Raw genomic sequence first — 144,179 nt, 5'->3', positions numbered from 1 at the left:
TTATCATAACTCGGTTGCCGCTTTGGGTCGAATCAGTGACGTATGCACGTCAGCTCAAAACCAGGCCATTTTTGTGGGTCTATCACTAGGTGGCAGTCTCGCCAGGTCTCGCTGATCACTTCCCGGAAAGTTTACAGGCAACACTTCATATTTCATGAAAGACGTTATATCTCCATTTCTAGAAAAAAACAGTGATTTTGATGAAAACTAGCCACTGTTTAGCTTGGGATTTCTCAGGAACAGAGGCGTGTAGAAATACACGGTTTGCACCCACTGAGAGCTTAAAGTCTCACCTTTTAAACGAGCCATTGTATGTGTTCATAGCTATAACACAGAATATGCTGTGGCTGTACAAAAATCATCAACAATCAGGTCTAGATTGCTGGCACTCTAGGACAAAGCTCCCGAAAACAGCTTGGCATTCAATGAGTTAAAGCAACACTATGTAGTTTTTTTACTTGGCTTCAAACTCGTTTTGATGATACACTGACTGACAGAGAATGGAGTCTTTGCCAGTGCCAACCAGGTGCCAACGTGCCCAGAATGCCTGATTCTGAATATGTAACTTTGTTGTATCATGCGGGAATGTGACCCATTGCACTGGGTACCGCCTTGGTACTAAATTGGTTCCCAGACAGTACGCCGAAAAAAACAACTAGGGGTATAAATATCAATTCTACCAAGGTGTTACTTTATCATCCTACTCCTGTGTGGCATGTGCTTGTGCAGTCCTCTGCATGGAGCAAAGGCTATTTCTGCATCTGTAATGACAGAGTACTGAGTGATTGGCGGTCCCCACTGGGAGGCCAGGTGTGTTTTACCTGTCGATGCTGATGGCGCACAGGTTGAGGATGCTGGCGGTGCACATCATGACGTCCAGAGTGAGGAGGACGTCACAGTGCAGGCGGCTGAATCGCCACTCCCCCACCACCTGTAGGAGGTCACGTGTTAACAGTGATCAGACTTTCCCATTTTATTTTATTCACTTGATTCACTGTTTCTCTGTCTGATACGTTTAATCATTTACAAATGACTCGCATATGATTGAATGACTCTCAAATGACTCACATATGATTGAATGACTCTCAAATGACTCATATGATTGAATGACTCTCTCAAATGACTCACATATGATTGAATGACTCTCTCAAATGACTCATATGATTGAATGACTCTCAAATGACTCACATATAATTGAATGACTCTCAAATGACTCATATGATTGAATGACTCTCTCAAATGACTCACATATGATTGAATGACTCTCAAATGACTCATATGATTGAATGACTCTCTCAAATGACTCATATGATTGAATGACTCTCAAATGACTCATATGATTGAATGACTCTCAAATGACTCACATATAATTGAATGACTCTCAAATGACTCATATGATTGAATGACTCTCTCAAATGACTCACATATGATTGAATGACTCTCAAATGACTCATATGATTGAATGACTCTCTCAAATGACTCATATGATTGAATGACTCTCAAATGACTCACATATGATTGAATGACTCTCTTCTCTTTCTCTGTCTCTCCCTCTCTCTCTCCCCTCCACACACAAACTCTTTCTCTCCCATCTATAAAACTGCACACACAACTCATCTCCTTATCCCTCTTTCCCACACACATATAGTCTACCTTAATCATCTTCATTCCCTCCCTTACACAATATTAATAAATAGTAAAAGATTCAAAAAGAAAACAAAAGAAAGAAAAAGAAAACAAATATTCTCTGGATGCTGTGCTGTGCTGACAGGCATATTAAAGTGCAGAGGAGAGTGCTAATGACAAAGGCTGTCGCACTCTGGTGCTGACATGAGCATGTGGCAATATGCCTGCAATGTTTGATGACATACGTAGATCCCAATCACACACATGAGCATGTGGCAATATGCCTGCAATGTTTGATGACATACGTAGATCCCAATCACACACCATCGCGGAAGCCTTTCGCCACCACTGTGTAGATCACGATTCAGATCTATTTTTGTTGGCGCCGCTGAATAAAATCTATTGTTTATCAAATGCTTGGTGTGTGTTGGCAAGTGGCAGATACTGTGGACGTGTCATGTGGGCCCAGTACGTGCGGTGCGGAGCGGAGCGGAGCGCTGCGCTTTAGGGAGCCTGACCTCCAGGTAGACGCCCCAGGGCATGACCAGGGTGGCCAGCAGCAGGTCAGACACGGCCAGCGACACGATGAGGTAGTTGGTGGTGGTCTGCAGAGCCCGCTCCCTGGACACGGCCACACACACCAGCACGTTCCCGAACACCACGCAGAAGATGAGCAGAACCAGCAGCACGGCGTAGAAGTTGTACGGAGGAGCGGCCGGCGCCAGGGGGACAGAGCAGTTGGTGGCGGTCAGAGAGGACGCGTCCGTCAGGTTGAGAAGAGGCATGACCAAGCTAGAACTACACGGACGTCAGAGGGGAGAGGAAGAGATGAGGAAGAGGAGGAGAGGAGGAGGGGGAGAGGAGGAGGGGGGGAGAGGAAGAGGAGGAGGAGGAGAGGAAGAGGGGAGGGGAGGAGAGGAAGAGGAGGAGGAGAGGAGGGGGAGAGGAAGAGGAGAGGAGGGGGAGAGGAAGAGGAGAGGAGGGGGAGAGGATGGGGAGAGGAGAAGAGGAGGAGGAGGAGGAGAGGAGGAGGAGAGGGGAGGAGGAGAGGAGGAGGAGAGGGGAGGAGAGGAGGAGGGGGAGAGGAAGAGGAGGAGAGGAGGAGGGGGAGAGGAAGAGGAGAGGAGGGGTCAGAAAATTACCAAACGAACAAAAGGAGAAAAAAGAGAGGAAGAATAGAGTTCAGCACCCCCCCCCCCCCCAGGCTCTATAACAAAGAGACAAAAGAGAGAAAATACAATTCATTTCACAGAACTAAAATAAAATCTGCATTGACAAATTAACATTTAACAAATTTACCTGGCAAAATAATAAACATGGAAAAATATGATTGCAATAGAATCACCTTTTATTTTACCCCTCAGCTAATATAAGTACAAACCTACAGCCACATCTTGGCTTTAGCTGAAAAGCTGGAGAAGGATGTTACTGGTCAAAGACACAAAGGGAATTTTCCATCAAAGATTATTGAAAGCAATTACTGTAAAAGCTTTCATTTCAGGGTGACAAAAAGAAAGATGAGAAAAAAGAGTGGGAACATTCATGTTAAAAACCTTTTCCCTCTCATAACCACGCCTCCTCCATCCCACGCGCTCCTCTATTACTGTTTTATTACAGTGCATGAAAATGCACTGTACTGTTCTTCCTAGGCAACTTCTTCTTCTTATTATTATTCCGCTTACCACTTTTTCTAGACGCAATTTCTCTTGAACAGTTTAACTTAGAAACTTCATTCAAACTTTGTAACGTAGGTCTTCAAACAGATCGGGTTGCTATGTCTTTTCAACTTTGAAACTTTTATACTTTTTAAACTATTAAAGAAAAACTTTTTAAAATTCCCCATAGACTTAACATTGCCGATTGTGACATCATAATACGGCCGTTAAGCAATTAGAATCCTATGGCAGGTGTTCAGGCCACCTGCAGCCTCAGGCTTTAAGCATACAATCTGGGTCAATTAAGACTACACATCCTATTCAACTGTTTCCTCTGCCCAAAACTGTTTCAAAATAAAAGTCCTCACTACAATAATCCACTGTTAAACAATGTAACCCATTAAACTACTGAATTTTTTACATTCAACTTTTAAACGGTCTACTTTTAAACTATCATTAAACTATCTATCTATTAAACTAGCTGTCTATCAACAACTTTTAAACTATCTACACATTCAACGTTTAAACTATATACATTCACTAGCTGTCTATCAACAACTTTTAACTTGTCATCAACTATGTCAACACTTTTCATCAACTATGACTCCTACCCACTGTAGCTAGTTAGCATGGTTAGCAAAGTTAGCATGTTAGCATTGCTAACATTGTTAGCATTTTTAACAAAACTGCTAAAAATGATTAGCTAGGTTAGCTAAGTCACATGGTTAGCATAGTTAGCATGCTAGCATGTTAACATGCTAGTTAGCATTTTTAACAAAACTGCTAAAAATGATTAGCTAGGTTAGCTAAGTAACATGGTTAGCATAATTAGCATGCTAGCATGTTTACATGCTAGTAACATAGTTAGCATAACTGCTAAAAATGATTAGCTAAGTTAGCTAAGTAACATGGTTAACATAGTTAGCATGATAGCATGTTAGCATGCTAGTTAGCATTTTTAATAAAACTGCTAAAAATGATTAGCTAAGTTAGCTAAGTAACATGGTTAACATAGTTAGCATGCTAGCATGTTAGCATGCTAGTTAGCATTTTTAGCAAAACTGCTAAAAATGATTAGCTAGGTTAGCTAAGTAACATGGTTAGCATAGTTAGCATGCTAGCATGTTATCATGCTAGTTATTATTTTTAGCAAAACTACTAAAAATGATTAGCTAGGTTAGCTAAGTAACATGGTTATCATAGTTAGCATGCTAACATGTTAGCATGTTAGTTAGCATAGTTAACATAACTGTTAAAAATGACTAGCTAAGTTAGCTAAGTAACATGGTTAACATAGTTAGCATGCTAGCATTGCTAACATATTTAGCATGTTTAGCAAAACTGCTAGAAAATGTTAAGTTAGCTAAGTACCATGGTTAGCATGTTAGCATTGCTAGCACTACTATAAAACATTAGCTAAGTAGCATGGTTAGCAGAATTAAAAATCTTAGCATAACTACTAGCAAACATTAGAGCCGTTCCAACTTTCAGTTATCGTCAAATATCTACCTATACACAGCCATTAAACTATTTGAATATCAATATTCATTCAACTTCCAGTCTGTCAACAACTTTTAAACTATTTACCTTCAACTTTTAAACGGTCTACTTTTAAACTATCATTAAACTATCTATTAAACTAGCTGTCTATCAACAACTTTTAAACTATCTACTGTCTATCAACAACTTTTAAACTATCTACATTCAGCTTTTAAACAGTCTACTTTTAAACTATCAACTTTTATTAAGCTATGCAACCACCATGTTTATCCTAGCATCACCGTAGTAACCATCTCTGTATTATCTGTTTTAACTAAACATGATATTTTACATCACAACTTTAGCATTTTCATGCACTGGTAATTCCTTGGAATTGCATTTCTAGTTTGATTTTATTCTATTTTGTTAGCAATGTCTGTCTCCTGCTGAATGTATATATAGTGTGTTTTACTAAGTGTACAGTCTACTTGTACTGTCCCTGTATATGTTGCTTTTATGTCTATTTTCTCTTGTCTTATTGAACAGCATGCTTGGGTGACTTAAAAGGCGCTTTAAATAAAATGTTACATTATTATTATTATTATTATTATTATTATTATTATTAATAACACAACTTCCACTGTATTCAACAATATGTTCCGAAGGTTAGGAAACGGAGAGAATATTGTATCAATAACATGCTTCAGAGGCCATTGACTATTTGCAACAATGAATGTTTCTCTCGTAATGAACTTTGCTTTAACACAAAATGCTTTGATGAATGACCTGAATGCTTACAATGCAGTTCTTTTACCTTAGATTAATGGCTTTAAGGGCAATTCCATGGAAAATTAAGTTTTTTGTAACATCCATAATGCCAAAAAAATGTGATGGTATGGTATGATGTGAATGATTACATGAAATTTGAGCATTTGATATTTTTGGCTGAAGAATGTACATGAGAAAAAATGCACAAAAAATGTTATCATTCACATCATACAAATTCCAAGGCTTTTCACTGGCGTTATGGATGTGACAAAAAGTCCATTTTCCGTGGAATTGCCCTTAAACTCATTTTGATGCCACACTGACAGAGTATGATAATACGGTCTCTGACACTATCAATGCGCACCTGGAATGCTTGATAATGCATTATGCAATGTTATTGATAGGAAAGGACTGTGATCCTTTTAGTCACTAACTGGGTACCGTCTTAGTGCTATGGCGTTGAATATTGACGCCAAGGAGCATACGTATACATTTTTTCCATTGTTTTTCATTCCAACAAAACAAATAAACGATTGCTATTAGTTTTGATTCCAACAACAGTTGCTCAGTAGCATATGGCAAAACATATAGATCTGCAACAACAACAGTATGGTTGTTATGGTTACTTAGCACACACTTTTATCCAAAGCGTTTTACAACATCATAATAACCATAAACAATAACAGTAAACAATATACTGAATATCACTGCTCATCCAAAGCTTCCTTCTCAGATGAAATTATTCTACTCTCTCATAGGAAACACTTTTCTGTCATTGAAAGTCAGCCAACATCTGAAACTAATGGAAACCTCTCCGTTACAGACTATTATGTAATAACTGCAAAGATTTGTGAGCTGCATTAGGCGTCGGAGCGAAGAGGCATCTTCTGCATTTTTGAACGCACCTAAATGCAGATGTCTACAGGAAGTTTTTCTCAGTTGCTTTGGTGCTTTTCTCAAATCACTATTACAGTAACATTTGCACTACCTGAACATGCTCAAGACAGCACTACTTATACAGCCATTTGAAAACTAAGTTACACATTGCTGTAGTTAGGGGAGTAAGTGAGTACAAGACACTGAATACGTTTCACATTTTTACTGTATATGTTCTTTGCAATTCTACAGCATTGTGACAGAATTTAATAATAGTTCAACAATTTTGTATGTAATGACTCAAGCAATGAAATGAAGACTATTTGTTTCATTGGGAATGACTATTCAACATCCATAAGTATAGTTCATTTTGACTGACATGTCATAAGCAAATGATGTTATAAAACAGCAGAGAATTGTATGAAATCAACTGATACATGTCCAAAAGCATTTGCAATTTGTTCAGAGGAAGGAGAAATTGCTACTATGTGCACAAATGAGAATTTTCATTCTGATCTGAGAAAAGCACCAAAGCGACTTAGCCTGGGTGTTCCCATGCTGCCTTGCGCGCGATTTGATTCATGCTGCTAAGGCAGCCTGGAGACCATGGAGCAAATTTTCGCCTGAGATAGGGGACCAATCACAGAACAAGGGGGAAAGCAAGACGATGATGAGCTATGCACAGACGCATTTGATAGACATCCGTGGCACCCAATAAACGGATCTGGGCATTTTTTTCAAATACGAGAAAATGAACGTTTGGTTCCCAGACCACGTCTCATTGAGAAGTGGTGGCGCTAGCCAGGCTAAAAGCGACTGAGAAAAACTGTAACTATGAAACCAACGCCCACTGAAATGATGAGAGTGAGTAAGCACAGACAGCAAGTAAACACAAACTACACCAAACATGCAATCACAAGAATGCATAGTGTAGAGAGCAGAGCTTTCACTGATCATGTGAATTTCACATGGCAGAGCGAAATTTTGCAACCAATTCTTTTCTTTAAGAGCGCAAGCATTCTGGCTCGAAGGTAACCATCAAGAGGCCCTATTCAGGGCTTTCGTCTGAAAACAGACTGATCACGTGGTACTCAGTGTGTCGCTTCAGATGTTAGCAGCAACTGTGAATGCGTGCGACCTGCTGAGAAAACTTCACTTTAAACAAAACAACGCCGTCACGACTCTGCGCTGAGAGCAACTTTATGGCATTTGTGAGACGCGCATAAAGGTCATGAGGGACACAACAACAGAAACCATTAAGATGGGAAATAAAAAAAGAAAAGAATCGCAAAAGAAATGGTGGCCTGGCACTGCGTCCTTGATGACTTCCCTGGAGAAACTGTGTGAGTGTTTTCCGAGAGCATTCATTCTTTCAGCTTTAAAACCAAAGGACTAATGATGGCTTGCAGCTCAGTAAGGTTGGCAGGGACAGGAGTAAGGACAAGTCTTTTGAGACTGGCCTACTGTGGCAGACTGGCAGACGGCGTGTAAGTTGTTCCTCTTTGGTCTCAAATAGTCTTGATAGGCTACATTATTCTGCTTGATTTCACTAACACGAGCCCTTAAACTGACAGCATGTCCAGTGCTGTGTGAAGCGGAGTGATCAGGGATCTTTGGTATGACGTGTGTTGATGTGGCCAGCATGCAGTAATATCACTTAATGATGCTGTAACCCAGGGGCGCAGGAGATATTTTGAAAGTGAGGGGGACCAAATTGTGAACACAAACCCATAGTGAGATCAGATTTCCAGATATCGGATCGCCACCTCTGGCCCACTTTCGACCATCATATTTTAAACTGGCCACAATATTAAGACAATACCATTGATTGTTTTCAAAATATTGTTTGATTAAAATTGTCAAAACTGTGAGATGAGCACAACGCCAGATCTGCCCTCAGACCAGCTTCTTGCTATGTGCAATTCTACTAATTTTTTTAGATTTATTTTACACTACTTGGGCCAATGGTAGAATACTCTAAAAGCAACATGATGTTGATATTTTATGAAGCCATGAATGAATCATCATGCCTATGATCCAAACATAGACTACATGATCAAATAGCCTAGTTAGGCCTACAGTACCTAAAGTGTCGGGTATAAACCAAATCAACTCTCCACTATGTGTCTGCAGTTAATATTTATGCAATGTTAGAACATGTTGGCTTAACAAGTTACCAGTCCCGAACACACAGAAAATTGCAACAGAAAGTTGCCTTTATAATCAACTATTTGTTCCAACAGCATTTAAACAAAGCATTTATACAATTGAAAAACAAGATATATATTACATAAGAAGTAAAATAAAATACTGTTACTGTAGTAACTGTACCACATTATCCCAAGCTTCAAAGAGCTCCCCATGTATGTGACAGCCAGACGTGACACCGCTAAATTCTCAGCTTGTTTATACCCCACACTCAACGCGTAAGAAAGGCCCATCACTCTGGGGTGTGGTCGCCTACTCTCTGGGATTTATGCACCAAGGTAACTGAAGTATCCAATTTGTGTCTTGAAATTATGTTTGAAATAAATGTCTTAGAACAAAAACTTTGGGTAGGCCTATATACTTGTATTTTATAGTTAGGCTAGTGAAAACGAGTTGATCAGTAGGCTATGAGTTTGTTATCAATAAACATAACAGCTAATGTCATGTTGAGCAGGAGATAGGCTACCATAAATCCTCAAATTATGCCCGGGATTGATTATATTTATAGCCAGACACAGGGCTCGAATTATCTTTTTGTCTTTAAGGGGGTCTCTCTATCTCATAAAAAGTTGACACACCCCGCGCATAGCCTAACAAGGCGATACAATGAAATAGCCTAGGCGCAAGTGGCGCTTTTGCGCAGTACAGTATATGCGCACAGTAGGCCTAGGCTTTACCTTGACACACGCATACAACAGACATAGATTTTTCATAGAAATTGATTACTTTTAATTATTTTCAACATATTATTGATTATAATAGTCCATATCTCATTTCATTTCTGAATGGCAGAGGATAGCTAGATCATCAGACACAATCATTGTAGGCTGCATTATGGGCCATAATGTATGGCTTTGTCAATCAACATAGAATAGGTAAAGCGCAAGTTCAACAGCAAACAGGACTTTTCAGCACGTATCAAACCATGTAGGCTAGCCCAATGAACGCCTATGCAAATAGACAAAACACTCACATCAAAGCAGGGTGACTTCTTCAGATTTGCGAGTGCTGTCAAATCGATACGGTTTGCTCATATAGTCTAGTGGTGTGATGGTGAAGTGTCATGCTGCGTTCAAGAGCGTATTGTAGGTCTACGTCCCGTAGTAGCCTATATTTTAATTTAACGTCTTTAATGGTAAGAGATCGCACAGGGATGGATAATGAGCGGTTGTTTAAGATTAAATTACAATGCCAGACACCTTCAGATATGAGAGACCCCCTCAGGTTTTTGACTTTGTTGCTTTCATGGGAGCCAGTCGTCACTCTGGAGCTCGGCTCCCTCTGGCTCCCACGTAATTTGAGCCCTGGCCGGACAAATAAAGGCAGGTTCCCATATTTGCCTATATACCATACCAGCAATTGCCATCAGTCCACCAGCACTAGAAGACATTGCTTCGATTTAAGTCAATGAAATAACACCTCTTCTTAATATTTTATTATATTGTTGGTTGGATTAATAAAGCCGTTTTCCTACCATGGGTCTCCAACACACGTTCTCAAGCTCATTGTCTTGCCGCCCCTTTCGAGCTAATTGCCAGAGGCTGAAGCCTACTACATTTAATTGTTGCATGACTCAAGGCATTCCAGCCTACGAATTTAATAAAAAGTAGCCTACTAAATCATGCATAATTAAACAATAACTCAATTTAGGCTACTTGGCTATGCAAAAAGGTTTCTATTAGCACAACCCCTATTCAATGAATGGCTGCCTTGTCTCGCAATAAACAGCGGTGGAAATCCCGACACTTTTTCAACTGCATGAAACATAACAGTGAACCATCAAATATCTCCCAGAGTTCAGTGCCCATCAGTCCCAACATTTAGCAATATAATCAAACAGTCCAAAAGTAAATTAGATCCCAAACCAAACCGAAAATGTTATGCTTTTGATGGCCTACCAGTATGCCGCTCCAAACGAAAAGCGATGGTTGTTAGTAGACAAACTGGCTTCAGATATCCAACAGAGTGAATATGAGATTGTGCAGTCTTACAGTACTGTAGATGGCTGTGGTTAGTGATGTGATGCTGTTAATGGGGAGTTTTACATAGTTAGCGCAAACCCTATAGGTTATTATTTATTTAGCGTATATAAGGCTTTTTTCCCTTAACAAAAGTGAGGGGGACGACGGCTGTCTCTTCAGCACTGGTGGGACACGTCCCGCACGTCCCCCGTGCCTCCTGCGCCCCTGCTGTAACCTACATGTACTCCCTCACTCTCCTCCTCAAGCTGGTGTGTGGTGAGCTTTCTGGCGCATAATGGCTGCCGTGCATCACCCAGGTGGGTGCTACACATTGGTGGTGGTTAGTGAGGTTCCCCCTTCACTGTGAAGTGCTTTTAGTGTTGAGAAAAGCGCTATATAAATGTAGCGTGTTGTTGTTGTTACCTAAGATGTGCAAAAACATGTAGGCACACATACAAAGTGTACACGCATGTATGCATGTACTGCTCTCACTAATCCCACATAGTACTCCTGCTTTCCAACTCATATTTATATACTCAACACACACACACACACACTAGTGTTCCACTTGAGTCATTAGCCATCAACCTGCACCTGATCTTCTTTGAAGGGGGACAGCAGTGCACCCAGACATCAGCACCCAGACATCAGCACCTGGATGGCCAGAGAGAGCGACAGTCTCATTACTGGGGCTTGCCATATCCAAATATAGTTCTCCACATGACATCTGTCGACTTGTCAGAACTAAGAGTCTTGGACAGGTCCTTACTCTGCAGTCTAACTGCGACCCCCCCCCCCACCCCACACACACCTGCCACCTAATAGCCTCCACATGAAATGACCCCCAGCCCCCACACACCTTCCACCTAATAGCCTCGACATGAAATCGATACGTGATAGGACTGAGAGTGGGAGGCCATCATGCGTAACATGAATATTAACATTTTCAGCGGTTGAATGTCAGTGACTAATTTGTCAGCCGGCACTCAAATCCATGTGTAATTAATATGCCTGTGGATGTGAGGGGTAGAAAGAAAGCTGCGTGGTGAATTGGATCGGTTTGGTTTCTTGTCCAATTGTCCATTTTCGTCCTTTTGTCTCTGTTCTCTCTCTCCTCCTTTCATCCGCACAGAAACAAAGATCCATCCAGTTGGTCCAGTTGGATTTAGGCATTTGAGCTTGTCTATTATGCATTGTCTCTCAGATACATCATTTATTTATCTGGTATATTCATTACTACTCATGTTTTTGTTAGCTTGAAGGTTAATTGTGGTTGAGTTTGTGATGCCCACCCCCCAGCCCCTGCCAAGACACTCAAACATTGGGACCTTGGCTGAGTTCTAACAGAGCAAGTCCACTCTGGCAGCTTTTAAAAGTAGCCTAACAGCCTCTGGTTTGCTTTGAGGCACAACAGTCAAGCCACTTGATGCTGATCTTTTTGAACCAGCCCTGAACAGGAACTGTTCTCTCTGTATTTTGTGAATCACCACTGTACAATAAGCTATCCACACCACACACAAAAATTAATAACAATAATAACTAGAATGTAATGCCAGAGGAATTACAATAGTGGATGGAAATCTGCTGGCTTAATGTTGGTGGGGAAATTCCTTGAAAAAAAAAAACATTAAATCACTTAATCTTTGAGTTCATACAAACCCTCATACCAAAAGACCTTGTGTGTCAAGGCATTCTTGAGATATAACACTCAAGGTGTTTTTGACCTTGACATTTGACCTTTGACCTCCAACATCAATTCACTTCATCTTTGAGTCCATACAAACACTCATACCAAATTTCAGGCATGTATGTCAAGGCATTCTTGAGATATCACACTCAGAGTGTTCATTGAGTTGACCTTTGACCTCCAACATCAACTCACTTCATCTTTGAGTCCATACAAACACTTGTACCAAATTTATGGTTATGGTTATGGTTATGGATTTAGCAGACGCCTTTGTCCAAAGCGACACATAAATACAAAACAACATAATAATATTTAAAATTGAACAGGGAACAGATTAGAATGTAGGTCAAATATAGTAAGGAGAATAGTTATAGTACACAATAATATCAATTCAATCAATAGCCTAATAAAAAAAGCAATGGAAAAAAAGGGGAAAGGCAATAATAAACAATAATGTCCATTCAATCAATAATATAAAAACAATGACATGCTAAGACGGAGAATATCAATAATAAACAATAATGTCAAATTAATTAACAGCCCAATTAAAAAAAAACAACATTATACAAACCATAACACATAAGCGCTTAAACAACTAAGTAAATGTTGAATAGGAATGTCTTAAGACCCCTCTTAAACGACCCAAAACTACCACAGGAACGGAGAGCACTGGGCAATTCATTCCACCAACATGGAACCACTGAACAAAAGAGTCTGGAATTAGACCCAGTTTTCATGACTGGTCGACACAACATGCGCTCACCAGAAGACCGTATGCGTCAAACCGTTATGGAGATATAATGCTCAAAGCATGAGATATGGCTGTGACTTATTTTGACACACAGGAAACACTTAAACAGGATGTGTAGTTTTAGGGAGCACCAGATTGTATGCATTAGAAGCTGAGACGGTTAAATTCACAGGTGACACCTGTGCCAGTGTTCTAATTAGCCCGGGAACTACTCTGGGAGCTTAACAAGCCAGGCTGTTCTCATTAAACTTTCGTACGAAAAGCTACTAAAAGTAGTGCACTACATTCCGTATGATTTCCACGTAATTATCAGCCAGGACGCCTGGCCACGCCCACAGTGACTGATGAAGCCAGGACCACGACGATGCACACTGCAGGCTGCTGTGAGTTAAAAAATAAATAAAAATAAAAAAGGAGCAAAATGTCTTTGGACTGGAATAAATGTATTATTTGAAAGTAGTATCTAGGCTCGCAAGTGCAATGCAGTCTGTTGTTTGGATATAATGCAAAATATCGTTGGTAAAGGAAGAACATGTTGGCTTTCTCCTGTAGCCACGCACTGGGGTAAGCGAAGTTTTGGCAGCACAGACTCACGGGCCAAGGATGTTTTGGATGATTATCATGGATTATCATTATCATGATAATCATTGTTGATTATTATCAACAATAAAGACTCCATGCAGTTTGCATACAATGATTCCGCGGATTTTGCAACAACAAGCCAAGAAACACGGGTTATTCAAAATGTGGTTCAAATTATTCAAAATGACTAAACATTATGTGCAATAAACTGACACTTCGAATAGCCCCGGCTGCTCTACTTTGATCTGTAAAAATGTCACATGCAGCCACGCATGCCTAAATTCTGCTTAGCCTAGGCCCTAGGCCTACTGCACGTTAATTATAGGCGGTTATTCACAATGCAAGTAGAACGCTACATTGACTTGAATGGGATTTGCCAAAGTTCTAGGTCATTATTTTCGTCTAAGGACCTATAAATAATGACCGCTGTCAGTGGCAACAGATTTTCATTCAAAAGTGAAGGCAAACGGTTGTGTTTGATTGAAGTTCAGCGTGTGTTGCGAACTATTTGTTAATAAAATGATAATATACATTATCCTTTTTAATGTGCATTAGGCAATAGGCGCGATTTTCATTCAAAAGTGAAGGCAGACGGTTGATCAGCTGTGTTTGATTAAAGTTCTGCGTGTGTTGCGAACTATTTGTTTCTCAGCAAAAGCCACAACGCAACGGTAACAAATAAATGTAAAGAGAGATATGTGGAGTTTATTTCCTCGTTTTTGCAAGTAGCCGTAGGCCCTATAAGCGTTAAAAAATAAATAGGCCTAAGACAGGGCGAACCGGACCGCGTTCTATATAGTATCCCTTACATAATTATTGTGCAGTATAGGCAGTAGGCGCGTCGGGGTCCGGTTCGCCCTGTCTGGCCTATTACAATGTAATATTCAGTATTCATTATTTACTGCTTAGCTGGGATGATGATAATCCTGCTTTTAAAGCATACCCGCGGGCATGTAGACTAATTAGGCCACGGCATTTCTACAGGAATGGCATGTTTAAATGGGCACTCGCTCATAACTAGCTAGCAGCCTATATCTTCCTTGCACTGTTTGTGTTTATTGTTGTTGTTTATGTTTGATTATTTGCTAGACCTATTGCTAGGCCTATTATTCTGTTCAAATTATTTAGCCTATTATTAGTGCTAGGGTTGTTATTATTAATAGGCTATTTGTCGTTATTATGATTGTTATTGTTATCTGCAAAACCCGTATTGCATTTTTTACTAGATGATGTTTCGTCAAAAAGTCAGAAGGTGGAGCCCATGAGTTTAATTCGGGACTACGCTGGCAATGAAAATGCAACATTCCTTCTTTCTTTCGCTTGCCTCATCATTGAAAAAGTAAGTAAACCATTCCGGCATTTAAACTATTACTAAATAAGTAAATACTTTTATGAAATCTCTGTTGTCTGGGCAGTTTTGATCATTAGACAAGTTAGCATGAATTATTTTTCTCATTTTGTGAGGTAGCACGCTTTTTAGCACTGTCATAGGCCATAAAGCAGTCAGTCTGTTAACGTTAGCATTGCTATGTCTAGCCTAACCAATAACAGCATGCAATGCATTGTTCCTGGCGTCAGCTTCCTATTTTTTTACATAGGGTACTTTTACGGCAGGGTTATATTGATAGTGCACATCTAACGATCTGTCTATGTGAAATAGACACATAGAACATAGCATAGCATAAATAAGATGATATAAGATCATGTATAATGTACCTAATGTATACAATTACCTTGTAAAATTGATAAAAGTGAATCATTGAAGTCTTTCAGATAAACAGAGGTGTTAAGGCCCCTACAGATTAGGACCAGGCAACAACTACTGCACTCTGAAAGACTTTACTTTTATTTGCTGTGCACAGAGCAAAGTGCAGTGCAAGCGGCAGCTCTCCCTCTTTGCTCTTGTGCCGTAAATGTAAATGTTGTAAATGCCCTGCATGTTGTACCGGGGATCCGTAAAGACAATGTGCAATGTGATAGGATTTTGGCCAAAACTGGTACTACAATCACTTTCAAAATACTGTAGAGCAGTGTACACCGCAGATGTGGTAACTAGAGCAGAGCTGGCAACCCAGATGCCGAAACACTACTGACTTTGTGATTACTAGATAGGTGGAGGGTGGCGGATCAGGCTAAAACACAAATATGTAAACATCAACATCAGTTGAGGGCTGCAACTTCACTTTTTTAAATGACGATATCCTGGCCGGACTACTGTTGTCAGTGATATACGTATTTGAAATTAGCATGATTTCCTAATGTCTAGTGACAAATCAGGGCCATTTTCTGATTAATTGAATTACATTTCTTACATACGGTTCCTTTAATGTGCAAAAACCATTAGCAATAAAGCAATAATTTCATGGGAGTTATCAAGGATCAGGATCAAGCAAACAAATAATCAACTGTGTAGGTTATCTCGTCAGTGTTTTCTAAGCCTGTATGTGTACTGTGAACAGCTCCTGGTAAAAGCCTCTGGCCCTTCACATTCTTCTCAATTCATTCAAGTGACACTGTAACGCTAAATTCAGACCACCACCGTGGCGTGTGTATTCACAGACCACAGACGGAATGCATATGTCATGGTGGCGGACAGATGGCCAGTTCAGGGGCCATTCAAAGGGCCATTCATGGCTAACGTCAGACCTCATCTCATTGAGATGGGGTCTGGGAACTACACGTCATTTTCTCGTATTTGAAACGTGGTTTACGAATGCCCAGAGCCATTTATTGGGCGCTACGAATGTCTCTCAAATGCGTCTGTATGTAGCTCATAACCGCTTCGGTGTGTCGTCATCGTCTTGCTGTGATTGGTTCATTCGTTGAGGTGAAAATGAAGTCCATGGAATCCAGGCAGCATGGGAAAACCCAGGCTAGTCATACGCCATCATTCTAAGACTCTGGGCCAGATGTACTAACGCTTTTGCGCCCACGTCAGGCGTATTTGTTTCACAACATGCATGTTAAACCATTACAAGGTCTGTACAAACAGGCCGCAATGATGTAAAAGCGCAAACTGCCTGTCGCGGGAGCTGAAAATGGCAAATTGCGTTTTCAGTGTCATGCATATGCATTCATGGGAGGATTCAGGGGAAAGTGGGAGTTTAGCGTAAAAAGAAGGGAGGGGAAGCGTAAAGAACGCCTAATTATGTATTCCGCAGTATGTACACGTCTATTCTGCGCCTAAATACTTTCGCCTTGTAAAAGCAGGTGTTAATCCAAATTGCAGTTCAATGAGTCAATAAGAGAACCTTTCAAAGACAACAGAATCGCTATTTAGAGCACCAGTTTTGTAAGTATTTGTACTATCAAAAGCAATCTTAACTTTCGTTGGCCTTTCGAATGTCTTACTTTCACTTTCACGTCATTCACTTAAACTTTCCTACTTGCTAAATTTGACCAATCTTCCATAACCTACGTGCACAAGTAGATTGAGTAGAACTACTGATCTTCGTTATCTCCCTGCTTGTTGACATCTTATCATGTATGGTATTATTTCATGATCGCTAAATGTTTGATTCTTTTTTGTTGTGATCAGTTAACTTCATTCAACTGCGCTTGTATGTAGGCTCTGCCGTTCAGTTGTGGAAGTTCGTAAATTGCGTTTATGGGCGGAGAAAGGCAGAGAAAGGCGCAGTTTACACTATGGATTGAAAGTTTGAAAAATACGACGGAAACTTGGGTCTGACAGCGTTCGCAATCTGCGGTTTGTCCATGACGCTGATAACGCTATGTTTGCAAATGTACATACATCTGGTCCTCTGTGTACTACTATCCCCATAGTCATTGTTACCCCAATGATGGCAGTGTACAGAAGTGTAATGCGCATTTAACACGGACTGTGAAGTAGCATATTAGCATATCATGATTGGTTGATAATTTCTGTATCCTTTGGCTAATAATGTTTAATATTGTTTATTTTGGTCATTTGTCCCTCTGCTATCGAGTTCACTATTTCATTGAAGGTAATGCTATTCACAAACTGTACATTGTAAACCATCTTGTTATCAATATAGTTATTGAGTAAATACAAGGCTAATTTGATGAAGGCTAATTTTTTGTTCTTTCCTCTCAGATGCCTGGTTCAACCATGAAAATGTGCACATCTTGCAGACAACACATACGTGTTGCCTGCAAGATGTGCAAACTATGTGGGGCCCAACAGCCCATGAAGAAAAACCTAGCCAAAGCAAAACAAAAGGCTAATGGACAATGGGCCATCAAATTAAAGGCTGGGGGCAATAGCGGCAAACTTGTTGATGCTGCCCGGATTCTGGTAAGCTTTAGTCCTTTTCTATCACACTAACTACATATAGCAGTCATACTCAAACTCCACAAGTTAGTAGCCGTTCACATCGAATACAGTATTGTAGATTAAGTATAAGTATATATACTCTTTTGATCCCTTTGGGGAAATTCGGTCGCTGCATTTATTCCAATCTGTGAATTAGTGAAACAGCAGAGTGAGGTGAAGCACACACTAACCTGGAGTAGTGAGATGCCTGCTACAGCGGCTCTCCGGGAGCAGTGAGGGGTTTGGTGCCTTGCTCAAGGGGACTTTAGCTGTGGATGTGGGCACGGGAGAGCAGTGCTCAACCACTTCCCCCACCCACATTTTTCCTACTGGGTCGGGGATCGAACCAGCAACCCTTCGGTTACAAGCCCGAAGCCCTAACCAGTAGACCACGACTGCCTACAGTTTACAATTCAAATCTTAACGCTTGTAGTTAGTCCAAAATGCTTTCAAGCTGCTTTCGAGCACCTGTCAAACTGCCAAATTACCTGCTACATTTGCAATTGCAAATATAAGATCTGTAGAAGAAAAGGAAGCGTTAAGAAGAAGTGAAAGTGATATAACTTTAACAGACAAAGAAAAGAACTTCAAGAGCAAAAGATAAAACAAGTATAAAATACATATAACGAAAGCACAAAATTGCCATTGATAAATGGAGGTTTCATGCAAGAGTAGGTGCTTTCGGAACACGCATGTCTCACGCATGATACGAAATGTTGCATGCTAAAAAGAGCGCCTGACCAATCAAATAAGGATTGCATTTGAAACATTTTTCAGATCAAACACTGTTAATGATAATGGCGTCAATGTATTTGCAGATCCATAAGTTCGAGATGGCAGGTTTTCACCCAGTGTTTTTTTGGGGCTATGGTAAATCCAACACAGTATCTTGTGACATGCTCTGTGGCATGGAAGCAGTTGAGGACAAGGAGAAGGAGTCAATCCTCTCATTAAAAGAACTTTATGAGTCTCTTTTGAAAGGTTAGTCCACACAATGTTGTATTTTATGTTATTGATTTCCTAGGCTGATTTGACATGGAGCTATACTCTCATTCCGGCATAATAATCAAGTAACGTTGCGAACGTACCATAGGCGCAGCAGCACAATGACATCACGCAGCACCTGAAAATAGTCCCCGTGGGCTATAACTTTCAGCAACAAGTTTGAGCTGCAGCAGATTATTGTATGTATTCTATAAAACATAATGATGATGAGATTTTTTTTTTTTAAACAGCAATCATTGCAAGAGAGCGGAAGGCTGAGGAATATGTCACCTTGAATTTAACATCATGTGGTAAGAAAGGCTACATGATAATATGATATTGAAATAAAAAATGTAGCTCATCCCCTAGCACTCATTTGTCATGGCCCAGTTCCCTGAAAGCATCGTAAGCCTAAGAGCATTGCAAAGTCCCTCTAACAAATATCTTAAAATGTCCCGACTGTTTCCCGAAACCATCGTAGTTTATGACCGTTGTGAAAACACTCGTAGATCTACAAGTGCTCCAGAGTTCTCATTACCGGCTAAGGGCGTCTTAACAGGTACTGTACTTCTCACTGAGGTCACCAACAGGACATTCAGAGGAATTACAACTTAGAATACTATATCCAACTACGTTCCCATTCTTTATTGTATTTACTTGTGATAAATCAGATTTTAGGGGGCAAAATAGCTTACATTTAATGGTCATAACAATGTGATTTAAAGCGGACCAAAATGCTATCATGTTATGAAATGGGACGTTGCCAGAATAGTTTGTCATTATCTTTGCTAAGTGAAGGCTATATTTTATTAGGCCTATGAGGTAAAAGCAGAGAAAGGAACATGTGGTTTAGTCTGTGCTGCGTCAAAACCTAAGCCTAAGCCCACACATTTCTTCACTTTCTTACTCAACCTCTTTCTTATCTTCAAACGTCTTCTTAAGTGACACAGACATAAACGGTGCAACAATCGAATCTTAAATAATTATTATTTATGTCTGTGTGTGGTATATAGCCTACATAGGATGCTTATTTTTTTTTCTATTTTTATATTGATGTGAATTAATGTGTAGATCCGAAATTAGAGGATATTTCAAAACTATTAACGTGGACAGCTCCCCTTAAGAGCATGTTAGCAGTGCACGTCCGTTCACGCTATGAGCATTGGGAAATATTGGGAAAACCAAACGAACGATCGTAAGATTAATCGTAGAAAACCCTTGTAAGAGCGTGTCTCCGTCCTAATCAGGGGTCTGGGCCCTGGTTGTTAGGTCTGTGTCACCAGTGGATGCATCTCTAACAGTGAATGAATCTCCTCTAACATACCTTTACTGCCAGCAAAGTTATATCTTTCTGTTTGTCAGAGCAAGGCCCTGGGCTAGCACCTCCTCATACTGGGGTGGATGACCCTTTCCAGCAACCAAACCCCTCCCCATCCCCCAGCCCTGAAGATGAGCAAGATTCCTCCCCTGGACCCGTAGAGGAGCAGGAGCAAGATCTCTCCCCCAGCCCTGAAGAGGAGCAAGAGGAGCACCACCCATTAGAGAGTGAAATAAAGAAGAAAAGGAGGAAGGAACAGAATGGTGGGTACTAATAAAAATACAGTAATAATGATTCCATTAATGGCCACTGATCAAGAAAGGCTTTTTGTTTTTGTACAGTAGTGCCTTAACTCTTTTGATCTTTCAACCAAAAGGAATTGTTTAAACCTTGTTCAGCAGTGATGTGAATAACGGCGTTATAAATAACAGTGTTACTAACGGCGTTACTTTTTTCAGTAGGGAGTAATCTGGTTGATTATTCTTCCCATCTGAAAAACGCTGTTACTGTTATTGTCAGAAAATGCGGCGCATTACTATTATTGAAGATGTTTTTTCTTGAGGTTGAGTAAAATTTCATGGTAAGCCAATCAGAGGTAGAGTTGGGCAGGTGTTTGAAAGCACTCATAGTTGGACACACAACGTACAACACAATCCAGTCAGTCAGTCAGCGAAAGACAGGTAGGCTATGGCAAGCCCAAATAATCCAGAAGTATAAGTTAGTATAAGGCACACCTGATGATCTCTCAGTGGTTGAAAAACACTGGCCTAGATTATTGATTGGAACATTTACTTTTAAAAAACGGCCTGGTGGTGTTGATAAAAATAAAGTGTTGATTAAAATAAAGTCCTCTGCAATGTCTGCAGCAAGAAATTTGCATATCACCGGAGTTTGTCAACTCTAAAGTCGCACATCAATGGAAAGAAATAGTGTTGACATTGAGGGGAGTGTTCATTTATTTTCATTGTGTCCCCTAGGTTATATCTGTGGCCTGAAATGCCTTTTATGTGAAAAAAAAACTTCTTCCCAAAGCACTTTTGAATTTATTTTCTCAGCATATTAGGTCATATCATAGATTATTATGGCCATTATTTGAACAGTGAAAATAATAATAAAAGAGTTTTTGAACTTTAATGTCACTAATGCTGATTATTCAATGATTTATTTGAATTTAAATATGTTTTTAATAATACTTCCTCAGCCAAAATTATATATGCAATTAATTTAGATTAATTGTAATTAATTCGATTGACAGACCTAGTTTGTATGCATATTTGCATAATATTCATTGTCCTGTATGAGAATTTGTTCTTTGATGAAATATTTAGATCACACATTGAATGAATCATAATTTGTAACTGCTTTTAGTAGCTGTTGGCCGAGCAATTGCCGTGACTGCAGAGGCCCTCCTTGAGTCCCTCATTGATGAGCCCCTCCAGGAGTCATTAGGTAAGTAAAGGTGTAGCAACAATTATGACTCCTCATAAACACTATGTTGCATTTTTGCAGTGTTTATTTCAGCAATGAGCCCCAAGATATGCCAGAGGTTCCAATTTAACTAAGGGTATTCTTAGGCATGTTGCATAGCTGTTCCCCTTAGCTGTTCTATCAGTGGAACCAACAACCTCCTTTCTATTTAATTGTTTTTTCTAAAATCATGTTTTTTTTATAGACAATCATCCTTCTGCCAAGAAATATATTCCACTGCATTTGAATGTAATGCATATATTATAATGAAGAATAATTAAGAGAGTGTGATTACTTACTTTTTATATGTATTTCATAGTGCCTAACACCACTTCCACCCTACCTACCCACACCACTCCCACCCTACCTACGCCTCCCCACACCACTCCCACCCTCCCTACCCACACCACTCCCACCCTACCTACCCCTCCCCACACCACTCCCACCCTACCTACCCACACCACTCCCACCCTACCTACCCCTCCCCACACCACTCCCACCCTACCTACCCACACCACTACCACCCTGCTTTCCCCTACGCTCACCACTTCTACCCTGCAAGCCACTGCCACCACTCAACCTGCCACAGCTGTCAATCTCAGAAAGAAAAAGCAGAAGATAAAAAGTAATGGTAGGGAATGTATTGAAAATGTGTTAAATAGAACAGAATCTGTTGAAATGTACAACACCAAAACAGAAAAATTTGGGACGTTGTGTAAAAAAAATAATCTGCAAACCTCTTAAACTCATATTTACTTGCAAAAAGAACACAGACAACATATCGAATGTTGAAAATTACAAATTTGAATTATTTCATGGAAAATATATCTTAATTTTGACACAATGTTTGACGCAACATGTTTCAAAAAAAGTTGGGACGGTGACGGAAAAAGTGTGTAATGATAAAGAATTCTGCACATATTTAAATAGTATTTATCCATAGAGGAAGAGTCCATGTGCTAAAATGGCCTGTCTCTAGTTCAGATTTGTCAAATTAGGTGCATAATGGAATGAAAAACATGACTAAGAATACCCCATACTGTTGAACAACTGAAATCGTGTATTAGGAAGTAATGGGACGGCATTTCATGCTCAAAACTCTAGGATATACTCTCCCCAATTCATAAACTTTTACAGAATGTTGTTAAATGAAGAAGCAGTACAGTGTAAACATGCTCCTGTCCCAACTTTTTTTGACAACTTTTCATGTTGCTGGCATCAAAATGGCGTTTACATATAGAAGTTCGGGAGGAGCGTGACAGAATTTGCCACGCCTCCTTCTTCAATCAGTCCGGTTATTTATTCACAGTCTACCTGCTGAAGTTGCAGCATCTGTGTTATCGCAATACACCACCTCCCCTTACGCCTCCCGTCTTCCATAGTTGCGCAGTCGACTCCGGCACGATTCCGCGAAGCCCTTCAGGACCATGGCCAGAGACATCGCCAAACATGCTCTTCTATTATGCTTTTATGTATTATGCTTTTATGTCTTTATGCAAATTCAGGAATGTGAACTAGTGAATTCAAAATGAACATATATTTTACATGAAATAGTCCACATTTTCATTTTCAACATTAGATATTTTGTCTATGGCCTTTTTGCTGCTAAATGTGGGTTTGCGAGAATTGTATATTATGTAAGGGATAACGGCCGCCGAGGTGTCCTGTTAATGAATTAATGGACGAGGGCGAGGGGCAAAAAACTTCCCGACGCGCAGCCTCTGCCCGAAGCCTGCAACCAAAGATTCTAGAGCGCTGCAACCGTCGTCCTACTATGGTTGTTATAGTTACCATTCATAAGCATTGATATGGAACGGTGTCCTGTTATTCAGAATTAATAGCCACCCCACCAGCCTATCAGAAAAGAGTATTTCTTCTCTGCGGGTGATAACACATTTTGTTTTTATTTGCATTTTACACAACATCCCAACTTTTTCTGTTTTGGGGTTGTACATTGTAGCATAATACTTTGTAGGACATAAATATACATATTTATTTCCTGCTGTTATGATTCTTTTGCTATCCAGTAGGATACCTACTCACTCAATTATACCTTTATTTCAGACTGTTCCTATTGCCAGCAAGACATATTTGATGGTAAAGTCCTACGTGAAAGACATAAAAAGGTGGGTATCTGAGGGAAATTAAGTTATAGTAATAAGTGCAACTAGACCACATGGCACCAACAAGTACTTTGTGTGCTAATTTGTCTAATACCTACTTTATGTTGAGGCAATACGTCTGTACAGAATAACTGATTTTTATTTTGTTTATCATTTTTAAGGGACAGAAACAGCTTTTCATGCAGTGGAATCCTTGCCCTTTATGGTAAGTTCCAATATGCCATACCTAACATGATTGACTTTCTTTACAGATCCTGTGAATTACAATTTGAGATTTGTTTGGATATGACGTGTCAGTATTTCAGCACATTACAAAACACACAAATGTCTTCACATGAATATCATACTTGACAATGACAAAATTGATGATGATGTGTCTCACAGTACACAAAACTTACAGTACACTCCAAACTACCTCACTTTCTGTCTCTGTAGCTAATGCTTTATACATATAAAAGGTTGTTAATGTGTAGGTGAAATTATATGACAACCATGAAGCAGAGCAACATAGGTGGTGATGGGGGTGGGGGAAGATGTTAACCATCCTGTTCTGAAGGTCTTTGTTATTTATTTATTTAGTAATTGATGTATTGTTGTCAAAGTCAACATTTTTAAAATAGCCCCACATCATCACATACCTTTCACCATACCTAGAGATTGGCATGGTGTGTAGCTCATTGAGCTTAATGCAAATCAAATCAGCTAATATGCTAACTGAAACAACACCATCTGGTTGCCTGTGCCCCACTGTAAAAAAAATGGCCACAAAAACAACTTGGGTTAACCTGGCTCTTAAAAACATAACAAACGGTACCAGCAAATCAACGAGATGCACGCTTGGGAGAGTTTCAGTTGCACGGGAGCTAGCTGTTTTTTTTTAACCATGGGTCAGAATATAACTGTACTATTTAACAAAGCAGAATGGAGAAAAGACCCTTATAATACTCATGTATACTTTTATGTCTTTTTTCAGTGGCAAAAGGTGGAGATCATCATGGACCAATGTGGAAAATGTTGTGTAAATGTTGTATAAATAAATAAAATAAATGATAAAGGCTTAAATCATCTTTATGCTTTTTGCTTTTTTCCAACGACTTGAACTACATTCAAGGGAAGGGAGTTTTCGTTAGTAGAAAGATATTCTGATGAACTCACAGAAAGGTGGAGAACGCAGTCATGAGTATACAGGGAGTAAAGGACACTGGGAGGGCTCTGGACACAACCCGGGGGTGGGGGTACCTGTGTTGATGGTCAAGGATTATGAAATGATGGAGCCCATTCTCACCACCTGTCGCCATCCTAACAGAAAGTCCAGGATCCAGCTGCATGGACTGGTGTGTAGACCAAGACTCATGAGCTTGCTGTGAAGTCTACAAACATCTTCCTTACATAAGTGCCCTTCTTCTCCAGATGTATCAGGGAGGAATGCAGTGTGGTGGTGGTGGCTGAAGGATTTACGCAAGGGTTATTATTTGTCACATACAAAGAGATACTGTTGTAAAATATGTAGTGAAATGGCATTTATCTACTTTCCTGACGGATCACTAACTAATACAATGTCCCACACTCCTTACTTTGGTGTATCATAAGGCGTACACATTGTAGATTGATTGAGGGAAAGCTGAATTGACCACCATATACATATCTGTTCATATTGTTCATATTACATAGCCATATTTATTCTGCTCTTATAACTGCTAGTGCTAATACACTGCAAATATTACTCTTCACCACCCTCTGTAAACAAGAAATCTTCAGAAATCGTCGTCCAGAGAGCATATTTTTGAGAGATGTTAACCAACAAAAGTTCTTAAATCATACACAGACCATTAAAACATCCATATTTTGCTTGATTATGATACACATAGGTGTGCTGTGCTGAAATAAACCCAATTTCACTTCTCTTAGGTGCTGTGGGAATTTTGATGCACAAGAAATCCTCAGAAATTGCCATTCAGAGAGCATATTTTTGAGAGATGTTGACCAACAAAAGTTCTTAAATCATACACAGACCATTAAAACATCCATATTTTGCTTGATTATGATACACAGAGGTGTGCTGTGCTGAAATAAACCCAATTTCACTTCTCTTAGGTGCTGTGGGAATTTTGATGCACAAGAAATCCTCAGAAATGACCATTCAGAGAGCATATTTTTGACAGACGTTGACCAACAAAAGTTCTTAAATCATACACAGACCATTAAAACATCCATATTTTGATTGATTATGATACACAGAGGTGTGCTGTGCTGAAATAAAACCAATTTCACTTATCTTACCTGCCATGGCAAGTTTGATGCACAAGAAATCCTCAGAAATGACCATTCAGAGAGCATATTTTTGACAGACGTTGACCAACAAAAGTTCTTAAATCATACACAGACCATTAAAACATCCATATTTTGATTGATTATGATACACAGAGGTGTGCTGTGCTGAAATAAAACCAATTTCACTTATCTTACCTGCCATGGCAAGTTTGATGCACCGGACATACTCAGAAACTACATTTGAAACACCCATATGGCCAGACAGGCCTAGGTAAGTGTCACACCCATTATTTCATGAAATGTCAACATGTGGCACATATTTTGATACAGGGAATGATAACAAACTTGTTTGTCAAATTTGAGACCTCCAGCTGCTTGTATGTTGTCAGGAGGCGGAGCCAAAGATTGGAAAATGGAAATCTCTAGGGGGCGCTATAGAGTCTGTGAATGTGTGAGGTGTGATTTTACTTAGATAATATATTTTATGTCATACGTAGATGTCGCATGCCAAATTTAGTCCGTCTATGAGGTATGCAAGTTAGAAATGATAACCCTAGGTTTAGATGGCCAGAATTTGCATAGGTCAGACAGGCCTTGATAGGATTACACCAGTTAATTCAAGATAGTACCAACATGTGGCACATATTTTGATACAGGGAATGATAACAAACTTGTTTGTCAAATTTGAGACCTCCAGCTGCTTGTATGTTGTCAGGAGGCGGAGCCAAAGATTGAAAAATGGAAATCTCTAGGGGGCGCTATAGAGTCTGTGAATGTGTGAGGTGTGATTTTACTTAGAATATATATTTTATGTCATACGTAGATGTCACATGCCAAATTTAGTCCGTCTATGAGGTATGCAAGTTAGAAATGATAACCCTAGGTTTAGATGGCCATAATGTGCATTGGTCAGACAGGCCTAGATGTAATTACACCAGTTCACACTAGTACCAGCATCTGGCATGTTAAATGGGATGATAACAAGCTAGTTTGGGACATCTAATTCCTTGAGGCAGAGCCAAATATAGGAAATATTAAATTGAATCAGTCTAGGAGGTATGCAAGATACAAACGCTAACCCTATGTCCTTGATTTGCAAAGGCATATAAGTATATGTACCCTTTTCGATCCCGTGAGGAAAATTCAGTCTCTGCATTTATCCCAATCTGTGAATTAGTGAATCACACTCAGCACACAGTGAACACACAGTGAGGTGAAGCACACACTAATCACGACGCAGTGAGCTGCCTGCTACAGCGGCGCTCGGGGAGCAGTGAGGGGTTAGGTACCTTGCTCAAGGGCACTTCAGCCGTGGATGTGGGCAATGTGGACTTAGTTGGTTGACAATGGGAAATTGCATTGCAAAAAGTAAAGTTGGAGAGAGGCCGCACCAGGTATAATCGACTAATACCCACATGTGCAACATATATTCATAAGAGAGTAAAAACAAAATAGTTTGATGAATGAAGCATTCGTTTAATAACTAATGTGAACAAGAATACACAAACACAGGGCAAGTTGCATTTATTCTGAGGAGTGCAGGTCATCATCTGAGCCACTCTCAAAATCACTTCCATTTTGCTCCTCAAGCAGCTCCTCCTCTTCCTTCTCCTCTTCCTCTTCCTCATTAAGGTCCAACATAGAGCCATCAAGTCCTGCTTTAATCACTTGCAAGTATTTATTCCTGACTGTGACCAGTTGAGACTGCAACTGAGACCTCCTTCGATTGAGCTCTCCATGAAGACCTTGAAGGGCTTCTCGGGAGAGGCTGGACTGGCTACCTTCAGGGTAAGGAGGAGTCAGGAAGAACATATTAATTCAAATAAGACTTAGATTTAACATTACTTATAGTTATAGTGATGCTAAAAGAAAAATGTGTCCTCAATGGTATAAAAAACAATACTTACTGGTAGGGCTGATAGAAAGGTCACGCAAGGATTGCATCCTTTCATTGAGGAACTCCCAGTGTTGCCTTACTTCAGTGGCAAGTATCAACAGCTCCTCCTCCAGTCTTCTTATGTGCATTACCTTGTCGAAGATCTTTTTTTTGGAAAGAAAGTCCATGCCATCTAAAATAAAAATAAAACAATATGGCAGAAATGGGTTAACTACATACAACGTCTGTGTACACAACAGTAGAACAATACAATGGCACAGGCAGAAGCTACGACTGCAAACCTGCCAGAAATAATGCAATATGAAACCTACCATTGGGGGGTAAATGCCAAGGAAATATGTAGCCGGCCTCTAACATGTTGGTGACGGGGCCAATTTTCAGATGGGGTTGGACCAGAACATCATGTTGAGCCACTAGGACCTCCAGCTGTTTCTTTTCCCTCCACATGCGGCCACGTATCACAGAACGTCCGCAGTTGCTGTCTGGGAAACATCACACATACATACACAACACATTAGGTTAACATGACAAAGAGAGTAAACACATGAACACACATTCTTGAAATGGTTATCCTTCATAAAAATGTTTACCTGTTTGGCTATAAAGGCGCAGTCTACGCTGTCTTAAACCCAAAGATGTCTCCTCAATTCTCCTCCTCACTTCCAACAGAGAATCATTATTGTCTGTGGGGGACTCTAAAAAAGCAAAGTGGAATTTGTGAGAACATTGGGTAACATTTTACTGTAAGGGTACATGAGTACCAACCGAACATTGTATATCTGTTACAGTTGTTTACAGTAGATGAGCTTGGTCATGAAGATAGCTGGGTATACTTACCATGTTCAGCCCAGTTTTGGACATCTTTGACCGACTGCTCCACAGATCCATGACCTGCTGAGAACTCTGTCTCCATGTTCTCTAGGCTCTGCCTCTCCCTCTGAAGACTCAATTGTGTCTGTGGGGAAAAAGGGGGAAAGATGTCATGTAAACATTATCCAATTCTCCCTTGGGTTGCAATTTGGTTCAAATTCAAGTTCATGACCTACCTTACGAAATCTTGTGCACAAGGTGTTGCACAAATTTTCCACCTTTCTCCTATTCCAATCAATTGCCTGCACTGTCAACATGTCTGTGCGGGCTGTTAAAAATGAAAGAAGAAAATTTATTTCGTTTTTTTTTTTGCCAAAAATAGCTGCTATGCTACAGGATAAATAATAGTTGGCGTTTCTTTAAACTGTACTAATAGACATAGTTTTTTAGCCCATAATAACTATTTTTTTACAGGAAAAGGACTTAATGCAGTATAGCATTATAGCACTAAATACAATATTTTGCTCAGCCCAGTCCCTTGTTCAAAAGGTTTCTCTGGATTCTGTGAATATTTAAATTATAACCTGTCCAAACATTTTCATAAAACCAACCTCCTTTGCTCATGAATTTGGTGTTCATTGCTGTTCTGGAAAGGAAGGAGTTTACCATTTCCACTTCTTCTCCCAAAGTGGAACCAGCACCATCCTGGTTGCCTGCTGCCCATTTTATCTGTAATTGTAGGTAAATGCAGTGCAGTACATTAGTCTCAATTGATAACATGTTTCAATAGACTATTATCTTGTCATCTACCCTGTAAAGTATAGGACATAGGATACACAAACAAACAGATGAACACATACCTCACACTTGATCCCGTGTGCTTTTGCATGGAGCGCTGAAAGCAAGGGCTTCATGGCTAAAATATGATTGTAATCTGGCCAAGCTTCAACAATTCTGTTGATATATGGCCAGTACTTGCAGACAACATCCATGCAAAAGAACTGTGGTTTACAAATGGCAGCAACTTCCTTCTGGAGAAACATCGGATACGCGAATATCTCTCCCCTATAAGATTGTATTTTAACATTGGATTAGTATGCTGATTTAAACATTGATTGGTATACTGATACAATTCACATTAAGAAATGAGGGGCAAGATAAATTCATATACTTTTCACCAAAGGAAGGAGATGTTAACTGTTATGTTAACTGTTATGGTCATCTCCGCCATTGTAGATGCTGACATTTTGAACAATGCCGATATAATACCTTAGCCCTACTGTAAGTGCTAACCTGATAAGATGACATTGTTTGAAATAAATTGAACTGTATCAAAATAAATAAATAAATAAATAAATGAGCAAGTGGCAATGTACTGAAATGGAAATACTTGCCTGTACATATTCAGTGCACGAAGGATAATGCCATGACGGCAAACTGCTACTTCTAGACCCTGAGAGACAGTTATGACACATAATTCACAAAAACAATACAATCTTCTGTAGTCAAATTCTGCATAATAGAATGTTTTCACTAGTGAGCTGCATCTGTCTTACACATAGCCATTACCATAATAAGTAAAACTGTGTGGCAAATTATGTTTATCACCATATATGTTACAATTCAAGGAGAGGATGACAATCCAATACACTGCCAGAAAATGACATTATTACCTGCTCATCAACAGTGGTGCTTCTGCTCTTCTGTGTCGTCTCCTTTGCTGCATTTAGAAGAGACCTGCCACAAACCCCCTTTCCTGGCACCTATAAAATGATGAGTACAAGTTCACAGTCAGATTTTGATACTTGAATATGCTTGCCAATGGTAAAAAGGTAGAGACACTTACATGCTTTGACCTCTTCTGGACATCCTCCACAAATGCTGTGACCTCATTATCATCACAGATAAGTACTCCCTTAAAAAATCCACTCTCTTGAGACCTAGAGAACAATGGCAATTTGAATTAGGACCATTGCAATTGTTAGAAAAAACTAGGGCTGTCAATCGATTAAAAAATGTAATCTAATTAATTACATACTCTGTGATTAATTAATTAAATGAATCGCATAATTTTTGCTGTGAAAGTATTTTAAATATTTAAATTAAAATGAATCATTGAATAATCAGCATTGACATTAAAGTTCAAAAACTCTTTTATTATTATTTTCACTGTTCAAATAATGGTATGCCAATTCCTTGCTGCAGACATTGCAGAGGACTTTATTTTCAACACTTTATTTTTATCAACACCATCAGGCCATTTTTTTAAAGTAAATGTTCCAATCAATGATTCAGGCAACACGTTTTCTTCTCTCTCCTTCATTTTACAGTCTAATTTTTACTGACTAGAACGGCTCGGGGTCAAAGGTCATACGGAATCGATTAACCTGCACTAATTTTTTTAATCAGTTATTTTTTCTCAAATTAATTAATCGAAATGAATCAGTTATTTTGACAGCTCTAGAAAAAACACATTGCTTATGAATTAAGACTTGGACTGTGGTGTAACAAATGAGTACAAATAGAATTGAGATTGATAACTGATACATACAGTAAACATGCTTTCACACATGTTCAGGACACAACATAAAATATAAACAGACCCTCTGTCTTTTTTAAAACGGTAGTGCTTCCTGTTTCCATCTACCGACACTGCCAACATTTGTGGAGTACAGGCAGGGCAGGTAAAAGGCTGTTCATTGCACAGCCTGTCAACCTTGTAGGAGCTGATGACCCACTCCATGAAAGCTTTGTAGAATGTGTCGGAACACACTTTACCAGTCTGTTGAAAGATTCATTGAACTCTTAGTTACAGTTACATTCAGTATTAAAGAAAGGTGATTGTATAATTATACCATGAGCTAAAACTCACCCTGCCATGCTGCTTTGTTTGGGCTTCCAGCATCCTTATAAACGATAGCCGGGAACTCCCTGGGGCCACCAACTTCATTTCCCTGAAGCGTTGAAATATGTCAGTATCATATACTGTGCAGAATTGGATTGTGGCCGGCCAGTAGCCACTTTGTTGCAGGTCTGCTAACTCGGGGGTCCAGCTGGCACAACAGCCTCCGCAGCGTAGCTCAGGGAGATTCAAATCATATCGTCCTATTGAGGGGGAAAAAATATGTTTGTTATATTGACAAGAAAATTCAAAGAGAAATGTCACTTGAGTCTAAACTTGAAAGGTGTGAGGTGTTTCTGGAATCTAAACTACTTGGAATGGTTAGACATTATGATGCATTATGATGCCTATGATGCATTTTTATGCTGTGGAGTTCACCATTTATATTGACAAAAACCACAGGCCTCCCAACAATGACTGACACACTATTAGGGCAGTCACAAATGTGTTGTGGCAGTTCCATTGGCAAGATTCTGGCTGCAAAAGAAAAGGGAGAAACTAAGTTAGTGGATTTTGTTGATAATGTAAGATATGGATTTATAAAATGAAATATAAAAATCATGGTTAGTACCACATGTGTCATGTCTCCCCTCATTTGTCACCATAACCGTTGGTGGCAGAGGGATGCGACAGTTGTTTGTAAGGGATGACCGGTTGTGCAGAGAATATACATGATGGTGCTTCTGGTCACAGCCACAGCAGAGGTGTGACAGTGGCATGCAGTCTGCACACCGGATTACTGCCCTCTCTGTTTTGCACATCTGGCAGAACTCTGCCCTTATGATGGTGGCTTTCAGCATATTCTCCACCAGCTGGGGTCGGGCTTCTAGCCATCTCTCTGATGTGTTGCTGCTCCTAATGCCCCAGTCTGAGGCTGCTGTTCGCGTGCTGGTGTGCAGCTCAGCACTAACATCAGAGTCAGAGGCGCTAGTGGATTGTAGAACCCTCTCCAGATCCCTTAGACAGGCATCATCTGTGTGTGTGGAAGAGGAAGGGGTTTGGTCATAACAAAGGAGGACATCAAAGGAGGCCAAAATATTCAAGTCAATATTTGAATACTTGAAACACCAAGTGCCAACCTAAAAATTACATTTAGGCCAACATTATGTCCACACGAAAACAACGGGTCATATTTTGTCTTATCTGTTCACATCTTTTACAACACCGGTAAAAAAAGCCTGAACCTGTCTGGAGATATGGGCAGGCTAGAAGCAACAATATTTAAAACAACGAATGAAGGGAATTCCTGTAGCCTAACTCCTTGAAAATAACATAGCGATTGCATAACCTCATCCTTTGCACCAAAAATGGAACTCATGATATGTAGGCCTATCAGAGGTAAATAAAGCCTATGTCAAGGAACATTTACAACAACTCGTCTCACAGAATGTGGAATGTGGGCTGTTGCGCAAAGAAATTAATGAGGGGGGTTGATCTCCATTATTAACATGAAATAAGTCTCCATACAGGGTAGTCAAGCAGGTTTGGTTTGTTCTGATGAGCATAGTGTCAGGACAACTTTATTATCATCGTGCATAGTTCAAGTACGGCAAAAAAAGAAAAGTGCAATGTGATATACATAGACAGGTGGTGCAGTATAAGACATATAGTGTAGTAGTGCACTGGTATGGTATATACACTGTGGATGTATACAACTATGTATACAACCTGGATTTAAGTGTCATAAACGTTTATTTTTTTGTTTTTTAAAATTAAAACTCATGGATGGTATTGTGTCTCAGGGTTTTTTGGATCTTTGAGGTAAACCTCAGACACCTGTGATAATTAGTTTGCCAATCAAAGGAAAAATACTTAAGAAGAATGTTCCCATTATTAAGCATGCCACAGGTTTCAAGAAATATGGGAAAGAAAACTGCCTCTGGAGTCCCGCGAACCACAAGGTGTAAGATCGATCTTCAAGAAGTTTGCAAGTGTGCATAAACCAACTATTCGGTCACCCCTAAACAATGCTCACAAGCAGAAACAGTTGCAGTGGGCTCAGGAATACATGAAGATGGATGGAGTAATGGATGGTTGGTGAATGGCCACCAAGTCCCAACAAGGCTGAGACATCAGCAAGGAGGTGGTGGAGTCATGTTTTGGGCCGGAATCATGGGAAGAGAGCTGGTAGGTCACTTTAGGGTCATGTAACTTGGCCTGTTATGTTTTTGATTGAAATAACTTTTGATTGAATTTATATCACCTCCTAATACTGCAAATTCAACAAATGACCATTTTTAGTTCTTTACAACCTATAAAATGCCTTGAAACTCTCTTGTGCATAATCATTTGGAACAGTGCATTTTGAGTTTTTAATTATTGGGGGAAAAAATACTGTTATCATTGGGAGGTTTGTTCAATAAAATTCAAATTATACTCTAACGGTTGATGACTTGAAAATGACATGGACTGTCAATTAAAATATCATCACACATCACATACCCTTCACCATAGCTAGAGATTGGCATTGTTTTATTTTTATGCTCATTGAGCTCAATGCAAATCAAACCAGCTAACTGAAATAAAACCATGCCAATCTCTAGGTATAGTGAAGGGTATGTGATGATGTGGGGCTATTTTAATTCCAAAGGCCAAGGGAACTTTATCAGGATGTATAGTATCCTAGATCCATGAAATAAAACTCTACCTGCCTCTATGGGATTTTAACATAGGGGTGCCAATACGTATGACCCCTGTATTTTAAGGAAGAACATAAGGTGGCAATAATTCTGGAAAGTACTAGATATACTGTGGTAGGAACATGGAATCCAAAAAAAGAAGCCTTTTCATGTCTTTTAACATTTTTAATCCATATAAAAGTGAGCACAAGGCTAAAAGTGATGGCAAATAATCATACCTGCCTCAAAGCCTGGACTGCTGCTAAAAAGGTGTGGTCTAGAATCATTGTGGAGACATGGAGAAGCTTGGTAGGTAAGAATAATTTTGGTAGGTAAGATAAATCTCCAAGATTCTTGAATTTCCCCTAGGGATCATTAAAATATTCATCTATCTATCTAAGAATCATTTTGAGTGCTTTGACATCAAATAAACATGCTTACATTCTGCCACACTGTCTTACAACCTTTTGCTATGTTCATTTAATGTTTCAATATTAAATTAATATTTGCCAGGGGGTATGAAACATGTTGTTCCTAACTGTATGCAGTGTATTAACTCATTGAGTGCCATGCGTTGAGTGCCAAAAACGTAATATTACGTTTTTAGCTTTTTTTTTAAATTACGAAACTAGACACTCTAACACACCTTATATGTGATTTTGGGAACTCTTTGATGAATGGAAATGAAATATATGACGATCGTGAAACTCATGAAAACGCACAATCTGGACATTTTATCATAACTAGGTTGCCGCTTTGGGTCGAATCAGTGGCGCATGCACGTCAGGTCAAAACCAGGCCATTTTCGTGGCTCTATCACTAGGTGGCAGTCTCGCCAGGTCTCGCTGATCACTTCCTGGAAAGTTTACACAAGTAAGTAACAGGCAACACTTCATATTTCATGAAAGACGTTATATCTCCATTTAGAAAAAAACAGCGATTTTGATGAAAACTAGCCAGTTTAGCTTGGGATTTCTCAGGAACAGAGGCGTGTAGAAATACACGGTTTGCACCCACCGAGAGCTTAAAGTCTCACCTTTTAATCGAGCTATTGTATGTGTTCATAGCTATAACACAGAATATGCTGTGGCTGTACAAAAATCATCAACAATGGTCTAGATTGCTGGCACTCTAGGACAAAGTTCCCGAAAACAGCTTGGCATTCAATGAGTTAACAGTAATATTCTAAAAACAGACAGAACATGGATAACCAGTTGTTTCATTCAAGTACTTTATTGTTGTGTAAAAAGGGTATATAGTGTGTATGTGTGTGTGTGTGTGTGTGTGTGTGGGGGGGGGGGTGATGGGGTGTGTGGGTATTGTGGGGGTATGTAGTGTGTTTGGGTGGGTGGGGGTGTTGGAGATGATGAAAAGCTGTGTGTGTGTGTGTGTGTGTATGGGGTTTAGGTGGGGGGTGGGCGTGAGTATGTGTGTGTGTGTGTGGTAGAGGGGGTGTACCTATGTGAGTGTATGTTTTTTTTTGAGGGGGGGCGGGGGTATTATTGTGTGCTTGTTGTGGGGGGGGGGGGGGGGGGTATGTTGTGTGTTTGAATGGGGGTAGGGTGGTGAAAAGGTGTGTGTGGTTGTATCGGAGTTAGGTGGAGGGAAGGTACTTGTGTGTGTGAGGGGAGGGGGGGGGCATGGCGGCATATGTTGTGTGTTTGGGGGGGGTGGGGGGAATAGTTGGTTGGTGGTCACCAGGGTGCAGAGCTGGAGTTCGGTTGGGTGTCTGCCGCAGGGAGGAAGCGTCCTCTGAACCTGCTGGTGCGGAAAGACCTGAAACCTGTGGGTGAAAAGGTGTGTATGGGTGTATGGGAGTTAGGTGGAGGGCGAGTACTTGCGTGTGTGGGGTGGCATGGGAGCATATGTTGTGTGTTTGGATGAGTGTGTGGGTGGGGGGGGGTGGGCATAGTTGGTTGGTGGTCACCAGGGTGCAGAGCTGGAGTTCAGTTGGGTGTCTACCACAGGGAGGAAGCGTCCTCTGAACCTGCTTGGGGGGGGGGGGGGTGCCGGCTCAATGAACCTGCTGTGGTGCGGAGACGCATCCCAGAGGGGAGTGGGCTGAAAAGTGTCTGATGATGCTGAGCGCCTGAGGCAATCAGAGCTTGTCCTGGATGGCCTTGATGGATGGGAGTGAGGAACCAGTGATGCGTTGGCCAGTTTTCACCACCCTCTGCAGCGCTTTCCAGTCGAAGGCAAAGCAGTTTCCATACTATACTGTTATGGTAATAGTATTTAGCAGACGCTTTTGTCCAAAGCGCAACTACTGTGACAGTTGATGAGGATGCTCTCGATGGTGCAGCGGTAGAAGTTCACCATGATCTGAGGAGACAGATGCAGTTTCTTAAGTCTCCTCGGGAAGAATAGGTGCTGGTGAGCCTCCTCGATCAGGGTAGAGGTGTAGAGAGTCCATGAGAGGTCCTCAGAGATGTAGACACCCCGAAACTTGAAGCTGGTGACACGATCCATCTCAATCCTGTTGATAAGGACGGGGTGGTATGTGTGCTAGATTTTGACTTCCAATGAGCTCTTTGGTCTTCTTGGTTGTTGTCAGTGCACCAGGATGTAAGGTGCTGGACCCCCTCTCTGTAGGCAGTCTCATCGTTTTTGCTGATGAGACCAATCACCGTAGTGTCACCTGCAAACCTGATGGTGTTAGAGCCATATATGCAGTCGTAGGTGAAGACTAAAGGAGAAGGTTCAGTACATAGCCCTGTGGTACGCCAGTGTTCAGGGTGAGGGTTGATGTGTGGAGGTGTGGTTATCTAACCTAACAGGCATTCCAGAATCCAGTTACAGAGGGAGGTATTGATGCCCAGTACACTGAGTTTGGTGATCAGTTTGAAGGGGATGGTGTTGAATACTGAACTGAATTCAATGAACAGTATTCTCACAAAGATGTTGCTATTGTCAAGGAGGAACAGGGCAGTGTGAAGTACCGTAGAAATAGCGTCCTCTTTGCTCCTGTTTTGATGGTAGGCGAATTGGAACCAGAGAGGGTGGTAAGCAGGTCTTGAAGTGGGCCAGTACCAGCCTCTTGAAGCATTTCATGATGGGGGTGAGTGCAACTGGACGGAAGTCATTAAGGCTTGTTGCAGTGGAGTGTTTTGGCACCAACACCATGATGGCGGTTTAACAGCATGTGGGGACAGCTGCCTTGGCTAGTGACAGGTTAAATATGTCCATTAGCTGCACAGCACAAGGCCTGAGGACACATCCGGGGATGCCATCAGGACCAGCAGCCTTACATGAATTAGTCCGGCTCAGTACCGTACACACATCGGTGGGGGAGACTGTGAGGGGCTGGTGTTCTCTGCAGATACCACAACCTTGACAGCCATCTCGTTGTTGTCACTGTCAAAGCGGTCATAGAAGTGGTTAAATTTATCAGGCTGTGTAATGTTATGGTAGATAATCAAAACAGTGATGTAACTGCAAAACTTTGCTGTGTTTACATGGCTGTTCAATTTGATTCTAAAAGGATTACACCAGCCCTTTCAATTTGACTGAAGTTGGTTGTATGAGAAATTTTCATTCCGGTTGAGCCAGGCATCCAATTAAATTTGCCCATGTATGAATGAGTCATTCATTGTGATTCATAATGTCTATTTAAACACATACTGTATATTATAGACAAATCAGTCAAACTAATTTAACACTTACAATTCCTTGCCTCCTGCCCATCCAGCATCACATCCAGAAAGTTTTCTGATCTGGCCCGTGGAGCTGAAAAGTCAAAGTCAAAGTCAAAGTGAAGAGGGGAATCATAATTTCTGTGCAGTGTCATTATGACGGCAATGTATATTCCCATGCACATCAACATGAGAGGGAAAGCAATGTGCAAGGGAGTTCTCAGTAACTACTAACCAGATGAGCCTGATGAGGGGGACTTGCTTGTTTTCGCCACAATGTCACCAGTTTGTGTCCTCTCCCTCCATTTAGCAGTGACACTGCGGCGTCTTCTTTTTTTTAGCTATGGAACACAATATAATTCAATGCAGGTGTAAAAGTTAACTTAAAAAAAAAATTATAGATACAAACCACTGAGAATCAATTACAAGCCACTCAAAAGTGAATCATTGGAAGCTGATTCCAGCGCTGTGTGGCATAAAAGCTAAATGCAATTTCTCCTTGCTTGGTTGCTGGGGACTATTAATTGACAAGTTCCAATACATCTAAGCTCTCTATAAGGTGTATATTGGAAGCAATTCAGAAAAATATTTGGGGCCAAGTCTATTCAGTGACTTATATACTAGGAGTGGAACCTTGAAATCAATTCTGAAATTAAATGGGAGCCAATGTAAAGATTTAAGAATGGGTGTAAAATGATCTCTCTTTTTAGTCCTGGTTAATAGTCTAGCAGCAGTGTTTTGAATTAATTGAATATGTCTAATGGACTTCTTGGGGAGGCCCAGACTATTACAATAATTTACCCTACAGGATATGAAAGCATGAATAAGCTTTTCTAAATCCTGTCTAGAAACAAAATCTCTGATTTTAGCTATGTTTCTAAGATGCCAGAATGCTTATTTAGTAATGCTTTTGATCATTCATAGTCAGGTCCCCATCTAAGATGTCTCCCAAGTTTTTTACTTGAGTCCTAGTTGGAAGTGCTTTAGATTCTAAGTAAGCACCTATTTGTGTTCTATCCTCTTTGTTACCAAATAAAATAATCTTTTGCTCTGATTAAGTTGTAAAAAATTCTGCTGCATCCAGGTATTTAAGGCAAAGACATAAGGAGTCAATAGGACTCAATTTGTTTGGTGACAATGCAAGGTAGACCTGTGTGTCATCTGCATCGCTATGATATATGAAATATTTCACCAAGGGGGAGCATGTACACGTTAAATAAGAGTGGCCCAAGAATGGATCCCTTACCATTAGCTTCCCTTTTACCTGAGTCTGTATTCAGGCGGATATCGTTTAATACCTTTACAAGTGCAGTTTTGGTACTGTGGTGTTGGCGAAAGCCTGATTGTAGTTGATCATAGATGCCATTTGAATTTAAATAGTTATTGACTTGGTTGAATACAACTTTCTCAATAACTTTGGCTATAAATTGGAGGTTTGAGATGGCCCCGTAGTTGTTAGGCACAGAGGGATCAAGGTTTCTTTTTTTACGAGGGGTTTGATAACTGCAGTCTTACAATAAGAGAGGCTGGGAAAATGGCTGAAATAAGAAAACCATTCACTATATTTAGAAGCTCAAAATGCCACACAATCAAAGATACTTATACTTTTAAAGAAGCTTGTGGGCAAGGTGTCAAGATGAGCGGAGCCGAATTACTGTTTTTTCAAGAGTTTTGCTATCAATGGCAGTAAATTCAGATAAAGAGGCTACATGTGTATTTGATGATTTAACCAAGACATTACATAAACAGGTGGAGCTAGTGTTTTTTCTAATATTTTCATATTTTGTTTTGGAAGAAGGAAGTTCCATATTTCCTCAGCATTTGGCTGGTGGCTAATGCAAACAAATGCAAATCTGAAGACTACACCATCACTGAGTTTAAGGGCAGACCAAGTTCACTAACATTAGTTGTATAGATCACATAGACTGAATACAATATTCTACAATCATCAGCACCATTTATTTTAGATATTGTTGTCAATAGATAGAATGTATGCATCATAATGCCTGATCACCATACAAAATGTAGATTACTGTGACATTACCATTGGCATGTCAAGCTCCTTTGTGAGCTCCTGGGCTTTATTCAGCACTTGTTCATGCCTATTCTCTGTGAATAAAGCAAAATATGAATGGAGCTAGGCATTCAAAAGCAAGTATCTCCCCTCGTATACAAATCAATGCTTCAAGTATTCAACACCAACAACTTAATTCAAATTCAAGGTTGCTATAATAACGTTAGCACATTGTATTTCGTCGTTACCATTTACAGCATTCGCACGTCACGCACATTGATCACTATGCCTTCTACTTACCAATGGATTCATGCGCATGGCACTCCATATTATTCACGACAGCTACTAAACAGACAGTAAAACAGACACGGACAAGAAGAAACAAACGATGTTGGCGTTGGTTTTTGTTTCTTTTTTTTTTTTTGGTGTGTTGTAATTCCACAAAATTGATGATATCTATTTAAAACACAGTTATGTCTTATAGCTAAGTTATTATTAGCATAAATTAGCAACAATTCTTTAACTCATACCGTCTTCTTAGGCTACGTATAACATTAACTACTTGGGCAAACTACATTGACCTATCAACTTAGACGATCTCTGCTTTCATCTGCATTTATATTATTGCCTGCTTTTAATGCTAATCAGATTTTACAATGCCCAGGTTTACCGCACCTACCTTTCACGAGGCTGAAGCTCTCTGTGAAACCGAGGTCTAAACGCAGGCGCACTGATAACAACGAAGTGAGTGCTACACTGCTAGATTGCGCATGTGCATTGATCGCTCGTCTGCCAGATTTTAGTGGATATCGTACGGATTTTTTGGTCATACTTTTAGTACGATATCCTACGAACTGTTTCATGAGGATACGTTGAACAAGCGCAGCTGCCTTTAGGCCATTATGACATCACAGCCTTTGTAGTTTATGGGGGAAAAATGAGGTTTTTAACATTTTTAATCCCCTATTTCTCAAAAAGTATAAACTTTAAAAAGAATCTGAAATAATAACTCTCTTGCCCCACTCCAGACCTTCAGAACGGTTATTTCAACAGGTCTGTACGTTAAGCGGTTAGAGTCGCATTAATTTTTGAAAAGGTAAAAAGAAAAAATGGTTATAATAACTAGAAAATGCAATTCCAGGGAATTACCATTGCATGTAAATTCAAAAAAGCTGCTGTGTATAACATTAAATTACTTACAGTATGATTATTCAGATTACATAGACGTGTCCAGTATTCTTGAAAAACACTTACTTGATTAGATGTTAGCTTAGAGTATATGACAGTCAGTAAAAATAAATTGTTAATTCAATATTGATCAACATTCTTTGTTTTAATACAGCAGAATGATACTCAGAATACACTAATGAATATATATATACAGAATTTGATAATGCCAATCATATTATCCTAAGACAGATCTATTTATCAGTGGTAATTCTGAAATGGCAGCAAGAGCTAGAGGTCTCAGTTAATTGTAATAAATAGGTCACTTTTTATGGTGATATAGACTGAAGAACAAGATTCAGCCCTTCAGTTTTAGACAGAACTTAGGTTAGAATCTTAATTTCCACACAGCACAGCTCAGGTCTAAAAACAGAGGTCTAACAGCACAGCTAAGTTTCACAGATGTCACAGCACAGGTATGATTCAAATGTATGCATGCTTCATAGTTTTCGGCATAGTCCTCCTGCAACAATATAATACTCAGAATGTCTCAGTGTAGATCTCAGATCTACGTCTATAGTTCAAAGGTATGTGCAGATATGTTGAGATATGTTTTTAGGAATTAATGTTAGTGTTAATGTCAGCGATGTATGGTTGGCAGGATGTGCACACAGACAGGCACACACGTAATGTAATACACGGTCATCACCACACTGGTCTGGTCTGGTCCCTAAAAGACAAAAGCAAACAAGTTAGAGTTATACCAAAAACATGGAATGTGTACAATTGTTCAATACAACTTAGATATTTAAGTGAGGTTGTTGCACCATAAATCTGTAATGGTAGTTAAATATACTAGCCTATAGTATTTCACTGCAAACAAAGCAACATTTTGTGTTTTATTAATTTCTGTTTAAGGATAGTTGATAGCCAAACAGTTTAAAGTAGCCTAAACAGCTTAGAACACTTTGTAGGCAAAGGGTGTGTTGTTGCTGTTGATTATCATAAACTGAGTCTTAAGGATGGACCATTCTGATATTAAGCATCTTGATAAACAACTAGGCTACACTATATCTTACAGCGTGGTCTGTCCACATTTTTTCTACAGATTACAATGTAGGCCTACTTTAGGATGTAGCCTACAACAACTGGGAAGCTTTAATTTATAGGCCAGAATAATGCCGAAATGAGTAGCCTAGGCCAAGTAAACATACTCTGCAGCTATGTTGACAGCACAAACGTTATACCTCAACTTCTGTAGTGTGTTTTAACAATACTTTGGTCATATGGTCCGTTTCCAAACAGTAAGGTTTTCATTAGGTCCCTTTCCACAGGTTATCAAGAGCCAGATAGTATAATGTTATTAAAATGTTACTGGTTAGTGAGCAAATGTAACGTTAACGTCAGTGCTTAGCTGGCAGCGACGTTAGGTTTGAATGTCGTTAGCTAACGTTATCGAAACCTACAGCTTAATCGGTCAATTTAAAGTGACGACTTATTAACGTGGATTAGGTGGGTTTCATAACTTTCCTTACATAATAAATATCAACGGATAGGATAAGTGCTAACGTTAACTATTCCCCTAACGTTAGAACTAACGTTACCGAGTTTGGCTACTTGTGACCTATCATTTCATACATAGCCTATGCTACATAACATAATGTTTGACGACATAAATGAGTCAAACCAAAAATCGGACCACTTACCTTGTCTGTAGTTATAGAAATGTGCCTCTGGAGGAGAGTTTTACGAGCAAGTAAAGTATCACGGCAGGCCAAAACATTCAGAAGATTCACAGCTCCAGTGGTAGAAAGATTGATTACAGCGGACCAGCTGTTGATTGCTTTCAGGTGCCGGTCACGTCATAATGCCAAAAGTTGCCGCCAAGGCGGTCAATGTTAACTCAATGGGAATTTATTGCTCTTTTATTGTAAATATCTCAAAAAGTATAAAGTTCACAAATGTAAAAAATACATTGTACAATTGTCCGTTACAAGACATTTGTAGGAGTGTTTGAATGACGTCAAACGGTTCAGTGGTTTTAGTGTTATTAAACGTCAAATTTGGTCGGAAGAAGAATAATAAAAGACGATAATAAGAAGAACAGTGATAATAGTCCATTGCATTTACATGCAATGCAATAAGAAGAAGAAGCCAGGAGATTTCAAGATAGTGGATTCCATCCACTATAATAAAAAACCACAGATTTGTTCAACAAGCTTCTGGTGATTTTTGCTTCATGCGATGACTGTACTTTTCAGAGCTGCCTGTGAAAGCTCTGCTCAAGAAAGATTCAAGAAATCTGAAGAGCAATCTAAACTAAGTGCATGAGTTTAAATTGTGCAGCACATCAATTACTATTGGTCTGCTCAAACGGAGGTACCTTTGAATATTATGCAGTTAATGCTAATACAGTTGGATATTATGCAGTTAATGCTAATACAGTTGGATATTATGCAGTTAATGCTAATACAGTTGCAGCCTTGTGCAGCCTTTCAGAATGTTTGGCTTTCTCTAGCGCATCTACCTGTGGTCTTCTTGAAGATCAGGGAGATGTGTTATTTATGGGGTTATGGCTCTGTCAACCTCACTATCATTAGGCTACTCTGTCCTCTCCACCTCATGTTGTTCTTAGAATTCCTCATCTTCACTGTTGCACTGTTTGACTTACTCATTTGCACCATCACCATGACACTCATTCACACAGAGCACCTTACCTTACATACCTTATGCACAGAGAATCACAGGCTCAGTCCCTGCCTCAGTCATTGCAAGCGCATCTTGTTTGATTAATCACCCACTATGTGGATACTGTTTTTTTTTTTAGAATTGTGTTATTTAGTATAATTTGTATTTTAGTATATTTAGTATTTAGTATACGTCTATCTTCTACTGTCCTTATTGCTTAGTTGTATTTTTATATTATATACTTTTAATTACTTTCTGCTGTTAGTGAATGTGTGTGTGTGTGTGTTGTCTGTATGCTACTGTGACCTTGAATTTCCCCTTGGGGATCAAGTATCTATCTATCTATCTATCTATCTATCTTCACACCAATTTCACTCAGTTTCATCCCTCCACCATAACACTAATACTAGGGTAGCATACAAGCTACATATATACATACATATATATATATATATATTTAAATATATATATATATATATATATATATATATATATATATATATATATATATATATATATATAGGCTACATATATATACACATACATATATATATATATATATATATATATATATATACAGGGGTAGCATACAGGCTACATATATACACATATATATATATATATATATATATACATATATACATACGGGTCAAACGGTCTGAATAGGGAGCTGCAGTGCAGCGGCAGCACTGGCCACCCACAGGCCCACAGGGACCACAGTTGGAGTTTGGCCAGTGCTCATCCCGAACTGACTCCCCATCTCTATGACCTAAGCAGAGGTAGAGTTGGATAGGGATCTGCACAAATCTATTTATATCTATTTTGATATAAAAAGCTGAGTTTCACCCAAGGGGATAAGGAGTTTTCATCTATGACTAGTTGAAGCACCCCCCTCCCACCCCCTCACCATCACATTTCTCAAGGAATATTATTTGACAGTCAGAAGGTGTTATGTTAAAATTATCCAACACAATTATTAGCAATTCACATCTAGGTCCAACACATTTCATTATACAAATATAAATATTAAATCACACAATTATACAATAAAAAAAGCCAAACAAATTCACAAACCAGTGTTTCTGAAGTGATAGTTGTTGACAATCACAAAATATTAACAATAGTGGTAGCTCTTTTGAATTCACTTGTAAACAAAATTCTGCCATGCTGTTATGCTCAAGGCCACTAGACTTAAACACAGCAGATGTCTTACGGCGCTATCCAAGAATTTTCCTATACTACTGTACTGTACATGTGTACGCAACTAGGAGCAATATAATATATCAGCACATATATATTTACATTAAAACAACCTACACGTCACAAACCACAAAATAACATATATTAGCTAAACTGCCATTAAGACAAATGAAAAGGCAAAAAGGTAGCCTACCTACTGCCACAGGCGAACTCCAGATTCAAACCCTGGCGCAATGAGTCTCAACGTTCAGGAACATAACTCCCCCCTCTCCAGACAAAACGCTTTCTGAGCACCGCGAGTCATCTCTTTTCTCTGGTCTGCTTCCATCCCCTGTAATTTGTTCATCCCTTCAGACGCGCTCCGTTTCCCGGGGAGATCTGACCTGCCCACCTTCCTCCCCTTTGCGATTAAATGCGGTTAAATAACTGGGCGGTCGAAAAATCAAACTAACATGGTTGCGCTCGTGGTTTCATGACATTATCAATTAGATAATGAACTTGAATTTCCCCTGGGGATCAATCAAGTATCTATCTATATTTCTATCTATCTATCTATCTATCTAGATGTAGGCTACCGCAGAGCGGTACAAAATATGACCGTCCGCCGCCCAGTCCTGCACATTCTCTCCGCAAAAATAAATCACGCCTTGTCAATTTGTCTCCATCTCCTACTTTTGTGTATGTAAGTGTGTGTATAGCGCGTGTTTGTTATTGTGTATGTAAGTGTGTGTATAGCGCGTGTTTGTTATTGTGTATGTAAGTGTGTGTATAGCGCGTGTTTGTTATTGTGTATGTAAGTGTGTGTATAGCGCGTGTTTGTTATTGTGTATGTAAGTGTGTGTATAGCGCGTGTTTGCTATTGTGTATGTAAGTGTGTGTATAGCGCGTGTTTGTTATTGTGTATGTAAGTGTGTGTATAGCGCGTGTTTGCTATTGTGTATGTAAGTGTGTGTATAGCGCGTGTTTGTTATTGTGTATGTAAGTGTGTGTATAGCGCGTGTTTGCTATTGTGTATGTGTGCTTCTCTCTCTCTCTCTGTGTGGGGGGTAATGTTGTGTGTGTGTGCTTCTCTCTCTCTCTCTGTGTGTGGGGGGTAATGTGTGTGTGTGTGTGCTTCTCTCTCTCTCTCTCTGTGTGTGGGGGGTAATGTGTGTGTGTGTGTGCGCACGTGTGTGTGTGTGTTTATGTGTGAGTGTGTGCGTGCGTGCATGTGTGTGTTTATGTGTTATGGTTATGGGATGTGTTCCAGGTTTTAACTGTGTGAATGTGTGTGTGCCTGCATGTGTGTGTTTTAGGTCAGGGGTTCCCAAACTTTTCCACAACAAGGCCCCCCAAATACCACTAGGTTCTGGCCAAGGACCCCCTTTATTAAACCCATCGACAATATGGCAAATGTAAAAATACATTAAGCTAATCCTAATAATTACTTTAGCCACAAGCACTTCGCGATGGAGCATACAGTGTGTAAAAATTGCATTTGGGGCTTTCTGCTATATGAGAGCTATCACTCTACTATTATTCCCAGTCATTATCATGGAAAATATAATGTTCAGATATGCGACAAATTATTATAATGGCATTGTATAGCCTAACAACCCTCATAGTAATATAGTACATTTTACATTTTTCAAATGTATTTATTGGTTTCTTTTATTTTTCCTTTCAACTTGCTGAGGCCCCCCTGGCCCCCACTTTGAAAACCACTGTTTTAGGTTATAACTGTGTGAATGTGTAGGTTCCAGGTTAAGTGTGTGTGTGAGAGCTTGTCCATGGCTCAGTGCTATACACTAGTATCACACAAAGTTTGGACACACCAACTCTCCCATTTATGTTTTTTTTTTTATTGATCTTTATTTATCTGAGTAGGTGGTTATTATTAGCTATGAAATAGCCCACATGGATCAACTTTATAAGCAAACAAAAAGTGTAAATAAAGCTACATTTTCAATATTTTAAATTCTTCAAGGTACAGACCTTTTGTTCAGTCTCTCAACCAACTTTAGTCAGCTGGAATGGATTTCCAACAGCCTTGATGGATTACCCACACACACACACACAACAGCCTTGATGGATTACCCAGACATTGTGAGCATTTGTTAGCTACTTGTCTTTCACTGATTGTATTGAAATGAATGATGTCGGCTTTAATAATATTAATTATCCACAAAGTTGTCATAGAGGCGTATGGAATTTTTTTTTTTTGCAATCTCTAGTTATTCAGTGAAATCTGCCGTTTTCAACTTTTTGGGCCACTAAATCCTGCATATTCTCTCTGCAAAAATAAAACCACACTTGTGAATTTGTGTGTGTGTATGTGGGTGGGGTGGGGGTATGTGCGTGAATGTGTTTTTATCTCAGCAGAAAGTACATTTTAACATCAACTCTATCACCCACCCTTCGCTCAACACCACCATCTACACGATGCATCACTAAATGTATACGTACTGTAAATTCATTTATTGTATGACCCCTATGGACAGATTTCCACAAAACTTGGCATACCTCAAGAGGACCAAACAGCATTTTCCCGTAAAAATCTAGTGGGGCTTCCTGTGCCCTCGTGTTTCGGTGTCCCGGGAATCGTTGACCAAACATGTAGGAAGTTGATGACAGGTCAAAAAAAAAAACCTTTGACAATCCCTACATGACCGCTACGCTAGCTGCGGTCATAATGATGCTCAAGAATTGATGCTGAGAAAGATCAAACAGAGTTGACCACGCCGGAGAGTTCACCACGCCGTGCCTTCCATGTGTGTTCATATGCATAAACTATTACCCTCGGTTGAAAGAAAACCATCCAGCTATTAGTTAATATCTAGTGAACTAGTTTAAATAGTTATTAGTTTATATCTAGTTTTGTTGCTCAAAATAAGCATGCATTTTTTTTAGCCCACTGATGATTTTTTTTTTTTTTTTTGGGGGGGGGGGGGGGTAGATTGCTAAAAAGCAACATCAATGCATACGGGTTCACAACAAGATTTTAAAGAGTGGCTACACAGTCAAAGAAGGTTAAGAAAAATAATTTCACAGGGTAATGAATCACCAATAAATCCATTCTGCATTCACTACCCCCTGCTGAAAAAAACAGCTTATGCTGGTAGCTAGTTTTAGCTGGTCATTGCTGGTTTTCTTCCAGCTCTTGCTGGTCTTTGCTGGTGTAGCTGGTTGGGCCACCAGCTGGATATGCTGGCGTGACCATCTGAGGAAGCTGGTCATGCTGGTGTGACCAGCCTGTCGTGTGAGATACAGCTGGTGCAAGATGGTCATGCTGGTGACCAGCCTACCAAGCTTGACATTGTTGGTGGAAGATGGTCATGCTGGTTTGACCAACATAAGCTGGCACGGCCAGTTAAACCAGCAGTGTAGACCAGCAACACCAGCTAAAATGACCAGCTTGAGGTGGTACGACAAGCTAAACCAGCTGAATTACCTTCGTTAGGTGGGTAAACCAGCTGAAGGTATGTTTTCGCAACAGATTTGCTGGTCTAGCTGGTCAACCATCACAGGGTGGTCAAACAAGCTGGTCAACAAGCTGGTCAACCAGCAAACCACCTTTAGCTTGTCAGGCTGGTTTTTTCAGCAGGGACCTCTCTCTTCCAGCCTGAACACGCCCACCTAGAATCTCCTCCCAAACTGAATGAGTCTAGTTTTACCAGCTCTCTCTGCTTCCACTCTTTATTGCTATAGTCCTGCTTGAGTGAGGAGAATCAACATGCGTTGTGCAGAGGGGAAGACACATTTAAACATGAGAACACATAATCTCAGAACACCTCTAACAAAGCAATTTAAAAGACAGTTTTTAATATTAAAACCAGTGGCAAAAATATTTCAAATACACAAACTACAGTAAGCACACAAGGCACACACAAAAGCTACAAACAGAAACATCTTCACACTAAACAGACAGAAAAGTAACAAATGATTTACACTAGCCTGAATCCATCCTTTATTGCCATTAAATAAGCCAAAAGTATTAAATTCATTCAGTTAAAAATGATAGAATGATGGCAGCGCAGTCGCAATGCGATGGAGATGGCGTGCAGGTGCTTTGTTTGACTTCTGACTGAATTACAATATGCTAATAGTCTGCACTTCAAATTTAGTTGCTTTATTGTGACCGCATAAACATTCAAAAGAATAATCTGTAAACCGAACAAAAAAATGCAACCGCTCACATGACGCAAATTCATCTGAGCATTCTTCAAAGGTCTTTCTAACCAGTCTGATCTACAATAACACTATCTAGTATTTTAACGGTAACTAGATGTCTATATCACGGTGTTATGAACATAAAACAAATGTTCCACACAAGATGCAGGAAGTTGACAGTTCTCCCTGCTCCTTGTTTCAAGAATCAGAGGTTGTTTTTTCCCCCAGGGCTGGATTGAAGAAGAGGAGCTCATAAACCTGAGATTCTCACTAGTTCCACTAGACTTCCAAAAACAGGTAGCATTCTGGAGGGGCAAAACATCTTCTTGCATTTCCATCTCTCTTCAACGTCACTGGCACTTTGTAATGTTTAAACCAAATCTGACGTACTGAGGAAATAGTGGATTCTTGTTCTTTGCATAGACCCTGAGCAAGGCATAGGTAGGCAGGCTGACTGCTAACTGTTGAGTTAAATGCTAACGGCTACAGTCACCTTTGGGTGGGCACGATGGAACTGAGATTCATTTCCATGCAGATGGTCTGAGATGAGGTCTGCTGTGGTTGGACCGGGCTAACTGACCCTGGGTCAGAGGGCTGGTGGAGAGAAGAGACTCAAAGCTCCAATGCACAGGATTGGGGGATTGTGGGGGTCTGTGTCTGTCTGTCGGTCGGTCGGTCGGTCGTTTGGTGCAGTCAGTTGTTTAGACTGGCACCACTGCGTACGGCTGATGAGGGAGCAGCTTTTGTCGCTCGTTAATGGCAAAGATCCATTTAGGCTTTACAAAACTCAAGTTGCCATTTTCCATCAGTGCCTGAGAGAGAGAGAGAAACAGAAAGAGAGAGAGAAATAAAGAAAGAAAGAGAGAAAAGAGACAGAGAGAGAGAAACAGAAAGAGAGAGAGAAAAGAGACAGAGAGAGAGATACAGAAAGAGAGAGAGAAACAGAAAGAGAGAGAGAAACAGAAAGAGAGAGAGAAAAGAGACAGAGAGAGAGAAACAGAAAGAGAGAGAGAAACAGAAAGAGAGAGAGAAAAGAGACAGAGAGAGAGATGAGAATTACAAACTAACAGTACTAACTGCTGGGGCTAGCAGGTTACACAAACACTAAGCTGCACTAATGAGGTTCTGAAAAAGGACAACATGTAACCTGAGTGAGCTAGCTTGGCATAGCCAGGACTCTATTCAGAATACGAGTCTGGTATTGGTGCAACAACATGTAGCCTGGGTGAGCTAGCTTGGCATAGCCAGGATTCTATTCAGAATATGAGTCTGGTGCATATGGATTTGATTATGGGGTGTTTTAACTGATACAGGGGAAAAAATGCCTCTGCACGCAATTGGATAGACCTAACCAATCAGAGCAACAAAATATGTGAATCCTGTAGGACGCAACAAAAAACATCCGAAATTAGCAAATAAGCTAATTTCTAAAAAAAGTTGGTGTGATCCTTTAAGTTTAGTTCCGCTGGTTACACCCCTTGGAAACCAAACACATTGATTAGGTATTCCTAACGATACTTCTTACATAGTGTAAACTTTGCCGACAATACTGTCAGTTTGTAGTCAGGAAACACTGTATGTAGATCTACATTTGCTGGAAATGAAGACACATTCTTCAGACTGCAATTTTTGATGTTTGAACATTTACCACTTTGGATCTGGAAACTACAGCATCATCCCCTGTCGTCGCTGATTGGCCAGACCTTTCTGGGGTCTGATGTGAAAGCAGAGTAGCCTGCGAAATGTAACGCTTCAGTTATGCACCAGGTGTCCTCGCGCAAACTTACGTCCTCAAAAGAGTCATGCCAACCCTCACTGGTGATGACGAACTGCACCTTGTCACTCATGTAGTCCTCAAGAGTTCTACACGAGAGAGAAAGAGAGGGGGAGAGAGGGGGGGAGAGAGGGAGAGAGAGAGGGAGAGAGAGGGAGAGAGAACAAAAAAGAAGAATAGACAAGAGACTTTTAGTGATCATTGTTCCATTTCTCTCCCCCATAGGATGCCATGTGCTGTATCCCCCATAGGATGCCATGTGTTGTATCCCCCATAGGATGCCATGTGTTGTATCCCCCATAGGATGCCATGTGCTGTATCCCCCATAGGATGCCATGTGTTGTAGCTACTGGTTAATAATCAGGCGTGTGGCTGCAGAGCCGTCAGTGCTGTTGGCTAAGAGCTTCAGTGGGGGCAGGAGGGTCAGTGCTGTTGGCTAAGAGCTTCAGTGGGGGCAGGAGGGTCAGTGCTGTTGGCTAAGAGCTTCAGTGGGGGCAGGAGGGTCTCCGTCACACACTCACCCGTTGAAGGCGATGATGTAGCGCTGGAGCAGGCGTCTCTCGTTCTGGGGGAACTGGCCGTAAAGGTAGAGGTGCCTCCCCTTCAGGTAATCTGAAGGACAACAGAAGTCAGAAAGACAGGCGTTTACTGACCGCACACCCAAGGACACACCATGGGCAACACAGGCAGGCTTGGGCTAAATGATGAACACGCAAATGTTTTGGTTTGAACAGGCTACATCTGTTTTCAATTTTCAGAAAAAAAACAAAAGACAGACAGACACACAAACACACACACACACAACGACTGCACACACACACACACACACACACATAACGACTGCACACACACACAAACACACACACACACACACATAACGACTGCACACACACACAAACACACACACACACACACACACATAACGACTGCACACACATGCAGGCTCACACCATTCTATTGATTGTGTTTGAAGAGCACACCTGGGAGGTGAGGGATGGGCTTGTCCACTTCCTCCTCTGCATCTGTATTCTCATCTGTTGATCCTCCATAAGGGTCCTCCTGTCCTCCACCCTGACGCTTCTCATCCCTCCTTTTTTTCTTGTGATGGCTCTCCGTTTCCACCCTGAACACCACCCGAGACACAACATTAGATAGATATATACACATACATACTACTTTTCTTCTCTTCCAAGCACTCAAAGCACTTTACAGAGTAATGCCTCAAATTCACTCAGTCTACATCCATATAGCAGTATAATGAAAAGTTCATAAGTTCTATATGTAGACCTCCCAGTTATATGCAGTCTTCTGCCCCCCTTTGGATAACATAAACTCCGGTTAAAGGCCACCACAGAATATCTAATTGACTGTATTATGAGTATGGTAATGAGTATGGTTAATTGACTGCATTAGGAGTGGTTATGGATATGCAATTACCTCTTTAGTTCATCCTCTGTGTCCATGCCAGACTCCGCGTCATTATCTAAAAAAAACAAACAGACATAATGGAATATCAATAACGGCCAAACAACTAGTGCCGCACGACTAACAACTAGTGCCGCACGACTAACAACTAGTGCCACACGACTAAGAACTAGTGCCGCACGACTAAGAAGAAGAGAAGCCCATCTTTTGAGAAGGTTGATTTATTTCTGCTTCATTACGGAATATACAATTTACACTATAGTAGGGCTGCAACTATTAATCGATGAATCGATTAGTTGTTGCCTATTAAATTAATAGACATGTATTTTGGTAATTGTTAATCAGTTTGGGTCATTCGTTAAGGAAACTACTTTATAGGTGATCCTAAAACTTACCTAAACCTAAATCCACTGACAGTAATTTAAATATGTTTGGTGAGAGGACTAAACTGGGTATTTGAAAACATATTTGTGGGCTTTGGGAAATGCTCTGCAAACTGTTTTTTATCTAAGCCAACAACAACAAACAACTACTTGATTAACAGAGAAAATAATCAACAGATGTATTGACGATCAAAATAATCATTTGTTACAGCCTGACACTATATGCTTCCAGTATGACGTGATGTGACAAAATAAAATAATCTTTTTCTGGCTATTTTATATTGTAGAACAAAACTGGTATCACACACGTGGGGGTTTATATAGGTAGTAAACAAAAGAAAAGTGAACGAAACACAGCTAACAAGTGCTCAACATGTATAGGGACCAGAACTTTCCCTGTGTCTGGGTGAGAGAGTGAGAAAAGTCCAAAAATACAAAACATTTAGCTTTATGTCTATGCATAACCAGAAATAGTCAGAAAAAGAAAGACCCATAAGAGTGTTCAAACTTGTGACTGGAGCTAAGCAGCCGTGCACACACACACACTTTGGACCTTTTCATTTACATACAAATGGAAAACATGGCCAAGTCCTTCCTCGCTGATTGATTTGAATGAGCGGTTTCCTGACCCCAGCCACAACATGCTCCACTGTAATACTCCCCACCAGCCCTCATCTCTATTCACACAGCGCTGTGCAACAACTTGACTGTGTTTGTGTCGGCCCCATTAAGCATGTGCTCACCCTCTCCTTGCTTGGTCTCCCATTAACCTGCTTATGATGGGAGCTGGGAGTAAAGGACAACCATTCACACACGTGAACACACAATAACCAACAAGATCACACACACACACACTAATGACCAAACTCTCTCTTTTTCTCACACACACACACACCAACTTCAAATCACACACACTCACACACTCACACACACACACACCTTAAGAAAACTTAAACAAGCAACTCCGCATTGCAGAACGTCCTACAATCCATTAATCCAGGGTCATACAGAGGAACGGCACCTGAATGAGGCTGCTGCTGCTGTCTAATCAGAGCTGCTGCATCTGAAACAACTCTGGACATCATGAATAACAAGTGAGAAGCACGGACCAGCAGCCGCCCCTGGGGATGAGGATGAGGAAGATAATGGGGCACGGAGCCGCCCCTGGGGATGAGGATGAGGAAGATAATGGGGCACGGAGCAGCCCCTGGGGATGAGGATGAGGAAGATGGGGGGGGGGCAGATGCACTCTTTCTTTCCTCTGCTCTTTTCCTCCTGTCTGCATCCCTCCATCCCAGTTTGCGTCTCCTCTCGAGTGCGCCCCATCTGCCCGTCTCCCCCCCCCCCCGCCTGATTAAGGAGCGCAGCTTGAGCCTCCCATCCTGCTCCCGTCTCCCCCCCCCCCTCAGTTGGATTCTGCTCCCCCCCCCCCCCCCCTTCAGCTCGCCGCTCCCCCTGCTGGCCGTGGAGGTGTGTGCTCTTCCACTCGTCAGGCCTCAACTCCCACAACGAGGAATTCAAATCTCTCTCAACTATACTCTAGTCTACACCACAGCCTACTAAGGTCAGATCTCACGTATCTGTGTGTGTGTGTGTGTGTGTGTGTGTGTGTGTGTGTGTGTGTGTGTGTGTGTGTGTGTCTGTGTCTTTGAACACACAGAAGTCAAGGGGTTGGTTAGCGGACACACACACACACACTGGGGTTGGTTAGCTGACACACACACACACACACACACACACACACACACACACACACACACACACACACACACACACAGTGGTTGGTTAGCTGACAGCGTATGGTGCCAAGTCAACACAAGCAGGTCCAGCATAGTGGACGCAGTTACACTCCATTACACACAAGCAGGGCTTTGAACCGATTTTTTTTTCCAATCGGTTCGTTCCGAACAGAAACGGAATTATAACGTTTCCGGTTATGAGTTCCACCAATAAATTGACGTTCCCGAACCGGTTAGAACAAAAAAATACTGTTCCCGGAACGGTTAATTTCGTTCCTGTCAGCTGTTTAATGCTATAGAATTATGTCACATCTTTCTCATCCAGCTTAAACCAAATGTAATAATATTACAACCATTATTACATAATAATAATTATATTATTAATAATAATAATAATAATTAAATAGGCCTACAATTATTTCAAATGTGTAGTTTATTGTTAAAAGAGAAAATTTCCACACAAACGTAACAACATTATTAAGACACGTGGTTATGCCACTCAGGCAACAATAAATTGCAACTGTCGGGGGAAAAGGCCATTCAGTTTTCCCCCGACAGTTGCAATTTATTGTTGCCTGAGTGGCCATCATTAACGTGAGTCTCTAATAATTGTTTGTTACGTTTAGTACGATGGATCTATTTATCTCTTATTTAAGATGTGGAGTGGAGACTTTGTAATCCACCGCTCTCTCTCCATTCAGTCAGCGAATGTCTGATGTGATGTCACACAGGAAGTGAACCTCAGCCGTCATGGTAACGTGCGCAGGAAAATAATTACTTTTTCTTTTTTAGTTAATTAGGCAACGAAAACTTTGAGGAACGAAATAAAACCGGTATTAACCGGTTACCATTATTTTAAATAAGTGTTCCTGTTCCAGAACATAAAAAATAACGTTTCCGGTTTCGTTTCTGTTCCCTGTAAAATACAAAAAGTTCCCGGTTTTCGTTTTCGTTCCTTGAACCGGTTCAAAGCCCTGCACACAAGTCTAATTTCTAATTCATAACAATGTCTACAGACTACATGTTATCTGCAGAACCTTACTCCTGAGATGCAGGATACACCTGCAAAGCTAGAGGGAGTGTGTGTGTGTGTGTGTGTGTGTGTGTGTGTGTGTGTGTTGAACACGTGTGATTGTGCTTACATGGGCCTTTGGAGAATGGCTCATAAAAAAGGTACTGGCTCTACTAAGCTAATCACATGTAGTCATGACCGCTTTACGAATGTGTGTGTGTGTGTGTGTGTGTGGTTCCTGATTGTGTTCCCTCACCTGGCTCATCAGCATCAGTGGAGCCCCCGTACTCATCCTCCTCCTCCTCCACCTTCACTGCTTGCTTCTGTGGTGTGGCGTTCCTCTTTTCCGGAGTCTTCCGCTGGGAGGCAAAAGAGCACGGAGATGATGAGGACAAAAGGTGCTGGCAGCAGAGAATACAGTGTGTACACACACACACACACACAGGCAGCTGGGCTCGTACATTTCCAAGAGAATACAGGTGTGTACACACTAGGGCTGGGCGATAAAATTAGTGCTGCCACTAACGACTAATTTTCTAACGACTAATCTTTCGATTAGTCGACTAATCTAAACGACTAATTTTTTTTAAAATCAAGTGTTTGTTATTTTGTTGTGTACGTTTTATTTTGAACTCAACTAAAGGGAAAACGTAAAATATATATCACCTACTTTTGTTAGAAGCTGTATTACTGTAAGTAAACTGTTCAAAAACATTATGTATTAAAAAAAACACACACATTTAAAATGCTACCTTCAGATCTAATGTCAGACCTTTGATAGACTTTATTTGTATGCCAGTGTTGCCATCGACATAGACAACTTCTTTGACCTGAGGCCCAGTCATGGCATACTTTGGGGTCATAGGGGCCACCTACATGAACCCACCCCCCATCAAATTATCATTATATCACATCACAATTATTATTGTTATGCTATATTGTTATACATGCACTTCAAAGCAGCCAGTGTTTAAAGTGCTAACATTCTTCACAAAAAGTTTGAAAACATGCACATCAGGACTGCTTTACTAATGTAAAATATAATTAGAATAGTTCCATTGCTTTTGCATGGTTGCATGATAAATACTTCTTAAAACAACAGCAATTATATGGGTGTCATCGTTTTGGGATGTTTCCCTCATGCAAGCATCATATACTGGTAGGCAAATGGAAAGAATATTTACATATTTAATTATGCCACAAGCTTTTGGCCACGTTATTCAAATTTGACTATACAATACTCTAGATAGTGTATTATAGTCTGTGCTCTGTTTTTATGGAAGTTGCATAAATCCACATTGTTCTATTAAATGTAGTTTCATAATTAAATAGCTTTCCAATAGGTTGAATTGGAGATTTGCTACCAACGTTATCAAGTGGTTTCAATTTCTCTCGCGCATTGAATGAACGCTCATACCACCATTTAATTGTATGCCTCTATGTTTGATGACACCAAATTAGCAAGTAATTCCTACTGATTGCAGAAAAGTTTGTTTTCTTTTTCTGTCGGTCCGCGGTTCCTTGATCAATTGCGCAGCAAATTATCAGACGAAGCCCCGGGAATAATTTCACACCGCGGCTCCGGACCAGCAATTACGCAATCCAGCAAATCCACGTTACGGCCGGTGCTGGTCCGCGCGGCCCATAGTTTGAGAAACGCTGGACTTTGAAAGGCGACAGGATTTGAGGACTTTGCAAATGAGCCTAACATCAGCATGTTCAAAACAAGTAGGCTACAGGCACTTTGCGCGTCTTACCACATAGGTTACTTCACTTTATCAGTTGGCTTGAACGCTAAAAAAATATGCGTCGTGACTTATTGACCATGGGAAATGACTCGCACCTTGATTGTTGATATAACGGGTGGCGGCGGCATGTTCGGTTTAACGTTTTTTTGTATGAATGAATTACAGTAGGCCTAATAACACGCCGTTGCGTTGTCAACGTGAGACACTTCACTTCATTTATTTAAATTTCCACAATACTATATTAGTCAGAGTCTGGACTAGCGTAACCTACTAGCTTAGCTCCCCCAACTTAGCTCTGCCTAATAATGAATTGCGCTGAAAGCAGGCAGGCACGCAGCTTTGCTGCTGGCGTTAACACTTGCGTGCATAGTGGGGTTTAAAACATGACTGCCAAAGTCTTAGTAGCCTGTTTAACATCCAAAGACAGTCATTGTACTTTTCAAGAGTTAATAACATAGAGTTAATATAACATTACAGCCGTGTGAGACCAAAAATAAATAGGCGGTCAATAGTAAAACGACTCTTCGACTAAAAAAATTGCCGTCGACTAATTTTCATGGTCGATTATAGGGCTGCACAATTAATCGAATTTTAATCACGATCACGATTTTGGCTTCCCACGATCAAATTTGCGTGATCGAGCGATATTTCAAATGCGTGCTCTACCCATAGAACCAACCTGGCAACCCATAGAACGCTCCGCTACAAAACGAATCAAGCGCTCCTTAAACCTGTCTGACCATGTGCCTGCATGCAGCCTACCAATGACAGCTGTTCCCTGCACTGCTCAGCCTGATGCACTGTGGACTAGTGACATTATGTTAACTATTAGTAGGCTAGTTAGACTATACAATAAACGACGATCAAAAATCAAATGTGTGGCACAGCAGAAGGCCAAGAGCTTGATCCCTCGAAGCGGATCATCCATTGTTCGAAAATATTTCAGATTTCGGAAGTTAAGTTAACCAAAAATATAAGCATAGCAGGGCTCTCAACTCATACCGTGAAACACATCACATGACGTAAACTACACATGCCTTTTTTATCACGTTAACTTTTAATCCTTGTTTGCTTCCTCTGATAGCCTATACTGTAATAAGAGTTGAGCTAACGACGGGATCCGTGAATTCTATTCATGTATTTTATAAGCTACATGTGCAACCTATGCGTTTCAAGACACAGCCTACTCAAAACGAGTGAACAATAATGAAAATGTAGCCTACACGTCAATGTTTTACATATCAACGAATGACTAAACCAGGGGTGTCCAAACTGCGGCCAGTCATGCACTTTAATCCGGCCCGCCGAGCATTTATTAGTTTATCATAGGCCGCTCGCTATTTTTTTCCAGCGATAGACGACGTTGTGGTTAACTTTAGGCTACTGCAAACTGCTTTACACTCTTCTTAGAGAACGTTTACAATGTCAATGTCAAAACAGCTTGTCACATCGAGATACATAGAACCTCCATTGCAGCAGATCTAACTACGTTATGCTAGTCCATTTAATTGGGGACGCACTTGAGCGTGGGAGAGAGGGCGATGGCAACAGTAGTTCACTGACCATTTATAAACTGTGAGAGGGCACAGCCATAGGCACAGCACTAGCCATAGGCTATATTTGAGTGGAGCTGGCAGAGTCTTAAAGTGACAGTGCACCATTTATAAATGAATTAAACAGCATCAAATTAACAGTATTTCTTAAGAAATTAATTTTCTACAACAAAATTATTTTGTCAATTAAATAATACAAAACATTATTATTATTATTATTATTATTATTATTATTATTTGTGTGTGGCCCGCTGGCCAATTTTCAAAACCCAATGTGGCCCTTCAGTCAAAAAGTTTGGACACCCCTGGACTAACGATTACAGTAAACTCATGAACACGAAGCAGAGCTTAAGTGGCTAATGGGGAGCGTTGGGAGGATTCCCAGTGGGCGTTTTCCAAAATATTAACAAAGTAGCACGCACAAAACATTTGTTTGGAAGTTGTTTGGAAGTTTGGAAGTCGCAGTCAAATTTATATTTGCAGTAATTTAGGGGAGTAAATGTGAGTGGAAGAATTTGGGTGAGCCAGATAGCAAGTCCAATATGTTTAGGGAAAAAATATTTTTGTCACTAAAATTAATTAATAATCGTGATAAATATTTGTGATCTCAATATTGATCAAAATAATCGTGATTATCATTTTGGTCATAATCGTGCAGCCCTAGTCGATTAGGTCGACTAAGTCGACTAATCGCGGCAGCACTAGATAAAACACACACACACTGGCAGCTGGGCTCGTACATTTCCAAGAGAATACAGGTGTGTACACACACACACACACACACACACACACACACTGGCAGCTGGGCTTGTACATTTCCAATCCATTTGACATTAAACCCTCCAACCACCCCACCCTCCAGCGCGCGCACACGCACACACACGCCTGCCACCCCTGGTTATGCGTTTTCCTTCGATGGCCCTGCTCAGCCGCCCTCTGAGCTAAGAGAGCTTGATGTCCTCCTCTGAGCTAAGAGAGCTTGATGTCCTCCTCTGAGCTGAGAGCTTGATGTCCTCTGTCTGTCTCACAACGGTAACGGGCTCTTCCTCTGAGCTAAGTCTCACCACGGTAACGGGCTCTTCCTCTGAGCTAAGTCTCACCACGGTAACGGGCTCTTCCTGTTCCTCGCTCTCTTCGTCCTCCAGGTCACTCCCGTCCGAGCTCGACTCGGCGCCATCCATCAGATACCTGGGGAACGGGGAAGAAGAGAAGCGTAGAAGAGGTGAGGGGAAAAGGAGGATAAAAAGAGAGAGAGAGAGAGAGAGAGAGGAGGAGGGGCTGAAGTGGCTGCATACGTACAGTACGTACAGGCTCCTGCACAACATGTCTGGACAAAGGAGACGGAGCTCCTTGTGGCGTTCACCACGCCGCTCACCAGGGCATGAGCTCAAGCGGCTCTCTGGCTTACGCCACTCAAGGCTGCGCGTGCGACAGCGTCTGCTACGCTATCCAACGTGCTACTCGTTTGTGCTTCCCATTACGTTCCCCTTCCTCCACTGCACTTAAGGGCTCAATTTGCCATGTTATCTCTTCTCTGCTCCCGTTTGTGTTTGGAACGATGGTGGGTTGATTAGCAGATGAGAGCAACATACCACTCGTAAAAAGAGACATACTACAGAAAAAACATACATATTAGTCCAGATGCAGCAACAAGTGGCTGTCTGTGTGAATGTGATTAAGTGTGTGTGTGTGTGTGCCGGTACTTGCATGAATGAATAAATGCTGGTCATGTTCAAAGGAAGTGGAAGGCTTAATTACCCATAGCAGATGCAGCTTTTAAATACGGAATACATCATCATCAGAGCGACACACTCCAAGTAGTGGAACAAAGGGGGTTGTGGGGGAGGAGGGTGGAGATGGGGGTGGAGGTGGGGGTGGAGGTGGGGGCGGAGGTGGGGAGAGGACGAGCAAGAGACATACAAGGAGAACCGAGAATGTGTTGATGAGAACAAGCCAGCATGTTGTAGATGGAGAGAGAGAGAAAAAGAAAGAAAGAAAGAAAGAAAGAAAGAAAGACAGGGGGGAGGGGGGGGGCAAGCAAGAGTGGGTAACAAACAGAACGGACTGTGCGTCTGATGAAAGTGGCGAGGGCGAGGGAGTGGGGGTGGGTGGAGCGGAGAGGCCCAAAGTGCGGTCGGGCGGGGGCTTCACAAACGAGAGCAAAGAACAACAGGAGACAAAAGAGGCTGCAGACAGAGGAAGCTCGGCATGTTGAGCAGCAACCTAACGGAGCCGAGTCAATGCTCATCTCTGGCCTAATGCGCCATTGTGTTTCCGAGCCCAGAACAAACATGCTACGGAGCAAAACAATGGCTCAGCCTGGCCTGATCTAATCGCTCATAATCCCTGAAGTACATGCATACTACTGGCGTAATACTAGCCTATACACATGCATACTGTGCTACTGGCCGTAAATACTACATGTAGCCTATATTTGGGTTATTGGATACTACTGGCCGTGAATACTAGCCTATAGTTTGGGCTATTGGAAATACACTGTGTATACCATACAAGGAAAATACTTTTGAATTATAGAAATATGTTGAGACAGGATATTATTAATCTCTAAATGGTGCATTGACATTCAGGTCCAAAGCTTTTCTGACCATTCTGTCTGTTGAGGTAGAACAAGCTCAAATGTAGTTATTGTTGCTGACCTTGTTGTTCTGACGTCTATCGACATATGGATGCATTGCTTCGTCTGCTGGACATGGCTATTGAATTGAATTGATAGCCAATGGCTGCTGGGAATTAGGGATCGACCGATATGTTTTTTTCAGGGCTGATACCGATATCAATTATTACCAAAACAGGAGGCCGATAACCGATATGTAAAACCGATATGTCAGTTGTCAAAAAGAAGGGTAGATAGTAAAGGCGATATGCTGCAAAAAAACATTCAAAAGCATTTAATTATGCAAACTTTCCTTTCTTCTTTTGATACACAATTGTCTATCAACTTGCATCACAAGTGTAAATCCTGTGTATGATGTTAATCCAAGAGCTGAGTGATAGCAATTATTTTCATAGACTAGGCCTACACAATGGGCTTGTTAACTATGTTAAGGCACCTGTCACAAAGAGGATGCTTTGCCATCGTGTGTGTGTGTGCACGAGAGGGAGAGGAAGAGGTGCATGCGTGATGGCAAGTGTTACGGTTGAACAGTTTAACAAAACAGTTTTAAAATAGTTCTTAGGCTATTTAAGCATACAATTTGTGTCCATATGTAGGCTTTAAGATACACTTTTGTTAGCCTAAAAGGCACGTTAATAGCCAGCTCAGGACGCAATTTACTTCAGGTCGGATTAAATTACGACTGGCCCTGGGTGCCTGTAGCCTGGTCTTTTCTGACAGTCCGTTTCAAAAAGGAGCAACTAGACCAGGGGTATTCAATTAATCTTCAGCGAGGTCCAGTTACGGAAAATTTCCTCAAGCAAAGGTCCGGGGCATCATAATTGTAACGTGCGTGTTTAGGCTATGTATGTGTATGTATGTATAATAATAGGATGGATGGATGGAGCCTAGTTGTAGATAGATAGATAGATAGATAGATAGATAACTATTTTATTGATCCCCAAGGGGAAATTCAAGAAATAGAAGATTGTAGGCCTAGGCCTAATGTTTAATGTGAAATAAAATAAGTAGCCTAAAAGGGAACATTCAAAATGAGGAGAAATAAGAGTAGCCTAATTGGGAAGAAAAACTGAGTAGCCTTGGCTATTTTTAAGATCTTAACGTGAACTTAAAATAAAATTTGAGCTGAGACAAGGATGGATATTCCACAGCTGGTTCCTTGAACCCATTAATCAGCAAGTTTAATTTATTTTTTTTAGTTTTTTTATGTTGACCCGAAATCCTGGAAACCCAGGAATATCACGTTGTTGGGCAGTGAATGCATGTAGGCTTAACTAGATTGTGGTGGATCAATCATATTGCCTTCTTAAATCGTAAAATATTCTGTGGTCTCAGTTCACTGTTGAGGGCAATTCCGCGCAAAACTGTCACATCGATATTTAGTTGGCGTTACGGACGTGACAGTTTTGCGTGGTATTGCCCCCGTATCGTTATATAAAGCTCTGTTCTCGCTGTATAGCTTTCTCCTATTTGAGCAATCGATGATTTGAAAATAACTTGCTTATCGTTAACTTAGATATCCATCTGATTGTTTCTCGTCCCGTCTCCTCGCCTCGCTCGTTTCAGGCTATCAGTCTCTTCTCCATAGTAGGCTACTTTACTCACTGACTCGACTTTATCAGAATTCACAGATTTCACTGGCTGAGTAGCAGCAAGCGAAATGATGGTTCCTGAAGTAAATGCTGTTATCCTAACCAACGAAACATTTAGCGCAGCTTTGAAATCTTACGTGAAAATCTAAATTAGGCTATTATGGTCTGGGTCTGGATAGGATCACGTCACGGTCCGGACTCGGACCGCGGTCCGCCATTTGGTGATGGCTGAACTAGACTTTTTGACGTTCACTATCGCATAATTTAGGACTTGTCTACTATGTAGGCCTAAGGGATAACGTCTGCCAAGGTGTCCCGTTATTTACAATTAATGGACGAGGCGGAGGCAAAGAACTTGCGACGCGCAGCTCCCGAGTTTGTAACTAGTAGGCTAAACAGCATATCACTAACGTGCATCAATCGGGAATTCGCTAAATGAAGGAAGTGGGTGCTTTACTTATTGATCCGGATCAAAGAGACAATACTTACAAAGTGGTGTTTTTGTAACTTCAGTGTAGATGATTGTGATTCATTGCAACTTCATTAAACAGCACTAACGTGCATCAATCGGGAATTCGCTAAATAAAGGAAGTGGGAGCTTATTGATCCGGATCAAAGAGACAATAGCTTACAAAGTGGTGTTTTTGTAACTTCAGTGTAGATGATTATTCATTGCAACTTCGGCAATGTAAGGTACCTTCCTTAGGCTACCTTCGAAAAATAGCTTCGTACAGCTTAAGCCCAGTAAGTCTGCCTCAGTGAGAATCCTAAACTTTCTCTGTGTTCAGTCTTCGATCCTGATTGGCTGCATTCGTGCTAACTAACAAATCAGACGGTGTAGTGGGCGGGACGATGCTTTCGACGACAGAGTAGCAAATGCAGGGAGTGAGAGACGCTTTACAAAGTAGCGCGTTTCATTCTTTCATTCTATCCATTTCAATATCGGCTTATCGGTGGGAAAAATGACCGATACCGATTATTATAAAAATGCTAAATATCGGCCCTAATAATCGGCCCGGCCGATAATTGGTCGACCCCTACTGGGAATATGGAGATGGCGTCATCGTGTGTGTGTGTGTGTGTGTGTGTGTGTGTGTGTGTGTGTGTGTGTGTGTGTGTGAGAGAGAGAGAAAGACTGACACTATTTAAGGCCACTAACTTGTATAATTAATATTTGTCTAACCACATAGAGTTAATCTTTAAAAGAAGACCAACAACCTTTTCAGATTTATTTGAAGCTGTGTAGAGGCCTACTAGGTATTCCTTACTAGTAAAATATATTTAGTCATTGAATGTAAGAAATTATATTTGTTATTATATCTGTTTGTTATATCCTCAAGATATTTCTCAGGACACTTGTCTTTTCCAGTCTCTGGTCTAAGGTCACTCCAGCTAACTTGTAAGTTACACCAGATAAACGCAGCTGCCAAATAAATCAGTGCACACAGAAAGGAATGTTGTGTATCATCGCTGAAGCAAAAACAAACAGGAACTTTTTCTGCTGCCTTTCAGTACTAATGCATGAATTAAACAACATAAAACTCTCAGATGTCCAGAGTGAGTTGATTGATAGAGTGACATGGCCAAAGCAAGAGAAAAAGATCCAGAGACATGACCAGTCTACATTACTAGTCTGGTCAAGTGATTTTTGATTTTCTGGGTCACTGTGTCTTTAGAGCTTCACAGGACCCCTCTTTACCGTAGGTCTGAGACGATTGCACAATCAGGGGGTCACTGACAATTTAATGGGAGCAGAGCCCCGAATGCACAAGCACAACGACCAATCACCCATCAAGCCCTCTCCCTCCCCTCCCCTTCCAGTGCTCACATAGATACAATCTGAAGGGGAAAAAAGAGCAAATCCTATTTGCTTTGAAACTGGTTTATCTGTAACAATATTCTTGTGAGTTTGTTATGTATTTCTGTTGCCACAGACAACCTCAGGAGATGCAGCTGCTCAAAGCTTCCATACAGAACTTGCTGCTATTCATTTAAATGCATGAAATAAGCAGTGACACAAACATTCATTAATCACAGAGCAGGTGGCATTTATCGATTTATACAATTGTGCAAACTACACAAGACAGCATGGCCTCTTTAAAGTATATACTGGTCAGGGACCTTGGTGACTTTGTATACTACTTTGAAAATATACTGTTTACTACATCCTACAACATTCCATTGTGTTTCTCTGTAAGGCCCGTTTCACACCGGGAGCGTGACATGTGGGTCATTCCAAGTGAAAACAGCCAAAATCGGGGTATCATGTACATGGTACCTCTCAGATTTTGCTGAAAAGCGGTGAAAATATGCCTTATGTTACCAAACGAGGGAATCTGAAGTTTCAGGTCAATATCTCAAACGGTTTGCCTGTGGCGTCCCTTTGAATTTCGGGTGCCACGGCCGTAATTGACACATTGGAATTTCACATTTCATCTTTTGCCATTTTTGAAAGCCCATAATGTCTGTTCTAATAGTGGTATACGGCTGGAAACTGGTGTGGTAGTTCATTGTAGTCTGTAATACACAATTCTGGAGGCAGAATCAACATTCCTTACTGTTTGGGTGAGAGGTGGGTCACCAAAGTCCTAAAAAATGTTGACGGCATGTGTGATTTTTCACTTTTTGGGTGGCCTTAGCACCACAATTAATGATCATATTTATTCTAAACAGGATTATTTGTTATATGTGGGAACCTTGCTCTTGCCAAAATTAATTTGAAGGGTATGGTACCACTGGCGGGGGTTTTATGGGGGTCCAAAAACCCTCTCCGGCAGAGGTGACTCTTTTGGAACCCCATATTTGGACCCCCAAATGACCATGTGGGCACTTGATGATCCTAATGGGATTTATACCAGATAAAGATACATATTTGTTCTTTCTTTTAATGAAATGTCATTTTTGACTATGAAGCTCCATAATATGAATTTTATTCTTCATAATGCACCATTTTGGACATTGTTTCCAGAAGTCTGGAATGTAGATCAGGGAGAATTTAGTGATGATAAAGCATGAAAATAGTGGAAATAACTTAGTATTATGCTCAGTGATGGCAAACAATTAAATACTGAGACTGTCACGACTTATCCCCCATGAAAGAGACCCGCCATCAAACTTTTAAAGAACTAAATAACAAGAATGTTACATAGTGTAAGAACTAAATAACAAGAATGTTACATAGTGTAAGAACTAAATAATAAGAATGTTAAATAGTGTAAGAACTAAATAATAAGAATGTTACATAGTGTAAGAACTAAATAATAAGAATGTTACATAGTGTAAGAACTAAATTACATAGCGTAAGAACTAAATAATAAGAATGTTAAATAGCGTAACAACTAAATAATAAGAATGTTAAATAGTGTAAGAACTAAATAATAAGAATGTTAAATAGTGTAAGAACTAAATAATAAGAATGTTACGTAGCGTAAGAACTAAATTACATAGCGTAAGAACTAAATAATAAGAATGTTAAATAGTGTAAGAACTAAATAATAAGAATGTTAAAAAGTGTAAGAACTAAATAATAAGAATGTTAAATAGTGTAAGAACTAAATAATAAGAATGTTACATAGCGTAAGAACTAAATAATAAGAATGTTAAAAAGTGTAAGAACTAAATAATAAGAATGTTAAATAGTGTAAGAACTAAATAATAAGAATGTTAAAAGTGTAAGAGTTGTTCTTGCCGCTGTCACTCTCCAAATAAAATATAATTAAAAATTTAATTGAAAAGCGTCTTTAACTATTATCCAAGAAATTGTGGAAGCAGTGGCATAATTTTGTCATGGTCCTTTTGGTCAAGTTTGAATTGGCGAGCACTGCGTCCATAGATGTCTGGCACACTGACACAACAAATGATATGTTGGAATGGCACCCAACAGGGGATCTGTCTTTGGTCCGATGGTCATGTGAGGATGTTGTTGACACACTTCATGGATTTCACAAATTTTCCCAGCAGTGTCAACAACATCCTCAGTATTTAATTGTTTGCCATCACTGAGCATAATACTAAGTTATTTCCACTATTTTCATGCTTTATCATCACTAAATTCTCCCTGATCTACATTCCAGACTTCTGGAAACAATGTCCAAAATGGTGCATTATGAAGAATAAAATTCATATTATGGAGCTTCATAGTCAAAAATGACATTTCATTAAAAGAAAGAACAAATATGTATCTTTATCTGGTATAAATCCCATTAGGATCATCAAGTGCCCACATGGTCATTTGGGGGTCCAAATATGGGGTTCCAAAAGAGTCACCTCTGCCGGAGAGGGTTTTTGGACCCCCATAAAACCCCCGCCAGTGGTACCATACCCTTCAAATTAATTTTGGCAAGAGCAAGGTTCCCACATATAACAAATAATCCTGTTTAGAATAAATATGATCATTAATTGTGGTGCTAAGGCCACCCAAAAAGTGAAAAATCACACATGCCGTCAACATTTTTTAGGACTTTGGTGACCCACCTCTCACCCAAACAGTAAGGAATGTTGATTCTGCCTCCAGAATTGTGTATTACAGACTACAATGAACTACCACACCAGTTTCCAGCCGTATACCACTATTAGAACAGACATTATGGGCTTTCAAAAATGGCAAAAGATGAAATGTGAAATTCCAATGTGTCAATTACGGCCGTGGCACCCGAAATTCAAAGGGACGCCACAGGCAAACCGTTTGAGATATTGACCTGAAACTTCAGATTCCCTCGTTTGGTAACATAAGGCATATTTTCACCGCTTTTCAGCAAAATCTGAGAGGTGTCATGTACATGGTTGGCTGAGTTGGAGTGGAATGACCCATGTGTGTTGCGTGTCAGTTGCGTGACGGCTGCGTGACGTTTTCTATGTCTTTGCACACCAGAAACGTGTCTGATGCTGCGCTGCGTTTTCTGTTTTTTTGCATTTTGCCTGAAGAAGACCCAGTAGGGTCGAAACGTTGCATTAAATAAGTGGGAGTCAAAAGCAGTGTTGCGGACATTAGATTTTTTCAATTGGTGTGCAAGCTCTAACCTGTTACCATGGGAGCCGAAATAAAAATGGACACGCCACGCAGCTGACACGCTCACGCCACGCACCCGCTGTGAAACGGGCCGAACCCTCATCCATACCGTTTATAAGAGATGTGAAACGGGCCTAACCCTCATCCATTCCATACCGTTTGTAAGAGATGTGAAACGGGCCTAACTCTCATCCATACCGTTTTGTAAGAGAAATATAATGGGCCTAACCCTCATCCATACCGTTTATAAGAGATGTGAAACGGGCCTAACCCTCATCCATTCCATACCGTTTGTAAGAGATGTGAAACGGGCCTAACTCTCATCCATACCGTTTTGTAAGAGAAATATAACGGGCCTAACCCTCATCCATACCGTTTATAAGAGATGTGAAACGGGCCTAACCCTCATCCATACTGTTTGTAAGAGATGTGAAACGGGCCTAACCCTCATCCATACTGTTTGTAAGAGATGTGAAACGGGCCTAACCCTCATCCATACCGTTTGTAAGAGATGTGAAACGGGCCTAACCCTCATCCACACCGTTTATAAGAGATGTGAAACGGGCCTAACCCTCATCCATACCGTTTATAAGAGATGTTCTGTTTTCTGCTGTGGCAGTCCAGCACCCACTCCTTGCGGACGATCAGTCCACCGGCTGACTTCACCTGACTGTATTTGGGTGTGTTCGCAAAGGCACATCTAAAAACACATCAAAAACAAAGACACACACAGCGGTCATGGGTGTGTTAAGGCATGTTTTGCGAGGCCTGTTTGAAACAAAACACGCACAATCATGACAACATTGGAAAACACACAATCCAAACTACAAATGTACACATTCTCCAAAGCACAACAACAAACACAACGCAAAAAAAAAACCACAATGACAAACACAACCACTAGAAAGTACGGCCATCACGAATATCACAACTAAAACAATACAATGTTAACTTCGTATCTGCATAGAGCCAGAGTCGAGACCTCAATCCATATATTATATCTTATAACATAAAGTATTATAAGAACCATTTTGAAAGCTGTGATGGCAAATAAAGATGTTTGCATTGATTATTTAAAAAGGGTCTAATATTTTTTTTTTTAAAAAGATGAAAATACTTCTTTTTCTGATTCTATGTTTCTACCACATTGTCTTACAAGTGGCAGTGTAATTTTCAGTAACAACAAACAGTCGGAGAAAACAAAGTGGCAGTTCAACCAAGATGCTCTCCACACTCCTACAGTTGTGAGAATAAGTTTACGCACCCATGCGAAAGTTGACTAAAAAGAGGAATAAAAAATCATCTTTTGGAAATGGACATGGGGTACTATCCATAAGATCACCTCTCAATGCAAATCAAGCCAGCTATTAGGCTAACTGAAATATACACATGTCAATCTCCAGGTATGGTGAGGGGTACAGTGGGCAGTGCTTCGACTCGGCCAGCTTCACTCGCGGTCCGCGTGTGGGATCACGCGGTATCACGCGACTTTAATTTGTATTTTCCCAGTGAGACGCTGCAACAACCCAAACAACCGGTAGATGGCTCAAGTGAGCAGGGTGTCTCATAAAAAGAAATGGAGCCTGGAAAACCCTACACAGACTTCACTACAGACTTTAGCAGACTGGTTTAGAAATAATTTAATAGCCAGAAATATGCCTGCCCTGCCCTAATAAAGAAATATTTGGTTAACTGCGAGTGAATCCCGTTTGCAGCCGTAGAAGAAACGCAGGACAAATTAAACATTCTGGTTTTCTCCGAGTGCAACGATGATAGACAGACATCATTTGGACAAAATATAGAGCATATTAACCTCCGTTGCTCAGCCAAATGCCTTCCTGTTATCACAGAGTTACAGGCGATAAACGATTTTTGATGGTCACAAGTTTACTTCATTAGCGGTTTATTTTTTTGATTATTAAAGAGTGTTTTTCATTTAAAGGTTTGACTTCGTGCTTATTCAGTAGAGCATTTAGTGCTCTTCCCAATCCCAGACGTTCACATTGCATGTTTGTTTGTAATGGATGCAACCGCGAGATAGGCTACGCGTTTGACGGCAATGAGTTGTTAATGGACATGAACCAAGACATATAGCCCAGCAGCAATCTAGGGACTGTTCGTTATTTATTGAAGGGGCCACCGGAGGAATTTTGAGTGCTTTAGTCAAAAGTTGCATGACCCTCCCTTGCCTGCTAGAAATTGTTCAATGACCCTCCGACAGAATTGTTAAAAAAGACATGACCCTCCCCTTGCCAATTGTCGCATGTCTTCCGCCCGCGCTGCTTCGCGCCACAGCCACACACTGTGATAACGTTCTTAAATCAATCTTTCGTGAGCTTGCATGCTACCAGTACTTCTATTTCAAATGTGTTGCGCCTGTTTGTACAATTTCACAAATAATCATATGTGATTAATAATACGACAAATAATCCCTGTGCATGGGGACCGAAACAATGCATGCCAACTTTTTCCATGTTTATCACGTATTTTAACTTTCCCCCGCTGTCTTGCCGTAGAATAGGCTATCCCATATTTTAATACTCTCATAACAACCCTGCCATCGGGCCTGTCTCTGTGTTGCCCTGTTGCTACCCCTTGCCCTTCCAACGAAACAGATGTCTTCAAATCATCGTTTTCCTTGCTTGAATGTCATACAGTAAACATACAACTTTATGCAGCAGAATTACGCATAGGCTACTTGGAACATAACACATTTGACAAAGGACAGATGTATCATAACACCCCCAATTATCACCACTTTTGTTCAGAAATTCTTAAAACCAACGATGTTTTTTAACACTTCAAAATAACATCTGCATTTTTCAGTAGCCATAGGTGTGTAGATTTGAACAAAATCTGGTTTGGTTCTTAACGCGAGCATTTACTGCCTGGAATATCCGATTTTGTTTACCACGCTCAGAGTTATAGTGCTGGCCTGATGGGTCGCCTATTTACACCGTTTCAACGGCACATGGACGGTTAGACCGAGAATTCTTGTTGTGAAATTAAAATTCCACTGGAGCTCCAAGCGGTTGTGTACACGCAGCCTTACAACACTGTTTACAGCTCTTTGAGTCACGGTAAAATTTCATTTTTGGTACATAGCTAATTTAGATACACCTATGGTGTGGGTGGTTGCGTCTCTTTAGGAGTCCGCTGTCTTGGTTTGTATAGAAATGGATATAAGTGACACAAACACGCAAGACGGTGGAAATACGGGACCGACGGTAGCCTAATAGGGGGAGTTCCGATGTGTTGCTAGTGACAAAATATTAACTTTCAGTGTTTTACGATGTCTTTGTCATGGGGAAGTGTTTTTCCCCATGCATTTATTCTAGGCTACTGTCAGTGACTGCCGTGAGAGAAGCGGGTTCTGTGTTTCGTTCATGTCAGTGACTGACGCGAGAGAAGCGGTGTCTGTGTTGTGTTGCGTTGCGTTAATTTATTTTCATTGGGCATGCCGTGCCGTGCCGTACACAGCTCTTCAGTTCTGACAAAGCCGAAATTACTCCTTTTGAAACAATGAGTGCAGGAAGCGCGTTTGTATGGTTATATTGCTTGACGGGGGGGATACCAAGCAGCTTTCAGCCATAAGGCTACTTTGAGAACATTTCAATTCACCCGACACTAATATTCAAAATGTTGAAAACTATTTCGGCATAGCCTATAAAGCAGTTTAATTAAATGGAATGTTAGTTGTAAACAAACGAGCTACTTGGTGAGGCTTGGCCTCACAGATGCGCTCGTGCCATTTTTTTTCACGGACCGTGGGGGGGGGGGGGGGGGGATTGGGGATTGGGGGTTCGGGGGTTCCATGTTCCATATGTGTTGTGCATGCATTACTTGAAAAGAACTAGCTCCAGTTATGTATGAGCAGTGAAGGTAACGAACTCTTAAAAACGTGAAAAACGTGAACTTTGAACTTTGAAAATTGAACAATATGAACTATGAAAATTGAACAACTTGAAGCTACATCTATCAAGTGTGAACATGCTTAACAAAATATGGGAACAAAACATGGGAACTAAACGTGCATTACGAATATAATCAGTGGGAGCCCTGTGCTTGTTTCCATGCAACAAGACAGTGACACCCTCAGTGTGTTTGAAATGTCCAGTCGATTGCGCAATTTGGTCTTAGTTGCAGTCATTGCAGAAAACCCGGCCTCGCATAGATACGTGGTGGGAAATGGTAGCAACGTTTTCAGCGCTTTTACGGCTCTCGGGATATTCTGCTTTGGTTTTGATCCAAAAACCCGCCAGAGAGGTTTCCTCATACACACTCTTAAGACCACAGTCATTTGCAATTTCGATCAACTGCTCTTCCTCCTGCGCTGACATGTTAGGACTATTCGGGATATTGACAAATGGGTTGCGGACCCACTCATTGGTTTGCCGTGGATCTTTGGAGGATGGGAAGTAGCCTAACGCTCAAACTCATTTGAAAGCGCAACAAGGTGATCGCGCACCAGCTGCTAGAGAAATGGCCCTGCCTCAGTCTCTCCCAAAACCCCCACTACTGTTTGGAACATATCAAATACACTCCGTCCCCATTCGTCCCCACAAATCAAGCTTGGCTTTAAATGCAGCGACTTTATCTGCCAGTTTAAAGACAGTCGTCATTCTCCCCTGGAGTAACAGGTTGAGGTCATTAAGCAACCCGAATATGCCACATAGGTAAGCGAGTTTTGACACCCAGTCCTCATCACTAAAATGTGCAGCTAACGGTGACTTTTTTTCTGTAAGAAATCTCTGCAGCGGCTCTCGCAACTTAAACACCCTGGCCAGTGTCTGCTAAAGATGCTTGTTTTTTGTTGCTCATTCTAGCAGTTTAGCTAACTTCGTGTGACACTACCGTTCGCCAAGAACTGATCAAGTGAAGTGAGCTGACCTGAGGCTGCGCAGCGCTGAAGTGTTGAAGGCGGGACAGACGTAAGAAAGTAGACCTTGCAAAATGCAAACATGCGTGCAATCAAACAACTGCATATAGGCCTATGCCATGTAAAAACGTGACATTATTGCGAATTAAATTGAGTTTAGTTTGCATGCATTTTTTTTAAACTCATGTCGTAGGCTACGGCCCGGTTAGGAATGTACGGGCCGCGGCCCGGTGGTTGGGGACCGCTGCCTTAGATGGCAGGAAAAATCTTCAGCCTATTAACTGACCACCCGATTCACGTTGGCTGGGGGGGAAGGGGGGCCATCAGACATTTGTGACCAGTTAATCCGGCCCTGCCCCCAACAAATCACACCTTCCCACCTCTGACAGCTTAAAAGAACTCACAGACCTATTCACAAACCTGCGTATTTTGCCGTGTTTTGAAATCCTATGCAGCTACAGGAGCTTTCAATCGTGAGGAAGCAATTTTGCATTGTAGGCATAACTAACATGCAATAACGCCACCAACAACAACCAAAACTAGGCTAATCATTGTGAAAATGTAAATTAAATGTAACATTATTGTGAATCAAATTAAAATGTTCTCTTTTGCAAACGTAGGCATAGTAACAGAATAATTTAATAATGTTACAAAGATACTACATCAATCCGTATGTTTCATTAGGCTACTAGGCTATTTGTTTTGCCTTATTCTTGATTCATTTAGGCTAGGCCTTTTTATTCAGGGGCCGTAGGGGCCTATTCACAAATAATTTTAAGGCTAAAAGTAGCTCCTAACTGGCGAATTTAGGAGCAACTCCTAAAAATAATGGGCGTGTCACTCCTAACTTTAGGACTCCTAATTTTTTTCACAAAAAGTAATTCACGAAGCATTTTAGACCTAAAAGTAGCACCTAAAAGTCTGGGACAGCTTAAAAGAAGTCGAGAGGACTCCTAACTCACTAAGACCTATTCATAAACAGCTTTTTGTGGCATTTTACGTTGCAATGTTTTGAAATGCGCTATGCGGCAACAGGAGCATCCAATTGCGAGGGAACAATTTTGCATTCATAAAAGGAATGCAATAACGCCACCAACAACAACCAAAACTACTCATTGTTAACATGTAAATTAAATGTAACATTTCATTGTGAATCAAATTAAAATGTTCTCTTTGCAAACGTAGCCTAGGCATATGGTGACAGATTAATTTAATAATGTTGCAAAGGTACTGCATCAATCCATAGGCCTATGTTTCATTAGGCTACTAGGCTATTTGTTTTGCCTTACTCTTTATTAATTTAGGCTAGGCCTTTTTATTCAGTTATTAATCATCTTCCGTCTTTCTCACTATGTAGCGCACGCATTCTCCGACCTGTCACCTGTCACTCATCATCGGAAGGGAGGTGTTTGGAATCATTCCCGCGTTACAATCGTCAGCCAATCAAGGTGGTCACTTCAGGGCACCAAAAACATCTTGCTCATAAAAAAGCATCATACCGCACATTGTGGCGGGTCTGTTATTTACTGTAGGCTGCGCAAACCACAGGGCAAGCCTGCATTCGAGGCCTTCGGTTGAAGAATTTTATATAAAGCCTGCGCTAACAGTAATCCTCCTGCCCCTGATAGGCATACCACAGCTGTGAATATGTGTGGAATGTTCAAGTAATAACACAATCCAATGTGTGTCTCAATTGTCCCCCGCTGACCACCAACCCCTGCTTAAAAAGCCCAACCTGGATGCAAATTCTTTGAATAACTACCGCCCCATCTCTAAACTCCCTTTCCTTTCCAAGGTACTGGAGAAAGTAGTGCTGGCCCAGTTGCTTCCCTTCCTGACTGAGCATAACATCCTTGAGCCCTTCCAGTCAGGTTTTAGAACACTCCACAGTACTGAATCGGCTCTGCTAAAAGTCACCAACGATCTGCTTCTCACTCTAGATTCAGGTCAAAATGCAATCCTGGTTCTATTGGACCTCAGCGCAGCGTTTGATACTGTGGACCACAACACCCTCCTTACCCGTCTTGAGGACTGGGTAGGCATAAAGCACTACTTTGGTTCAGCTCCTACCTCAGACACAGAACCTTCTCAGTATCCCTTGGTTGCTCCTCTTCCTCCTCAGCTCCTGTTTCCTATGGGGTCCCACAAGGCTCCACTTTGGGCCCTTTGCTGTTCTGTTTATACATGCTCCCCCTTGGTGACATCATCCGGCAATATGACATCTCTTTTCACTTCTATGCTGATGACACCCAGCTATACCTGCCCTTAAGATCTGATAACTCCATTCAGCCTCTTCTGGATTGTCTCCAGGATATTAAGTGCTGGATGAATAATAACTTCCTTCAGCTAAATGATAATAAGACAGAGGTCATAATTTTTGGTCCTTCTAAAGCTAGACCCCTGATTGAAGGAAAATTAGCCCACCTCTCCTCTTTTGTCAAGCCACATGCCAAAAATCTAGGTGTCATCCTTGATTCAGAGCTCTGTTTTAAAAGGCAGATTAGTTCTGTTATCAAGAGTAGCTTCCATCAGCTGAGAATTATTTCCCATCTCAAACCCTCTCTGTCTCCCATGGACTTAGAAACAGTAATTCATGCATTTGTTACATCCCGGTCAGATTATTGCAACTCCCTCTATCTTGGTCTCCCCCAGTCCCAACTTTCTCGTCTGCAATTGGTACAAAATGCAGCTGCTAGGATGCTTACTGGCACCAAGAAATACCAACACATCACCCCTGTTCTGGCCTCCTTACACTGGCTCCCCGTTAGCTTTAGGGTCTACTTCAAAGTCCTTCTGATTGTTTATAAGGCATTACATAGGTTGGCTCCCTCATATATTTCAGACCTCCTCCATCCCCTCTCAGCATCCAGGTCCCTTAGATCTGCCGACAAGGGTCTTTTCTCTGTGGCCCGCCCCCGCCTCAAGCAAAGAGGCGATAGAGCTTTTGCGGTAGCAGCCCCACGTCTGTGGAATTGTCTGCCCCCAGATGTTAGACTTTCTCCCTCCATCACCACTTTTAAATCAAGTCTAAAGACCCACCTTTACTCCTTGGCCTTCCCTGCTTCCTAGCTGTCCATCTCTCTCCTCTCTTCTTCATATTCAAGTGTCTTCTGTACTGTTGCTATTTATTTGTTTAGGGCTGTCTATTTGTCTATTGTATTTCTGTATTTGTCTTGCTTCTCTCTGTGCTTGCCTTTTATATTTTGCTTGTTCTGATTTGCTTTTATTTTTATTTTTAGCCATATCCTCTGTGCAGCACTTTGGTCAGTGGAAACTGTTTTAAATGTGCTCTATAAATTAAATTTACTTACTTACTTACTTACTCACACATTTCTCTAGATTTTGCAACGAATTTACATGACACAATGCCATAAAATATGCCAGTTTTAGGACACAGAATAATGTTTGTAATGATACCAGTTAGGCCTACGTTTAACAGTAACAAGTGTAATGGCCTATTCATTGTCGAAGGTGCATGGTCAAGTGAAATTCTTACTTTGGAAAACAAACATTTGCCGATATCATCGACGATCATCAGAATATTGCTCTGGACTGCAGGTAACTTGTTAAGCCAGTGGTTCTCAAACTTTTATTTAATTCCCCACTTTGATCAAGGGGCATGACTGATGATAGTGGAGATAACGTGTTATCCCATGGCCTTTGCCAGTCAGCATCTCCGACGGTAGTCTACCCTATTAAAAATATACGTTTTCGATGTCCCAAACGGAGAGACATAGGCTACTTTATTGTTTTTAACGATCTCTATGCTACTCACAAAAATGTAGGCATGGGGACATGATGAAGTAGGCTATCCAACTGTCGTGTGTTAAATTATTGTGATTACGAGCCAGTGGTTTTCAAACATGCGTGACTCGGACATCTAACTAAATGCAACAGGCTCATATCGTCCTCGCATTCGCAAAATGAGGACCAGTGTTTTGTCAAATTGCAAATAGCTATTCGTTTTAACGAATTTTTATGATAGTATGCTTTTTGTATAGGCCACTATCTTAATCTTGGAATATCGGGAGGGAAGTGGCGCGTCTGCAGTCAGACAAATATGAATGTAATTCTGCGGCATAAATTAGATGTATTTGTTTATTGTACAGAAAAATAAAAATGACATGTCAAGCAGTCAATTGACTACATTGCAGTCAAGAAGTAGGGCAAATTAAGACACTGTTTTGATTTGCGTAGTTGCATTGCCCCCAACACTGACAATAACATAGCAGATTTCGATTTTCGCTACCACCGTGTAGTCAAGCCTTAAGCCATACCCAAGTAGCCTTAATCGAGGTAATGTTTAATTATGCATGATTTATTTTGTTATTGAATTCGTAGGCTGGGATTCCTCTCGGTAACAATTATGTTTGGTAGCCTCCTGCTTTTTCAGAAGGGGCGGCAGTCAGGCTACTGACAGAGCGATGTACAGTGGCAGAGCGACGCACAGTGGCTGAAAGTGGTACTAAAGCTTCACGCAGCTTCACGCCTCGTAATGCGCGACTGAAGTGGCCATTTGAAAGCGATGCCCACTAGGGGTGTAACGGTTCATGTATTCGTATTGAACCGAAACGGTACGGGCGTCACGGTTCGGTGCATGAATTTACACGGAGAATACACGGTATAAAAATACATAAAACTCGTGTGCGGATTAATTAATGTCATGCGCAATTACTGTTACGTAGCGAGAGTTACGGGAGTTCTTTAGCGACACCTAACGCTAATCTGTAGCCTCGCCTTAGCTCTGAAGCTCTGATTGGCGCCTATGTTTTTTTTTGTCAGGTCGTCGGTCGAGTCCGTCAGTCATTAGCAGCACTAAGGTTAGACCTACAAGAGTTAGAGGATCCGCTGGTCTCTTTAAGATCGCAAGTTTGAGAACTTCAGTTACAGTAACGTTAGTACAGGCGAAAGAGTGGTGGATAAGATGAAATTGTGTGTCGGCGTTGTTCAGCATTGGGTATGTGAGTGGAAAAAATGCTACACATATTCGAAGCCATCACCCAGATGATGTAGGCTACCAATCACTGAAACGAGGGGAAAGAAACTTCCCGTGCGCTTCAGCAGCCTTTGGATACACATACAAATAGGGCCAAAACCTATGGCTTAAATTAAATGATTTCGTAATGACAGAAAGCTATGTAAATCGCGTGGTAATTACCTTTATGTTGGGGTAACTTGTAACTTCTCACACGAGGAGCTGGTAGTGTAAGTGCAGACAGTAAAATAAAGTGACAACGCTAAGCAGGCTAATAAACAAACCATGCTAGTACGGTGAGTTAACGTCAAAGGGCAAAGTCACGTGACTTCTAGTTGTAGTCTGTTTATGAAATGAAAGGAGCAATTTCGTTTTTTAAAAAAAGGCAAAATAGTGTGATATTTTCACAGTTAGTAGGCTAGATTATTACTTTACACACAATGAAAAATATTGAGGCAAATTGTAGACCCTTCCATATACAACTAAACACAGATGTTGAAGGTCTTGCTTAAGTGGATTTTTAAAAATCATTTTCTATGTAATTTGCACTTTCAGAAATAAGAGATGCTGTAGGCCTATTTTCAGTTTTATAGCTGATTGTCTTATTTTGTTTACAAGTTACAGATTGAGTCTGGGCACTTATTGTACTGTTTAGCCTACATCTTACACACTTCAGGCTGTTGCAGATAGCTCAGGGAAGAGACTGTATGACTAGGTGGTACAGCCTGAGACATGTACAAAAAAAAAATGCTTTCTGCATTTTTGTTTTGCTTTTCCCTCCATTGTACCGAACTCGTACCGAACCGTGATGTCCGAACCGAGGTATGAACCGAACCGTGACTTCTGTGTACCGTTACACCCCTAATGCCCACTGTATGTGATGATGTGGGGCCAAGGGAACTTTATCAGGATGCATAGTATCCTTCTCCAGTTGCGATACACACTTTATCAGGATGCATAGTATCCTTCTCCAGTTGCGATACACACTTTATCAGGATGCATAGTATGCATGGCTTCTCCAGCTGCGATACACACTTTATCAGGATGCATAGTATGCATGGCTTCTCCAGTTGCGATACACTCACATGAGATGGGTGGCGTCCGGAGTCCAGTCGGGACGGTACTTGGCGCCCATGGCCAGAGCTTTGTCCCTCAGATCGCCCCGGAACGGGTTCTGGAAGCCGCTGAGGACGAACACCACGCCCTCCAGGAGGCGGTTGAAGGGCGCAGGTGTAGAGGGCTGGACCTTGGGGCTGGGCTTGGGCTTGGCCTGGGTTTTGGGCTCAGCTTTGGGCTGGGCCTGGGCTTTGGGCTCAGCTTTGGGCTTGTGTTCGGCTTTGCTTGAGCTCTCCCTCTTGTCTGAGGGCTTCTGTGCTGACGAGGCTGAGGAAGAAGCAAGCAGACACTTTCAAGTTTGTTTCATTTGACAATACAGACAACAGACAGGATATTGCAGTCTGACACACCTCAACACCATGATCAGTTCAGTTCAGATATCCAAAAGGGCTACACACTCACAGGTCAGAAAACACAGCTTGAAATGACAGTGAGCAGCATAATGAAAATAAATAATATAATAAAAATAAGAATAAAACAATACACATGTGTGTGTGTGTGTGTGTGAGGGTGAGTGTGTGTGTGTGTGCATGTGAGGGTGAGTTTGTGTGAGGGTGAGAGTGTGAGTGTGTGAGGGTGAGTGTGTGTGTGCGAGTGTGTGTGTGTGTGTGAGTGTGAGTGTGAGGGTGTGTGTGTGTGTGTGAGGGTGAGTGTGTGTGTGTGTGTGTGTGTGTGCATGTGAGGGTGAGTTTGTGTGAGGGTGAGAGTGTGAGTGTGTGAGGGTGAGAGTGTGAGTGTGTGAGGGTGAGTGTGTGTGTGCGAGTGTTTGTGTGTGTGTGAGTGTGAGTGTGAGGGTGAGTGTATGTGTGTGCCACCCCATGCCTAACCCTTGGGGCTGGGTGTTGTTGTGCTGGGTCTGGCTTTGGGTTTCGGGGTGCTGCTCTTGGCCTCTGGGGAGCCCACTGGACTGGGCTTCTTAGGAGGAGGGGCCTCCTGTCTCTCTTTGCTGAACTCAAACTTCCTCTTCACTGGAACCTAGGAGACAGAAACAGCAGAGAGCAAGACAGAGAAACAGAGAGAGAGATAGAGAGACAAAGAGAGACAGACAGACAGAGAGGGCAAGACAAGACAAGGCGAGAGAGAGAGAGAAAGAAAGAGAGAGAGAGAGAAAGAAAGAAAGAAAGAGAGAGAGAGAGAGAGAGAAAGAAAGAGAGAAAGAGAGAGAGAGAGAGAGAGAGAGAGAGAGAGAGAGAGAGAGAGAGAGAGAGAGTGTGTTACAAAAGAGCCAAGTCACAAAACATGACATCAGTCCACATCGCACGCAGCAAAACTGAACTGGTGCTGGAATACATGCAATGGTTCATTTAGCTCATTTAGTCACTGAGTAGACAGTGATTGGACTTATTAGGTCACTGATGACCAGATGAGGAATGTGTTCATGATGGATGCTGTGATGCATGTCGTCTGTCTAATCATTTGTGAGACAACAAAGACACACATTGCTTTCCCTGTTGTTGTTCTTAGTCATGGTGATGCAGCCTCTGCAATTAACCAGAGCATAACTGACCACATAATTAACCAGAGCAAAATGGACCACGCAAGATTAAATGTTTACACATCATCACCAAGGCATAAAAAAACAACTTAGTTATACAGGGCTTCTTTTCTTTCCTGTATCTAACGTATTCTCTTAATTTGGGCATTGGAGAAATAGCTCATCATTGAGTTGTAGAACAACAGAAGAACAAAGATCTTGCGGTTGACGAGATTTAGACAGATAGATAGATAGATACTTTATTGATCCCCAGGGGAAATTCAAGACAATAGTGATCGCTCGGTGATCGTCAGTTTAGGCTGTGTAGGCTAAAAATCCATATACTGTAAGGTCCATCAAATACCTTCTTGAAAGATAAAGTTCTGACTCTTTTTGCTAACTGAAGTTCAAATGCTTAATCCAAGCCGGAGGCCTGTGCCAATGACATGGATCAATCACTTTTGTGGATCCTTCACTTCATTCATTTTTTACATTTTTTATAACAAAGGCGGAGTTGATCAAGAAAAGTATTGAGTGCATATTGGAGGATTCAATTTGAACCAGTACAAGTGCACCATTTATGGCCACGCCACTCTGCAAGGTCTCTGGCCCAGAGTGATTGGGGCAGGAGAGGTGAAATCACCTCCATCAGAGTGACTGGGGCAGGAGAGGTGAAATCACCTCCATCAGAGTGACTGGGGCAGGAGAGGTGAAATCACCTCCATCAGTTGCCTGATGAGCCAGTGCAGACCCACAGGGCCGTTTCTGGCGAACACAATGCCGTCCTGGTGACCACCACGACACAGAAACACTGGACACTGCGGCGTACAGATGCCGTCCTGGTGACCACCACGACACAAAAACACTGGACACTGCGGCGTGCAGCGTACAGATGCCGTCCTGGTGAACACCACGACACAGAAACACTGGACACTGCGGCGTGCAGCGTACAGATGCCGTCCTGGTGACCACCACGACACAGAAACACTGGACACTGCGGGGTGCGGCGTACAGGGAACAGGAGCGTCTCCATCGCTATGTGTGAAGTGTGAGAAATCACCATGGAAACAGGAAGATGCGTGCATTTCACCTCTTCTCATGGATGTGACGCTCGTTGAATGCCATTACTATGGTGACCTCAGATGGGGCTACAGAAAATTATACAACTATTTAATATCAGATTAGACGAGAGGCATTATATGAGGGGCAAATAGTTAATATCTGATTGGACTAGAGGTATTATATGAGGGGCAAATATTTAATATCAGATTGGACTGGAGGTATTATATGAGGGGCAAATATTTAATATCTGATTGGATAAGAGGCATTATATGAGGGGTAAATATTTAATATCTGATTGGATGAGAGGCATTATATGAGGGGCAAATATTTAATATCTGATTGGACGAGAGGTATTATATGAGGGGCAAATATAGAGGGACATTCACGCAGTAGTACATGACTTCCTGTTTCATTACGGTAAACAAAATAAAGTCACACAGAGGTCACACACCCAAGTCATTCTTCAACATGAGAAAGGGCAAGAGGATGCACAATGCTTCAACATGGGAAAAGGCAAGAGGATGCATAATTCAATACACTAAAGGGATTTACACTAAAGGGAAAGTGAAGTGACCTCTGACCTCTGGAATACTCATAGCATTCTAAGAATCGTTGACTGTTTTTCAGGGATGCAAACAGAGGTATGGTCAAAAAGGAGTGAGATTATCGAAGCCCACGCCCCCGCAGGAAATATCATATAATTACATTTTGCCACCACCTCTGCCATCCAGGGCTCACCCTATTCACACAAAAATGTTCTTTATATGAAAATACACTGTCCCAGTTCCTTGGAAATTCTTAAAAGTAAAGAATACTTAGACAACGCTGGAAAATTTGGCATGTCCCTTTTTTTCAATTTTTTTTTTAAAAGTCTGACATTTTGAATTTGTGTTTGGCTGTCTTGACCTAAATCTCCGTTTCAACCTGTAACTCATGGGCGGATTATGAACTTGCGGGCCCCTGGGCCCAGATGTATTAAGGGCCCCCCACTTATTGCCATATATGTGGGAGGGGGGGTTTGGGGGTCCTCCCCCAGAACATTTTTAATTTTTCTGATGTGATTTCCTGTATTCTGGTGCATTTTGGGGATGGCCAATACTAAATTCAATCAGATTCATAGCCTACAGTACATCCTGATTTGTTGATATTGAGGCAATGATTCCAAGCAAAGGCTTGGGCTTCAGGGCCCCCTGGCCCCAGTAGGCCCGTGCAGTAATCCATCCCTGCTGTAACCAAGACCAGTTCCACTTTGTTTTACAACCCTCATCCACTTTCTTAACTGTTAGTGCCTCACTCTCATCAAATTCTCTCATTCTGCAAATGAAAAGTTGCATATATTAGCCATAGTGTTACCCTAGACCTGACAGTATCATAACAGAGTGCAAAATAGTTCACTTCACTCTGCCCCCTTTCTCAATGCGCCCCAAAATAACGTTCTTCTGCACGAAAATGTACAGTTAAAATGTATCAACAGTAGTGCGGTCTGTCTGTTAGGATAAGCCCACACATCAGTTTCTCGCCCTTATGTGGTAGGCAGGGCTCTACACAAACATTTTTTTCCAGGAGCACTTGTGCGCCCAAGTTAAAAATGTAGGAGCACAGACAAAAATTTGGGCGCACAGTCAGTTCTGTACTTAACTTACACATAATCTAACATTACACTCCAGCTAACAGTTAATCATGCCAGTGCACCAATTGCAAATATTAAGAATGACTGACAACATTTAGGCTACAGGAAACAGGATTTTTAAAGATCAGTGCCTACTTTATTTTCAGTCTGTTCTATTTTCCTACATTTTGTTAATGTAAAATAATATAATACATTGCCATATTTGCATTTAGCCTGTATATCAAGTATCCTGCCAAATGTAGGCTAATTTATTTATTTGTGAATCCATCTGTAGCTAATCCAAATATGCCCATGGTGACCTATCTGACTGCATACTGCCTAATACTACTACTAAAACAGTCCATTTTCTCTTCCACAAAACCCAACAAAGGCTATCAAGGATGTATATTTTTTTTATCCTTTTATTTTTTATTTGAAATATCTGCATTGATGGGGGCAGTAGGCAAACGTTACGCCTACTTTCGTTTTGCACTTCAGCTTGTATTCGGTGTAAACAAACAAGCATGCGTGGAAGCCTGGAGTTGTCAGTAGCGTTCTACCTTTGCATAAAATGGGAGAGTAATACGGGAGGCTACTTTTGTGCCTGTTCGCTACAGCTATATTTTGCATATTGCAGCCAATACGTCAACTGGGCTTAAGGCATGTTAGGTTACCTTTCCATCTCTCACTGCATTCTCAGAATCTTATCCTGTTCCTTCTATATCCGATGAATTCGGTGGATAGAAGCACTAATTTCTTCAATCTTTGCATCTTGGCTGGCTAGTCTAACTTTCCGCTTTTTCTGCGCGCTCTTGGATTTGATAGAAGCGACTACTAGCGAGTCACAACGCGAAACTGCTAACGTTGATGGGAGGTGTAGTTTTTATGCTGCATTCGCGACGTGATTCTATGGTTTGCTAGCCCGCCAGGCTAATGGTTTGCACCAGAAGACATCAAATATGGTTAACCTTACTTTTCTTCCAAAAAAGACCAGGCGCGACACAAAATTACTGGATCCCGGACTGATGGATGTAACGTTAAATCCTTGCAGTGAAGTGCAGCCCCTTAGCAGTCAGATAATGGTGCGCAGCCAATGGGATGTTTACGTGCGCAGCTTTTTGATTTAGTGTTGTCTTACACTTCCTATGTTACCGTGGTAAAGTTGGTTTTATATTGGACGTTGGATATTCGACACATTCGAAAAATCTATTTAGCACTGACTACGAGGGTCGAGTTTGTGTCAAACCAACTTTAATGTGTTTAAACAAGGCCTGCCTATATTACACAAAGCTTCTTTTGTCCAAAAACCCATGTTTTGATTTTATGAATTTTTTAGGCTGATAAAAGATTTCAATCTATTATGCGGCTTCACCTTTTGACTTACCCATACTAAAACACATCTCCTGAACTCGGCTTACTGCCCTTTCTAGTACACAAAGCTTCTTTTTCCCTAAAACCTACTCTTTGATTTTATACAATTTTTAATGTTAAATGTTTCAAATCTATTATGCGGCTTGCCCTTTTGACCTACCCATGTCAAAACACATCTGGTGAACTCGGATTACTGCTCTATATAGTACACAAAGCTTCTTTTTCCCAAAAATCCATTCTTTGATTTTATAAATATTTTTTAATGTAAAAAAAATGTTTTAAATGCTTTAAATCTATTATGCGGCTTGACCTTTTGACCTAACCATGTCAAAACACATCTGTTGCACTCAGCTAACTGCCCTACATAATACACAAAGCTTCTTTTTTCCAAAAATGCACTCTTTGATTTTATATAAATTTTTTATTATTCAAAAATGCTATAAATCTATTATGCGGCTTGACCTTTTGACCTAACCATGTCAAAACACATCTGTTGCACTCAGCTAACTGCCCTACATAATACACAAAGCTTCTTTTTTCCAAAAACTCACTCTTTGATTTTATATTATTTTTTTACTATTCAAAAATGCTATAAATCTATTATGTGCCTTCACCTTTTGACCTACCCATGTCAAAACACATCTGGTGAACTCGGATTACTGCTCTATATAGTACACAAAGCTTCTTTTTCCCAAAAATCCATTCTTTGATTTTATAAATATTTTTTAATGTAAAAAAAATGCTTTAAATGCTTTAAATCTATTATGCGGCTTGACCTTTTGACCTAACCATGTCAAAACACATCTGTTGCACTCAGCTAACTGCCCTTCATAGTGCACAATGCTTCTTTTTTTCCAGAAACTCACTCTTTGATTTTATATTATTTTTTTACTATTAAAAAATGCTATAAATCTATTATGCGGCTTGACCTTTTGACCTAACCATGTCAAAACACATCTGTTGCACTCAGCTAACTGCCCTACATAATACACAAAGCTTCTTTTTTCCAAAAAACTCACTCTTTGATTTTATATTAATTTTTTACTATTCAAAAATGCTATAAATCTATTATGCGAATTGACCTTTTGACCAACCCATGTCAAAACACATCTGTTGCACTCAGCTAACTGCCCTACATAATACACAAAGCTTATTTTTTCCAAAAACTCACTCTTTGATTTTATATTAATTTTTTACTATTCAAAAATGCTATAAATCTATTATGCGAATTGACCTTTTGACCAACCCATGTCAAAACACATCTGCTGCACTCCGTTAACTGCCCTACATAGTACACAAAGCTTATTTTTTTCAAAAACGCACTCTTTGATTTTATATTATTTTTTACTATTCAAAAATGCTATAAATCTATTATGCGGCTTGACCTTTTGACCTACCCATGTCAAAACACATCTGCTGCACTCGGCTAACTGCCCTACATAGTACACAAAGCTTCTTTTTTCCAAAAATGCACTCTTTGATTTTATATTAATTTTTTATTATTCAAAAATGCTATAAATCTATTATGCGGCTTGACCTTTTGACCTAACCATGTCAAAACACATCTGTTGCACTCAGCTAACTGCCCTACATAATACACAAAGCTTCTTTTTTCCAAAAACTCACTCTTTGATTTTATATTAATTTTTTACTATTCAAAAATGCTATAAATCTATTATGCGAATTGACCTTTTGACCAACCCATGTCAAAACACATCTGCTGCACTCAGTTAACTGCCCTACATAGTACACAAAGCTTATTTTGTCCAAAAACTTACTCTTTGATTTTATATAAATTTTTTATTATTCAAAAATGCTATAAATCGATTATGCGGCTTGACCTTTTGACCTACCCATGTCAAAACACATCTGCTGCACTCGGCTAACTGCCCTACATAGTACACAAAGCTTATTTTTTTCAAAAACGCACTCTTTGATTTTATATTATTTTTTTACTATTCAAAAATGCTATAAATCTATTATGTGCCTTCACCTTTTGACCTACCCATGTCAAAACACATCTGTTGCACTCGGCTAACTGCCCTACATAGTATACAAAGCTTCTTTTTTTCAAAAACGCACTCTTTGATTTTATATTATTTTTTTACTATTCAAAAATGCTATAAATCTATTATGTGCCTTCATCTTTTGACCTACCCATGTCAAAACACATCTGCTGCACTCAGCTAACTGTCCTACATACAGTAGTACACAAAGCTTTTTTTTTCCAAAAACGCACTCTTTGATTTTATATTAATTTTTTACTATTCAAAAATGCTATAAATCTATTATGTGCCTTCACCTTTTGACCTACCCATGTCAAAACACATCTGTTGCACTCGGCTAACTGCCCTACATAGTATACAAAGCTTCTTTTTTTCAAAAACGCACTCTTTGATTTTATATTATTTTTTTACTATTCAAAAATGCTATAAATCTATTATGTGCCTTCACCTTTTGACCTACCCATGTCAAAACACATCTGTTGCACTCGGCTAACTGCCCTACATAGTATACAAAGCTTCTTTTTTTCAAAAACGCACTCTTTGATTTTATATTAATTTTTTACTATTCAAAAATGCTATAAATTTATTAAGCGCCTTCATCTTTTGACCTACCCATGTCAAAACACATCTGCTGCACTCAGCTAACTGTCCTACATACAGTAGTACACAAAGCTTTTTTTTTCCAAAAACTCACTCTTTGATTTTATATTAATTTATTACTATTCAAAAATGCAAAAAAATAAGCTACCTCTTTGTAGGTAGACATACATCATTTATATTTATTAAGTTAACTATATTTTGTTTTCCATCCAAAGTTCCATTTGGCTGTGTAAATCAACTGGATTTTTTGAAATTTTCAATAAATGTATAATATAGATTTATAGCATTTTTTGATAATAAAACATCTATAAAATCAAAGAGTGGGCTTTGGAAAAAAATAAGCTTTGTGTACTATGTAGGGCAGCAGATGTGTTTTGATATGGGTAAGTCGAAAGGGGAAGGCACATAAAAGATGTATAGCATTTTTTAATAGTAAAAAATTTATATAAAATCAAAGACTGCGTTTTTGAAAAAAAGAAGCTTTGTGTACTATGTAGGGCAGTTAACCGAGTGCAGCAGATGTGTTTTTATATGGGTAAGGCGAAAGGGGAAGGCACATAATAGATTTATAGCATTTTTGAATAGTAAAAAATTAATATAAAATCAAAGAGTGCATTTTTGGAAAAAAGAAGCTTTGTGTACTATGTAGGGTAGTTAACTGAGTGCAGCAGATGTGTTTTGACATGGGTTGGTCAAAAGGTCAATTCGCATAATAGATGTATAGCATTTTTGAATAGTAAAAAATTAATATAAAATAAAAGAGTGAGTTTTTGGAAAAAAATAAGCTTTGTGTATTATGTAGGGCAGTTAGCTGAGTGCAACAGATGTGTTTTGACATGGTTAGGTCAAAAGGTCAAGCCGCATAATAGATTTATAGCATTTTTTTACATTAAAAAATTAATATAAAATCAAAGAGTGCATTTTTGGAAAAAAGAAGCTTTGTGTATTATGTAGGGCAGTTAGCTGAGTGCAACAGATGTGTTTTGACATGGTTAGGTCAAAAGGTCAAGCCGCATAATAGATTTAAAGCATTTAAAGCATTTTTTTTACATTAAAAAATATTTATAAAATCAAAGAATGGATTTTTGGGAAAAAGAAGCTTTGTGTACTATATAGAGCAGTAATCCGAGTTCACCAGATGTGTTTTGACATGGGTAGGTCAAAAGGTGAAGGCACATAATAGATTTATAGCATTTTTGAATAGTAAAAAAATAATATAAAATCAAAGAGTACGTTTTTGGACAAAATAAGCTTTGTGTATTATGTAGGGCAGTTAGCTGAGTGCAGCAGATGTGTTTTGACATGGGTAGGTCAAAAGGTCGATTCGCATAATAGATTTATAGCATTTTTATAAAGTAAAAAATTAATATAAAATCAAAGAGTACGTTTTTGGACAAAATAAGCTTTGTGTATTATGTAGGGCAGTTAGCTGAGTGCAGCAGATGTGTTTTGACATGGGTAGGTCAAAAGGTCGATTCGCATAATAGATTTATAGCATTTTTATAAAGTAAAAAATTAATATAAAATCAAAGAGTGAGTTTTTGGAAAAAATAAGCTTTGTGTACTATGAAGGCCAGTTAGCTGAGTGCAACAGATGTGTTTTGACATGGTTAGGTCAAAAGGTCAAGCCGCATAATAGATTTATAGCATTTTTGAATAGTAAAAAAATAATATAAAATCAAAGAGTGAGTTTCTGGAAAAAAAGAAGCATTGTGCACTATGAAGGGCAGTTAGCTGAGTGCAACAGATGTGTTTTGACATGGTTAGGTCAAAAGGTCAAGCCGCATAATAGATTTAAAGCATTTAAAGCATTTTTTTTACATTAAAAAATATTTATAAAATCAAAGAATGGATTTTTGGGAAAAAGAAGCTTTGTGTACTATATAGAGCAGTAATCCGAGTTCACCAGATGTGTTTTGACATGGGTAGGTCAAAAGGTGAAGGCACATAATAGATTTATAGCATTTTTGAATAGTAAAAAAATAATATAAAATCAAAGAGTACGTTTTTGGACAAAATAAGCTTTGTGTATTATGTAGGGCAGTTAGCTGAGTGCAGCAGATGTGTTTTGACATGGGTAGGTCAAAAGGTCGATTCGCATAATAGATTTATAGCATTTTTATAAAGTAAAAAATTAATATAAAATCAAAGAGTGAGTTTTTGGAAAAAATAAGCTTTTTGTACTATGAAGGCCAGTTAGCTGAGTGCAACAGATGTGTTTTGACATGGGTAGGTCAAAAGATCAAGCCGCCTAATAGATTTATAGCATTTTTGAATAGTAAAAAATTAATATTAAATCAAAGAGTGAGTTTTTGGAAAAAATAAGCTTTGTGTACTATGAAGGCCAGTTAGCTGAGTGCAACAGATGTGTTTTGACATGGTTAGGTCAAAAGGTCAAGCCGCATAATAGATTTATAGCATTTTTGAATAGTAAAAAAATAATATAAAATCAAAGAGTGAGTTTCTGGAAAAAAAGAAGCATTGTGCACTATGAAGGGCAGTTAGCTGAGTGCAACAGATGTGTTTTGACATGGTTAGGTCAAAAGGTCAAGCCGCATAATAGATTTAAAGCATTTAAAGCATTTTTTTTACATTAAAAAATATTTATAAAATCAAAGAATGGATTTTTGGGAAAAAGAAGCTTTGTGTACTATATAGAGCAGTAATCCGAGTTCACCAGATGTGTTTTGACATGGGTAGGTCAAAAGGTGAAGGCACATAATAGATTTATAGCATTTTTGAATAGTAAAAAAATAATATAAAATCAAAGAGTACGTTTTTGGACAAAATAAGCTTTGTGTATTATGTAGGGCAGTTAGCTGAGTGCAGCAGATGTGTTTTGACATGGGTAGGTCAAAAGGTTGATTCGCATAATAGATTTATAGCATTTTTATAAAGTAAAAAATTAATATAAAATCAAAGAGTGAGTTTTTGGAAAAAATAAGCTTTTTGTACTATGAAGGCCAGTTAGCTGAGTGCAACAGATGTGTTTTGACATGGGTAGGTCAAAAGATCAAGCCGCCTAATAGATTTATAGCATTTTTGAATAGTAAAAAATTAATATAAAATCAAAGAGTGAGTTTTTGGAAAAAATAAGCTTTGTGTACTATGAAGGCCAGTTAGCTGAGTGCAACAGATGTGTTTTGACATGGGTAGGTCAAAAGGTCAAGCCGCATAATAGATTTATAGCATTTTTGAATAGTAAAAAATGTATATAAAATCAAAGAGTAAGTTTTTGAAAAAAAGAAGCTTTGTGTACTATGTAGGGCAGTTAACTGAGTGCAGCAGATGTGTTTTGACATGGGTTGGTCAAAAGGTCAATTCGCATAATAGATTTATAGCATTTTTGAATAGTAAAAAATTAATATAAAATCAAAGAGTGAGTTTTTTGGAAAAAAGAAGCTTTGTGTATTATGTAGGGCAGTTAACTGAGTGCAACAGATGTGTTTTGACATGGTTAGGTCAAAAGGTCAAGCCGCATAATAGATTTAAAGCATTTAAAGCATTTTTTTTACATTAAAAAATATTTATAAAATCAAAGAATGGATTTTTGGGAAAAAGAAGCTTTGTGTACTATATAGAGCAGTAATCCGAGTTCACTAGATGTATTTTGACATGGGTAGGTCAAAAGGGCAAGCCGCATAATAGATTTGAAACATTTAACATTAAAAATTGTATAAAATCAAAGAGTAGGTTTTAGGGAAAAAGAAGCTTTGTGTACTAGAAAGGGCAGTAAGCCGAGTTCAGGAGATGTGTTTTAGTATGGGTAAGTCAAAAGGTGAAGCCGCATAATAGATTGAAATCTTTTATCAGCCTAAAAAATTCATAAAATCAAAACATGGGTTTTTGGACAAAAGAAGCTTTGTGTAATATAGGCAGGCCTTGTTTAAACACATTAAAATTGGTTTGACACAAACTCGACCCTCGTAGTCAGTGCTAAATAGATTTTTCGAATGTGTCGAATATCCAACGTCCAATATAAAACCAACTTTACCACGGTTCCTATGTTTCATGGACTGTAACGATAGGCTATGTGTTTATTTAGTCATTTTAAAACAGAATTAACTTTGATGAAATTCTAATCAGACACTTCAACCCCCCCCCCCTCCCCCAAAAGAAAAACTCATCGGATCTGCACGATTCACACAAGTCCCCCAGACAGCCGTGAAAAAGGCGGCATCCGTCAAAAGGCGCGCCGTTTGCATCCCTGGTTTTTTTAGAGCTAGAAATTAGTATTAGGCATTAAAAAAACAAAGTAGGGCTAAGCACAACCACTCATGCAGACAGTAATGATACAAGCTAACAATTATGCTGATAAACACCAATGTTGCCTGGAAATATATTTATTAATGGCAAGTAGATTTTAAACTGCTACAACAAAACCCCCTGATATTTCCTGACTTTGCCCCAAAAATCTAATTCAGATCAAATTCCCTGACTTTCCATGTCTGGAATAAACTTTATTAAAATTCCATGATATTTCAGAAACCTAGGAACGATCCAGAGATAATTTGTAGAATGCTCTCAAACCCCCAGCTTTGTATTTTTCAACTTGTTGTGAATATGAGATGATATGTTATAGGAGTTTTATTGGAAAAGAGAAGCTTTGCAAAATAGAAAATACCAGAGTGCCCATGTTTCCTTGTTAAAAATACTTAACTCATTGAGTGCCAAAAACGTAATATTACGTTTTTAGCTTTTTTTTTTTAAATTACGAAACTAGACACTCTAACACACCTTATATGTGAATTTTGGAAATGAAATATATGACGATCGAAAACTCATTAAAACACAAGATCTGGACATTTTATCTGGACGTTTGATCTTAACTCGGCTTTTGATGGTTGCCGCTTCTTGACGGTCACTGATTAGCCTATCAGTGACATGCACGCCAGGTCAAAATCAGGTCATTTATTTTCGTGGGTTTATCACTAGGTGGCAGGTCTCGTTAGATCGCTTCCCAGAAACTTTGCAGGCAACGCTTCTTAGGTGCTGAAGGGAGAAATGAAAAAGTCGAAGAAAAAGATATTGCAGCAGGTGCGTTTTCGCCAGACAACGCTGGATGAGTCCACCTTTCTACTAAGACAAGATGACTGACCACGACTGGTCAAAAACAGTCGCGCTTGCAAGAGGGCACGCCCTTGCCAGAGTGCCAAATATGTCGGTGATAGTGACTCATAAAAGACGCAATATCTCCATTTCTAGAAAAAAAACAGGGATTTTGATGAAAACTAGCCACTGTTTAGCTTGGGATTTCTCAGGAACAGAGGCGTGTAGAAATACACGGTTTGCACCCACTGAGAGCTTAAAGTCTCACCTTTCAAACGAGCCATTGTATGTGTTCATAGCTATAACACAGAATATGCTGTGGCTGTACAAAAATCATCAACAATCTAGATTGCTGGCACTCTAGGACAAAGCTTCCGAAAACAGGTTGGCATTCAATGAGTTAAAGGGACACCAGGCAACGTTTTCGTGTTAATTACTCATCTTCGTAAGTCGGTATATGGTTAAATGACTCATTACAGGGCGAATGAAGACTCTCTCGCCCGCCCCTACTGCCTGTAGGAAGAATATCCCGCTTGCAAGTTCAGTGTATCGTACCCGGCGACCGAAGCAGTTTCAGTTTCCATCCTGCATCCACAGCACAGAGGGAGGCTAATGAAACGCTAGCGATTGTTGCAAATGTGTGTATAATGGCAGAGCCGGCAAAGAAGCAGTGAAAACCCTTGACGGAAGATGCAAAGAAAAGGAAAAGAGCTTCAGACCGAGCGAGGGGGAGTTTCGTAGAGAAAAAGCATCAGGCTTGCCTGGTGTCCCTTTAAGTGAATAAATGCTTCGCTTCGAGGTTGGATTTTTCCCTCATTGTGAAACTAAAATAAATACCTGCAAGAGGGTTCATCGAGAACGGGAACGAGAGAAGCGGAACCACTTATCCTGAGCCTTCTCGGTAAGGAAGGAAATTATTTGAAATCTTTATTATACGAATAATAACATTCTAATCAAGTTTTGAAAAGTCACCTGGAATCTAGCGAGAGAGAGAGAGGAGAGAGACAGAGAGAGAGAGAGATTTGTAGACGTACCTGGGACGAGGTAGAGCTGGAAGACGTAGGAGTAGCAGACTCCGACTTCAGAGTCGCTGCAGCATAACTCAACTTGTCATTCTGAGTGGAGACTATACACACACACACACACACACACACACACACACACACACACACACACACACACACACACACACACACACACACACACACACACACACACACACACACACACACACACACACACACACACAGGAAACCAGAGAAAATCACCAACACAGTATATAGATGCAAAGAGGAGGGACAGACAGTATACATTATAGCAAGCTCCACATTTAATCTTTTGTTTACAACAGTGTACGAGAATTGTCCAGGAAACAATCTTGAGATACACTGCAAACTGATCTATGCTGTGGTAGTTGTGCGGACCTATGCTGTGGTCATAGTTGTGCTCACCTTGATTTTGGCTGTGAACACTACATTGTCTGTTAAGCTTGTCCCACAAAGCAAAAGGTTTTTCATCTCAATATTATATATATAATTATATATATAATTATATATATAATTAGTGTAAAGCAACCTTGGGTGCTTTAAAAGGCGCTATGTAACAAATAAAATGTATTATTATTATTATTATTAATATTCCCAATGTGTTTTTAGAGAGCTTACAACCCAAAACACAACCTGGATATAAAAATGGTATTTTCATTCAGCTCATTTCTGATGCTTTGCCAATATGGAAGAACAAAAGACAAATCCAAGGTATTAACATTACAAAAAGATAAAACAATAGCATGTGTCAGAGTTACTAAAGGTTACTCCAAGGACTTTACTAATAGCACTGGAATTGAGCAGTGCTATGGAATGTGCATCAACCAAGTAATAGTGATCCCATCAAATCGGGGGAAAAGACTTTATTAAGTGACCGTGCTTTTAACTGTATTTCGATTCAATTACAATGGCTATATAGATTATTAATGCTTTTTTCAGTAGCCAACATACTTCCTGCGTTAGTCAGTTAGTTTTGTTTACTCATAACAAAGTTTTGCGAAGGAAACAAAACGTCTGCGGTCAACTGACCATGCCATGAATGTTGTTCAGATCATTGAAGATGATGATACAAATGTAGATCTTATATTTGAATCGCTTAAGGAAGTCATTCTATGTGTGTTCAGAAGTGCATCATGACCAGGCTTAGCAATGAAAGCAGTGAGTCAAGATTGGAGATGTAAATTAAAATCACAAGAGTTGAGACATTCTTTTTTATGCTCAGCCAGTGCACTACTCCAGATCAGCTAGTGCACTACTCCAGATCTCTATGCTAAGCTAGTGCACTACTCTAGTGCACTACTCCAGATCTCTATGCTCAGCTAGTGCACTACTCCAGATCTCTATGCTCAGCTAGTGCACTACTCCAGATCAGCTAGTACACTACTCCAGTGCACTACTCCAGATCTCTATGCTCAGCTAGTGCACTACTCCAGATCTCTATGCTCAGCTAGTGCACTACTCCAGATCAGCTAGTGCACTACTCCAGTGCACTACTCCAGATCTCTAAGCTCAGCTAGTGCACTACTCTAGTGCACTACTCCATATCTCTATGCTCAGCTAGTGCACTACTCCAGATCTCTATGCTCAGCTCATGCACTACTCCAGATCAGCTAGTGCACTACTCCAGATCTCTATGCTCAGCTAGTGCACTACTCCAGATCTCTATGCACAGCTAGTGCACTACTCCAGATCTGTGTACACTACTCTAGTGCACTACTCCAGATCTGTATGCTCAGATAGTGCACTACTCTAGTGCACTACTCCAGGTCTGTGTGCTGGTGCAAGTGTCTTTCCACATGAAGTTGTCCGGCCACAGTGTCACGCCCACTTTTGTGACGTCATCTCAGACACACACTATTAGAAATGCAGTTCATTGGGATTACACATCTATTCTTATAGAAAATTATGGAGAAATGGCAGTAAAAAAAAGATGAATATGATTTGCAAGCTATGAGAAGATAAGTTCATATTCCTCTTAACAATAAACAAATAACTATTTGACTAAGGCCATCTGCTGCAGCCAGGAGCTTTCATGCACTATTGTACTTTAGCGATCCCCACCTACGGTTAGATGAGTTTCTAGGTAGGCTAACCTTGCCTTGAGCTCACAGCTTGCTATCTTTATTTACAATAAAGCATGTTGTGTGTGATGTCTGTATGCTACTGAGACCTTGAATTTCCCCTTGGGGATCAATAAAGTATCTATCTATCTATCTATCTAAAGCACCTGGCTGCCCATCTGTTCATGTAAATTGGCCTACGGATAACTCTGGTACAATGCATTGAATGGCAACGTTCATGTTTAAAATTGTACATGGTCCCAAAAAAAGAAAATGCCCGTCCTACCCTTGGGAGTGGTGCTGTTGGCTTTGGAGCTGTCGCGGCTAAAAAACAGACTGCCAGGTTGGAGACTCTGGCCTTTAGAGGGAGACTCTTCCTTCACTCGGAACTGCCCCAGTTTGGTGAGTTTCTGTTGATGTGTATGGAGGTAAATATAGTCTTACACGCAGAGTAGAGCAGTTCTTTTCAGGACAACATTCTCCAGGATTTGAACAGACATATTTTACAGGCCTGGGTTTTACAACATATTCATGAACTAGACAGAGTTTTCAAAAAATCTGAGATGGTGCTACGACAACATTATCTGATTTGACACAGAATGACCCTGTGGCCGGTAATGAAGCCTGAGATCAATGCTTGTTAGCTAGTCCCACTTTCCCAATCGGAATCCAATGGAATATTAAGTGCAGATAATGTGAAAGCTTTCATTGTTTCCAAACAGGACCGGGACGGTACCGTGGCTGAAAAGCAACAAATTCCTGTGATTTCGCAGTATATACCACTTTAGAATGATTACATTACACAGGTACTCTCGCATATAGGCCCAATAGTAAATACAAATGGAATGTTGTTATGGGTCATGGAACATTGTGCTCCCCAAAACGAAAAAGGTCGTGTTTGCTCCATCTTTTGATGATTAAGTTTTGAAGTTCTGTTTAGAAAACCTTGAACCCATGTCATAAGATGATACCTCACATTAACCTAGAAATCTAGACGCACCCTAGGGGCTAGTCTAGCAACTCTCCTTTGGCTTGTGAGCTCGAAAAATTAAACTTCTATCAGGCCAATCAAATCGTGTACAGAGTCGTTAGGCGGGCTTAACATAATGATTGATGGCAGAGTTGCAATGGTTTGGCTTGGATTCCCTGCTACTGGAAAACAAAGAAGATGGATGTTGCTGTTGGCGAACAGTGTGACACGAGTTAAGCTTTTATTAAGTTGGCAAAAGTTTGAACTAGCCAACTAGCTCCGCTGGTAGGAAACGCATGGGACTCATAGCTGTCCTATTGCGTGCAGAGGGAATTTGAAAGACAACCGATTATCCCGCCCCTCGGACTGAGCACTGGGAACGGTGAGTGCCCAGACCCTACATTTTAATGTGGGTCTGGCTCGTCAGGCTAACCTCACATAACACATCCCAGCATTACCCAATATGATCCCATTACCCAATATGATCCCTCACATAACACATCCCGGCATTACCCAATATGTTTTTTTTTTTTTTTGCAGTGATGACTGTGACGAGGTCAGACCCGCGGCAAGCGTCACATGACCGCGGTGTTGCGATTACGGTCCCAGGCCTATTTCCAAATGCTTTCTACTTCCAAATAACAAAACAGCATGGAGCATTAACACAATATATGTAAACAGGTGTTACATAAAACAACATGGAGCATTAACAAAATCCATGTAAACAGGTGTTGTATAAAACAGCATGGAGCATTAACACAATCTATGTAAACAGCATGGATAAGGAGCTTACAGGGGAAGAGGCAGGTGGATCACTGTTGTCAGGTGGTGAATGGAACTTCACAAAGGCCAATCCATAAGCAATTGTCTGTAAAAAAAAAATGACAGATGAACAATAGTTCCCAAATAATATTTGATTTAAGATTTTAACCATTGTCCCTTCTCTTTTTTTGTGCGTTTTTCTATGTTATGTGGAAAACAGTAGTTCATAATTCCATACTTTCCCTTTCAGACCGGTTTGACAATTGAATACGCTCACGTTGCACTTTGAAAGTTGAACCAAGTTCAACGCTCAGCTTGTTCGACGCTCAGCTCGTTCAATGCTCAGCTCGTTCGACGCTCAGCTTGTTTAACGCTCAGCTTGTTCAACGCTAGTGTTGCGCCAGCGTTACCACTGTTCCGCTGCCCTTGCTAGGGTGTTCTGTGTCATGTGAACAGGCTCATACAGCATGCAGACAGGGTGTGACCCTAACCCTAACCCATACAGCATGCAGACAGGGTGTGACCCTAACCCATACAGCATGCAGACAGGGTGTGACCATAACCCATACAGCATGCAGACAGGGTGTGACCCTAACCCATACAGCATGCAGACAGGGTGTGACCCTAACCCATACAGCATGCAGACAGGGTGTGACCCTAACCCTAACAGCATGCAGACAGGGTGTGACCCTAACCCATACAGCATGCAGACAGGGTGTGACCCTAACCCATACAGCATGCAGACAGGGTGTGACCCTAACCCTAACAGCATGCAGACAGGGTGTGACCCTAACCCTAACAGCATGCAGACAGGGTATGTCACCTACTTTACTGTAGGGCTGAGAGCAGACGATCTTCACACGGTCCCACTTCTCTTGTGCTGTGGCCTTGACGAGCTGGTTGGGCCCAAAGAAGCGAACTCTGCTGGTGTTGGTGCTGCCGCGGCTCTCCGTCGGAGACATGAAGGAGGACGTGACCAACAGAACCTCAAAAGAGAGACAAGGGTCACCATCTCAAGTCCTACTGCTCATCCACTAAATTATTATTACTACACCGTGAGGCCCCAACCATATAATTGCCCAAAACATTGCAAATGGTTCATCCATTCTTTAAAATGTATACATTACACAGAAAGATGAACTTGGTTCTTTTTAATAATCAGATCAAACCAACTAGGCAGTTTTACCACAGTTGGCTGGTATTTTGACAGGAATTTCATATTAATGTGCGATAATAGTTGCAGAAACAGTATTTTTCAAAGATGTAGAATATTACAGAGAGGTTTTATCTATCAACCTCATAATCCTGATCCTTGACAGAGGTGGAGTGACCCACAAGCACCTCAATGAAGGCGGATCCCTCATTGCCAATGTCGATGCTGTGGATCTGCTCCTCTTTCTCAAACTGTAAAAAACAAGAGTCAGTGAGCACTGGGAGCTGATATGAGGTGTACCGTAACAGTACATTCAGTCTATGATCATGTGGTTCATCACAAACTGATTTCCAGATATTCCAGAGCTTACACTCATGTTCTGTTAGAGTTTGCATAACCACACTGATTGATTTTATGGTCATAGTCATCTGGTAGTACATGACAGACTTTAAAGAAGACACTTGTCTTACAAAGTGAATAATTTAAAAATCTTGTCACAATACGCACTTGATAGTAATTACTGTATTGAGTGATGTACATTACATTAAAGACCATTCATTATTAATTGAAGCGGGATTTTCCATTAAGTGTAACATTTAAATACATCTCAAAGTGTATGCTTCAAAGTATGGATACCACAAGAAAACCCGGTCTCTTGGCAGCCTAGCTGTTACCTGTAAGATAACAGAGGTTTGCTTCTCGCCTGGCCGCGCTGCTTTCCACTTTCTGTAAGTGTCTGAACTCAGCAAATTATCTGCCTTGTGCGTCTGTGGGCAAAAAGAAATGGATAGCTAGTTAAATGTAAATCCAAAACCCGTGCATTTGCCAGCGTGCCAATTCAATCATTCGTTTGCTAGTTGACGCTAGAATACAATATTGGCGGACAATAGCAACTTACATTGTCTTCTGTGCTGCAGGACACGACGTGTTTCAATTTGATCTCTGGCATGTTGTCGTATAGACGTGCTGTGTCTACAGGCGATATTCAGCAAAACATTGAATACAACAAACAAGTCTTCAAGTACTGTAGACGTGTTAGGTTGTCTTAAGCTAGTTTCTCCAGCACTCTGATGTAAACTCGTCTAATGAAACGGTACTATTTAGCCTACGTTAGCGGACTGGCTTGCCCAAGTCAAACAGCTAATCAACCTCAGCTAGCAACTAACGTTATACTTGACTACTTTCGGAAATAAACAAACATATTCCCATTCAAATATCCATTCACTTCAGACCCTAGCGGTATTGCAAACCATGCAACTATCGCTTTTCATCTCCTGTTGTTGCCTATCAAACTGTCACTTCAATTGCTTTGTGTGCTAATACCAGCTAACAATGAACCTTAGCCATGCAAGTAAGCTCTGACTAACATTAGCTAGCACGTAGTTTGTGGGGAAATTGATCGCTCAAGTTTTCAATTAAAGAATGCTTAGCCAACGGGTTTCTGTCACAAATATCTTCTAGTTATACAGGCTCTTTACATGACCACTCCAAGGAAATAATTACTAGTAGAAGTAGCAGATAGTCTACAATGCTGATTCTTCAAACACACAACACAGTGCAAACTAAACTCCCTCCCATTTCACAAAATGACGCAACTTCCTATTGTCGTAATCTGCGAGCCAATGAAAAGTTGTATGTAAACTCTTATCAAAATTCATTTGTGTGGTTGATTTTGACAGGATATTCAACGTTGCATTCGTGATTACGAGTGACATGTGACAGCTCCGTGTGTAGAAGAATGTGTTAATGAGGTTGACGTAGCTTTATTTGGAAACGCTTGCACAATAAAGTTTCACCCGTTTTAGGCACCGCTGGGATTCGAACCCAGGATCTCCTGTTTACTAGACAGGCGCTTTAACCAACTAAGCCACGGCGCCAGACATATTATTAGTGGAAACCTGACATCCTCCAACCAGAGTATTGGGGAGGGAGCTGCATATCTGCGCTCCCTCCCCCACCCCACCCCATGCAGGTTAGTATTAACTACATACTACATATCAATGATGCAAATAACTCAAACAACTGTCAGAACAGAATTTGATTTCATGCTATCAGTAGTTTGTGACTTAACCATATATGTTAATCAGGGGATGTAGCTCAGTGGTAGAGCGCATGCTTTGCATGTATGAGGCCCCGGGTTCAATCCCCGGCATCTCCAGAAATGGTTTTAAGGTGTTGTTGGCTAACTGTCTGTATTATCTGTGAAGATCATTTGTTACTTCCTGGTTGAATCGTGTACTAATTGGTTGTTGCAGGTTAACATGACTCTCAAGAGCTTGCAAAGTAGTTGGGTGTAACTCTGGAATGGAATACAGTAAGCATGTGTTGATGGTTTAATAGAATTGGAAATGTCATGTATAATCAGAAATGCTGCTGAATGATTTATTTGCCACTGGGATTAAGGGCTTCATAACAATGCATCATAATTAGGAATATTATTAACCTATAGCTCCATTGTTGGGGGAAAGAGTATTCTCTACATAATTGTATGCATCATGTAAATTTCAACAGATGCTATTTATTGTTAAACTTGTGCTGTGGTCAATTCAGATCTGTAATCAAACCCTCCTATGTATATTGAATTATGTTATATATCTTGAATTTTGTAGCCTTACTGTTTTATGTTTTCCCCTCTTAAATGTTATGTATGTTATGTCCTCTTAAATGTTATGTATGTTTATTTATAGTCTACTATAATATAACTATCGTACATTTTTAGTTTGTTTCATTGTGATTGTAATCTCGGCATGATTGAAAATGAGGGCTACCTTCAATTGATTTCTGAAAATTCAACAAAGGTTGAATGGATGAATATCAAACAAGAAATGCTCTTTTAAAGTATTTAAGGAATTTCATCAGTCATCCTCAAAAGTAAAGACTGGCATTCCATATATTTACAAAAAAGGAATGAAAAACAAAACAAAACAAATATATAACACCAATGGTAACGTGGATAATTCTGCCATTTACTGTATGTCATGAATGAGCATGCTTTACATTTTTTTTTAGTCTCTTTATACAATGTATGTTTCCTCTGTGCGTATCTCTCTTTGCATAACGGTCTACACCACCACCCATGTGTGTGTCCCTCTCAGAGGACCTCCAGGTAAATGCATAATGGCCTACACCACCACCCATGTGTGTGTCCCTCTCAGAGGACCTCCAGGTAAATGGCCGTGTCTGTCTCAGCCGTGGGGACTCTCGGCCTCTCGGCCTCTCTTTGCGCCCCGTCTCGCCGTTCTCCTCGTCGCCTTCTCTTGTGTGTCTAGGCAAGAAGCCAACAACATGCACATCTATTACTCTTGTGTGTCTAGGCAAGAAGCAGACAACATGCACATCTAGTACTCTTGTGTGTCTAGGCAAGAAGCAGACAATAAGCACATCTATTACTATTTCAATCAAGAACATCTTCAAGGTGAACTGGTGTAAATGATACATAATTGGAAATGTTAATGATGACATATGCTATGTTATTCTCTAGAATATCGACAAAATTAATGTATTATGTGATATGCATTATATTAATAATGATGTGCTTTGGTAACTAGATGAATCTAATCTGTCTTCATTCATCAATGCATATTTTTAATTTATCTATCATTCAGTTTTCATTAGCACACAGTGTGTTTGCTTTATCTACCTGTTTTGTGCGTACAAAGCATGGCGTGCAGTTTTGATAGACGAGCTGGTAGCTGCCATTTGTGTAGATATGAGTGACTTCAGTGCAGTTGATATACAGGGGCGCATGTTCCTGGTAGATACCCACATCCCCCGGGTACACAGCCTGGGAGCGATGGTTTATCATGGCGCTCCTTCTGTAGAGACATCAAAAAGGTTTCAGCAATAGATCATGGGGATAAACTGTACTATGCATGAAGTCGCTGGTATTATTCCTGCATTTTCTGTTGAAGTTAAACGCAGAGTCATTAGAATGTAATGAACGAGCTCCCTACCGGCCGGCCGGCCTGCGAGCGCAACACAGAAACACAGCGACGACAATGAGGAGGACGGAGACGGCCATCCCAAGAGCTGCCATCAGCAGCCACAGCAGCGACACTGCCAACACAACAAGGGGTAGGTCAATTCCTCACGCACAGAGCAAACACACACACAAACACACACACACACATGCACATATACAGAAAAAACACACACACACACACACACACACACACACACACACACACACACACACACACACACATATACAGCAAACACACACACACACACACACACACACATGCACATATACAGCAAACACACACACACACACACACACACACACACATATACAGCAAACACACACACAAACACACACACACACATGCACATATACAGCAAACACACACACACACACACACACACACATGCACATACACATATACACACCCACACACATATACAGCAAACACACACACACGCACACACACACTCACACACACATACTCACACACACACACACACTCACACACACACACACACCCACACACATATACAGCAAACACACACACGCACGCGCACACGCACACACACACACACACACATCAGAAACGTCCAAACAAACAACTGCTTTACACACCCCTCATGGAAGCTGTTGTCATTCAAATATACTATGTTAACAACATACGCAACACATCACAATTGTCCATAGTAGGTATTTTGCATCATCTATTAACATTAACACACAAAGGTACACTGCCATCAACGTGTGTGCCATACTAAACGAGCGAGTAAAATCCCCCCCCCCCCCCCCAATTCCATGCAGAACTCACCCTCCACTTCCTGCAACAGAGGGCGTGAGTCGTTCCCATGAGCGTTGTTGGCATAGCACACCACCGCTGGAGGCATGTCCACCACACCACCCAACCTGGCAGCCACAGTGCCATTACTGTGGACGAAGACAGAGGTGTTGTAGCCGTGTGACGGAGGGCTGCCATTCACACTCCAGGTGATGGCGGCACGTGGGTTTGAGTCCGCAATACACCTGCAGTAGACTGCAGTGCCATCCCACCTGCATGAAGATTTGCTCAAGATGTGGGGTTTGTCTGGGGAAACAGATAGAAAAGAGATATGATGTGAGAGATTAAAATTCCAGAAAGAGTTGATTAGGCAGAGCAGAGGCAGACAGAATGGAATAACAGAGAGTGTTGCCTTCGGCCTTCAGTATGCCCCAGGAACACACTGTTGTGGATAAAGCTTCTATTTTCTATAAAGTTTCTATTTACAAATGCTTACATGTAAAAACAGACCTGGCATTGAGTATTTCTTTGTAATTCAAATCAACAGAAGAAATGAAACATATCTGCCCTCCTCGCCCATTCTAAATCTGATCAACTGGTAGTCTGGTACACATCATGCTCACATTCTACGTTGATGGCCGTGGACGGTGACGCTGTCCACCCGAGGCGGCTCTTGGCTGTGCACATGACACGCGTGTGCCGGGTCACGTTTTCGATGCGGACGGTGAAGGTGTGCAGTGGTGAGAAGCGTGTGCGGCCGTGTTGCGTGTACGACCAGTCGTATTCCTCCACAGGGGGGTCAGCTTTACAGGAGCATTCCAGGAGAGCACTGCCCCCCTCCCGCACCGCTGAGGTGTGAAGCCGGATATGCACATCCTTGGGAGGGACTGCAGGAGAGTTGCATTCGGGAGTCAAAGGCTTCACAGGTTTAATATTTGATAATGCAGAGCAATGTTCAATCTAAAGTTAAGGGTTTGTGTTAACTCATGCTTTGCTGTTGATTTTCAGGATTCCCTGAACATTATTAAATCTACAGAAAAATTTCATGACACATATCATATCAAAGGTTCATATTACACCTATCATGTCAAAGGTTTGTATGCGGTATATCAATTATGTCTTACATTTCACATGAATATCCTTTGCCATGACCACAGATGCGCCAAGCTTCTGGTAGTGGACCTCACAGCTGATCCGGAGCATGAGGTGATAGGAGGCGGTGAAGGAGAGGGATGCCCAGAGAAGAGGCCTCTTGTCTGGGCTCAGGGCCACGCGGGGCTCCCCAAACACACTGCTATTGTCCGGTCGCCCTCGGACCCATCTCCAGCGGAGCGTAGGGGGCTGGGAGGGGCAGGGGAAGCCCACGGTGCAGTTCAGCACCACCTGCTGACCGTCGGTCACGGACTCAGGGCCAGTCAGCCTGGGCAGCTCCGGGAAACCTGCATCCATGATAATGAGAGAGAGAGAGAGAGAGAGGGAGAGGGAGAGAGAGCGAGAGAGAGAGAGAGAGAGAGAGAGAGAGAGAGAGAGAGGGAGGGAGAGAGAGAGAGAGAATAAGGTAGAACAGGGAAATAGAACAGCCATGTTAAGGAACTCCACATCCTCCAAATGGTTTCCTTTCTGGGCAGTTACCTACAGTATGTTTATTATCAAATTCTTTCTGAGAGTAGAATAAAATGTCTCAGCTTAGCATGCAACCTGTTTCAAAAACATTACCAAGTTTTGTTTGAACATAAAATACATGTTTTCCATATTAGAATACTGAAAATAGCATAAGAAACACTCTTCAGTGAACTGAGTTGATGGCTAAAAGAGGTGAGCTAACATTATTTATATTTCTCCTCTAACAAAGAACTTCTGAAGAACCACACAGAACACTTTTCACTAAACCCTTTCATTCAAAGCTTACTGGAGACGTCCATCTGAAACCCTTTCATTCAAATCTTACTGGAGACGTCCATCTGAAACCCTTTCATTCAAAGCTTACTGGAGACGTCCATCTGAAACCCTTTCATTCAAAGCTTACTGGAGACGTCCATCTGAAAGGCTATCTTGCTCCAGTTCTTGTCTCCACGCCTCCTCATCTCCAGCACGTAGTTGCTGGCATCCTTCTGTCTGACCTCCGACACAGTCACCGAACAGTCTCCCTTGGACACGTCCCCCGTCAAAGCCACGCGACCACGAAAGTCCTTGTGGACCCTCAAGGAGGAGGCGTCATCGTCCTCCCCACTGCTGCTGCTGAGGGCCAGCCGAGGCACGGTGGGGAACAGCGCCCCCATGGGGGTGGTCCAGTGGTACTGCAAGCGCACCTCCACCTCCACGGGCCGCCCCTGGCGCTGGGGGGGGCTGAGGGAACATGGGATGAGCACGCAGGAGCCCGCCAGTGCCGAGACCCTCGCCGGGACCACCGGCGTCAAGGCGTGGACGCCACGCAGGCCACAGACTGGTCAAGAGAGAACAGGTGGGTTGGGAGCATGTAGTAACAGTATAGAGAACAGGTGGGTCAGTATAAGAGAGAACAGGTGGGTTGGGAGCATGTAGTAACAGTATATAGAACAGGTGGGTTGGGAGCATGTAGTAACAGTATATAGAACAGGTGGGTTGGGAGCATGTAGTAACAGTATATAGAACAGGTGGGGTGGGAGCATGTAGTAACAGTATATAGAACAGGTGGGTTGGGAGCATGTAGTAACAGTATATAGAACAGGTGGGTTGGGAGCATGTAGTAACAGTATAGTGTTGTGGGGTAGTAAGTAAAGTTGCTAAATGACAAAAAAAAACATGGAAGGAGTGGTCTTTGAACAAACTTTTAAAACTCTGGAAGGCAATGTTCCTGTCAAGAAGTTGAGTTGAGAGAAAAAACTAAAGGCCCTTTCACAACTCCAGATAAATTAAGAAAAGTGGAAGTGGATGGCAGCTGTCCATAGCTCAGATGGAGCAGTAATAACTCTAAACACCTTTCACATTTTTATGATTTAAGTGCACTTACGCAATTCAAGGCTAATGTTTTTTTGTTTACTTTCAAAAACACAATAGCTTGCATTGTGCATAGTGCTTGTAACCACATTGACATTTCTTTCATTGCAAGCCCATCAAAAACCCTTCATATGATCTAACTGGATTTATGCCATCTACACTCCACATCTACAACAGTTACGCTTATTTTCAAACAAAGAATCCTGTGCACATTCAATTAGCCTAAAACATGATGCACAAAAACAATTTATAAGATGACAATCAGGGAATATATTCTCTAAGTTTTTCACACCTAACTTCCTCTGGAGTTACAGTCCATGCATGGGCAAAGCTATGCCCGGCATTACATGGTCCATGCATTACATGGTCCAGGCATTACATGGTCCATGCATTACATGGCGTTACACAACATCACACAATAACGCATTACATTTAAAGGCACTTATTGTAGCTATACATAATAATAGTACTTACCAACTACGAGAGAGAAAAAGAAACAAATCAACTCCTTCAGAGCCATGACCATGTGAGAGACAGACAGACATAGGACAAAATGATGTCACAACAAAAGACAGAAGTGATAGAATTCTGCTTTTTGGTCACAAGGGAAGTGTGTGTGTGTGTGTGTGTGTGTGTGTGTGTGTATGTGTGTGTGTGTGGTCTTTTCTGTGTCATGGAAATTGCTCCCTGCATACGGATTCCCATGCATCCGCCCGTAAGAGTGTTCTGTAAGTGCAAGACTTCATCTGGATTCATTTAGTATTAGTTTTAATGGGCTCTTTACTGTATTGATTTTAACCAAACTGAAAAAATATATATATTACAGACATCCATAACTTTGAATGCAGTTAAAACTAGATTATAGTGTGTGATAAAATAAACAATCATGCCTAATTTCAGTTCCATGCTATTCCCTACATTACTGAGCACTGCTGATATTGGTGAAGAATTATATCCTAATTAATAAGGTCCCCAAATGGACTCCGCTGCAGGCGTATTTATGATATTGGTGAAGAATTATATCCTAATTAATAAGGTCACCAAATGCACTCTGGGTATTCGCTGCAGCCGTATTTATGATGTTTGGTTTATTCACAGTGTGGTCGCATTCCAGCAGACCACACAAGAGACATCAGCAGAAATGGTGGAGGTTATGGGTGATTCATTGTCATGCTTTAGTCAGTTTCCTCCACCCCAACCCCCCTCTCTCTTTCTCTACTCTCTCTCTATCTCTCTCTCTCTCTCTCTCTGTGTGTTCTTTCAGATCTCGGTCTTCCTTTAACTCACTGTGCTTTAGCTCCAGCAAGCTTTTCAAGACCCTTTCCATTTCAGTATCTCTTTGTAACCTTATTAGCGACTGATTTTTCACATTATGACTGTAATTACTCCATTCATGAAATTAAATTATGGGATATCAAATATCTCCTTCAAATGGTTGCTGCTATGTCAGTAGTGGGTGGCAGTGTATTTTTTTCTGCGTATTCTGTGAATAAGAGCCCTTCATTTCCTGATAGACTAAATGGGTGTCCTTAGGGGTCCCTCCGAAATTACATCTCAGACTGAGTGCACGACAATGGATAATCAAAGAGACAAAACTAATGCAAATCTTCCAACTGACAAATTACGTCACGCATAATAACAGAAAACACACAAAAACCATTCTATTAGCATTCTACTTAAAGTGTCTTTCCAACAAATCTATAGTCATGTTTATCAGTAATGACAAAATAAGAAAAGCAAAAAGCTTTCAACACTTTCTCATTGCTTTTTATAAAACCACATGAGAAATAAATGAAAAGCCTTCAAACAGCAAAATAGAAAATATCACTGCATTTTCATCATCATTTCTGTCTCAAAGGAAGGCTAAAGTGTTCATCAGAGTGTTACAATATAATGACGATTAAAGCAAGAGATTGTAATAAATTGTCATTTTGAATGACATATGAGTGCATCCAGTGGTTAAAGTGGGATTTGGCAGGTGGGGGAACCCTAAAATGACCACCCCGCCACACACACACACACACACACTTTAACCCCTGAGAATCTCCTAGTCATTTGCCATTTTCTTTGATCCGTCAGTTATGGTCTCTAAGGGACCGTTCGTTATTTATAAGCGGGATCACCGGAGGGATTTTGAGTGCTTCGATCAAAAGTTACATGACCTTCCCCTGCCTGCAATATAATTTTCAACGACCCTCCAGCATTTTCAAAAATGACATGACCCTCCCCGGCCTACTGTCGATGTATTCCGCCCACGCTCTTACGTGCTATGAAAACACATCAACATATGCTACCGTCCTAAAATCAACCTCTGCTTTCTGATCTTACACATCACGCCTGCATGGAAACTAAATGTACACTTCCTGCAACTGCATTAGCCTACTTGAAATGTTACTCCTCTAGTAAGTATTTACATGAAATAAAACAATAAAGCATTGAGACCATTCAACAAAGCACACTGGGTAATAACAAATTCAACACATGAACTTGTTGCAATGGACTCGTCTCTAGGCTTCCTCAGTCATTGTAAAGCTGCCGAAGCTGAACATTATCCAAAACTCAATTTCTCAGACGAGCGTCAATTTGGGAGCTTGCTACACTCCTTCCTTCTCAAATGACTTGAAAAGCCCGTTTGCACAATTTCACAAATAATCACAGGGACCGAAAAATACCTAACATGCCAACTTTTTCCGGGTTTATAATTTTAACGTTTCCCTGCTGTCTTGCCATTTTAATATTTTCCCGTAGGCTAGAATATCCCATATTACTGTAATACTCTCATAACATTAGTCCTGCATTCTGGCCTGTCACTGTGTAGTCCTGTTGTTACCCCTTGCCCTTCCAGTGAAACAGATGTATTCAAATCATCTTTTTGCTTGCTTGAATGCGAACTCAGAGTGATGTTAACCTACAGTAGGCCTATTTAAGTTAACGACGTGGTTGTCGTGAGAGCGCTTGCAGCTTGCAGTGTTCGGCTGTAGGCTATGCCTACGTGCGCACTTGCCAGGCTACTCAGCTAGACAAAGAATTCCCCCTGTATATTCACTCCAAGTTGGCCTACCATAACTTACCAACTACACTGTAGGCCATAAACTGGCTATTTATATGACCAAATGTATTTGTTCAACTTTATGAAGCAGAATTACGCACTGATACTTGGAACGTAACACATTTTTGTTGGCAGGAGAGAGAATGACAGCGATTAACAAATTGCACTTGTTGCTGGTTACTAATAAATGCTATATATTTTTTTGCAAACAACAAAAACAGAAAGGATGGAGACAGCAAAGCTAGAGATGGGCAGGAACAAGGTAAATTGGTAGAAATGCTTGTCAAAACGTTAGGAGCTGGATGTGTGGATGAATGAAGCACAAGTATGCTTTATGTTAAGCATGCACACTGTTTAAAGTTAGGCTACACGGTAAACTACAAGTAAACCAAAGTTACATTTAGCTTTTTTAGGGCTGGATAAAGTTGACCAAATGGATAGGCTGTTAGGCGATAAAGTAGGCTACTTTGTTGCTCCAACCCTTCCAACATTAATGGGAACGAATGTTGACATTTTCCGTATTTTGAAATATTTTCCGTATTTCGAAAAAAAGTTAGGTGACCCTCCCCTCAACAAAGAATAAAAATACATGACCCTCCCCTATTTTCCTCCGGTGACCCCGTTTATAAATAACGAACGGTCCCTAAGCATCTTTGTTTAATGATCGTCTTACTCTATAGTGCTATAAAACTCATTCAAGTGTTGAGCGACTGCTTGCCTTGAACTCTGGACTATGTTCTCTTTTTTCAAAGTGATAAACAAGCACTGAAACACTCCCTCTCTCCATTAGCAACTGGGGCAGCTCAGCAGTGGGGAGCAGAGAGCAGAGTTTGGACCGTCGGTAGGACAAAACCCTACAGAGAGTCAAACGTGCCGAGGTAAGAGGTTTGAGGGCACAGTTTGATTCGAAGTGATTATAGCCATTAGAGAAAGGGTTTGACTGTATATGTGTCGTGTGTGTCTGAAGTAAGCAAATAAAAGAAAGAGATTGAAAGAAAGATGAAAGCACCAAACAAATTCCAATACTCTCCAGTGAGTGATATCATAATACCATAAATGGTTTGCTATGCGTTTCACTTCCAATGCCAATTTTGACGACTATGCTTTTGAACCTGTCTCAAACAGCCGGCCTTTTGAGGTGGTCAGAGTGGGTCAGCATGGCCTCAGCCCAGCAGCTGCTGCAGGCTCAGAGGGACCAGCTCCTGCAGTGGCTCAGCCCCAACCCCACCCCTCTGCTGCGCTGGCTGTGGGACGACGGGGTGTTGACCCGTGGCCAGTACCTGGGCCTGTTGGAGCGCCTGCCAGCTAACGCGGCGGCCGCCACCCTGGAGATGGTTTGCACGAGCGAGGAGGGCAGCCAGGGCTTCCTGAAGGTGCTGGGAGAGGTGCAGGGCTACTACTGCCCCCAGCTGCAGGCTTGGGTGCAACGGAGCTGCCAGTCGGACCGCATCAATGAGGTGGTGCAGGAGAGAACTCCAGTCAAAGTTGAGGGTAGGGGCATGTAATGCGCACTGTCATGGTTTGCATGGCTTGATCAGGTATGGTGTCTTGTGGAAGTCTGGTAGATTGCGTTCAAATTAAGGAGAAAGTTGTAAGCTAATTTCTGCAGTCTGTCAAACTGAAGATAACTGAAATCATCTAAAGAAAGTCCAATGAAGTTCCACATGTTTGCCATATAGTTTTATGGTGGGTTAATAAAATGTCTGTCTTTCAAGTCTAGTCAAAGTCTAAGCTCTATGAGATAGTTTTTTTATTTGCTGATATTAATGCAATAAAAATACAGATTCATTGAAAATTTTCAAATTAGCGTTGAATAGGCCTATTGTTTTTCCCTCCCTTTTGACAGAGAAAAAGAAGTTGAAGAATCCACTTGCAAAACTCTTCAAGGGCAAATCGAAAGAGTTCTCTGTAACTCAGGACGCAAAAGGTATTGCTGTGTTGTTTCTCACTTTACCTTCCACAAAGTCATGCCACTCTCATAGAGTACTCTATAATGCACTCACACCATATAGCTATTTTGTTCAACAGAGTTGACATAGAAGGTGACCTATATCAAATCTTTCTAATTGACCAGAACATCAGATCCATCCACTTCGAAATGTGAAGTCTCCAAACTTAAGAGGTGAGATATCAGAAGGTTTTTAAATGACATATTGGACTAAATATATTGTAATAAGCAGCTGTGACTAATGCAACTCTTTACTCCTGCAGTTCCCATCAGTACACATAAAAACACCCTGCTGAGCCAGACTGAGCGAATGATTTGCTACTCCGAAGGGGGAGGCGAGGCCTCTAACTCACGCTCTCACATCGAGGTCCGCTACACCGACTTGTTTGTGACAGAGGATGACGAGTCCATGGAAAGCAGCCAGCATGAATACTTCAACGCCATGACCCGCCGGGCACGCATCTACGCCCATCAGTCCTGCCACCAGATCCGCCCTCGGCAGCTGCTGGACCCCCCAGAGGCCTCCAGGCCTCCCAAACGCGTCAAGGTCAAGGGGATCGCAGGGATCGGGAAGAGCGTGGTTGTGCAGAGGCTCATGTATGAATGGGCGCTGGGGAAGAACCTGAGGGAGTTCACGTGCGTTTTTGGCCTCAGCTTCCGTGAGCTGAACCTGATCGATGCTCCAATCAGCCTCCTGGAGCTTCTTGGGACTAGGTTCCAGTACCTGCGAGATGTTCTTCCAGTTCTTCTCGACACGCCCAGCAGTCTACTTTTCATCCTGGATGGACTTGATGAGTTAAAACATCATCTTAACTGGAATGGCACTGACAAGGACATTGGCTTCGACACCAAGGTACCTATATCAGAGCTGATGGTCTCACTGATCAAAGGCAGCCTTTTACCAGAGTCCTCGGTCATTCTGACAACCAGGCCCTCTACAGATGCTCCCAAGAAGTTCTTCCAACGTTGCTGTGTGGTTCTGGGCTTTGAGGAGGACCAAGTGAAGGAGTACGCCCACAAATACTACAGTGACCCACAGGTGGCTGAGAATGTGTACAACTACATCGCAATGAACGACAGTCTGTTTGTCCTCTCCTTCATCCCTCTCTACTGCCACATCATCTGCACCTCCTTATCTGAGTTCTTCTCTGCCAATAGAGAGGAGGACAGCAGACGGTCTCTGGAGGTCAACCCGCCCAGGACGGTTAGCGAGGTCTACTATTGCTATCTCGTCACTGCTATAAAGCACCATGCACTGAAAGGCAAAGCCGACCGCAGCACCCCCAAATCGAAAGTCCTTTCTCTGGCTAAGAGACAGCTGACAGCTCTGGGGAGGTTAGCCTATGAGAACCTCCTGAAGGGAAACATCTTGTTTGAGCGGAAAGACTTGGAGGAGTTTGGGCTTGAGCCCCAAGAGATAAACAGCACCTTCCTCTGTCAAGTCTTAGTGGTCATCGAGGAGGCGAAAACAGAGATGTTTTCCTTTTTCCATCTGACCGTGCAAGAATATCTCGCAGCTCTTTATTGTGCAGTAAACCTCTCAAAAGAAGGGGACATCCTTCAGGCTCTGAACTTCTGGTGCTTTGGGGAACTTCCCAGTCCTTCGAGCTACCCACCTCTCATAGGCCACGATCAACAACTCAACCACAAGAACACAGACAATGACAGCAAACCCGAGAAGTCTCTGCAGATGTTTACCCGCTTTTTTATGGGAGCGCTCCGCGCCCGGCTGGAAGGTCAACTCCAGGGTCTCGCCCAGGACCCCTTTCTAGAGGAAGGTCAGGAGTTTCCTGTCCAGCTGGGTCAGTGGTTCCAGGACCAGCTCAGAGGCAGGCAGATGTCCAACGAGGTGGCCCTGAACCTGTTCCACTGCCTGATGGAGCTACACATTCAGGAGGCCACCAGCAGGGCGGCGCCAGAGATCAAGAAGCTGCACCTGTTTAAGATGAAGCTCAGCGTGGTGGACTGTGCTGCCCTGCACTACGTGCTGCAGTTCTCCCCTCACACGCTGGACGAGCTCAACTTGGGCTACTCAAACATCGGGAACAGGGGGCTGAGCCGCCTGAGGCCGATCCTACACCGATGTGAAACACTTTAGTCAGTATCTAATATGTCACCGTTTATTTCAATTCATGAGTGCTATATAGAAACAGAGGGCGTCATCTTAAAGCAACACCAAAGATTATTTTTACCTTAAAATGATGTTTCCAAAATCGTTTCAGTGGTTCATCAACTCATAACAGGGTGAACGGCACTTCTGCACTATATACCATTATAATATTATCTTTAATATATCTTACTCTTACTGGTTTGAAATTATGGCATTTCAAAGCGCCACAGGATGTTTTAAAGGAGCTATAAATAGTTACAATTACTATTACAGTTTAACAAAATACTTTGATGATGCTACAATTTAACCATAAACGTCTCACATTGATGACATTTTGATTCCAAGGATGTGAAACTAGATCTGTCCAGTTTAGTTCTAACGCAGATTTCTGCTCCCTGTCCCTTTTAGCTTACGCTACAACTGTTTGGACAAGAATGCAGCTATTCTGGAGTCTGACATTTTGAAATCCAGAGATTGCCAGGTGAAGAAACTCTAGTAAGTGGCACTGGCTTTCAAAGGTTGTTTTCAGACCTAAATCCTGTTTACATATAATTACATTTCTGCGCTTGGGATTAGTATTGAAAACAAAACCATCAGCAACAAATTAATCCTAATATTTATAGAAGTGCTGTACTTAGTTGTAATTACAGTGAGAGGATTGGCAGTGTTTAAGTAAAAACCTAAAGGCATAATTCATTTTCATCCCCCTCCTCCCCCCAAAGTATGTGTGGGAACAATCTGGGCCCAGACGGGGTGTTGGAGCTGTGGTCAGCGCTGGAGCAGAACTCCACTGTAGAGGAGCTCTACCTGGACATCACGGGCATCACGGAGAGAGGCACAGAGAACATGGTCAACTGCCTCAGCAAGAACACCTCCCTGAAGACCCTTACGTATGAGAAAAGACCAAGAGGCTCATCAAAACAATACATTAGCTCTGAGGAAATCTCCCTGATGATTTGGCTCATGCTCACGAGTAGCATAACATAGTATTACATCCTGCCCACTAGTGAGAAGTGAGATGTTACACACAGACAAAAATATCAGGCTTTGCATATAAGATAACAAATCTAATGCCATAGTGTTTTCCTTCAACATGCAGAAAAAAGATGTTTATGTGTATACATGCTTTTGTTCACAGCGACTTACACTGACATCAATGGACATCATATTAACATTAAAATGAATAGTTAAAGAAAGGTCATATATTAAAATGAACAGTTTAAAGTCAAGTCATATATTAAAATGAACAGTTTAAAGTCATATATTAAAAATGCAAATAGTCAAATAATAGCAGTGACCATAAACATATAAACTGCAACTCTTAAATAATGCTAATAATCATAGATAAATAATAGATGTTCAGTGTTGTTAAACACAGCAACCCCTCTTTGTCTTTGTTTCAGGATTGCTGGTAATGACATTGGAGCGGCTGGGAGGTCAAGGGTCAAGGAGCTGAGACGCCACTGCCCCAGCCTGCGCATCATCGGCAACTTTGTGGACGACCTGGGGCTGCTGCAGGCCTATCTGGACTGGGTGCAGGAGATCCGGGAGGACCCCGACCAGATGAATGCGGTGAAGAACGCTGACGCCCTGCAGTCGGTCCTGAAGGGACTCAGGGTGGCCGACACCCATGGAGAGGGAGAGAACGCCATCAAAGCCAAGGAGCTGGAGGCCCAGATCCTTCAGCTCCTGCAAGCCAACTGATGGTTCAAAGTTCAAAGTTCAAAGTCTGCTTTATTGTCAATTTCTTCACATGCCAAGACATACAAAGAGATTGAAATTATGTTTCTCACTATCCCACGGTGGAGACAAGACATATTTTACCAATTAAGTCCACAGACAAACATGACATTCAAGTAAACAATAAAAAGTAAATAAGAAGGCACATACAATGAAGAAATAAGAGCAGCAAAATTGGGTTGAAATTGTGCAATTGTGCATACAGTAGACAGTCAATATAATAGTGCAAAAGTCAGGCCAATAAATGGCTGAGGTAGTTCTGTTTGACCTAAGTAAGCAAGTGGCATAGTGGTGCAAGTTATGTAAGAGCAGCAGAAGTGTGTTGTGTTTTTAGGACAACAGGACAACAACAACAAGTTGCAAAGTGTGCAAGTGTACAAGTGGAGTAGTGCAAGTGGAGTAGTGCAAGGCAGCCGTTGTGGGTCCAAAGTCCAGGATGTTATGTAGCTGAGGGTGGAGGGGGGAGAGGGGGGAGAGAGTTCAGCATCCTAACAGCCTGGTGTATGAAGCTGTTGGTGGTGCGGGAGCGCAGGCTTCTGTACCTCTTCCCAGAGGGCAGTAGATCAAACAAATTGTGAGCGGGGTGACTTGCATCACTCACAATTGTGGTCGCCTTGCATCCCCCCCAACATTGTCATCTAAAATATGAACAATTGCCAGGGTGAGAGACAAATCATTTCTAACTACTGACCAATGATTCTAGCGGCGGGCTATGTGCCGACATAGCATAAACAAAAACAAGGTAGCAAAAGGTCGCAAGGTCGCAAGGTCGCAAAAGTGACACAAGCCTTAAAAGAAGCCAGGGCGACCGCTCAGTCATCAGTACTCATTCTGCTTGACTTATCGGCTGCCTTTGACACGGTTAATCACCGCATCCTTCTCTCTATACTCGCTAACATGGGAATCTCCGGTTCTGCTCTCTCCTGGTTTGAATTCTACCTCACAGGACGCTCGTTTAACGTATCATGGCTTGGTCAACTATCTGCATCTCACCATCTCACCACAGGGGTCCCCCAGGGCTCAGTGCTGGGCCCCCTTCTCTTTGCTATCTACACTACCTCCTTGGGACAGATTATCCGTTCACATGGCTTCTCATACCACTGCTATGCAGACGACACACAGCTTTATCTGTCCTTTCCACCTGATGACCCCTTTGTTTCAGCACGGATCTCGGACTCCCTCTCAGACATAGCTACATGGATGAAGGCACACCACCTCCAGCTGAACCTCTCAAAGACTGAACTGCTGGTCCTCCCAGCTAAACCTACCATACACCACGACATCAACATCAAATTTGACTCCCTGTCTGTTTCACCTACCAGGACTGCAAGAAATCTAGGAGTGGTTCTCGACAACCAACTAAACTTCTCAGATCATGTTGCCTCAGTCGCCCGGTCATGCCGTTTCGCACTCTACAACATACGGAAAATCAGGACTTGACTCAAGATGCTACCCAACTTCTGGTTCAGGCAATAGTCATCTCACGACTCGACTACTGCAACGCCCTCCTGACAGGTCTCCCAGCCTGCGCAGTGAAACCACTTCAGATGATCCAGAACATGGCGGCGCGCCTGGTCTACAACCAACCCAAAAGGGCACATGTTACCCCGCTGCTCATCCAGCTACACTGGCTACCTATGGCGGCCCGCATCAAATTCAAGGCTCTAATGCTTGCCCACAAAGTAGTCTCCGGTTCTGCTCTCACCTACTTGAATGCCCTCATACAGACATACGCTACCTCCAGACCGCTGCGCTCCTCAGACGAACGACGTCTAGCTCTACCACCGGTACGCTCAGGCCAATCCAAACTTTTCTCATCTGTTGTCCCTCGTTGGTGGAATACACTGCCAGTTCCTACAAGGGCAGGGACATCCCTCTCCATTTTCAAAAAACTCCTGAAGACCCAGCTCTTTAGAGAACATCTCCTCTCATAGCAACACTTACAACAAGTCTTTCTGATCCTAGCACTCACCAGCCGTCTTAAACTGACAAGTAACTGTTAAAAACAGCACTCACTGATGCACTTATTCTTACTGTACTCTTAATGTTTTTTAAATTGTCCTAAAATTGTTGAGAATTGCTCTAAAACTTAAACTGTTTACCATGTTGTTAGTCGCTTTGGCTAAAAATGCGTCAGCCAAATGTAATGTAATGTACTCACCAGGGTATAATTAAGGTGAAATGGATTTTTAAATTCCAAAAGTGCAAAAAAAATGAAGGTGATGGTTGTCTCCAGAGGTCAACCACTGCCTAATGTATGTCAACACTTTTAATGACATGTTGAGCCTAAACAGTGGCTTTTACTTTGATGTGACAGCTTGCCCGATAAGCTGGCCGATTCAATAATTCACCGATTCTCATTGTTTTTGTCCCTGCTGAAAGTTTAGACCAAAACATGTGACCCATGTCACCTTGTGGGACAGAGGAAGCCACCCCTACTGCTAACACTGCTTTCACTGACTAATGTAATACTCATCATTGTAATCAGAATCCATAGCATAAAGACATATAAAGATATAGTCCACCTGGTCTAACCCACGTCCACTGAATTATGCTAAGCTAGGCTAACGGTGCCAGACTGGGTTATTATATGTACAGAGAAGAGAAGTCAGCTACTAGAACAGGGGTTCTCAAACCTTATGGTTCCCCTTGTTGGGGAGAACATTTTCAGAAGACCCCCTCATTATCATAACAAGCATATAGGCTACCATCTGTAGCCATATTCTCTGAAGTTGTGGCCAGGTTGTCTTTTTTGATAGGTAACTTTTGTCCACTTTGACAAGAGACTTTGTCCACTTTGACTCTCTTAATCAAACATTTCTCCAGGTTCATCAGCTACAGTAGCTCGCTGGCAAATAACTATGTGACCTGTGAAGTGGTTCAAGTTAAATGTTACAGTTTTTTACAACTGTTTACACCAAAGTCCTTTTATGCAAGTCCCTCCACTCAATATTGCAACGCATTTTGGGCACTTATCGGGCATCTATATTGGGCAGAACTGCGTGTGTGCAAGGCTTCACAACACCAACCTCGCTCCAGCGGCGAGATCACAACACACGATTGGCACAATCTATTCACAACACATCACATGATTGGTAAGGGGCGGGATATGTGTAGACAACTGCCATATTGGCATCACAAACAAATTCTATGGAGGATTTTTGAGTGCTGTGTCTCCAAAATATAAAATCTCTGTTTAGACACATTTTCCAAACACTGTGTCTATTTTTGAAAACTCACACAAATGCAAAATGAACGGAGTGTCTTATGTATGAAATAGTGTGCAGGAGTGTGTTGCAGAAAGGAGCAAGTGTGTAGCAGAATTGCAACTAAAGTGCAAAGCAGTGCTTTTGTTTAAAGGAACACGCCACCCAATGTCAGTAGTAATATATGTTCTTACCTTAACTTTCACGAGTTGAGTCATACCTCTCCCGTGTCGGTACATGCACTCAAACGCTCTGGTGCGCGGCTGGACTATGTTAGCATGTTGCTATGCTAGCGGGCTTTGACGGTAACTAAGCGTAGAAGTAATCAAAAACATCCACGTTTTCCCGACTTAAATACAGTTGCACGAGTAGTTGATAGAAATGCTACAGCCACGCAACATGAAACGTGGCGATTTTCCAAGCGAATAAACAGGAGAACTACAATGTGTGGAGCAATAGCACTTGGGAGTACTTCGACCTAGCGTAGTAGTATTGTTAACACCTAATTGTAGATCCTATCCACCACAGAGTTTAGAATCCATGCTGGATCGACCCTCAGCCTCTCCCTCCCCTCTGAGCGAGAGAGAGGCACACAGATGCGCTGATGGGCTATTATTTCAACCATAACTGCATAGCAAAACTTATCATCCATCAGCACCAAAGTTTTTTGACCAATTTTCAAAACCACACCCGCCCACCATCCGCTGGTTGTTTTAATGTAGGCTATATGGGTGATGCAGCGCTGCTGACGTGAGGCTAGAAAGCCCTTGCCTGTTCTAGAAAGACTGATCTAATGCAGCAAAACAGTCTCCAAATAAAACGCACATCGGCCTGTTGCCTATTCTGCCAGCTTGTGACAATATATCGTCCAAAATGCTTGATTGCATTGCATTCTCCAAATTTTTAGCTACATTTTCATGTACCACATCAGCATTTTTGTTCAGAGGGGAGCGAGAGGCTGAGGGTCGATCCAGCATGGATTCTAAACTCTGTGGTGGATAGGATCTACAATTAGGTGTTAATAATATTACCACGCTAGGTCGAAGTACTCCCAAGTGCTATTGCTCCACACATTGTAGTTCTCCGGTTTATTCGCTTGGAAAATCGCCACGTTTCATGTTGCGTGGCCGTAGCATTTCTATCAACTACTCGTGCAACTGTATTTAAGTCGGGAAAACGTGGATGTTTTTGATTACTTCTACGCTTAGTTACCGTCAAAGCCCGCTAGCATAGCAACATGCTAACACAGTCCAGCCGCGCACCAGAGCGTTTGAGTGCACGTACCGACACGGGAGAGGTATGACTCAACTCGTGAAAGTTAAGGTAAGAACATATATTACTACTGACATTGGGTGGCGTGTTCCTTTAAGGTATGGTTACACTGTGTTTAAGGTATAGTAACAAAAGTTTCCAAGTTTTGTTACTTTGGTCTAAGCATGTGTCTATCTATAGTGTTCAAGCAATGGGCAAAAACTGTAATGAGTACATTGCCATCTACTGGTATGTCTTTGACATTGCAGTCTTTACAAACTTGTCTTTTTATAAGGCTCATGGGAATATTTACAAATGTTGGTGAAATATCAAGGTTGTCAAGTTTTCAGTAAATTGATTCTCAATATTTAAAGTGGTGGGCAGTTTTTACTTTGGTAAATGACTGAACAGATTGTTCCTCATTCATGTAAGGTTATGCTCCACATTGCTAACCCTCAGACTGACATAGGCAGGAAGTAGGCTAACTATTTCAAGCCATGTTTTGTTTGTTACCATGCGAATATGTAGGTGTTTGACATGAGACAAATATAACTGATTGCGCATGTCTGAACCATTCAGAGCATCTATAGAGTCCTGGGGGAGGACTCGGACGACAGACAGCTTTGGTTTTGGTGAGGATGTGAGCGAGTGTGTTTCCTGTCACAAAAGAACTGAGAAGAGAGCAGTTAGAGATTACCAGGTGGGACGTTTTGTAAGGTGGGGTCATTTTTTTGCATCATTATTTACATATTCATTTTGTGCTCCGGAACATCACTAGATGGACATTGAATATTGACATTGAGTAATGATTGTTGTTGTATTTATTTTTAAGCAAGTGACCTGTTGTAATGAAGAAGATGATGAGTTCTCAAAATCACTAACGAATGACAAACAATACTGAAAATAGATCATATTTATTATTATATTATATATATTACACTTATCTATCATACTGATTTGATGACATTTGATGATCCTGATAAGACAGGATGAACAATTGCAGTTTTTCTCAGTTGCTTTGGCACATTTCTCAGGTCAGAATTTAAATTCTCAAAACTGTTTGTTCAAACTCCATATCATCTTATCACATATAATTAAAGGTTCCATGGTTCAATGCTGAATAGTCCTGTCCCATAAAACAAATTGGCCTTATTTCATCGCTTGAATCATTACATGCAAAAGTATTGAACTAGCTGCCATAACTGGTTGTCACTGTCTGTCCAGCATATAAATACGTATGTGACCTGACAGACAGGAACGCCATGATGTAACCTTAGCAAGATGTAGGCTACAGTGGTGCACAGTTCTGACCAAGGGGTGTTATATTGGTCATTTTTAAATGCTGTGAGGGCCTTTGTTTTCTTTATACTGTCACAATATCTGTCAACAGTAAAAACTTTGAAACATTTCCACTCTCTTGCCATCAACACCCTCCACACACAGTAATGTGTAACTCTGTAGTTTGGAAATAGCTATGCCACATAGAAAATAGTGATGCCTTGCACATTGTTCATTAGAAAATACTTACAGAGTAAACTGTCATATTGACAACAAGACAAAGCAGTTGGACTATCTTGACATAAATAATGTTGTAAGGACTAATAGTTTCATTGGTATAAAAACTTGCTTTTGAGACATAGACTAAGCATTTTGAGCAAGATACACACTTTTGCAGGCAATCCACTATGTGATGCAGTTTTCTCTAACTGTTTTGGACTATTGTGCAAACGTTAATGATGATTAGAGAAATGCACCAAAGCAACTGAGTAAAACTTATAAGAGACCATTCAGTGGTTCACTGTATTGAACTGTCCTCTATTATAATGCAAATAACATGAGCATATACTGTAAGACTGCATTAAGACTGCCAAGTATGTTGTCCTCATTAGTTTTCACAAATGAAACAAAAACTTGCAGAAAAAGTTAAAATGGTTCTCAGGGCTTGCAGCACTCAGCTTGCTATTTCAGTTCTGTCATTTTCTAAAGGTCAAGTTAACATATTTAAAATGTGCACACTGTCAGTGTCCACCACTTTAAAGAAACCAAAGTGTTTGCATGTTGCCTAAACGTGTGGTTGAAACTACTTTTATCAGATGACTCTGTTTTCTTGCTTTTCTTGTGATAGTGCTGCACTAGGCTTGTGATGGAAACCCGGAGACTTCTCAGACTCTTTGGCATCTGCTTCACTGGTAGCTATACTGGCACCATTGCTTACTGAACTCTGCTACTGTATATCTACACATGTGGTGAGGCCAGGGAGCGAGAGAGGCAACACTTCTCAGAATTAGATGCCCCCTGGTCTTTCCACCACCACCACGGAACCGCAGTATAAAGTTCACCAACACAGCATTAGCAGGAACTGAAACGCAGCAATTAAAACTGTGACATGTTGACATGAAGACAGACAGACCGTTGGACACGGACACACACAAACACACACACACACACACACACACACATGGTAAAACATACTTGTTGTTGAGTCATATTAATGATATGATAATGAGTGTGCTGATGCTGTTTTGCAATATACACACAATAACCTGTTCAGGGGGTCATTTCTAGAAAAGTTAGCAACGACGTTGCTCAACCACCATGGTACGACGCAACTTGCAACCAAACAACGACACTGTTACACCTGTTTCCAGAAAGCATCGTACCTGTGTCGCAATTCGCTACCTCCGACGTTCGAACACCATAGTTCCAACAACGTTGTTGATGATGCAGCTATACATATCATTGGTGGAAACAGTGGCAACATGTAATACCCCACCCCCTAGAAATGTTCTGTCACGGCCTATGTCGACATGTTTCTAATCTAAACCGAGTGATTAATGCTGGTATTGTCATTGCCATCAGCCAAAACCTAAACCTATTCAAAGCATATAAAACAGTTAACTTAAGCAGACCAATATGAGTCATTATTTGTGTTAAATATCTATGTGTTGGAAAAAATATATAGCCTGGACAAATACCTGGGTATCCCATAGGTTATCAACTGTCTCGTGGCTTAACGGCAGCGCGTTGGTGCACTGCGCGCTCGGCCGGAGTTCGCATCCTATCTCTTTTTTTCATCTCTGAGTAAGAGTAGGCCTACGAGACACAACAATAGGTTTTGACCATACATATTTATGTATATAGTTACTCTACATCGAGAGACCATAGGTACAAACATCAGTCAAAAACAATTGAATCTACGTGTCACACTAGTTCACCTGCAGGTAGCGAGAAGCAAGAGGACAATCTCACATCATAAGAAAATCGAACCTACAACGTTGGGATAATAAGTCATCTGCTTTAGCCACTACACCATTTAACACTGCTGTTGTTAGGGTCTGTGAAAATTATAATACTAAAAGCAAGGCAATACTTGAATTAACATAAATAGCAAGAATGAGCCAAGTAGGGGAGCAGTGTCTTAATCAAAATTAAGCTACAGGATAGATCAATCATTGAGCCACGAGATAAACATCCACTTCGCAAATTTTGGTTAGGCGGTTGTGATTTTTGGTTAGGCGCTCCGGACACCAACAGGAACTACCAAGGAACGACACAAGTGCGACTGCCTAGGGGCAGTAGTTCAAACGACCATACTTTGCGTCCTTGTTTGCGATTGAGAGTTCGAACTACCCTTTCTAGAAACACCAAATCCAAGAACGATGGAGCGTACTACCAAGGTTGCGACGCAAGTTAGCAAACGATGCTTTCTGGAAACGACCCCCTGATTGATCAATACTTATAAACACGCTACAAATGTGTGTGCTTCATCAATGTGACGCATGCTTATAAATACTACAAATGTGTGTGCTTCATCAATGTGACGCATGCTTATAAACACTACAAATGTGTGTGCTTCATCAATGTGACGCATGCTTATAAACACTCTACAAATGTGTGTGCTTCATCAATGTGACGCATGCTTATAAACACTCTACAAATGTGTGTGCTTCATCAATGTGACGCATGCTTATAAACACTACAAATGTGTGTGCTTCATCAATGTGACGCATTCTTATAAACACTACAAATGTGTGTGCCTCTCTCCAGCAGCCTGTCTACTGTCCACAGCACAGGGCTTTAGTGTTGAGATGCCAGCCTCTGTGAGGGCAGTGGAGGGCAGCTGCGTTCTGGTCCCGTGCCAAACCCGACCCCATACCAGGGTCATCTGGTACAAACACCAGACAACAGGTTGGCCTGCCGTTTATGATGGGATCTACCCTCGTAATGTTATTGGTGAATTTAAAAGACGGACTGCAGTACTGGGGAGTCCTTCAGAAGGGAACTGCACCCTCAGAATCAACAACGTCAAGATGTCTGATGGCATCACTCTGTTTCCCTACATCAACCCAGAGTCTGACAAATACTACAAACCAACTGTCCAGATAAAGACTGAGCGTGAGTTTTCCAATGACTAACCAAAAACAAAAACAGAACAGCACATTAGGCCATGCATATTCAGCAATATTTTCTTATTTTTCTGTGATAATACTAGGCAGGATTTTATGAAGTTTTATATAAGATTATATACGTTTCTGGTAAGCACAAGAGGAGCGCACTAGAAACTCACCATTTTTTGCCCATGTCTTCTTAGGGGTTTTGAGTTTCTGGTGAGCATGCAAACGTATCTGGTGCCCACGAGAAAAGCATCAGGTTTCTGGTGCACACGAGAAAAGCATCAGGTCTCTGGTGCACACGAGAAAAGCATCAGGTTTCTGGTGCACACGAGAAAAGCATCAGCTTTCTGGTGCCCACGAGAAAAGCATCAGGTTTCTGGTGCACACGTATCTGGTGCCCACGAGAAAAGCATCAGGTTTCTGGTGCTCACGAGAAAAGCATCAGGTTTCTGATGCACATGTATCTGGTGCCCACGAGAAAAGCATCAGGTTTCTGGTGCACACGTATCTGGTGCCCACGAGAAAAGCATCAGGTTTCTGGTGCACACGAGAAAAGCATCAGTTTTTTGGTGCCCACGAGAAAAGCATCAGGTTTCTGGTGCACACGTATCTGGTGCCCACGAGAAAAGCATCAGGTTTCTGGTGCTCACGAGAAAAGCATCAGGTTTCTGATGCACATGTATCTGGTGCCCACGAGAAAAGCATCAGGTTTCTGGTGCACACGTATCTGGTGCCCACGAGAAAAGCATCATGTTTCTGGTGCACAGGAGAAAAGCATCAGGTTCCTGGTGCCCACGAGAAAAGCATCAGCTTTCTGGTGCACACGTATCTGGTGCCCACGAGAAAAGCATCAGGTTTCTGGTGCACAGGAGAAAAGCATCAGGTTTCTGGTGCACACGAGAAAAGCATCAGGTTTCTGGTGCCCAGGAGAAAAGCATTAGGTTTCTGGTACACACGAGAAAAGCATCAGGTTTCTGGTGCACACGAGAAAAGCATCAGGTTTCTGGTGCACACGTATCTGGTGCCCACGAGAAAAGCATCAGGTTTCTGATGCACACGAGAAAAGCATCAGGTTTCTGGTGCACACGTATCTGGTGCCCACGAGAAAAGCATCAGGTTTCTGGTGCACACGAGAAAAGCATCAGGTTTCTGGTGCACATGAGAAAAGCATCAGGTTTCTGGTGCCCAGGAGAAAAGCATCAGGTTTCTGGTGCACACGAAAAAAGCATCAGGTTTCTGGTGCTCACGAGAAAAGCATCAGGTTTCTGGTGCCCATGAGAAAAGCATCAGCTTTCTGGTGCACACGTATCTGGTGCCCACGAAAGAAAGCATCAGGTTTCTGGTGCACACGAGAAAAGCATCATGTTTCTGGTGCACACATATCTGGTGCCCACGAGAAAAGCATCAGGTTTCTGGTGCCCACGAGAAAAGCATCAGGTTTCTGGTGCCCTGGAGAAAAGCATCAGGTTTCTGGTGCCCACGAGAGAAGCATCAGGTTTCTTGAAACAAATCAAGCATCAGGAACTTGAAACAAATTATTTTGCACAAGGGCTCCGTAGGATTGGACAACTTTTGTTCTAGTTACTTTCTGCTGTTGTGGGCAAACAAAATGCTTTATTTGGCAGTGTGACCAGAGGAGACTGAGTACAGCTATAACACGTTTTGTAGTTTTGTGCATAAAGAATTGTCAGAATGAACACACTCATTTTAATGTGCTGTAGTCAACAAGGAAAAGTGGAGACAAGTCCCCCCATTCATCCTCAAATTCATAGCCTGGTTAAAACCACTCATTCACTTAATGAAAAGAGTCTGGGGACTCATGATTGAGATACATTTCCAACACTAGCATGGGGACGGGTGTAAACTTTGCGTTGACTTTGAAATCATTGGTCGAGCCTAATCAATCACATTGATGAGGGATACCTAACGTTACTTCTTACTTCACCTAACCTTTACAAACTGACAATAAACAGCATCAGCAGTCAGGAAACAATTTAGGCCTACCTTTGCTGTAAATAAAGGTACACAACCCTACAACCGTTTACCACAGCCACGTTCGATTTGAAAGCTATAGCATCATCATATCCTCTCTCGTCGCTGATTGGCCAGTCAAAGGAGATCTAGGAGTGTGTGACCAGGCTTTCCAATCCAGGTCTATAGGGTAACAAACCTTTACCTTTTCCGCCTGCTGAAGAGTTGGGTTAGTTTTCTGCCTGCTAAAGACTTAGGTTCGTTTTTGTGGCTGTCACAGTGCATATCTGATGGTAGTGATGACAGTATCCTAGAGGGAGGTTAGGAAGTGAATTAACTCAAATCACGTCAAACTAAAAATCATATATTTTATAAATATACTTTTCATTTGTTATTGTATACATGTATTATATAAATTGACCTCACTTCATAATTGCTTAAATTTGCACCCTGAAGCTGAAGTATGGCTATGGCCGCTCTTCTCTCAAACAACAGCTAAGCCGCCCTGTGATATCTGGGCCTGAGTAAGATAGAGATCATACTGGTTAAAAAAGCTGAAATACCCTGTTCATCTCAAACAACAGCTAGAAGCCGCCCTGTGATATCTGGGCCTGAGTAAGATAGAGATCGATCATACTGGTTAAAAAAGCTGAAATACCCTGTTCATCTCAAACAACAGCTAGAAGCCGCCCTGTGATATCTGGGCCTGAGTAAGATAGAGATCATACTGGTTAAAAAAGCTGAAATACCCTGTTCATCTCAAACAACAGCTAGAAGCCGCCCTGTGATATCTGGGCCTGAGTAAGATAGAGATCATACTGGTTAAAAAAGCTGATATACCCTGTTCATCTCAAACAACAGCTAGAAGCCGCCCTGTGATATCTGGGCCTGAGTAAGATAGAGATCATACTGGTTAAAAAAGCTGAAATACCCTGTTCATCTCAAACAACAGCTAGAAGCCGCCCTGTGATATCTGGGCCTGAGTGCCCAGTGCAGGAGGGTGACGTGTTCCGCCTCAGCTGCAGTGTCCAGCACTCCTGCCCCCCCGCTCCCCCGGCCATCGAGTGGAGAGGCCTGACGGAGGGCAGCACGGGGGTGTCCACTCAGAGGGCAGCAGAGCTGTGGGTGGAGGTGTCCACCGTGACGGTGACTGCAGCACGTTCTCAACATGGCAAACAGGTCCACTGCCGCACCGGTGATATGTCAACAGAGAGCGAATCTCTCACTCTGGACATCGCATGTGAGTAGGTCAAGAAAGCACCCAACCTTGCAGTGTGAAAACGTAATTAGCGTAAGGAAATCCAACCAGTCATCTCGCCTTGTTGCTCTGATTGGCTAGTTGCACGAAAGGCTCTCGGTGAGCCTGTCTGTTTCCTGTGGAGCCAGGTGTGTTTCGAGTCGAAATGAAGTGGACCTTCTAATCTTATAATATTTTTTCATTTCTCCTTCTGCCACAGTTCTCTCCATCATGGTACCAAACACCTCGTGCTCAGAGAGGGGAAGGATGTTGAGATGTGTATGTCAGGTGGAGGCGAACCCTGTTGCCACGGTGACATGGATGCTCAATGGCAGAACTGAACTTCCAGCGTCCGTCTTTCCCAACATCACCACAGAAGGCACCTTGATGTCAGCGGAGGTTGAACTGGAACAGCTAGCGGAGCAGGGCCTGGCGTGTGTAGCGAATAACTCCTACATCACGGCGACGCATCAGATGACTTCACAGAGTGCAAACAAGAGTACCGGTATGTAGAATTTGTCACAAGAAAAGAAAACACATGATAAATTGTCTGTTAACAATGAATAACTTCATGTCTATCTATCTATATATCTGACAGCACTCCTGCAGTGAATAACTTCATTTCTATCTATCTATATATCTGACAGCACTCCTGCCATGGATTATGTTGGCTGTTGTATGTGGAATTCTTGGCCTCTGTGGATTTATCTGCTGCTTCCGGCGCATAAAGCAGAGGTATTGTTTACAATGACAATAACTGCCATAGTGATTCACTTACAATATAGTAAATCTTATTTGCAAAGTGTTATACACTTTGGTTATTACAGTTTTTCTCTGTCACTTTGGTGCATTTCTCAAATCATTAACGTTTGCACAACAGTTTGTCCATTACTCTTTTTCCCCCCTAATGAATAATGCGCTATAGGCAGCACTATGTGGCAGCTATTTCAAAGCTACAATTTCACATTAGTGTGTGTGGAGGGGGTTGATTGCAAGAAGTGAATATTTCATACTATTGACAGATATTGTGACAGAAAAAAGAAAAAAGGCTTTTACAGCATTGTGCAAAGGAAACATGACAGATAGTGCCTAAAGTCTTCAGCCCCATGCTCAAGTTTACTAAAAAGAGCAATAAAAAAAAACATCTTTTGGAAATGGATCTTAATGCCTTGATTAAAAAAATTATGAAAAATCCAACCACCAATGTTCTTTGTGAATGAATAATGTATCGTAATATAATGTTCTTCATTAAAATCCTTTCATTAAAATCTTAAAAAAAATTCAAATTAGAAGTTTTGCTGACACTGATAGTTTGTGTGTCTTTAGGAATTCGGATAATACTGATGTGGCAGTGGATGAAATCCCCTCCAGGTGGCGATGTTTTTCGATTTTTTTTTTTTTTGCTGAAATAAGTAATGGATATTCTTCAGATTGCTGTAAATGTTATATCTAATATGAACTAAAATAAAAAGGTGTGTGTTGCATTAAGATTCTGGATGTGTTAGACTAGATCATCTAATCTGACACAACTGATCTGACAGAACAAAACAACTGTTACAAAAGATAAGTTAAGGGAAAGGGAGGAGAACTGTCATAATCTCTCTGTGAAATGAATAATGATTTCTTCTCTAGACCACAGTCAGAGTTGGGTGTAAACGGCACTATGGTCCAGGAGCCTGAACAGAATGAAATGCTCCACAGATACAAAACAGATCAGAGTGTGTGTGCAACGGAAACAGAAGACATCTATGATAATGACCATTTTCTACAAACTCAATTCCACAGGTACTGATACACAAACACATTTAATAAATATCCTTGCATTCCAACATACAGTACACACTTGCATACAAACACACACACACACACACATTTAATAGTTATCTGTGCACATGGCACAGACATACACATGCACACACACACACTTAGTAAATATCATTGTATTCAGACATACAGTACACATGCACGCACACACACACACACACACATTTAATAGTAATCTGTGCATGCACACATGGCACAGACATACACATGCACACACACACACACATTTAATAAATATCCTTGTATTCAGACATACTGTACATGCACAGACATGCACTCTCACACACACACACACGTAATAAATATCTGTGTATGCATACATGCACAGACATGCAGTACACATGCACTCTCTCTCTCTCTCACACACACACACACACAATAAATATCCTTGCATACACACATGAACAAACATACAGGACACATGCACACACACACACACACATACTGTACAATTACACATAAACAGGAATATACACACTATGTGCTCTAAGTGGATACACATTGACAATCTAAGTGAATTTAACTTTGCACAAGGCTGATTTCAGATCGCCGACTGGTGTGTGTTTTGCGTGTTGCCTGTTTCGTGGCTGCTGTGTGGCTTTTTATATGTGCATTCATACCAGAAACGTCTCTGATGTGCCACTGCTCCGGTCAGTCTGCCTATTAAAATATCTCGACACTTTCACTTTCGAATGGAAAAGCTTCCAACACGCTTGCGTGTCCCATGACAAATAGGCGCTGGTCCTATTTCTTTTTTTTATTTTTTATTTTTTTATTTTTTATTGAGCATCAATAATAATACAAAAAAAAAACAATGGGACAGCAAAATGACATAAAAACAATGCTCATAATTCCAATGTTTACCTTACCCCCACCCCTCCCACCCTTCTCCCATTTCTGTGGGCCCATCCCACAACCCCACCTGTCTCTGGGTATAACAAACATTTAAATAAAAAAATAAAAATAAAAAAATAAATAAATGGAGCAATTAAAGTTATGACAATAAAAGTTAGGAAAAACTCAGATATCTGACTCCTCAGGAACGATGTCTAAAGACTCTATGATGGATAGTAAGGGGTTCCAAATTCGACTAAAGCTCTTCAGGGAGCCCCTGAGAGAAAACCTCAGCCTTTCCAACTTCAGATTATATAAAACTTCCTTGATCCAACGATCATGAGATGGGGGCAGAGCTTGCTTCCAATTTAGAAGAATCAATCGCCTGGCCAGCAGGGTGCAGAAGGCCATGGAATGTCGTGCTTTAGCTGATAGGGTATTATTAGGTGAGATACCAACAAGGGCAGAGAGGGGGTGTGGATCTGCCACAAAATTATAGGCCATTTGAAGAGTATCAAATAATTTAGCCCAAAAAACTGTCAGCCTTGGGCATGACCAAAACATGTGTATGAGGTCGGCAGGGGACTGGTGGCATCTGTTGCAAGCGTCAACAACATTGGGGTAAATTTTAGACAATCTATGATTGGTGTAATAAATCCTGTGTATGAGTTTACATTGAATCAGCCCGTGTCGGGCACAAATGGAGGAGTTATGGACTAACTCAAGGATATTGCCCCACTAGCCATCATTTATATTAAGCCCAAGATGCTGTTCCCATGACTCCCTCGTCTGCTGGGGGAATATTGAATTGGTGCAATCCATAGCACTGCTAATATGTGAAATATTCCCTTTCTGATTGGGGTTTGTCATAAGAAGAGTGTCCAGTAATGTCTGTGGGGGGAGATTAGGGAAATCAGGATAATGTTTCTGAACAAAATGCCTAACTTGAAAAAAACGGAAAAGGTGCGATGGTGGTAGCTTAAATTTAGCAGACAGATCAGTGAAAGACATGTAGGTCCCCTTATCATAGAGATCCTTAACAGATAATATGCCACTATCAGACCAAAGTTGAAAGGCTGAATCCATAGTGGATGGTTTAAAATTGTGATTGTGGAACACTGGAGCTAAGGTAGAAGAACCTTGTAGGCCAAAGTGCTTTCTGAATTGCAACCAAATTTTAAGCGACTGAGTGACCACTAGGCTAGTGCTGACATTAGTAACAGACACAGGAAGCGGGGAACACAAAAATGACCGCAATGACATCTGAGTGGAAGAAAATTCCATTTGGACCCAGGCAGGTTGCAAAATAGTCGATTCAACGGTCCAGAATAACATTTTTTGAATATTAGCAGCCCAATAATAATGTAAAAAATTGGGGAGGGCAAGCCCCCCAGCCCGCTTTGGAAGCTGCAGTATCTTTTTCCGCATACGCACAGGTTTACCGGCCCATAGGAAGGTTGATATTGATTTGTCTAATTTGGCAAAATACTTTTTTGAAATAAGTACAGGGATATGTTGAAAAAGGTAGAGGAACCTTGGCAGGACAGTCATTTTAATGAGGTTCACCCTGCCAGCCAGGGACAATGGTAAACTAGACCATCTGCCAAAATCTTCCTCGACTCTCTTGAGCAAAGGAACAAAATTTTTGTTAAAAGTATCTGATAGAGACCTAGAAATGAAAACTCCCAAGTATTTAAATCCCTCAGGTACGCCTTAAATGTTTCCCACAAAGTTCGTCTTGACACCTCTGGTGAATCATTCATTTCAAAAAATAGTTCAATATTTGATCTTAAGGAGTCCACAAAAGCGTCATTTGATAGTAAATTTGAGCTAAATCTCCATTGTTTAAAAGTGCGGTTGATATTTGGAAAACATATATCTAATGATGTGGGAGCATGGTCTGAAATAACTATACTATGATAATCACATGAGTTTACATTAGAAAGCAGCCTATTATCCAAGAGAAAAAAGTCTATTCGTGAGTATGAGTGGTGAACATGTGAAAAGAAAGAAAATGTTTTTTTATCTGGGAATTTACTCCTCCATGGGTCAGTCAGGCCCAGCTCCCCTGCCATAGAAGCTAAGAGCTTAGCAGAGTTGGTAAGAGAGTGTGGTCTAGCAGAGGATCTGTCTAAATCAGCATGTTGTACAAAATTGAAATCCCCCCCAATTAAAAGGTGGTATGTTTCAACATTAGGAATAGAGGTAAAAAGCCTGGAGATGAATTGTTCGTCATCCCAGTTTGGTGCGTAGATACTAGCCAGGACAACCTGGGTATTGCACAACCTCCCTGAAACAATAACAAACCGACCACTTGAGTCAGCTATAGTGTTTTCTGGTTCAAATGGAATATTATTACGGATTAAAATAGCAGCACCCCTGGCTCTCACACTAAACTTTGAGTGATATAACTGACTGAATCTGCCCCTTTTAATGCGCTGAAACTCCCCACTGCGTAAATGTGTCTCCTGCAGAAACACTATGTCTCCCTTCAGATCCTGACGATGTGACATAATCTTATTTACTTTAGTATTGTTATTTGCCCCCTTAACATTCCAAGATATGAAACGAATATTGTTCACTGATATGTTCTTATTTTCCATACACAAAGAAAAGAATCATCTTGCGATTGCAGAATGCAATATCTGAGTATTGACCCCAAAGAAAGAAAACAAGAAAGGAGAAGGAGAAAAAAAAAAAAAAAAAAAACACAAAATATAGACAAACCCCCAGCCCCCATACACACACACACGCGAGCACGCATGTCCCCCTCCCCATCACCCACCCTCGAAAAACCCACGTGCAACACAGCATCTGATGCACCCTTTGCACAACAGTGCCACGTTGCTGCCATACGCTCATCAAAATTCTCCCGGGTCAGTCTTTCCTCCCGCTATATTCCCCGCCCCGCCACACAATAACGTTATAAAAATAGACTCAACTTTACACAGGTGCACCACTGAACGGTGGTGTCTGCTGTACTGCGCCAACAGGTCGCACATTGGTAATGTAAATACAGTAAGGGCCAGCTAAAAAGGCCTATCTCACAGGAACACAAACCAGAACATTATGTTGTAGGCCTATCCCTAATTGTATACACTTTGAACCTGCCAAAAGCTCCCTTCATAGCCTGGGCTGACAGTTAACAACATTGTACCCCAAATGAGCACGTTAGCGTACTACTTAAAATAAAAGGGTTAAGTGAAAAGCAAACATTAACATTCACTAACAATAACAGTTATAGTGACAAACGCCAAACAAATGCCTTACGTAAATACACCCGTTAGAATAACTATTGCAATTCAGTCAAATCAACAGGAAAGTTGCATGTTCAGTTATCTGCTACCGTTAACCTACAGACAATTTAGTCCATGTCAGGTGGAAAAACATTATATCAGCCTAGATAACGCTAAATACCGTAACCTGGACAAATAGTTGGAGCTTGACTTGGATCAATCATCTTCCATCGGAGGGCTTGGCTTCTGATATGTAGCCAAAAACTGCTGGGCTTCTTGCACCGATGAAAAACGCCGTCTATGTCCATCATCTGCCACGATAAACAGCTGCGCTGGATAGAGCAGTGAAGGCTTAAGATTGCGAATGTACAACTGGTGCATGACCTCCTTGTACTCCGCACGTTGCTCCATTACTTCAGGACAGTAGTCATCGTATATGTATATCGGCTTATCTCTATATTTTAGTTCCCCTCGCTTCTTGCGGGCAGCCCGTATGACCAAGTCCTTAGTCTGGAATTTATGGAAACAGATAACCACGGCTCTAGGTTTTTGCCCCTCAGCTGGTTTGGGTTTGAGTGCTCGGTGAGCTCTGTCAAGCTCTGGAGGGGAAGAAAGCACGTCCTCTCCCAGCACATCCATCAGAAAAGTAGAGAAGAACGATGTGGGTCGTGTGCCCTCGACTGCTTCAGTTACTCCAATAAGACGCACATTGCACCGTCTACTTCTTCCCTCTATATCGGTGATCTTAGCTTTCAGCTTGGCGTTATCTTCAGTCATGGTGGTTATCGTTGCCTCCAAGGACTGGAGCTGGTTCAACCCAGACTCCAGATCAGAGATGCGTTGCTCATGGTTGGTCACCGTCGTCTGCAATCCGTCTAACTTGGAGTCAATGACAGCAAGTTTATGTTCAAATCTGACGGCTAGTGAGTCAGGTTTGGTCAATAGGTCCGCCCGCAACTCAGCTAGCATGTTAGCTAGAGTAGCATTATCAATGTCGGAACTGCTAGCTAAAGTTGTCTGCTGTTCAGACTTTTTCGAAGATTTGCCAGGTTTAGATGACATACTGGTCGGCAGAACTTGTTCAAGCAAAGTGAGGTGCCTTATTTTCGCAAAGTTGAGTTAAATTACATGAATAAATGGTCAAAATCTAAAATGTGTGGCGGGAGCCCGGAAAACACCACTACTCCATTCCGCACACCAACCGGAAGTCCGCTGGTCCTATTTCTAGCATGCACGCGGTTTCAGAGCGGCTCGAGCTACACCTGAGACGTGCGTGTCTCTCAGGCAGTGTGCACGATCTAACCTGTTTGCATGAAAGCCGAAATAAAAACGGAGCCGCCACACAACTGACACGCTCACGCAGGCAACCCTCAAGGCTGCCTCAGACACGGCGTTTCTGCTGCGTGGCGTTTTCTACGTCTTTGCACACCAGAAACGTGTCTGCTGCTGCGTGGCGTTTTCTACGTCTTTGCACACCAGAAACGTGTCTGATGCTGCGCTGCGGCTGCCGATTGCCTATTAAAACATCTCTTCACTTTCTGTTTTGAATGGAAACAATTCCAACACACTTGTCGCGTAATAATTAGGCATCAATCCTTTTTCTAGCATGCACACATTTCGGCACGGCTCGAGCGAGTTACGCAACCAGTCTGAATCAGTCCTAAGGCAGCGTTCACACAGACATGATTTTTTCACTTCCAAAGCATGTATTCCAAATTAGTGATAAAAAACAAATGTGAGGTGGAAGTTGAAAATGTCATAATCTCTCTTTAAAATGAATTATGATTTCTTCTCTAGACCACAGTCAGAGTTGGGTGTGAAAGGCACTATGGTCCAGAATGAAATGCTCTACAGAAACAAAACAGATCAGAGTGTGTGTGCAACGGAAACAGAAGATATCTATGATAATGATGACTTTCTACAAACTCAATCCACAGGTACTGATATACAGACACATTTAATATTTCAGATATAATATTTCAAAATTCAGACATACAGTACACACACACAAGCACACACAGACACACATTTAATAAATATCCTTGCATGCGCACACACACACACACACACACACACACATTTTATAAATGTCCTTGCATGCATATGCACAGAGATATAGTACACCTGTTTTTATAAACATGAGGTGTGTTGCAACTGTCAGTGGCACCGCTCCATTAGGAAACAATTGAATTTGAGCACCTGGAAAACTCATCAGCCTGAACAGCCCCTAAATTCCACAATGACTTTATCAGTTTCCCTCTCCATTTCCCTTTCTTGTTTCATGTCATATCATTTATTGCTGCTGCTATGTCTCATGACAGTGTATGCTGCAACGTAACACTGTGTTTTTTTGCCCACCAATAGAAGAGTGCTGACGTCCTGCAGTCTGTTCTGCGTTTGAGTGACTGCGACTGCTCTAGCGGGATGGGCCACTATCAATCTCAGGAAGCTGGAGAGTCACTCTAATGACTCCGGATCAAACACAGGGCATGCGTCATCAAGCAGTAAGCAACTGCATATGTTGCAAAATGCAGCAAAACATTGAGGACTTCACAAACAACTTGGCCAATGTCTTCTTTTCATTCTTTGTATCACATTCAGAAATGACTACCGGTACTATAAAATACTACAGTTGGTCTGTTTAACCCTTTCATGCATGCATTATGAAATACATTTTTAAAGACTGTTTTTTAGTATATTTTTGGGACTCTTTTGCCTTTATTTGGACAGGACAGTGAAGAGTGAAAGGAAGTAAGTGGGAGAGAGAGATGGGGTGGGAATCGGGAAGATTGTTGGAGAAAATAACCATGATTAACCAACCCAAAAATGGAGTTAAATAACTGTCCACAAATGTGGCCACCATGGATGAACAGCAACATTCCAATAGTAACCCAATTACTGCAATACTCTGAATAAGACATTTATATAGCATTTTTCCTTAAATCACATAAGGTAATACTTGGATTGAGTAATAATCAATCAATAAAATTATGGAATTTGGTGTTTTGATAATCACATTATTGAAGTGCAGTGCGCATGTAGGCCTTGTAGTATTACAATATGTCTATTGTAATGTGCCCTTTCAAGGTTTTCAATGAGTATGTGTTAGATCACATGCTACAGTATGTATGTGCTGTATATGGTAGTTAAATAAATGAACAGCAAGTTGTTACTGTTTATATTGCTTTATATTGTTTTTTTATATTATTTCTTACTGTCAGGATGTGGTTTTGAACACAGATGCATAAGCAGAGACTAGTCAGATAATACAGTCTTTTAATTAAATAAGGAGGCTGGTAAGGCCTCAACGAAGAAGAGGGAGACCAGGCGTGTGCAGTGTATATTTGAACATTTATTCAAAAGGTAAAGCGCCAAAAACGGGACAAACAGGAGAGAGTCAGCAATCAGTGGTGTCGGAGTATTGTAGCGGTTTTAATGTGCTGTGTGCGTGTTGTATGTTAAAAAAAGAGCAAAATGTCTCTTGATACATGAAGAAGGCACCTTAAAAACCCACGCCCACCTGTGCGCAGGTGTGCTGCATTATCTGAAGGAGCTGTGGGCCACGCCTACAAGCGCACCTGTGCGCAGGTGTGCTGCATTATCTGAAGGAGCTGTGGGCCATGTCTACAAGCGCACCTGTGCGCAGGTGTGCTGCATTATCTTAAGGAGCTGTGGGCCATGTCTACAAGCGCACCTGAATGGAGACAAACCAGGGGGTCAGGATTTGAAGGGTTAGCCTCAGCCATTTAGCATGGCATTTGGCCGCCGACATTTGTGAAAACATGGCGTTACATGGTTGCATCTTCCGGCACCAGTTTTTATGTGCTGATTGGTAGATGACAAGCTCATGTACAAGTTTAGTGTTGGGAACGAGCGTCCTTGTGCGTCCACGTTGGTTTGCATTTCTGGAAGACGACAAATAAAACAACTAACTACTTGGATTAAGCTACCGATACTTGACTTAATGCCTACATGGTTAGGCTTATTATACTGGACTTTGTGGTAAATAAAAGAAAAAAGTAAATGTTGTCATATCAGGCTATTTGCCTTATGTGTGGGTTGGCAAGGTAACTGACTATGACCACCCTGCTGAAAAAAAACAGCTAGAAACCAGCTTCTGCTGGTAGCTGGTTTTCTTTCAGCTCTTGCTGTTCTTTGCTGGTGTAGCTGGTTGGGCCACCAGCTGATTATGCTGGCGTGACCATCTGAGGAAGCTGGTCATGCTGGTGTGACCAGCCTGTCAAGCTGGTCATGCTGGTTTGCTAGAATGACCAACATAAGCTGGCATGGCCAGTTAAACTAGCACTATAGACCAGCAACACCAGCTAAAATTACCTGCTTGAGGTGGTACGACAAGCAAAACCAGCTGAAGGTATGTTTTCACAAGAGATTTGCTGGTCTAGCAGGTCAACCATCATAGGGTGGTCAAACAAGCTGGTTAACAAGTCAGGCTGTTTTTTTCAGCATGCCACACCAACAATGTCAAGCTTGGCAGGCTGGTCACCAGCATGACCATCTTGCACCAGCTGTATCCCAAATGACAGGCTGGTCAAACCAGCTTCCTCAGATGGTCATGCCAGCATATCCAGCTGGTGGTCCAACCAGCTACACCAGCAAAGACCAGCAAGGGCTGGAAGAAAACCAGCAAAGACCAGCTAAAACTAGCTACTAGCATAAGCTGGTTTCTAGCTGTTTTTTTCAGCAGGGATATGTTTTTGCAAGAGATTTGCTGGTCTAGCTGGTCAACCATCATAGGGTGGTCAAACAAGCTGGTCAACCAGCAAACCACCTTTAGCTGGTCAGGCTGGTTTTTTCAGCAGGGCATACATTTAGCAGATGCATAGCAATGACCTATATCCAATTATTAGCAACTCATTGTGTTGTCTATGAAAACTATTTTAAAACGCACAGGTTGTAGTTCCTACCTGTAGTCCATGACAACGCAACGTCTGGATCATGTAGTCTCCCCAAGTGATTTTAAAACAAAACAAATGTCAATGACTTATTTAGTTTTGCTTTCTTGTAACATTGACATGATTAGGCTATGCATTTGATTTAGATGACCAGGCTGCCAGTCGAGGAAAAAGCCAAATATCCAAAAACAGTTGCAGACCCTTGAAATGCCTGCTCGAACCATAATACCCAAGGGATGCGTGCTTCTATCGATAAGTTTAACTTGCGTTGGCTTTATTTCATCTGCCTGCAAATGTTGGTTTAAAAAAAACCCCTGCAAATTCACACTGGGTGCAGCAAAGATCCCAGCTATCCACAAGTTTCTTACATCCCATGTCTACTTAATTATAGTCATTTTCGTTTGATAGCCTAGGCTATATTGCGTAAAAGGCCTACAACCTGTCCAAATATAGCATTTAGGAATCATTATTTGTGTAGCCTAAAGTGACTCAATATTGATTTGCATTGTTTATTATCACATATGAACATCACATTAAATAACCTAGGACTTCAGAGACAGGGCAAACTTCTACCACCATTCCTAAAATGTTATCCCAACCAATTAAATAAATTTGCGCTTATAACGAGGTGAAATGGAGGGCGTTCCCGAACAACTTCTTTTCCTCTGAGGGAATGTCCAATCTTTATCAACGACATACCGTTGTACCTTATGTTGTCTCCGTCTGTAACGTGGAATCTAATATAGTGCAGCAGATTAGTAAAAAATTGTTCACTTTGGTATAGAAGCATGAAATTTGGCACAGATACTCTCTAAGGGCCACTATTTTGTAAAAAGGCGCTGGCCACTCAAAAATTCAACATGGCGGCCATTTTTCAAGATGGCCGCCATTGCTATTCAATGCTTATTATATAAATTATTCAAACATTGATCTAAGCATACAATTTGATACAAATACTCTCTAAAGGAAATGTTAATGGAAAAAAATGATTGTCCCTCAAAAATTAAAGATGGCCGCCATTTTTAAAGATGGTCACCGTTCCTGTTGAATATTAATCATTTAAATTGTTCAAATGGTGATGCAAGCATAAAATTAGGCAGAAATACTCTTCAAGGAACACGTAAAGGTATGTGCCAGTCAAAAATTCAGGATGGAAACCATTTTTCAAGATGGCTGCCATTCCTATCCTATGTTCATTGCCACTGTTTCCAAAAAGTGATACAGAAAATATGGCACAAATATTCTGTTAAGGCCGCTTTTTGGAAAAACTGGATGGCCAATAAAAAATTCAAGATGGAGACCTTTTCCAAGATGGCCGTCATGCATGTTAGCAAAAATATTCTAACGGCCACACTTTTAGAAAAAGGTGGGTGTTGCTTTAATAGTGTACTCTTTGGGATTGAGTGAAAAGGAAGGATTGAAAAAATAACATAAGTTCTATTCACATTTTTACCAGCTCAAAGGCCTTGTGGTTAGAGTGTCCAGCCTGAGATTGAGAGGATGTGCCCTGCCGAGTCATAATAAAGACTGTTAAAATGGTAGCCAATGCCTCCCTGCTTGGCAGTCAGCAAGTGTTGTATTGGGGGCAACATATTCAGGAAGGTGTACATATACCATCACGGTCCAGAATCAGGAAATCGGCTCTCACCCCCTGCAAACTTACTTTTTTATTCACATTTGCAATTGCACAGTTCTGTGCCAGTGAAACCGAATCTAAAACATTTGCATCTTCCACGGCACTCTCATTTGCAGCCACACTTGGCTAGCTGTTCACAACTTTGTGCAACTGGTGCATTTGCTGTCCAGAAGACCCCCCATTGTTCACCAAGATTTTTCCATCCCCAGTCAGCAGGACTCTCTGCTTCTGGCTGACACTGGGTTGCTTGACCCCATATGCAGCCTGACTGATATGCAGCACGTTTAGTGTGTTGAAGCAGAGCTGCCCTTGTTGGAGGAATGGCTTCATATGGCCTCTGCTTTCGGGCAAACATGTCAAGTCTAGCCTCATCTACACTAACAGCTGTGCTTGATCGATCATACAGCAGGACCACAAACTTCTCAAGGATCTCCAGGTCACTAATAATCAGAACAGGAGGACATTGACTTAGTTTGCTGAAGATGAGCGAGGCCTCAGGGAAAATGTCTCAGGTTTGATGGCTGGTTATATAAGTATAAGTATATATACTCTTTTGATCCTGTGAGGGAAATCTCTGCATTTATCCCAATCCATGAATTAGTTTCAGTTTCAGTTTCAATTTATTTGTAAGGGACAGTGCCAAAAATAATTCAGTGGAAATGCATGGATTCCAGTTGCTGCTACTGGAAGAAACTTGAATCCATGCATTTCCACTGAATTATTTTTTGAATCTGATCCCTTATCATACCTGTTCATTCTTACTCGTCGCTCGACTTATCGTGACTAAATTCAAGATGGCTGCAAACGCTAAACTTCGTGAAGATACTGTCTGTATAAATCGTCTTGTAAGTAAACTACCAGTGCTTTTTCAAAGTTCTCAATGTCTCGTTGTAAATGTCAGGGCCCTCAGAAGTCTACCAATGAAGTGTAGAGATACATTGAGCCTCGTAAATGGTGTAAAACAGTGATTTATTTTCATGGCTAGCCCGATGCCGAAGCACCACCATTGAAAAAGCTGTTGGTAGCATCGGCTAACTAGCGCCAGATTTTGGAGTGCAGGGGACAAGCCGAGATGGGCTATGAGACATACGTTCACACTCGGTATCATGTTTCAACACACTTTAGGTCAATATCACACCGGAATTCTCCTTTAACCCTTAGAACCCGATTGACGCAAAGTGCGTCAAAAAACACACCCTTTCTTCTCTGTTTCATTGCTCCGGAACGGTTCATCGCAGCGAGATGAAACCTTTATTGCACGACAGAGCAGAAGTGGGGCTTTCCAACGAGACTAAACACTTGTCTGTACGATCAAGTATGAAAATTAAAAAAAATCATGAAATTAAATCAAATTGCATCATATTTACAGTCTATACTTCTCTGCATTCACCTGCACACACATTACTCTAGTTTGAATTACTCGCGAACCCGTGATCGCATCGATATGGCAAGCATATCAGATGAAAGAGGGGGCACAGGGCTATCCATTGGTACCACGTTTATCGATCCTTCTGGCTTATAAAACCAGATGAAGTGACTGCAAAATAATAACGTCATGTACACAAACCAACGCTGCACACTCATTACTCTCGTTTGAATTACTCGCGGACCCGTGATCGCATAGATATGCCACGCATGTCAGATGAAAGAGGAGACTCAGAGCTATCATTTGATACCAAGTACATCCTTCTGGGTTATAAAACAGACGAAGTGACAGCAAAATAATAACTTCATATAGCTGGACTTACCCCACGTTTTTGTCTGTTCTTGTGGCAAAGCATGTTTATAATCCAATGCTATCATGTGTTTCTCTATGGCAAAGCATGTTCATATTCCGGTTTTGAGATCCTAGCAAATTCCTGCATGGCATCCAATTCAAGGCTCACATTGCATCCCAATTTGTTCAACAAATAAACACCTTTTTTGCCTTTACTTTGTTCATGGCAATGCAGTAAAGAGTTGAGAATTATTATGACTGCATACACACAGGCACGCAGGCTAACACGCAACCTCGGGTCAAGTCAGGTCAGATCAGTTCGTGTCACAGATATGGAGCGCAGAAAGGTCATTTTTCATCACTAAATAAAAAATGGCATTTATTTCCGTAAATCACACAGCAAATATTTCTGTAAATTGCTCAGCCCCAGAGGATCCCTCCAACATGGCAATTATATTGCCCGATTCAGGACAGTCTGCCCTACACACACATGAAATGCATGTAGAGCTGTGAGCTTGCTGTGGTGAGATACATGTCGAAATATAAGAATTTTTATAATACACTTTTTATATTTTAATTCTTTAAAAATCAAAATAAAATCAATGCTAGTATTAATACATGAAATGATGGCAGATCTGAATAGCCTAAACTCTCCTGAAAAAAACAATATATAATATATGTGTGTGGCACTTACAATGACCAGAATAAATCCTTATGAATAAAGGTAGTGAAAATGCCCTAAAAACAGCTTAGGGTTCTAAGGGTTAACAGAGTTGGAGCTAGAGAGCTCAACGACACACAGAGGTGTAGCTGTAGCCAAATAGATGTTCACTCGTGTATCTACCACATTAAAGGAGAATTAAAGGAACCGTATGTAAGATTGTGGCCAAAACGGGTACTACAATCACTTTCAAATTACTGTAGAGCGGTGTATCCCCTTCCCCTCTGACTGGCAGAGTTGGCAACCGGATGACGAAACACTACTGACTTTGTGATTAGTAGATAGGTGGTGGGTGGCGCATTAGGCCAAAACACAACATGACAACATCAACATCAGTTGAGGGCTGCAACTTCACTTTTTAAATGACAATATCCTGGCCAGACTACTGTTGTCAGTGATATAAGTATTTGAAATGAACATGATTTCTTAATGTCTAGTGACATATCAGGGCAATTTTATGATTAATTGAAATACATTTTTTACATACGGTTCCTTTAAAGGAGTGTGATTTTGACCTAAAGTGTGTTGAAACATGATACCGAGTGTGAACGTATGTCTCATAGCTCACCTCGCCTCACCCCTGCACTCAGAAATCTGGCGCTAGTTAGCCAATGCTACCAACAGTTTTTCGTTGCGGTGCCTCGGTCATAAATCACTGTTTTACACCATTTAAGAGGCTTAAAGTAGCTCCATACTTCATTGGTAGACTTCAGAGGGCCTTGACATTTAAAACGAGACATTGAGAACTTTGAAAAAGCACTGGTAATTTAGTTACAAGAAGATTTATAAAGACAGTACCATAAGGAATTTTACCGTTCGACGCCATATTGAATTTAGTCGCGATAAATCGAGCGACGAGTACGAACGAACAGGTATGATAAGGGATTAGATTCAAAAAATAATTCCGTGGAAATGCATGGATTCCAGTTGCTGCTACTGGAAGCCGAGGCGAGCTATGAGACATACGTTCACACTCGGTATCATGTTTCAACACACTTTAGGTCAATATCACACCGGAATTCTCCTTTAAGGGATGGCTGTTTCCTTCTGGACAACGAGGATTTTGCCTTTGTGAAGGAAAAACGTTCAGACGGCTCTTTGGTTTGTGATGTGATACAACATAATGATAGAGAGTTTCTTTGATGACCCCTGTGATTCCAGACTCAACATCGTTCGTGTTAAAGACCTCAGCAGAGCAAAGCGCCAACGAGGCACAAGTTACACCGTAAAGTTGTCTGCCTGTCACCCCGCCGTGAGGCAACCAACTCAGGGTATATTCGATTTCCTATGCTTCATGGAGTAGAACAAAGTTGAACTGTTACTTGTTCTTCAATAGTTTGTTTGATGACAAATAGCTAAAGATGAAAATTGTCATTTCAACAAAGGAGTAGGATTTCTGATCATCTGAAATCATTGAATGGAAAGCTGCCAAGGGAGTTTGCTGGCCAGCACTGCTGCCACTCTGCCTCCACCGCACTGCTGCCACCTGTGGACAAGGAGGAGTGTGAGTTATACAACAAAATTAGTTATTAGTTGTTAGTGGCAGCACTAGTATAAAACCTCTAAAATCTCTAAAAACAATCACAAATAGGGCAGTTCATCACAGTTCAACAATTGTGGTTTGGAACTAGGCCTACTGCAACTGGATTGATAAAAAGTAATGTAGTTGCAAACATCTCACCTGGCTACCAGAAACATTAATGTCTCTGTGTTTCATAGCAGAGTTATTGCTAATCACACCATTTAACATGACGTTGTAAAAAAAAATCAGATTATGGCAATCATTTTTATAATTGTTTACAACTTAACTATGTCCTCACTTGAACCAGAGACTTTCTAATGAGGAGACACAGCACTCAAAAAATCCTCCATAGAAATGCATGGGGTTAGTTTGTAACGTTGTCTACACATATCCCACCCCTTCCTCGCCAAAACGTCGATATGTGTATACATTGAGCCAATCGTGTGGTGTGATGTGACTACATTGAGCCAATTATGTGCTGTGTTGTGCAGACATCGTGCCAATCATGTGTTGTGAACTCGCCGCTGGAGCACGGTTGGTGTCGTGAAGCCTTGCGCACGCGCATTTCTGCCGAATAGGATGCCCGATGAGTACCCAAAAAGCGTTGCATTATGGCCGCTGAGTGGAGGGACTTTCCTAAAAGGACTTTGCTTGAACCCATTTGCAAGGATGGACGACGCTGAATATAGAACATGCTGGCAGCGACAGATAACATGTAATCACGCCATAGCAGTGACGGGACGCACACGCCATACAATCGGCCTGACATTTTTGGTAAACTTAAATAAACTACAACAATTCCAACACCCACAAGTTAAAACAACACCAAAGAACTTTTCCTCTGTCGCACGCACTATTTGTTTATCCAGCACCGGCTTTGCAAATAACAAGGTCCACAGACAAGGTGGAATATGTTGCATGATTTTATGAAAGTACGATGTATTGCGACATCAGATGCGAGTCAAATTTGTAGTTTCTCAGGTCTCATTCCATCGACCTACAGATCCGCTACCCGATCCGGCAAACT

The 144,179-nt window shown here is 41.2% G+C and overlaps 4 protein-coding genes, 2 long non-coding RNA genes and 2 other non-coding genes across 8 annotated transcripts in view; 2 read left to right on the top strand and 6 right to left on the bottom strand.

The window, feature by feature from the left end:
* Window positions 1-2,411, bottom strand: part of drd2l (dopamine receptor D2 like) — a 17,932-nt gene extending 15,521 nt beyond the window's left edge. The window contains exons 1-2 of the mRNA XM_076279593.1: window positions 2,145-2,411; window positions 822-931 (exon numbers count right to left, since the gene is read on the bottom strand). Coding sequence (XP_076135708.1) covers window positions 822-931; window positions 2,145-2,411 — 377 coding nt within the window. The remainder of the gene's footprint in view (window positions 1-821; window positions 932-2,144) is intronic.
* A 25,883-nt stretch (window positions 2,412-28,294) lies between these two features.
* Window positions 28,295-28,815, bottom strand: LOC143118246 (uncharacterized). Its single transcript, XR_012986070.1, has 3 exons — window positions 28,785-28,815; window positions 28,538-28,642; window positions 28,295-28,429 (listed from the first exon to the last, which is right to left on the bottom strand). It is a non-coding gene; the product is annotated as an uncharacterized LOC143118246 (long non-coding RNA).
* A 3,729-nt stretch (window positions 28,816-32,544) lies between these two features.
* Window positions 32,545-38,190, bottom strand: LOC143118245 (uncharacterized). Its single transcript, XR_012986069.1, has 3 exons — window positions 38,145-38,190; window positions 37,941-38,003; window positions 32,545-32,632 (listed from the first exon to the last, which is right to left on the bottom strand). It is a non-coding gene; the product is annotated as an uncharacterized LOC143118245 (long non-coding RNA).
* A 10,568-nt stretch (window positions 38,191-48,758) lies between these two features.
* Window positions 48,759-99,705, bottom strand: xrcc1 (X-ray repair complementing defective repair in Chinese hamster cells 1). The gene is made up of 17 exons (XM_076279685.1): window positions 99,027-99,705; window positions 98,803-98,895; window positions 98,272-98,379; window positions 97,803-97,961; window positions 97,007-97,081; window positions 95,530-95,653; window positions 93,172-93,263; window positions 79,794-79,941; window positions 78,936-79,233; window positions 68,580-68,696; window positions 59,862-59,949; window positions 55,717-55,819; window positions 52,339-52,384; window positions 51,882-52,024; window positions 51,423-51,513; window positions 50,915-50,990; window positions 48,759-49,939 (listed from the first exon to the last, which is right to left on the bottom strand). The coding sequence occupies exons 1-17, from the start codon at window positions 99,075-99,077 to the stop codon at window positions 49,829-49,831; spliced, it is 1,923 nt and encodes a 640-aa protein (XP_076135800.1). The 5' UTR covers window positions 99,078-99,705; the 3' UTR covers window positions 48,759-49,828.
* Window positions 99,706-99,931: 226 nt separating this feature from the next.
* Window positions 99,932-100,005, bottom strand: trnat-agu (transfer RNA threonine (anticodon AGU)). Its single transcript has one exon. It is a non-coding gene; the product is annotated as a tRNA-Thr (tRNA).
* A 209-nt stretch (window positions 100,006-100,214) lies between these two features.
* On the top strand, window positions 100,215-100,286 carry trnaa-ugc (transfer RNA alanine (anticodon UGC)). Its single transcript has one exon. It is a non-coding gene; the product is annotated as a tRNA-Ala (tRNA).
* A 787-nt stretch (window positions 100,287-101,073) lies between these two features.
* On the bottom strand, window positions 101,074-106,391 carry LOC143118244 (myelin-associated glycoprotein). The gene is made up of 8 exons (XM_076279336.1): window positions 106,318-106,391; window positions 104,894-105,310; window positions 103,992-104,306; window positions 103,491-103,754; window positions 102,901-103,173; window positions 102,082-102,184; window positions 101,769-101,943; window positions 101,074-101,393 (listed from the first exon to the last, which is right to left on the bottom strand). The coding sequence occupies exons 1-8, from the start codon at window positions 106,367-106,369 to the stop codon at window positions 101,280-101,282; spliced, it is 1,713 nt and encodes a 570-aa protein (XP_076135451.1). The 5' UTR covers window positions 106,370-106,391; the 3' UTR covers window positions 101,074-101,279.
* Window positions 106,392-119,709: 13,318 nt separating this feature from the next.
* On the top strand, window positions 119,710-135,820 carry LOC143118561 (myelin-associated glycoprotein-like). Its single transcript, XM_076279592.1, has 10 exons — window positions 119,710-119,847; window positions 121,273-121,336; window positions 123,195-123,542; window positions 126,465-126,752; window positions 126,970-127,254; window positions 127,397-127,484; window positions 128,076-128,120; window positions 128,382-128,534; window positions 134,441-134,580; window positions 135,008-135,820. Exons 1-10 carry the CDS (start codon window positions 119,710-119,712, stop codon window positions 135,016-135,018), a joined length of 1,560 nt encoding a protein of 519 aa, XP_076135707.1. The 3' UTR covers window positions 135,019-135,820.
* Window positions 135,821-144,179: the final 8,359 nt, after the last annotated feature.

This window comes from Alosa pseudoharengus, unplaced genomic scaffold (genome assembly GCF_046254945.1).
Source record: "Alosa pseudoharengus isolate Yale_2024_CS ecotype anadromous, Long Island Sound unplaced genomic scaffold, YU_APseudo_1.1 YU_APseudo_1.1_scf_12, whole genome shotgun sequence".
NCBI classification, from domain to species: Eukaryota; Metazoa; Chordata; class Actinopteri; order Clupeiformes; family Clupeidae; genus Alosa; species Alosa pseudoharengus.
Note: the sequence above shows the minus strand (reverse complement) of the source record. Positions and strands in the feature narration are given on the sequence as shown.

What these genes read in the sequence shown, in the direction of transcription:
- xrcc1 (XM_076279685.1), bottom strand. Translation starts at nt 99,077, where the DNA reads ATGCCAGAGATCAAATTGAAACACGTCGTGTCCTGCAGCACAGAAGAC. An exon ending in TCAAGGATCAGGATTATGAG is followed by an intron (nt 97,962 to 98,271) that starts GTTGATAGATAA and finishes CTCTCTTTTGAG; the next exon opens with GTTCTGTTGGTCACGTCCTC. An exon ending in CCAGCTCTACCTCGTCCCAG is followed by an intron (nt 79,942 to 93,171) that starts GTACGTCTACAA and finishes TCTGTCTCCTAG; the next exon opens with GTTCCAGTGAAGAGGAAGTT.
- LOC143118244 (XM_076279336.1), bottom strand. Translation starts at nt 106,369, where the DNA reads ATGGTCATGGCTCTGAAGGAGTTGATTTGTTTCTTTTTCTCTCTCGTA. An exon ending in GCTCGCAGGCCGGCCGGCCG is followed by an intron (nt 101,944 to 102,081) that starts GTAGGGAGCTCG and finishes ATGTCTCTACAG; the next exon opens with AAGGAGCGCCATGATAAACC. An exon ending in GCTTTGTACGCACAAAACAG is followed by an intron (nt 101,394 to 101,768) that starts GTAGATAAAGCA and finishes CTTCTTGCCTAG; the next exon opens with ACACACAAGAGAAGGCGACG.
- LOC143118561 (XM_076279592.1), top strand. Translation starts at nt 119,710, where the DNA reads ATGTCTGAACCATTCAGAGCATCTATAGAGTCCTGGGGGAGGACTCGG. An exon ending in GAGCAGTTAGAGATTACCAG is followed by an intron (nt 119,848 to 121,272) that starts GTGGGACGTTTT and finishes TTCTTGTGATAG; the next exon opens with TGCTGCACTAGGCTTGTGAT. An exon ending in CTTTGGCATCTGCTTCACTG is followed by an intron (nt 121,337 to 123,194) that starts GTAGCTATACTG and finishes GCCTCTCTCCAG; the next exon opens with CAGCCTGTCTACTGTCCACA.